The sequence below is a fragment of the Lytechinus pictus genome, chromosome 12 (assembly GCF_037042905.1).
Source record: "Lytechinus pictus isolate F3 Inbred chromosome 12, Lp3.0, whole genome shotgun sequence".
Lineage (NCBI taxonomy): Eukaryota > Metazoa > Echinodermata > Echinoidea > Temnopleuroida > Toxopneustidae > Lytechinus > Lytechinus pictus.
In genome coordinates, this window is record NC_087256.1 from 12,009,180 (window position 1) to 12,153,358 (window position 144,179).

The window sequence follows — 144,179 nt, forward strand, 5'->3', positions numbered from 1 at the left end:
AACGTTATAAGGGTGTCAAAAACGATGTTTAAAATACTGAAAAAGGGGATATATTTCCAATACTTGTAGGGTTTCACAAGCCAAATACTTGTTAAAAGATGCATTTTTCATAATCTGGAAAAGACTTGCTTCCCTTGTTTAGGGTAATTTTCGAAACCCCATGGTCGTGCCTGGTATCCACTCATCAATGGAAGTGGTCCCCCCGGAATTTGAATCTAATCCCCCATTTCTGGGGAAAGTAAAACATAATGCCCATTACATCGTGTGCTACAGGCGTATCGTTTGTGTAGAATGAGTTAACAAAAGAAACAAAAGAAACCCGCATGTTCAAACGTATTGCATACACTGTTTACATATCAACACATGCGAAATAGGCTGGAGAGGTGATCTGACCCATGGAATCAATTGACAGTCATCCACCAATAATCCACATTAAATGCAATATCGATTCGATGGACTGTAATGATCTATATCTAAGCCTTAATTCAGTAAGTTTTTCCTCACTCAATATGTACTCGATTTGTTTGAAAAACCAATTTCTTATCCATGTCATATTCTATTTTAGGTCCTGCATTTCGAATTTCCAGCCATCAGTCGTAATACATGCATGTATGGTGCGGGTGTCGCGGGAAAGAATTTTGCACACGAAAAGCAGATCTGTAGGGCCTGTAATCCCCCTGTAACACAAAACTTAGCATTGATTGTAGAGCAGTTTTCTACGTTTGATTCTATTGAGTATAATGTACAATCAATCTTAAAAATCAAGAGTATGATTAAGCGTCAACTTTTGTGTTAGGGGACCCTAATATTAGCGTCCGTGAGGATTGCGAAAGGTGGCAAATGTCGCAATTTGCGACATTATGCGTTGGTGCGACATTATCGGTTGTAACAGGCCTACTATATAACAAATCAAAACAAAAGTCACCTCGTTTCGTACTCATCTCTAGAGTAACTGAAGAAAAAAAAAATTATATCAAAACAATTTCTCTTCTCGCCAAGTACCCCCCCCCCATCCCTGGAGGTACACGACTAATGACAAAGAAAGTCATAAACAACAACAAAAACAAAACACCTTCATATACAATCCTTTATACGCTACTTCAAACCTTAGATAATGCTGTGTTCTTTTTTTCCACAGAGGACGAAATGTTGGTAATTTGTCTTTTCCGTGCACATCTAAGGCAGGATAACTTTTGGCGCCACAACTTCCTGCTTTGTGCGCTAAGCCCGAAGAAAACGAAGATGAAGGCCCCCTGAAGAAACGTGAATATGATGAATACATACCACATAACTCTGTCACCAGTAAAGTATACAATGAACCTCGTGATCCATGTTAAACCCATCACTGAAGATATCTGTTCATTAGAAAGAATATTATTATAGTTGTCCGAACTACAAGGTTGATAAAATAAAACGTTTTGGCAAGAAAAGATAGAACAATGGCCAACATTTTAAAAATAATTTGAAGGTGCGGCAGGGGGGTGAATTATCGGTTGGTAGGATACACAGAAATATGTTAGGTATAATATTAACAGTGGATTTTTCTTCAGAACCGCTTTGACTGAATAAGGTGCATTGTGATAAACCATAGCTCTGGATAAACTTTTCCCTGCAGTGTAATGTCTAATTGATTTGTGTGTTATTATTAGGTGGTCTGTCATGAATACGACAGATCACCTTTTATATTCGTCAGAATTTTATTTATTTATTTTCATTGCCAAATGTTGTTCCCACTTTATCTCAAAATCGGGCATATCAATTTTCTTGATTTTCATGTCATGCATGGAAATCATTATGGACATGTCCAACGAAGCTTTTGAAGGTTATCAAATCATGATGACGTCATCTAGGCGCCATTTTGTAAAATTAAATGATTGATCATATCATCGCAACAAATCATCAAAAATCATCCATATTTGCATCATATCAAGTTCAGGTGACAGGTAATCAGGACATGTCATCAGAGGTCATGCAAAGGTCACGACGCGCACGTACGCGCGCGTCAAAATTTTAAAATTCCCCAAATCGACCCTGACCAAGTTTGGGTACGTTTCAGGTCATTTTGAGCATGTCAAGAATTTGTGCGCGCGTTCTTGCACCTACCATCGGTATGCATCTTCGAGTCACCATTTATTTTATGTCTGTCCATTAAACAAATATATCAGGCTTTGAGAAAGTATAATGAATTATTTATCCGAGGTTGGTCTGGCAATTACTCTATTTTTTCCCGAGGGGCGAAGCCCCGAGGGAAATATAGTAGTTTTGCCAGTCCAACCGAGAATTTCCACTATGCTTTCGAATGAAACGCCTGATATATTTGTTTTATATCCTACTTTTAATAATTTATAACTAAAATCTATGCGCTGAGCTTGCAAAGTCCGGTTACTTGCATTGAATGACCTACTTTTCTCCGAGCCACCGCGCTCAGCGGAACGCAGATTACTGCCTGCGCCGACGCATCACGGGACTTGCCCGGGAGAGAGAGCTCGCTGGCTGGTGCGCCCGAGAGTTAAGCTAAATATCCAGTTTTCTGAAATAGTGACATTAGAATATTGGTATAGCGAAAATTATATCCCTCTTATGAATATTCATGAGTATTCTAGATAAACGATTGGTCAATTCGTGATCATGTGACAAAGTATAATTTCAATAGGAAAACACATCGCTGCGATTAGCTCCGTATAGTTTTCTTGTAGCTCCGTATATTTTTCGATATACTTTCATGGGCAGAACTGCGCATGCTCATGCTCGATATTTTATCTCAACTTTGAATTGCGCATGCTCCCTGACCTAACCCAGATATCGATCATCCGCAAAATGTAAATAAAGTAAAATACAAGCTCTCGCCCAAATTACCGTACCGACAATCTGAAAAACAGTGTGGAATTGGGTCTAAATTACAATGCAGAAAATCTTATTCCGACGGTAATTCATATACAGGATCCTTTAATATGGAATAAACATACCTAACAAGGTGAGTCAAGATCCGATACTTATTTTTAGAGCATACATTTTAACTGCGCGTATTAATTTTGAGTGCAACTGCAGCAACGGCCAACGCAGCGCAGCGGACCTCTCATTAAGTACAGTCGGGTAGAAGCCGCGCGCAGCCTACCCATGAACTTTCTAGCAATTAAATTAGCTCGACACAGGCCTAGAGTAGGACTAGGTCCGGCAACGTTAGATTTGGTCGAGATCGGTTAAAATTCAGCAAGGACTAGGTCCACAAAGTTAAAGAGGTATATAAAACAAATATATCAGGCGTTTCTTTCGAAAGCATAGTGGGAATTATTAATCCTCGGTTGGACTGGCAATGTAACTATTTTTACCTCGGGGCTTCGCCCCTCGGGAAAAATAGTAATTGCCAGTCCAACCTCGGATAAATAATTCCCACTATACTTTCTCAAAGCCTGATATATTTGTATAATATATCGAGGTCTGACGTCACGCAACATCATAGTTGAAATGTATTTGGTCACATGATGCTATTTGAACCAATCACTATACAGGATTTACTCAATGCTGAGTACGATGTGCTTTCACATCAAGCTTGCATCGGTCGTACTCAGGGACCGATCGTGTTTTTTTTTTTTTACCGAAAAGATCAGTCGCTGAGTACGATGAAATGCTGTCACACCATGATTTCATGATGTGAAAGCAATATTTAAACTTGAAAACAATAATATCAATACATACTTAATCACGAAAAAACTTACCTTAATGTATGTTAGCAATGAGATTAACTTCTCTGCCAGTGTTGCCTTGGTCCGAGAAGTTGCGAATTTAGTTTCTCTTCTGCTTTTCCTGATTCCCATGCCCGTCATTACAAAAAGTATGCAGTTGAACACCAAACTAATGAGCATTGGTATATCTATCACTACCAATCTTCCCCAGGTATCGTTGATCAAACATGTTGAAAAACCAGCACCGTACCATATCGGAAGACTGGTACACTCGCAGAGATCAATGATGACACATGGCACAACAACAAGGGCAGGTAGTCCAAAACCAAACAGAGCTAGACGCACGTACTGCTTCCTAATATCTTTCTGATGTCTTTTCAAACGCGATGAAAGCGCGAAAGTACGAACAAGATTCCAAGCTAGAATGTTCATCCACACAAAAGCAGAGAGCAGGAAATAGTGAGACAGAATTGCGGCTATTTTACAAAACCAGTAATACTCCATTACAACGTCATTGATAGGAGCATGTACTACCATGAAGGTCATTGCGACTGTCATGATACAAATGCCAGGAAGAGTCCGAAGAGTGCTGAACATTGAATAAGTCACAAATGTCAAGAGCATCGCAATGAAATTCAATGTGAAAAAGACTCTTCTAACCATTATCTGAGCTTCTGTAAATATGAAAACTTCAGGTATTTCACAAATTCGGATGCTGTTATTTTCTGCCAGTGAATATTGATTCGGTTCGAGGGTTAAACCCCTATATCTTACCCAAATCATTCCATTCTTATTCAAAAGTACATATGATAAATATGGTACTAATATTGTGTTACAAAGTGGAGTAAATCCCCAATTTTCTTGTTGCCCACAAGCGGTCATGGAATCAGACCAAGATCTCTCTCCATAAGAAAAACGCGATGATGAGTATGTGAGTGAAATGATCGAGTACAAAGCAGAGTTATTGGGTAAGATAATAAAGGTTTCATTACCCCAAGTTGAGAAACTGGCACCGCCTACACCCGTAATGGTTGTACCATGACAATGCTCATTGAAAGAAACGTTATTCAGGCTACATTCCTGTCCTATTGAGGCTGACATCAGTTCGCAATTCGACAAGAAAAATGAGAATTCCTTTCCAAGGATTTCCTTGATATTGTTCATGGAGCCTTGTATTCCAAATGAAGAAGACATTTCCCATTTTGACCACGCTTTGATTGACGTTAAGAAACCCGACTCGCTTTGGTAGGTATACCCCCAGTCCTGTAAAAACGCGTCCTGTAAATTCATTCTGTAAACGAAGGGTATTGATCCGTTACGCTCGTATAAGCAACTTTTCGGGTGACGATGCCAAAGAATTGTTGATGGCCATTGAAAAGACAGAATGCCATAGAACGTCGAACAGTTGACCATGTATTCGTTAAACATTTCCTGATATTCAGTCAGTTTGACTCGATCATTGTTAACACATTTCAAGTCGGAAACGTGTTGTCCGTGCAAACATAGAGGGATATCCTCACTGTATATACCCTCCCTGTCTAGAATTTTGTTCAATTTGTGATTGGGAACACACTCCAAATCCGAGAGACGTTCTCCCTGTCCACATGGAGTCCTGATATCCTGGTAAGTTCCTGGATAAATCAAGCTGTCAGAATAATAACCTACTGGATAATAACCCGGAGTCCATGGACTTAATTCCAAGTGTTTGAATTCCTTAGTATAAATACATCTACCTGATAAGACGGGATATCCATGGCCATTGCATTTTAAACAGTGTTCATTTCGGTACATCACAGATCCATTCTTTACTGGAGACAGGTACGCGGCGCACGCTAATACCAAGTCTTCATCTGGGTAATTCAGTGGGCAACTTGAAATCGATTTCGCACATCGCTGCAGTGAATAGGAGTTCTCAGGGGGGTAAAAAACATACCGTAAACCCCCACTTTTCAACGAAACTTGTTCCCACATCCATGGAAGTAACCGAGAAGGACTGCCAAGGCAGAGTTTATTGCACAGACCACAGAATCTGTTCTTGAAATGAACATTACAGTTTTCATCAAAATGTGGTATAAATTCTTCTTTGGGTATTCCAGGTATCCACTCGTTTTCACAGTTGTTAAATATGTTATTATCGCCTGACCAGTCCCTATGACACTTCGCAACAAGCAAATAATGATGAATTTCAATTAACTTCCTACTCCAGTCTGAAATCATAAAGATCTCTAAGCATTGTAATTGAAGTCCCTCAATCCCTTCATGCCCTAAAGACCGTATGTCAGGTCGAATATCAATGGAAGTACACCACATCTCTTTCGAATATCCTTGTTCATACAAAACTGTTGATGAATTAAAGCCATAGATACATTCAGTCATATAATCAAAACAACAGTCCCCGTAAAATTCACAAAGAGAGTCACAATAACAAGGACGTCTTCCGTTAATTGCATTATGCGGAAAACTCTGGCAAAGATCTTTTTCACATACGTTGACGAGATGGCCGAAGAGACGATAACCTGCATTATCAAATAAAAGAAATTATGAAATCAAACAATGATAAAATCTGTCATATATGAGGCACCGATTATCTAGTTGCACGTTACTTATATCTTCATCTGCGATATAAATAATAAATAAATACTAGATTTTAATTCGTCATGTAGACGAATTAGGTGGTATGTCCTTATTCTCGCCATCATGATCACTATCACCATGTTCATGCAGATCAATATGATCATCATGGTGACAACTGAATGTTCATTATGGATGGAATACTTGTGAAAGACGGGAGATGATAAAGCACTGTGAAAAGGGTCTTCTTAATATATGACAATACATGTGATATGAAAAAAAGTAATTATAATGTGTTTTATCTTGCAAAATTTTAACTTTTATACCTTTTAATTGTCATAAAGGATTATGTACGAGGTGGTAAAAAGGAAAAAAAAATGAAAAAAAATCATCTTGTTCAACCCAGGACTCGAACCTGGGACCCCAATGGCTCATGAGTTACCTATGGCAGGTCATGTTGGTATTCGGAAGACAGAAGATAAAATTATGAGGCATTTCTATTGGCCTAAGATGCACAAAGATGTTGTGCATTTATGTAAGACATGTCACACATGTCAGATTATTGGTAAGGCACAGCCTTCTATCAAGCCTGCTCCATTGATACCCATTCCTGCATTTGATGAACCTTTTATTAGGGTTATTGTTGATTGTGTTGGACCCTTACCCAGAACGAGGTCGGGTCACATATTTCTCCTAAAGATTATGGACTTGTCTACACGTTTTCCAGAGGCGATACCTTTGAGGAGTATCACTGCAAAAACAGTGGTACAGGCGTTAGTGCAGTTTTTTCACTCGGTATGGTCTGCCTAAGGAAATTCAGTCTGACCAAGGGTCAACTTTCATGTCAGGAATATTTAAGCAAGTTATGAAGGAGTTGGGAATAAAACAGATCAAGTCCTCTGCTTATCACCCACTGTCCCAAGGAGCGTTAGAACGCTATCATCAGACTATAATTAGGGCTTATTGTGAAGACTATCCCGATGACTGGGATAAAGGGATCTCATTCCTATTGTTTGCAACTAGGGATTCCCCTAATGAGTCCACAGGTTTCAGTCTATTTGAATATGTCTATGGTCATGAGGTTAGGGGTCCCCTAAAGCTTATCAAAGAAAGGTTTATGGTTCAGGATGATGATGTAAACCTTCTAGACTATGTGTCAACGTTTAGAGAAAGGCTCTCAAAAGCTTGTGATGTGGCTAAGGAACACTTGAAAGTGTCACAGGGAAAAATAAAAGCTCAAGCTGACAAAAATGCAAAAGAGCGAAGTTTCAAGCCTGGAGACAAAGAGTTAGTGTTGTTGCCTTTGCAAGGTGAGCCCTTGAAAGCTATGTTTAGTGGTCCCTACATATAATGATGTCAACTGTGTGATCAGTACCCCTGATCGAAGAAAGTGTCAAAGAGTTTGTTATGTAAACATGTTGAAAGAATACTTTGAGCGAGAGGCTAGTCAGCCAATAGGTACAACACATGTCAAAGAAGACAAGAAACGTGTAGATGTACATGAAGAAGAATGCTATGAAAAGACAGATAATGATCGAAGAAAGTCTCAAAGACAGATAATGATCGAAGAAAGTGTCAAAGAGTTTGTTATGTAAACATGTTGAAAGAATACTTTGAGCGAGAGGCTAATCAGCCAATAGGTACAACACAGGTCAAAGAAGACAAGAAACATGTAGATGTACATGAAGAAGAATGCTATGGAAAGACAGATAATGAATTGTCTTATACAGATGTATCTAAGAACGAACCATGTGGTTGTCTAACTCAGAGATGTTAGGAAATATGGATGAGGCATTAAAACACCTGCCTGAAGATCAGAGAAATTATATATCTGGCCTGTTAAGAGAATATGAGAATGTATGTAAAGACAAACCAGGTCGTACACCTTTAACTGTACATGATGTAGACGTAGGTGATATAAGACCTATCAAACAGAATCCTTATAGGATCAATCCAAGCAAGTTGGAAATGGTGAATAAGGAAATACAGTTTATGTTAGATAATGACATAATCGAACCGAGTCAGAGTAGTTGGAGTTCTTCTATTGTAATGGTTCCAAAGCCAGACGGCTCTCAGAGATTTTTCATTGATTACCGAAAGGTAAATGCAGTAACTAAGACTGACTTGCATCCAATTCCTAGGTTAGAAGATTGTATTGATAGGGTTGTAAATTCTGCCTATATCACAAAGATAGACTTGCTTAAAGGATATTGGCAAGTGCTATTGACTTACCGAGCCAAAGAGATATCAGCCTTTGTCACACCTGAAGGCTTATTTCAATGCAAAGTCATGCATTTTGGAATTAAAAATGCACCAGCAACCTTCCAAAGGTTAATAAATCAAGTAATTGCTGGACTGGACAATTGTGTCGTATACATAGACGACATCCTAATGTACAGTGATACTTGGAATGATCATCTGGATCATTTGAGAGCACTGTTTTACAGGCTGGATAAAGCCAATCTAGTAGTGAATCTGATGAAGAGTGAATTTGCCAAGGCAAAGGTCACATATCTTGGTCATGTGGTTGGTCAAGGGCAAGTGCTACCAAGAGAAGCCAAGATACAAGCTATCTTAAACTTCCTAATTCCCACAACTAAGAAAGAATTGCTCAGATTCTTAGGTATGAGTGGCTTCTACAAAAAAATTGTTCCAAATTACAGTACAGTGGTTAGCCCTCTGACAAACCTACTGAAGGCAAAAGTGAAGTATGTTTGGTTTGACGAATGTCAGAGATCATTTGAGAAATTAAAGGCCATTTTGGTGAATGAGCCTGTTTTGGCAGCTCCAAACTTCACAAAGCCGTTCAAAGTAGCTATTGATGCTAGTGATGTTGGAGTAGGAGCAGTATTGCTCCAAGAAGATGAAGAAGGCATTGAAAAACCAGTGTGCTACTTCTCTAAGAAACTCAATCGGTTTCAGAAGAAGTACTCAACTATTGAAAAAGAGGCCCTGAGTCTCGTATTAGCACTTCAGCAGTTTGATGTGTATCTAACCAATGGAGATATTACAGTCTATACAGACCACAATCCTCTTGTGTTTTTGGAGAAATTCAAAACAAAGAATCAACGACTGTATTAGATTGAGCCTTATGCTCCAACCATTCCCTTTGAAAATTGTACACATAAAGGGAAAGAATAACGTAATTGCTGATGCTCTTTCGAGAGTATAAAAAGTGAAATTATTTATGCTTTTGACCAAGTGTGTCATTTGAAGAAAACGTTTTTGATGTACATTTATTCAAACATGTTTGTGTAGTACACATTTGTACACGATAACTGTAAACAATTTATCAAGATGACTTAGAAAAGTTAAAGGAAAAAAGGTAATCTTAAAGAAACCTTTACTACGGTAAAGCTTTCTTTTCCCCGGTGGGGGAGGTGTTATATATAAGAAGAATTGTAAGAGTAATTACATTCATTTAGGTATCTTCTCTTTAAGAATATTTCAGAATGTCCTGGCAGTAAAGCTTTATTAGGTACTATATTTATTGAGATAAGGTAATTTCTGTCATTTCTGCAATTTGCAAAGATACACGATAGAGAAGGCTACACAATAGGCTGCGAAATTTTGTTATTTAAGGCAGACAATAGAGCTTCCTCGGCAGTGGAAAAGAACAATAGGCTTAGCTATTTTGTTGACATTGTTAATTTCACTGAGGTCATTCAAGAGTCTTCTGGAATTTGACTGCTCCTGAAAAGAAGGAGAATGTTCTTTTTAAAGACAATACCAGAAGCTTCCAGAATGGTGAATACTAGAAACCTCTAGAATAGTGAATATTTTGTATATATAAACTGGCAGTTTCTTCCAGGACATCATCATATCACATCAGAACTAAGAGTTTCACGCCAGACTTTATGTCAGAGCAGACTTTATTTCCACCTGGAATAATTATCTTCTGTGGAATTATTTGCCCGCCATCAATGAACTGTTTGCAGTTATTTTGAGAGAGGAATTCTCAGTTCTCATCGAGATCATCAACCTGTTTTAATGAACGCTTTTCAACCCATGGATTGCTGAAATTGACTGTTAATCATCATCAACATCGTCTTCACGGACATTTTAACTCATTACAGTGACTCTTGTTATTCAACGTGCTTCAACGTCAGTTTCATCATCGCCATCATTGTGAACTTTAATTTACGGAATCTTCGCCAACCAACTTGGACTTTTATCTGGATACTATCATTTGGAATAATTTAACATCACTTTGGAATCGCACATCTGTCACTTCAAGAGATGTACGTGTATATCAATATTTATTTATATTTTCTTACTTTATAATTGTTATATTTCCTGTAATAAAAGAAAAGGAAATCAAATTAACAAACATTTCTTTGTTATTTGTAGCAGTATCGTAACACCAGAATGTTAAATTTTCAGGACAAAATACATGAAAGTTTAAGAAAAATTGGCTCACATGTCGCGCTCGCACTTTTTATATATAGGTTTATGAGATTATTTCATATTTTCGTTGTTTTATAAGAATAAAGCTAAGAAGTGACCGATCGGGGAAATAAATAGGTGAAGGGAATTTCGGACCCACCCCTTATTGACGAAAGTCGAATTGGCCCTTGTGACACGCACAGAAAAAAATGTTGCCCTCACCCCTGAAAAAGGCAAGGACCCCCCAGTGCCCCCCCCCCCCCACCCCCAGAAAAAAAAAATCCTAGCTACGCCACTGGTTTCAGTGGCCAGGAAATCGAAGTATGAAACAGACGAGAGATAAGTATCATAAAGAAAACACACCAAAAAAATCATGAAACAAAATGAATAGAAAATAATGAGACACACGTCCTCAAAATAAAGTCTACAAAAATATCATTTAAGAAGATGACAAAAATAAGACAACAGAAGAGACATATTTTTAACATTAAAAAAAATATATGAATGTGAAAATGAAAGAAAAGAAATATAAAGAGGGAAATGAGATCACTTTATACGTTGTCTTATTTGACCAGCGTAATTGCGAAATTGATTGCTTATAGGTGAAAATGTGAAAATGAAACCGAGATCCAACACAGAGTTCCTCCTTCGAGCCATACTTTGCGAAATTGAATGACGGTTGTCATACTGCCAAGGTGAATCAAAACAAAGCAAATTTGAATGATAATTTCGCCCTTTTCAATGATAAAAAAAAAAACGAACACAAAAATGGTTTAAATTAAAACACGGGAACGAATTTGAATGCTAAATAATAATCGAATAATACATTGTCGAAATTGGCCTGGAAAACCTTATATTACATAAAACAATATTTAACAAATAAAATTTTAAAATGAACAAGGTTGTATATTTTCTATAACATAACGATTTAAGGAAGTTGCAGGGATTGTAAATAGCTTGACTGTCTGGCGCCCGGAAAACAATAAATCTATCTTCATGTACGAGTGCAGGTGTAGAATGTGGGGGGGGGGGCAGGCTGAGGAGTGAATCTTGCAATATACTCCAAATGTCAAGCCCGTGCTGTTTGAATGTTTTAAGCATTAATAGTGTCCTAGTATTATTCAAGTGAATGTTGTGATAAGTTCGTGTTCGAGAGAAAAAAGTAAACATGTAGGAGGAAGCATTTTGTTAGGATATTAAAATAATCATGAAAACAATTATTTGTATAGTATTTAAACCATATATCTTTCATATTTTTAGACGATAAAAAATAGACAATGTGTGACAGATTGTGCAATTTTTCTGCTGATCCCAGCAATTTTCTTTTTAATGAAAAAGGGAATATCACTAAAGATGATTAATACCCCGTCCTAGGGTCGTCAGGCAAAACCTCAACAAAAGGAGGTTCTACATGAAAGCTAAGAAGAGTGGTTCCGCAGCGGATTGGAAAGAGTTAACGCTCCTACGGAGGAGCACGGACAGAGAGATAAGAGCTAGGAATTATATTGATGGCTCTCTTCAAACCAATAATACCAAGCCCTTCTGGAACTACATAAAGTCAATCAAGAGGGAAGTACTACTTGGGGTTCCTACATTGTCAGCAGATGTCAATGTCACATTACCTGAAGATAAGGCAAATGATTCGAATAAGCAATTTAGTTGTCTAATCCACGCAAGAAAACCTGACAAATCTTTAAAATATTAAGGATGCTAATGTTCCGGGTCTGCCTGACACATGTTACACAGACGGGGGTCGGAAAACTCTTGAAAAAAATCCAACCCAAAAAAGCTTCTGGACCTGACGCCATTCCGGCAAAGATCTTAAAGGAGTGCGCGAAGTCATTGGCTCCTGTACTAACGAAGATCTACCAGAAATCCCTGGACTCTTGACGTGTACCTTCGGTCTGGAAAGAAGACAATGTAACCCCACTCTATATAAGAAAGGTGACATGAGTGAGGCCAGTAACTATCGACCAGTATCCCTGACTTCCATACCTTGTAAGATCCTGGAGCACATTATTCATCATCATATCATGGCTCACTACGACAAGCATGGTGTACTTGCAGATTTACAACATGGTTTCCGCAAGGGTCGATCATGCGAGGCACAGTTAGCAGCTCTTGTAGATGACCAAGCCAAGGCTCTGGATAATGGAGGTCAGGTAGATTTAATCATCATGGACTTTACTTTGTTTAGTAAGGCCTTCGATTCAGTGCCACGCAACGCCTACTCAGAAAACTTTATATCACCGGAGTTCGCAATAACACCCTCCAGTGGATTGATTCGTTCTTAAAGGAGAATGAAACCCTTGAAACCAGCTGAATCCATATCAAAGAGAAAAATCAAAGAAAAATATTGTTGAAAGTTTGAGGAAGATTGAATGAATAATAAGAAAGTTATAAGCATTTGAATATTGAGATCACTAATGCCATGTAGATCCTCCAATTGGCAATGCGACCAAGATCTGTGATGTCACACACGTACAACTCCCTCATTACCCTAGTACTTATTTCACTTATATTCTCACTTTTATAGAGTCTATCACAAGGTGAGGTGTTCTCTTTATGAGAGGACAAGTACAGAGGTTTCACAACATTATATCATTGATGAATCGTTTGTCATATGATTAGAATGAGCAAAAAGAGATGTTTTGGGGTATATTTTCAATGTCCAAAAGGGGAGAGTTGTTCATCTGTGACATCATAGATCTTGGTCGCATTGCCAATGGGAGGATCTCCATAGCATTAGTGATCTCGACATTCAAATGCTCATAACTCTTCTATTGCTAGTCCTATTTTACTCAAACTTTTGTTGATCTTAGTCTTTGATTTTTCTGCTTTCACAAAAGCTAACTTGCTCCAAGAGTTTCATTCTCCTTTAATAACAAATCGTCACCAGCAAGAAGTTGTACAGGGTGAGACCTCAGACAAGTGTGATGTAACCGGGGTGTAACATCAGGCGTCCCGCAAGGGACGGTCCTCCGACCCCTCCTGTTCCTCGCATATATCAACGATCTTCCTTCTGGGATGTACTCCAACGTTCGGCTTTTTTGCAGATGACTGTTTATATACCGAGACATACATAATACTAGGGACATACAACTTGCAAGATGATCCAAACAAATTAACTACATGGGAAAAGGATTGGCAGGTGTCATTCAATGCCTCTAAAATAAATGCTTTCAAAAGAGAATCACACATACGAGAAAACCAATCCAAGTCAACTATAGGCTCGTTAATGTCATATTAGAAGAAGTTCAACATTATCCTTATCTCGGTGTGGAGTTTAATATCAAAGGACTTATGTTGGTCAACTCATATTGACCAAATCTCATCAAAAGCCAATAAGATACACAGAAATTATGTCTCGTTCATCTTTACCTCCAAACAAATGAGTGAGCCAAATTTCATGAGAATTGGTTGAAAACTGATAAAGTAGTTTGAACCGCAATATTTTTACCTAATTTTTGCCATAATATACCGCCGATACCATGACGACACAATATCAAACACATGCGAAAAATATGTCTTCCACATTGATCTTTACCCCCAAGACTATTGCATGTTCCAAAGTTCATGAGCTTTTGTTTAAAATTGAGGAAGTAGTTCGAAGGGCAAGATTTGCAACGGACCGACTGATTCCTATATAACCCCCTTCGTTCGCAGGGGTATGATAAATGGTTGCGTTTGGTATTACAACAGTTTTCCCAGATCATTATGCTATTATTGAGATTAAATAGATGAAGATTGTTTACTTCTTACCTATCTTATCACTGCACGAAACGGGTATTACTCCATAATCGAAACAATTAGCATGTTCAACGAGGTGTGTTGTGACATTACAAGCCTGTATCACTGGATCGGTACAGGGCTCATTCTCCACCGCTAACAGAATGTTTCCAGGTGGTTGGTCGAGTCCATCACGAAGAGCAACTAGCCTCCCTGTTTGCTGACAAGCTAGATGAGCCAGATGCGAATATCGTTGGGTGCATAGAATTAACCACTGAGGATTATCAACATTCTTGGCGATCCGAAGTATTTTGTTGTCTCCGTTCAAGATGGGGAACTGCGATAATGTACCTCCATCATCTACAAAAAATTGATATATGTAACGCCACTATTACCAATTACACTTGCATGACTTTGGGTTCCCGTATTGACACGATTTGATCGTGCCAGTTCGTGACGATGGGTCAGATGCATGAAAATTAGCAATTGTTTTTTCTAGGCTTATGCTTGATTCCGAATGCATAAAGATGAGCGAGCTTAACCATGTGACCCGAATCTCATGCAAGATGATCATTAATACTTTATTACCCAAATAATCTATAGACTATGGTCAGTTTCCAAACATCACTTAACTTTAATTGGTTAAGATTTCAAGTTGATACCCCGGCCAACAGGGCCAAAGTTCATCGATCCTCATTGACCTATGACCAAATCAAGTGATAAATGATTAGCAAAAGTATGTATGAAACACTGCTTCGATATTTCCATTACTGAAAGTTATATACAGGTCACTGTATTCCCAACACTTAATTTGGCATTAATGTCAGTTCGAGTCTGGAAATACGTATTATAGAAAAAAGAAAAGAAATATCATAAAAATTATTTTCTCCCTTGGATAAAGTTCATTATTTTTTATACCAATGGATTCCTTGACTTAAGGAATTGTGGTTTACGTGACAAAATCATGATTCTAGCGGTTACTTAGAAGCCGAGATATTGTCGAAAACCCTGCGTTTGGCGGCCATTTGTGCCTCGGTTATGATATTTTCCCATTTCCGTTCACAACCACATTAGAACCGAATTTGTAGAACAATGAGCATGAAATAGCTATCTCCAGCCCGAACAGTGCCATTTCCATGCCTTTGCTGTAAACATTTATAGCAATTAATAACCATGCATAATAATAATAACAACAACAACAACAATAATAATAATAACAGCTGGATTTTTAAAATGCTTTATGCCTGAGGATACAGCGCGCTGCTATTATTACCCCTGCTCTAGGTGTGCTGCGATATAAAGATGCTGAAGCATTCAAGGGATTTGTTCCTACTGGATACTCATTCACCTCACCTGAGTTGGCACCCATGTAAGCAATGCATTTCAAAGGATCTATGTTCTTAATAGGCCCATGAAAAAAGGAATCTCATTTCGCTTTTTTGAGAAAAAAAAATATAGCGTCTTACCTGAACACAACACCCCGGCGACAGAAGGTGTGAAGCTGCTGTTGAAATCCCTTCTTGCACATTGTTCAAGGGTTGATTCACTCCCTTCGCAACCATACAGTTGTCTTCTTACTGGTGGCAAATTTCTGTCATCCAAGTGAACTGACATATTGAAAGGTCTTATGAACCCATGCATAAATCCAAGCTGTCGACAAGCAACTTTCGAATTCTTGAATGTCCATCCCTCTGATGGCAAGAACTTGAACTCGTCTCTCACAGAATTTCTAACTAGAACAGCGCCCTCATTGGTACGCCCTTTTCCCAGAAGGATAACAGTTCCTGATTCATCTGTGAAAGGGCATAACGAAAAACAAAGTATATACAGGTCATGCTCATTTCGGAATGATCAGCAGTGGAAGATAATTTGGAGGATAAAAACAACAACAAACAACCATGGGCTCCTGCTAAAATTTAGAGAAGCAAAAATATACCGTCAGACCAAGAGAGTAGGGCCTGCAATGGTTAGATCATAAAGGTATTGCATCTGTGGACAGACCATGGATGTAGTATGGTCAGACCATGGATGTATCTATGGCCAGGCAATGGAGGTATCTATGGTCTGGCCATGAATGATCTGACCATGAAATGTAGTATGGTCAGACTATGGATGTATCTATGGCCAGTCAGTGGAGGTATATATGGTCAGATCCTGGATGCATCTAAGGTCAGACCATGGATGCATCTAAAGTCAGATCATGAAGGTATCTATGGTCAGACGACGGATGCATCTAAAGTCAGACCATGAAGGTATCTATGGTGAGATCACGGAGGTATCTATGGTCAGAACATGTATGCATCTAAAGTCAGACCATGGAGGTATCTATGGTCAAACCACGGATGCATCGAAAGTCAGACCGTGAATGTATCTATGGACAAACCACGGATGCATCTAAAGTCAGACCATGGATGCATCTAAAGTCAGACCATGGAGGTATCTATGGTCAAACCACGGATACATCTAAAGTCAGACCATGAAGGTATCTATGGTCAAACCATGTATGTATCTAAAGTCAGACCATGAAGGTATCTATGGTCAGACCATGGATGCATCTGAAGTCAGACCATGAAGGTATCTATGGTCAGACCATGAAGCTATCTATGGTCAGACCATGGATGCATCCAAAGTCAGACCATGGATGCATCTAAAGTCAGACCATGAATGTATCTATGGTCAGACGACGGATGCATCTAAAGTCAGACCATGAAGGTATATATGGTGAGATCACGGAGGTATCTATGGTCAGAACATGTATACATCTAAAGTCAGACCATGGAGGTATCTATGGTCAAACCACGGATGCATCGAAAGTCAGACCGGGAATGTATCTATGGACAAACCACGGATGCATCTAAAGTCAGACCATGGATGCATCTAAAGTCAGACCATGAATGTATCTATGGTAAGACCATGGAGGTATCTATGGTCAAACCACGGATGCATCTAAAGTCAGACCATGAAGGTATCTATGGTCAAACCATGTATGCATCTAAAGTCAGACCATGAAGGTATCTATGGTCAGACCATGGATGCATCTGAAGTCAGACCATGAAGGTATCTATGGTCAGACCATGAATGCATTCAAAGTCAGACCATGGATGCATCTAAAGTCAGACCATGAAGGTATCTATGGTCAGATCACGGATGCATCTGAAGTCAGACCATGAAGGTATCTATGGTTAGACAATGAAGGTATCTATGGTCAAACCACTGATGCATCCAAAGTCAGACCATGGATGCATCTAAAGTCAGACCATGAAGGTATCTATGGTCAGAACATGTATGTATCTAAAGTCAGACCATGGAGGTATCTATGGTCAAACCACGGATGCATCTAAGGTCAGACCATGAAGGTATCTATGGTCAAACCACTGATGCATCGAAAATCAGATCATGGATGCATCTAAAGTCAGACCATGAAGGTATATATGGTCAAACCATGAATGTATCTATGGTCAAACCACTGATGCATCCAAAGTCAGATCACGGATGCATCTGAAGTCAGACCATGAAGGTATCTATGGTTAGACCATGAAGGTATCTATGGTCAAACCACTGATGCATCCAAAGTCAGACCATGGATGCATCTAAAGTCAGACCATGAAGGTATCTATGGTCAGAACATGTATGTATCTAAAGTCAGACCATGGAGGTATCTATGGTCAAACCACGGATGCATCTAAAGTCAGACCATGAAGGTATCTATGGTCAAACCACTGATGCATCGAAAGTCAGATCATGGATGCATCTAAAGTCAGACCATGAAGGTATCTATGGTCAAACCATGAAGGTATCTATGGTCAAACCACTGATGCATCCAAAGTCAGACCACGGATGCATCTGAAGTCAGACCATGAAGGTATCTATGGTTAGACCATGAAGGTATCTATGGTCAAACCACTGATGCATCCAAAGTCAGACCATGGATGCATCTAAAGTCAGACCATGAAGGTATCTATGGTCAGAATATGTATGTATCTAAAGTCAGACCATGGAGGTATCTATGGTCAAACCATGAAGGTAACTATGGTCAAACCACTGATGCATCCAAAGTCAGATCATGGATGCATCTAAAGTCAGACCATGAATGTATATATGGTCAGATCACGGATGCATCTGAAGTCAGACCATGAAGGTATCTATGGTCAAATCATAATCAACACAACGAGGCGAAACTTATGAAAATGCCACAGAATCGAGTAAAAATATTAATTGTGCTTCCTTTCCTTACACTTTAACACTGAGTTTCGAATGATATACTTGTTTTTAAGATTAATTGAGGTTTCTGTCAGAGAAATATTTTATTGGTACACGCTATAGGTTCTTAAACTTCTGAAATCATGATTGAAGGTTCAAAAACTTTAAGATTTGATGTTCAAAATGCCACTTCATCTGCTTTGTAGGCGAGACAAAAATATCCTTGCCTTGGAAGTTACTTCGGGAATATCAATAAATAAATTGAATAAATTTAAGATTTTTATGTGGAAACAATTTTTTTACGTTTCCACATGGTTCCTTTCTGACAGTACAAAACATTTCTTCACAAAACATTTTGATTCATAAACAAAAATATTTTACAAAAGATCAGTTCATACAATACATCCATGAATCGTACTTAATAAAAAAGTAAAAAAAGTATAAAAAAAAACAATGAGGAACTGAAACCACTTTTTATCGAAATTCTTTTATTTCAGATTTGTTTTGACTTTGTACTTCTCCATTACTTAATTCTTTTGTTATCATTATCAAGATCTTTTCAAAAGATGGTATTTGATTATTACATTTAGCTAAGTTGCACGGATCATTTCATCTTTCACCTCATTAAAGTATTCTGTCCATTGCACTCATAAACATTCATTATTTGTATATTATCTGAGATAAAATGGATCTCAGAATACCATCCCTGGTTTTTATACCTTTTAGTAGTGTAGATGTGAGATACAATTTTTGTTTTTGGTTTACAAGTATAGATGAAAAGTGAAATTTGACAATTCTGATCAATGTTGCATGGATGTACTACCACTGTGTCTTTTTTCTAATTTACAAATAGTTCAGTTTAAGTTTAGAAGCTGGAGTTTATTTTTTGTTGACAGCTTAAAAAAGAAATAAGCAAAGAGAATCATTAAACAAATTATGAAGACAATTTAAATCCAAGCATTTCTTGCACTGACCAGATCAAACTGAATGGCTACATGAGATTCGGGAGGGGTAGCCTAGGGGAAGAGACCCTTATTCATTTTGCCCTTTTTGAGGGGAGGGGGAGGTTGGAGAAGGAAAAGGTTAAAAAGTCAATGTAAAACTAATGATAATATGTATATGGGCGAATAGTCAGAAAAATCAAAGTGTACAGTCAATGCAATATTAAATTACTATAGGAATAAATGTAATTGCTATGACCCCCGAGTATTAAAACATACATTTCTTAACTTTTGATGATTTAAAATGTGGAATATTTTGAAATCTTTATGATTTTAAAAAGCTTTACATATAAGTACCAAGAAAATTATGCCTTTTGAAATCATATGGCACTGGTAAATATTAATGTGTAATGTCAGTTACCGACAAGTAATAATAAAATGTTCAAACCAAAGAAAAGGAATTTTAAAAAAGAAAAAGTTTTTTCAATCAAATGTTCCCAGAAACTCAGGTATACTTCCACATCAAGCTCACTTTCATGTGAAGCCCTGCACAGAAGATAAAATGCAATAATTCCACAAATTTGACTTCCATGTGTTATCACAATTGCAAATTAACCGTAATGTCAGTAACCAGCCCCCAAAAGACAAAAACAAATTATTTAATGTTTTGACACATCTTAACCTAGTATATTCAAATTATTACTATATCTACTAAGGGACATGAGATATAATAATTTCAAATTCACCGAATACCCTGAAATTGCATGTCCATTTTGCGTAATGTCAGTTACCGACACATTTTTGCTGGCTGATGCGTAACAAATGTGGTTACATTGAAAAACTTAGTATCAGAGTAGACAGCAAGGTTCACTCTATTATCTCTATCAAAAGCAAACTCCCATCATTTGTTGTTTTAGAGATACACACAATGAAAGGTGTGTAAAATTGTGCCGTGCAACGTCAGTTACCGTGAAAATGCCCATATATATAAATATACATCCCTCGCAGTAACATCGAATCCATCTCCAAATAATTACGCCTGTTTTTTAAACAGACTTTAAGACTTTTCTTTTTTATTCTGTTACCACTGCTATAGGGGCCTGGCAACGATTTTTTTAAGAGGGTGCTTGTTTGGGAAAAATGAAAACCCACCCCCCCCCCCCCCGAAAAAAAAAAAAAAAGGTTTTTGCTCGAAAATCAAAGTGATTCTGGTCAAATTTCGGAATAACCAACCTGATTTCCTTTCCAGGGGATATACATGTATATTGGTGGTACTCTGATAACTAAACGTAGGCTTAAACCTAGTCTAAAATATAATTTTAACATACGCAGCACCCCCAGTCAAATCTTGAAGGGGGGTCACCCCAGCCCAGCACCCCTGCTTCCCAGGGCCATTCACTGCTACTGTCTTTTAATCGCGCTTACAGCCTACCACTCAATCCAAATAAAAAGAATACATAAATGGGGAAAATAAAGCTTACCGCCTGTTGCCATGCGAACAAAAACAAAAAGGAAGATGACGAAAAGAACTCCTTTTCTCTTTAAAAATGTTTCCATGTTGTCCAGAAACATGGCGATTTAGCTCATCAATTAATGATTGTTTTCCCAGGCTACTATGACTATTTGTATGCGATACAATTCGTGATCTGAACAGCCAATTAAAAGAACATTTATGGAGAACTTGCTGGTAATCGCCAGATCTGGAAGTTCGGCTTTATTAACTGTGCAATAATCAAATTGAACAAATAACAAATATAATGATGTATAATACTTTCAGAAATACATGATCATAATTCATGTTACAAGAGCCCGCATATTTGTATAAAGTGAATAGATAAATTACCTTAATACAAATCAACATCCACTTCAAAATAATTGGTAATAAATTAATCGGAAAATTCTAAAAAGTTTAGTGATTACCTTTTTTAATGTCTCACAACAAGATTCAAATCACAAGTACAAACAAGCAAAATAATACGGTACAACGACGCCAGTAAGTTTAGGTACTTGAATCGTGATTTATTACAATGTAATACATTGCAATTTTGATTCATCATGAATTAATTATGTAATTGATTTAAAAAAAAGGTAATAAAGGAAATCAATGTTTGCTTGTCTCCTTACCTCATGAAAAATCGTGCAACATCAAAGCCTGATTTATCGTGTACCCGTACATGTGTATACGGTAGCAGACGGCGTTGACAATATTTTATTTTATCACGCAACATGCACGGTTCGAAACTTAATTCTATAATGAATCTTGGCGTCAACTTACTGGTTTTGAAAGAAACCAAATAACCACATATCAGTAAAGATTTGACAAAAATCCATCAAAGAATTTTAAGAATTGTTAATATTTGTGGGCTCAGATATCTTCTTTTTTTATATTCGCTGCCAAAAAAAGTTCAGCGGGATTAAATCGCATTACTTTAAGAGAGAATCGCACAGCATTATGAAATCAGACCCTGATTGTGTGGAAATTATAGATGATCTTACACTTTCTGGTGTTGACACTCTGCTAATGTACATTTCGATGGCATACCAGTGACAGTGCCCCTGTATCATGCGCGTATTCTGGAGTTGGCCCTTGGGCCCCCTCCCCCTCCCGTAGGCAAAAATGGGGCGCCAAAAAGAGGAAGAAAAGGGGAGAAAAAAGAAGGGAAAGAAGAAGAGAAAGGGGAAAAGGGGGAGGAAGGAGAGAAGGAAAATAAAGACGGGAAGGGGGCGCCAAATTGATGTTCGATTTAGGGGGGGGGGGCGCCGAATTGATGTTGTACCTAGGAGGCGCCAATTCGATGTTTGTTCTGGGGTGCCAAATTCATATCCTTTTGGGCGCCAATTTCATGTTTGACCTGCGGCCCCCAATTCATGTTTCAAATGAGGGAGGGGTAGCCAAACTGTAATTGTTTCACATAAGTTGGGCGCTCACACTCTAATCAAATTCTTAGATGCATATCCTGCTCATGATTACCAAAAGTGCTTAGAAAGTCCAAATTTTATGTCAGAATATCCAAAATATTAATCTCGCATCAATTGTTTAGTTAGGTCCAACTTTGAGTCGAAATATCTAAAATTTTGCATGAATTTTTTCTTAGATACTCATTCTGTTCGTGATTACCGAAAATGCTGCGTAGAATGTTCAAATCTTGGGTCAGAATATTAAAAATTTCCAGTTCGCGCTTTGCCCTCGCATCAATTGCTTAGATAGATACTCATCCTTTCTTACAGAACCTTTTTTACCGAATGAAAGCTTGGAACAACGGCCTTACAACAATGCACTGAAATCTAATCACACATACCAGCATATTCAGGTATGGATATAAACAACATATTCGGTCAGACGTAATAATTAGTTGATTTTTTTTTTTTTTTTTTTGGGGGGGGGGGTGGCCGGGGGTAACTCGTAACCCTTTCATACTGGTTGCTTGGCCAAATCACACATTACTGGAAAGGAACATCCCCATCCCCTCTAGGCCTACCTATTCCCCAGTGATTGCCGCCCAAGGTTTCGACACACTGTTGAACCTCCCTTCAATAAATTATATTATTGCATTCACTATCATATTGAATATTGAAAATGTCACCTGTTCCTTCTATTCTTTTTCGCACGCACGAGTTAACATGAATATACGATTTTCTCGGCTATTCTGTTATTGGGTGAATCGGTTGTTCGTTGTGGAAATATTCTCCTTGTTTGCATAAACATGCGAGCATAACTCGCTTTACGGTCTGTATGTGAAAGCATGATTAGTACTTCCTTGTTCATGAACTTGCACCACCATATCAACTGCACTGAAAGGGGTAAGATTTGATAAATTTATCGACTATGCTTAGAATACATCATTTTCGAAAGATTACTTTAGATTATAAATTAATATTTTGATCTCCATTACAATGATTTAATTTATGTTGTTACCCATTCGTCTTAATTCGATAGAATAAGTGACGAATTAAGAGAGGGAGTATATCACACAAGTTTGGACGGATATAGGGGTATATTGGTGGCGTCGGGTTGTATATCCCCTACATTTCGTTTTGCCAAATAGTGCTTTAACATTAACCAAGAGTTAGTTTGAGAATTGTATTCATCGACCTGTATAGGTCTTGGTGAAAAAATGTACGAAAACATAATCATAAAAAAACAAAAAAAGAATGCACAGACCTTTCCGAGCCATTTATTGACGAAAATGCAATTACTTGTATACTTTAATTCATTCGCCTAATGCAGGTGGCGGATCGAGGGGGTGTGTACAAACAAAATAAGGTAGCTAGTTGTCTCCACTCCTTGATGTGAAGGGGGGGCAGAGGCGTCGGTAGGAATTCGAAAATGATGACTTTTTACTTTAATTCATTTTTGCTTGTTAGGAAATGTTTCAAGAAAAAGAAAATCATTCAATTCTTGATCCACTGATTGTTAACATTCCCAGAACTCAGGATCTAGCCTAGTCTCATCACAAGGGCTATTCCTACTTTTGTGTGTGTCTTGCTTATTCATAATCCAATTATGGTTCATAATAAGATGGTCAAACATATTTATTACTTTTGTAATTTAGGATTCCAGTTCATCTCGAGTCGTTTGTATCCCATTTAAAGATTCTATTGATGGTTTACACTCAGTAAATCAGAATGGAGACTGCGACGACAGGTAAGGATAAGTCATTATGGATTATCGATTGTAATGATTGATTTAAAGACAAGTAATTCGGGATTATTTGGCTTTACAATGAAACCGTTCTTCTTCAATGATGCATCTTTTTTCTCTCTCTCTTTTAAATTTTACAAAATGATAAACAAAATTGACATTAAAGGAGAATGAAACCTTTGGAACAAGAGAGCTTGTTTGAAAACAGAAAAATAAAAGAAACAGATCAACGAAAGTTTGAAAAAAATCGGACAAATAATGAGAAAGTTATGAGCATTTGAATATATATTAAGCGATCACTAATGATATGGAGATCCTCACATTGGCAATGCGACAAAGATGTGTGATGTCACTTGTGAACAACTCTCCCCATTACTTTAGTACATATATTTCACTTAAACTGCCTCTTTTATCACATCTATCAGTAGATCATGTGTTCTTTCTATAGGAGGGCATGTAATACAGATTTTAAAAGAATACATCATGAATAAAGAGTTTGTATCACCATAAGAAAAAGCAAAAAGATACATTTTGGGGGTATTTTATAGTCCATCAAAGGGAAAGTTGTTCACATGTGACATCACACATCCTTGTCGCATTGCCAATAGGAGGATCTCCATGGCATTAGTGATTGCAATATTCACATGCTCATAACTTTCTCATTATTTGTCTGATTTTTCTCAAACTTTGTTCTTCTTCTTTGATTTTTCTGTTTCGACACAAGCTTACTTATTCCAAAGGTTTCATTTCCCTTTAACCAGATGCTTATACAATAAAAAATAATTCGGAAAATATAGCCACAAGTGGTAGCATAAATAGTTTATTATTGAACACCCATTATGATCAATTTAGTATCACTAAAGACTTGTTGATATTAGGCCTATAGTTTTCACGTATCCGTAATTTTGGTGTAATTGAACGATACATGAATTCAACTATGCCCAGCCGTTCATCGAATCGTTTACACTACTGCCCCTAAACACCCTGAAAAGACTGGGTTATATTGACGCCTGTTACCATGGTTACTGAGGGAGAAAAAAGGGGAGTGTTGAAACAGCAGACCCATTAAAATCTCGGGCTTTGACCTGAAATCATGCATTTGAATTGTTTAGTATTCATCTTTTAAAGGAGGTGGGTTTGGGCGCGCCCCGTCAATCCCTCCAGTTGAGCAGCGAGGCATGATTTATATTAAAAGGGTATACTCTTGATATCCCTTATAGATGATTGCTCTACCTGCACGTGTTGGACCAATATCCTCATCATTTTCATCGTTACCTGCATACTTAATCTCATCTGTTGGGTCATTTGTCTCGTAATCCTCATCAAAAACAAATGGTAATTGTAAAGACTTTTGTTTAAATGTAATTTTGTTTATTTCTTTTAATTTGTTCTGTTTCATTTATTTCATCTTGCCAAAAGCACTGTAAAAAGCTTAGTTATTATAATTATTATCATTATTTTTATTACTAGTACCATTATTTTACTGATTTCATCATTATTATATTTTCATAAACATCATCATTATTGTTAACAAAAGCAATCATCACAAAACGTCCGAAAAGTAGTTATGATTATTATGTACAATACAGTTTCTTTTGAGTAAAATCTTTGATCAACAATAAGAATTTATCCCTGGCCTGAATAATAATGTTGGTAGTAATTATTATGATGAAGAGTATTGTCATTTGAATAAAAAAAAACCTGGTCGCTGTTTTAAAGAGTTTATTGATATAAATGCTTCTACTTTATACTTAAAATGTATCTTACTCCATACTACCATTTACCTGGTAATATTTTATATCTCTTTTGCAACTTGGGTTATTGTGGGGTTTTGTTTTGTAGATCTAACTGTATTTATTTTGTAAGTAGTGTATACGTTTACTATCTGAAAAGTGAATGAAAGTAGTATAAATAAATAAATTAATTTCTTTACTTCTAGCTCCCGCTGTGGATCTGACGATGATACACCACGTGATGATGAGGTTCAACTTGATTTGTATCAACAAAGAGAGAGTCAGAAAATAAAATAACTTACCCCCTTCGGAGATTCAGTGAAATTCAAGGACAGTGGTTATAGTAACAAAGTTCCTGTTAAAAAAAACCTATACTATCTTTGATATGCGATGTATTTGGTTTTGTTGATGTACATGTAGGAATATTTTAAAAAAATGAAAGGGGAAGAAAAAAAATATATATATGTAATTCGTGCAGACGCTTTCAAGATATCTGAGACTGAAAAAAGTATCGTTTAATTCATCTGCTGGAAAGTCTACAATATTGTATGACATGTACATGGTTACAAAACTAGGATGGTGTTTCTATTCACTTGAATTTTCACTTTTATAAAGTATTTAATGAACATCTTTTTTAAGGATCCTGGCGCATTACAAATGTCCATATTACTATTATTATCGTTATTATTATTAAAATGATTTTCGGGTGCAAGTTTTCTGGGCTTCATCTTTATATCATACCACATGCACAGGTACGAAATGGGACTTTGTAGCTCAGATTTTAAAGTAGCCACCTGGTCCAGAGCCGTATGGGGTATGCATGCGAAGGTAATATCAACGTAGACTGGTCTTGCGAATGTATATATGAGAGAAAAAATATTGTTGTACATGTAGGAATCAGTTTCAGTGCTGGCATTGAATTTTATATGTTTTATTAGAAAAAATGAGACACGCGCATAACTTAAGGGGGATATTAGAGTTTATTTGAACATTATATATTATGTATAATTCCTCATACAGAGATTAAATTAATTATAATGATAATCTTAATGTTCTGTAATATTAAATGATATTTCATTCATTTTGAAATCAAGTATATTTGTGGCTGTGGAATCTTGAACTTCAATACTATTATATGCAATTTTTCTGCTTTTGCTTATAATATTTTAGTAAAAATTCAAAAAATATTTAGTTTTATATGTTGCTTATAATGAATACAAATCAATATTCATTCATGGTTTGTGACAATTAGTTGTGAATTTTTTTCAGAAGGGGGGTGGATACATCACCAATTGAAAAAAATAATCGGATAACAGCTTTCGTTTTGAAAAATGTAAAATCTGAAATATCGGCATATACCCTTTCTTGATTGTAAAATATGAGGAGTATGACTTTAAGAGTATCTCGGCAAATGCACATGATCTTGAAAAATAATGAATAAGAAATTAGTTGACACAAAAATCTTCATTAAGTTAGAAAAATTAAAAGACCAAAAAAGGCGTACAGGTAATTGTTTGTTGATTAAAATTGATTGAATTTATTTGTCAAACCATCAAAATAACAACAATAAGCATCGAATAAAATATATATGTATATATATATATCAGGCTTGATGGGTAACTATATACAAAAGCTCGAGCGCTTATAATCTAGCGGGATCATTATTATGTACGTATACATGTAACGTTATATATTCAACAAGTTAAAATCGTATTATTTACGGGAAAAAAATAATAAATAATATTACTAATCATTACTATAACAATGATATGTTATACTGTAGAAACAAAAGAAAACGAAGAGGAAATAAATTGAAGTAGGAAGAGCTGGAGAGGGAAAGTGGACACTGGACAGTAATATCCTAAGGAGAAGAAAATTGATTATGGAAAAATAAAAAGGGAGAAGTACAAAAATATATCATTCACATTATTTACAATATATTAAGAAGGCTGAAAAAAGAAGGTGGTTTGTAAGTTTATTACAAATGATTTACTTCTCTCCTCTTAATCTTCAGTTACTAATATCATTTTAATTTCATCTAAAAATTAACAAGTTTCCTTTACGTCAATATGAAGAGAATTCATTATGGGAATGTAAAATACATGATTACAAATACGCCCTAATCTTTATGTTTTAAATTCAGGCGGCTGTTTCTTGTATTGTAATTAGATAAGTCAGTTACAAGATAAAAGCCAGATTTAATGGATTGATTTGTTTCGGCATAATGTACGTGTTGTTATTGTTTTGATCTTTGGTTGACTTAAAGACTCTGCGTATTCATTACTGGAACAGTTTATCATTCTCACTATGTTGTTCGGTTCAGATATTGATCAGATTATGTTTGTACTATTGAACAAAGAAAGATTCGCAACATCATTCGATCATAAAGCAAAACAGAGAATACGTCTTGCTTGAGATCACACAAATACAAATACAAATCTCGCTCATTTCACAACGGATTCTACAAAATATGTAAAAGATATTTTACTGGTCAGCTCAAAGCCTAAATACCTTGCCCTTATCCTCTGAAGTACCCAATTATTTATTTCCTTCTTAAATTCAAGTGGCATTTTAGAACTGATTATAGAACAAAAATGCTCTCTGTTTTTTCCCCAAGTGTAAAATATGACCTATTACACCAGTCATCCTATTGGTAATAATTTTACATTTGAAATAAAATTAGCGTGTACAAGGTCACATTAGTCAGACACTTAAATAACACTCACTGGAAATTATGACGCTAGAATTTCTTACAATGATTTAACAAAAAATAACCGTAAATTTAATGGGGTGGGAGTTTTCACCCTTCAAAAACATAAACAACAAGTAAACTAAACTAAAAAAAAAAAAAAACAACAGTACGCCCATGCTGATAGTAATCAGATCGTAAAGTGGATACAAAACTCGGGAACTATATATCCCCTAACTGACTGGGGCCACGGAATCGAGGGGGGGGGGGGGCTGTGGGGGCTTCAACCCCCGCACTTTTTTTTCCAAAACCGTGTACAAAAAACGTTAAAATGACCATCTGATTATAATTTTTTGCATGGTCAGCCCCCCCCCCCCCCCACTTTCAAAACCGTTCCGCGGCCCCTGACTGAAGAGGAAAGTACCCAACCTCAACTATTTCTTTGACTCATCGTCCAATATCACTTTATTGTGATTCAAGAGAGCATCTATTTTCTTCTCGAGGCGATCAAAGCGTTCTTTTATTTGCTTCTGCTCCACGTGGATTTGAGACATCTCACCACCAATCTGCGTCATCTTAGAACTATCTTCTTCGACCTTCTCGCTGACCATCTCTACCTTGGTATTGATGAGTTTCAGACGATACTTGATGTTGCTGAAGAGTAGATCTGTGTTCACTTCTTCGTGCATGAACTCGCCCTGTTTATCAACAAAGATTCTGGTTTTGAACATCCATCGATTTCACAAATCACCTCATGTATTTATCCTTAATTTATGCAATTCATTCATGTTCATTAATTCACCTTTATTTCAATCAATATTTGTACCTTGCTATACCGATATTTAACATTAAAAAAATCAGAAGTTTCGATCAGGAAAATACTGGAGGGGAGAAAGGTGCAAAGAAACCTGCAACAAATTACTGATATTAACATCGGCAGAGTGGCAGTGGCTAGACCTTTATATAATGAAATCTGTACCTGTGTGGTTGTCTTGTTGCACACCTCAATGGCCTGTCGTAGAAGGTTTTGATCACCAGTCAGTGTTCGGTACCACTTCTGCAGTCCACTGCAACACGACCGATTGAGGTGGAACCGTTTAAACTTGATGACAGCCGACCGCCAAATAAAGATTGGTAAGGCTCGCTGTACCTCCATCACCAGCTCCACCTGATATTGAGTAAAGTGTTTGGTTAAGGCAAGACTTCAAAGAGCACCGTCCATAAAAGAGTAAAAGGATTAATCATGACTTAAAATCTTACATGTATTAGATGGGTACTCTGAACTTCGAATAATTATACTTATATAAATAAAGTACAAATGATATCAATGAGCATAATTACTTCATATTTTCATAATGTATGTATATGTCTGCCTTGGAACAAAACAAGTTGCAGCAATGAAAGAGGAAAGAGAATGACTTTCATCATGATCAAATCTAGGATGTGTAAAAGGGTTACTTACATCTAAAATAAAGTAAAATTCATCGCGTAAAATGCTGAAAATTTCATTTAAAAATGCCAATAAATGCCGAAGTTTTTGTATTTTACAGTTAAAAATATTTTCTGAAAACAAATGCACACCGTCATGAATATGCAATGGCCGTGGGCTGATGATGTCATGTCCCCGCTTCCCCTTTTCTTATGTTATTACATGAAATCAGAATCATTTCATATTTTTATACATGACTGTATGATGTGCCTCCCTTATAATAAAACAAGTTGCAGCAATGATTATCCTATACATCAAGTCAGCAGTCAATCATTTTTTTTAATCATTCTTGGAAGACAAAATTTTAATAGATATTATGTCATATTATAAAATACAGAATGATAAATAGAGATATGACATCATCATGATCAGCTTGCTAATTGACTAATATTCATGCACAGTGCATAGAACTGTTTCACCTTACATATCATGATTGTGATCCATGTACCTTGTCTGATTTTGATGAAATTCTAAGAGTTTCGTTTGTTTGATTTGACTTTATCTGTTCAAATCATATAATTCTTAGTCTGGAGTACCCCTTTTAAGCAGTCCACGAGGAGAAATCACTTATCCATTATCCATTAAAAACAAGAATATTTAGCTCTCACACCTTATCCATCGTAATGCGAACCACAATGCAAACACTTAAATCCGTATATTGGAGTTCTTTATGACACAAGTCATTCAAAACACAAACCGTGACAACTAATTTGAATAGCCTCATCTACAACTTGTATTTTGCTCTTTAAAGACGGCTTACACAGTGGGCAAGATGCAAGCACAAGAGTGGAAGAACATGCTGTATATAATAAGGGAAATCAAGAAATAAAACTTTAAAAGAGACACTACTCACTTGCATTGCTAGACGATGCAGCTTTGCCTTGTTCTGAATAGCATGTATATCATCAACAGCCAAACCAACCTATAGAAGTCCATGATATGTTAAACAGAAATCAACAGCTTAACCCAGTAGTAATGTTAAATATTTGGTATTGGTATTAAAAAATGTCTATATTGGTGAAGTTTCACTTCTCGTTGGTTTTACCCGCATGGAGATACGTATCTCCATGGTTATAGCTCAGGAATTAATCTATTTTGCTGTTCTCTTACAAACTTCATATCTTGGCAAATATATATTACACAATCTCTAGCATATTCAAATTTATACGTCTGCAACTATTACTTCCTGTGGTTCTGTCTCTCTGTCATATTTTAACCTTTTTGGAAGTCACGTGATGACTCCCGGAGGGACGAATTACAAACATTATGTATACATCCAAGACCTATCGTCATTGCTTGTCACACTTTGTAATGAGTTTCTGCATTCCCATTCCATTAGTTGTTGTTGTTCCCCTCCACAATATTTTCTGGAGGAACTGGAGACTTACCAAGAGATTCATGATCAGGATTGACATGATGATGAGGAACAGAGCAAAGATGGTGTAGGTGATGCCTTCATAGAAGACAGAAGTGAGAAAGAAGTCTTCTTCACTATCAGCCAGGGTGTTTTCTGTACGGAGGTAGTTCTGACTGTGGAAGATATCTCCAAAGTCCAGCTCTCCGATCATCATCACAAAGGTCTTCGCGAAGGAGTACTGGACGCTGTGAAAGGGTTGCTAAATGAGAAGATATAATGAGATCAGGCACCAAGGTGAAACAACATTTTTATTTCATATCTGTAAATTGGTTTGAAAACCATGTTTCGTCCACGAGTCACATGGTAATAAATACTTTATAATTTAACAAACTATTCATGTAATTATTCCGTTGTGTGGCAAAGATTTCTAAACCAATGTTGTTAAGTTTCACCCCTACTCGTCTTTTTTCTATTATTATTTGTGAACTATTTTCTTAAGATAAAAGAAATTACAATAGTTCGATAACAGAGGTATCAAAACATTCCACTAAACATGCTAAACTTCCTTCCTGCCCACGATGTAGGCCATTATTATTTTTTTTTAAATATTTTATTTTCTTCCTCTTTCAAATCAATAAGTTTACAATCACAATTCATATAAATAAAGATTCTTTGAATGTATACATTAAATAAACAATCAAACAAATAAATATATCAATATCAATGAGATCACAAATATTTTTAGAATGATTACAAATGAAGTTAAACTGCCAAATTTCTCTTCTATAACAATGTGAAAGCAGAGGGGAAAAACCCATATAAATCGACAAAATAAAAAAAACATACTTTGTAAAAGATGACTTTTTTCCCTGAATAGAATAGAAATAATCTCTTTGCACATATTAATTGTACAAGAATAAAAAAAGGGATAACAGATTATTTTAAAGGTTAATTAGAGGAAGGTTATTATCCTAAAACGTCCCTGCACACTCACCTTACCCCAATACCCCCTCCCCCTCATCTCTCTCCCCAGACACTCACACAAGCTCACTTCAACTCACCACCACCCACAGCCCCCCCCCCCTCTTCTCCGTCACAAAACCACACATCCATCTACACACGATGCATCCTGCTCTGGTACAACTATCTGTATTTGAACAAAATAAACGAAACAAGACAGAAACAAAATGAAGCAACCAATACATCCATAGTATTAAGAAAGGTATGCATTGATTTGTTCCCATTTCCTTAAATGCACCCCCAGCTTCCCCCTTTTTAAACGCTATTTGGTATTTCGTATTTCTGTACGGTTGGCAATATTCCCTGTTTTCTTGAACTAAAAATAATATACTTAATTAAGAATATAATACAGTTTATTAAAGTTACTCTTGTAGTATTTCCAGATATCCCCATGAAAATTGTTTTCCAACTGTCACTGCCAAGTTCATTCAGTTGAAATATTTTACTCATCTCTTCCCATAATCGCTTCACTTCAGGACAATAAAAAAATAAATGTTGGTAAGACTCAACTTCTTTTTTACAAAAGGAACACAAATTATCTGTCTCAAAACCAAATTCAAAAAGTTCCCTTTTCGTGTACACAGCCCCTTGTAATTGTTTGTATTGAAATTCTCTGTGTTTATTATTATTATTAATAATAATAGTAGGCATTTATTTGGCGCCCTCTATCTATAAATATTCTATTCCGAGGCGCACAAGAAAAATAAAGAACGAGTCTGGATGAGTGTCAATATTTATAGTGATGTGATGAATAGGAAAAAAAATTGGTTTGCCCATCATTGTGAGCATCGATCGCACCATCCCTTTAAGTGCACCCCCAGCTTCCCCTTTTTAAACGCTATTTGGTATTCCGTATCTCTATACTCTTTAACCAAATGTGTCACTTTCTGGTACGGTTGGCAATATTCCCTGTTTTCTTGAACTAAAAATAATATACTTAATTAAGAATATAATACAGTTTATTAAAGTTACTCTTGTAGTATTTCCAGATATCCCCATGAAAATTGTTTTCCAACTGTCACTGCCAAGTTCATTCAGTTGAAATATTTTACTCATCTCTTCCCATAATCGCTTAACTTCAGGACAATAAAAAAATAAATGTTGGTAAGACTCAACTTCTTTTTTACAAAAGGAACACAAATTATCTGTCTCAAAACCAAATCTAAAAAGTTCCCTTTTCGTGTACACAGCCCCTTGTAATTGTTTGTATTGAAATTCTCTGTGTTTATTATTATTATTAATAATAATAGTAGGCATTTATATGGCGCCATCTATCTATAAATATTCTATTCCGAGGCGCACAAGAAAAATAAAGAACGAGTCTGGATGAGTGTCAATATTTATAGTGATGTGATGAATGGGAAAAACAAGTGGAACGCCTCTGGCAGTCTCGCCTGCATTACGCGATTTAATATAGCAGCAGTGCTAACTTTGAAAACTACTATTAAATAATCATTCACAAAAACACCATTCATATAATGACATAATACCACGTTCATTGACCATAAATGACATTTGAACGGTGACTTAAGACTTGTCAACTACACCCATGTCCACATTTCATTCACTCTATCCATAAACTTTCAAAGTTAGGATGGTAATTCAACAAATACCCCTAACACGGCCAAAGTTCATTGACCTTTAATAACCTTTGACCATGGTCATGTGACCTGAAACTCGTACAGGATGCTCAGTGATACTTGATTACTCTTATGTCCAAGTTTTATGAACTAGATCCATAAACTTTCAAAGTTATGATGGTAATTCAACAAATACCCCCAACTTGGCCAAAGTTTATTGACCCTAAATGACCTTTGACCTTGGTCATGTGACCTGAAACTCAGGCAGGATGTTTACTAATACTTGATTAACCTTATGTCCAAGTTTCATGAAATAGATCCATAAATTTTTAAAATTATGATAGTAATTCAACAAATACCCCCAACTTGACCAAAGTTCATTGACCCTAAATGACCTTTGACCTTGGTCACGTGACCTGAAACTCAAGCAGGATGTTCAGTAATACTTGATTAACCTTATGCCCAAGTTTCATGAACTAGGTCCATATACTTTCTAAGTTATGATGTCATTTCAAAAACTTAACCTTCGGTTAAGATTTTGAAAATAATTCTCCAAACATGGTCTAAGTTCATTGACCCTAAATGACCTTTGACCTTGGTCATGTGACCTGAAACTCAGGCAGGATATTTAGTAATACTTGATTAAGCTTATGTCCAAGTTTCATGAACTAGGTCCATATACTTTCTAAGTTATGATGTAATTTCAAAAACTTAACCTTAGGTTAAGATTTGATGTTGACGCCGCCGCACAGTGGGCCAGGAGAGAGCAAAAGTGCGCCAAAACTGTTTTTGGGTCATGAAACAAATTTTGTTTTTTTCATGTTCTAAGCAAAGATAAGAACCTGTAGAATGCCTCCGTACAATATTTCTCTATTAAATTGAATATTAGTTGCCCATTTTTATTCAATGTTACCGGAAAATGACTCTTTGCGGCTACCGCATGTGTAAATGACACGTTTTAGATATTTCACTGTTTTAACAAAATGGATTGCTTAATTTCTTTCTAATTCACGGTGCTCTTTGATGAATAATTGTTTTAAGTGATCAAAGATTTTCAAGATAAAATTATGATCCCTTCAGAGGCAATTTTGGACGAAACCATTTGAGAATGGGGGTGTTTTAGCATTTTTTTTTTCATGAGCATTTCTTTTACAAATTGCTGCCGATTGCTGCGCTGTAAATACCATGGCGGTCTTTGTTATAGTTCATGCTTTACACTGATACCAAATTTAGCTGCATATACGTGCATTTTCTGGAGATATAACCAATTTTCCAACCACATGTTCGCCGTATTTATCACAAAATCGGTCCAAGTTACTGTCCCATTATGCGCGTGCATGCCGACCGTTGCGGGTGACATTAAACATCAAACTCCCCGTCGCGTTCTGGAGGGGAGAGAGAGAGAGAGGGGGGGGGGGGTGTCTGGCTCAAGTGCGTGGCTCTTGTGACTGATGTCTGCCTTTAAAATATTTTCGTTAAACATACGTAAAGGCAAGCTTTCATTTCCAATTCCACTAACTATATAATAATACATGTAACGCAACTTCATTTTGATGCCAAACTGTTCCATCCCGTGTTCCATATCTGATATGCTAGTCATATTGAGAAGATTAATTCTTAAGGTAAGATTCCCGGGTAAGATTATATATTTGGTTTGTTGTTCATAAACCAAGTAGAGGCTACTGTATATCGCTATAACACACATGACTAGGGATGTGATAGGTCTCTCGCAGTTTTCTGACAAAATATGAAAATGTGTATAGGACAGAGATGGGATATACGTGGGCTCTATTACATGTATAAATTGCATTATCATTATTAGTATTTATCCCCCAAAAGGGTTTGTAACTTCACATACACGTCTGAATTCGTTTATCTCTTGGCTCATTCTAAATTTGCTATAATTGTTGGTATCGATCAAGAAGGAAGTGTATATTATCATTTCAATGATTGTTTCGTTTATATGATTCTCAATGACTTTATATGTATTCCACAACCTAATGGTAACAGGTGACATTGTGATTAGTAGCAAGTTTTAAAGAGTACAACAATCACAGCCTCTTCCCCCTGATGTTCAAAGTATGCTAAAAGCTCCTCTCACCAAAAACATAATAGTTGTTGAGATAGTAGAGAGAGACTCTGATTCGGAATAACTTTGTATACGCCGTTCTTGGTAGGCCCTGTAGGGCCTTGCACTGATTAACCTGCATAGGACCCGGCCTCTAATCACTGGAATCATTATTTTAAAGATATTACTGTCCACTTCTGGTATCAATCCATTTTAATTCATGTAGGTGTGGTTAATCATTGTACACAGGGAATAAAAATACTCCTTTTCATTTTTTTTTTACAATTTCACTTTGAATTTTACAATTCCGGATTCATGGTAGGACGCCCTCTTTAAGCGATACTCAAGTCACCAATTGAATTATTTGTACCCCGAGCACAGACATTTCTGGTTTGGTTGCCTGTTTGTGTGTTTGCTAATATGCTTAATTATTGCTGAAATTTATCTAAAACTAGTTTCTGAAAATTTGAAACTTATTGTAGAATTAGAAACATGTAATTTCTGCTCAAATGTTAACAGCCAATCAGAAAACAGTATTTTAACGACGTCATCAATATTTGAAAATACTTTTATTGAATTCTACGGGTGAAATTACCCCTATCTACCAAATTTAATCATACAAAGGTGTGAATAAGGGGTTTTGGCGCACTTTGGGTTCATTCTGGCCCACTGTGCGCCGCCGCCGCCGCCGTCGCCGTCGGAAAAGCGGCGCCTATAGTCTCGCTCTGCTATGCAGGCGAGACAAAAATTGGTTTGCTCATCATTGTGAGCATCGATCGGAATATGCTTTCACTGCTATACTGAAGTAGAGTAATTTGAGGAAATATGTAGTGTATGGCCATGAATAAAAAAGGAAGGTTTACCTGATTCATGAGGAGGGTGTAGAAAGCCAAAGCAAAGGCGACCACAAAGAGGATGAGTATAAGGACGAACTTCATGAATGTCCGAAGAATATCTGCAATGTAGACCACATCGGGTTAATTTGTGACTAAGCTTGGCTATTTTATTCAACATCACACATACAATATTTCAAAGTTTTTTTAGTGTCTCTCCTAATGTAAGTGACTTGTACTGCTTCAAACTACAACACCACCCATGGCCCTTGCTGTGTAAATTCCAAATTGTATTCAGCGAACATCGAAGTTCTTGGCTTGGATCAGAGAAATGGCCTAAAACTTAATTTGCTAAAAGTGTGTATCGTATCAGTATTCAAGAAACGATCCAATCCATGCAGTCCCCCTTAAAATATTGGGTTATTAAAATATCATAAAATATGGAAACTTTTTTTGGTAATATCTTCGAAAAGCAAATTTTATTTCTACATAATTTACCTATGAACATGATGACGTATATGCCTAGTCCCGAGAAACGACGGATGAAGAGAATAAGGTTGATCCATGCGAGAAAGACCGCCACAGCACCGCACTGCCACTGCCAACCCTATCAGGAAGATATACGAAGTTAATAACCTTAAATGGTTTCATGTTACCCCCATGTACTGAAAGCGCTAAGAAATGGCTGTGCGAGAACTTACAAATCGTATGCTGACCCCTATGAAGTAGGCCTAAGGATACCAATAAGAAGCTGGACGAGATTTTACAAATCGTATGCTACTCATATGATGAGGTACTAGACGCCACTAAGAACTACGATCTTACTAAAAAACTGTAAAAGATCTTACAAATTGTATGCTAACCCCCATGGAGTACTGGACACCACCAAAAAACTTCACAAGATCTTATGCTACTCAAATGAAGTACTAGACACCACTAAGAAACTGGACAATTTCTTACCAATAGTATGTTAACCCTCGTGAAGTACTGGACACCACTAAGATCTTACCACTCGTATGCTAACCTCCATGAAGTACTGGACACCACTAAGAAACTGGACAATTTCTTACCAATCGTATGCTAACCTCCATGAAGTACTGGACACCACTAAGATCTTACCAATCGTATGCTAACCTCCATGAAGTACTGGACACCACTAAGATCTTACCAATCGTATGCTAACCTCCATGAAGTACTGGACACCACTAAGATCTTACCAATCGTATGCTAACCTCCATGAAGTACTGGACACCACTAAGATCTTACCAATCGTATGCTAACCTCCATGAAGTACTGGACACCACTAAGATCTTACCACTCGTATGCTAACCTCCATGAAGTACTAGACACCACTAAGAAACTGGACAATTTCTTACCAATAGTAAGTTAACCCTCGTGAAGTACTCGACATCAATGATGAACTGTAACAGATCTTACTAATCGTATGCCAACCCCCATGAGGTACATAATGTACACCACTGAGAAAATGTAAAAGATCTTACCACTCGTATGCTAACGATCTTACCAATCGTATGCTAACCCCCATGAAGTACTGGACACCACTAAGATCTTACCAATCGTATGCTAACCTCCATGAAGTACTGGACACCACTAAGATCTTACCAATCGTATGCTAACCTCCATGAAGTACTGGACACCACTAAGATCTTACCAATCGTATGCTAACCTCCATGAAGTACTGGACACCACTAAGATCTTACCAATCGTATGCTAACCTCCATGAAGTACTGGACACCACTAAGATCTTACCAATCGTATGCTAACCTCCATGAAGTACTGGACACCACTAAGATCTTACCAATCGTATGCTAACCCCCATGAAGTAATGGACACCACTAAGATCTTACCAATCGTATGCTAACCTCCATGAAGTACTGGACACCACTAAGATCTTACCAATCGTATGCTAACCCCCATGAAGTAATGGACACCACTAAGATTTTACCAATTGTATGCTAACCCCCATGAAGTACTGGACACCACTAAGATCTTACCAATCGTATGCTTACCCCCATGAAGTACTGGACACCACTAAGATCTTACCAATCGTATGCTAACCCCCATGAAGTACTGGGCACCACTAATATCTTACCAATCGTATGCTAACCCCCATGAAGTAATGGAAACCACTAAGATCTTACCAATCGTATGCTAACCTCCATGAAGTACTGGACACCACTAAGATCTTACCACTCGTATGCTAACCCCCATGAAGTAATGGACACCACTAAGATCTTACCAATCGTATGTTAACCCCCATGAAGTACTGGACACCACTAAGATCTTACCAATCGTATGTTGACCCCCATGAAGTACTGGACACCACTAAGATCTTACCAATCGTATGCTAACCCCCATGAAGTACTGGACACCACTAAGATCTTACCAATCGTATGCTAACCCCCATGAAGTACTGGACACCACTAAGATCTTACCACTCGTATGCTAACCCCCATGAAGTACTGGACACCACTAAGATCTTACCACTCGTATGCTAACCCCCATGAAGTACTGGACACCGCTAAGATCTTACCAATCGTATGCTAACCCCCATGAAGCACTGGACACCACTAATATCTTACCACTCGTATGCTAACCCCCATGAAGTACTGGACACCACTAAGATCTTACCAATCGTATGCTAACCCCCATGAAGTACTGGACACCACTAAGAAAATGTAAAAGATCTTACCACTCGTATGCTAACGATCTTACCAATCGTATGCTAACCCCCATGAAGTACTGGACACCACTAAGATCTTACCAATCGTATGCTTACCCCCATGAAGTACTGGACACCACTAAGATCTTACCAATCGTATGCTAACCCCCATGAAGTAATGGACACCACTTAGATCTTACCAATCGTATGCTAACCCCCATGAAGTACTGGACACCACTAAGATCTTACCAATCGTATGCTAACCCCCATGAAGTACTGGACACCACTAAAGATCTAACCAATCGTATGCTAACCCCCATGAAGTACTGGGCACCACTAAGATCTTACCAATCGTATGCTAACCCCATGAAGTAATGGACACCACTAAGATCTTACCAATCGTATGCTAACCTCCATGAAGTAATGGACACCACTAAGATCTTACCACTCGTATGCTAACCCCCATGAAGTAATGTACACCACTAAGATCTTACCAATCGTATGCTAACCTCCATGAAGTACTGGACACCACTAAGATCTTACCAATCGTATGCTAACCCCCATGAAGTACTGGACACCACTAAGATCTTACCAATCGTATGCTAACCCCCATGAAGTACTGGACACCGCTAAGATCTTACCAATCGTATGCTAACCCCCATGAAGTACTGGACACCGCTAAGATCTTACCAATCATATGCTAACCTCCATGAAGTACTGGACACCACTAAGATCTTACCAATCGTATGTTAACCCCCATGAAGTACTGGACACCACTAAGATCTTACCAATCGTATGCTTACCCCCATGAAGTACTGGACACCACTAAGATCTTACCAATCGTATGCTAACCCCCATGAAGTACTGGACACCACTAAGATCTTACCAATCGTATGCTAACCCCCATGAAGTACCGGACACCACTAAGATCTTACCACTCGTATGCTAACCCCCATGAAGTACCGGACACCGCTAAGATCTTACCAATCGTATGCTAACCCCCATGAAGTACTGGACACCGCTAAGATCTTACCAATCGTATGCTAACCTCCATGAAGTACTGGACACCACTAAGATCTTACCAATCGTATGCTAACCCCCATGAAGTACCGGACACCACTAAGATCTTACCAATCGTATGCTAACCCCCATGAAGTACTGGACACCACTAAGATCTTACCAATCGTATGCTAACCCCCATGAAGTACTGGACACCACTAAGATCTTACCAATCGCATGCTAACCCCCATGAAGTACTGGACACCACTAAGATCTTACCACTCGTATGCTAACCCCCATGAAGTACTGGACACCACTAAGATCTTACCACTCGTATGCTAACCCCCATGAAGTACTGGACACCACTAAGATCTTACCACTCGTATGCTAACCTCCATGCAGTACTGGATACCACTAAGATCTTACCAATCGTATGCTAACCCCCATGAAGTACTGGACACCACTAAGATCTTACCAATCGTATGCTAACCTCCATGAAGTACTGGACACCACTAAGATCTTACCACTCGTATGCTAACCCCCATGAAGTACTGGACACCACTAAGATCTTACCAATCGTATGCTAACCCCCATGAAGTACTGGACATCACTTAGGGGCAGGACGAGGAGAATGGCAAGGATGTAAAGAGACCACTCGATTAGGTTTCCTAAGCTGAAGTAAGATCTTCTCTGCACAGCTAACTGGAATACCTATAAATTGAAAATACAATATAGAATAATGTTCAAAGCTATAAGGACTTTGTGGGTTTATTTTAAGAAAAGAATTTATGGCATTACAAACCATGTTCGTTCCTGTTCTTGAAATCTCATTTGACTCCATTAATGGCATTTATATTATACAATGCTCGGTACAAGGAAATCCCAATGCGATCAAGGGTGACATTCTGTAGTTTTGAGTATTTTATTACACATCTATGAGCTGGACTCTAGCTAGAAAGACTGATATCCTCGCATTGGACGGGGAATTCGATTCAAAATTTTTCATTTTTAGTTAATTCTAAGCTTTACCTCTCGAAGCAAGTTGATCAATGATAAGATTAGTATGATCCAGTCGCCGATTCGACCAAAGAAGAAAAGCGTTGCTTCGTGGAAGCCTCCAATCCATCGTTGTTCACCATTGACGAACCAAGACACCCCTGCACTCTGATTTGCGAATCGCACGTAGTAGCTAGGTGGGACTACAATGACGTAACCAGTCAGCATAGCGACAAAGAGGAGGTAGAAAGCAAGAGAGGACAAGAAGAAATACTGTCCGACGCGGCTCCACTTATGACTGAGGAGACTGGACACCAGGGGATGGCCCAAGAGATCTGCACGCTCAGAAGTCACCTGAAAAGTGCGGAAATGCATTGTTTGGTGTTTAATGATGCTGATCGCAAAAGGATATTTGTTGGGGTATGCTTTACAGATGGGTGTTTCATAAAGCTGTTCGTAAGTTACAAGACAGGCAACTTTACGAATGACTGGTGAAGTCAGTGATGTTCAAAAAGCGCCCAATAACAGTTCACCAGTCGTTCGCAAAGACACTCGAAACTTACGAACAGCTTTGTAAAACACCTACCTGGATATTTGCATGGCTCCATGGACCTCAAATGAGTAAGAAACTGAAGGAAACTACTATCTTTAACATTTCTTGGATGGGGCTACAACATAATATATACAAGCTAAAGACAATTATTAAGAAAGTAAAGTATGGTGAATATGGATGCATTTCCCCAATGTAGAATCAGGGACTGCTGTTACTTCAGAACGTTTGATGTTTGTGAATTTTATCTTTCAGGTGCTGACGATAAGCAAATCGAATTATTCAATTTCTAGCAAAAGAAACATTCCTCTTACCATGAAGTACAAAATGAGAAAAAATTACTACTGTCAATTGGTAAGGATTAGCGGAAGTGACGTGGTATACCAATTCAGCTGTCTCGACACTATTCCATGTGCAGATTTCGAAACTGGGCGGAAAAAACGCCAAGATGGATAAGTTAGAGGATTAAAATCTGCCTTATAATTTCGGGGGTGATGGTTAATATTATAGAACAAGCAGATGGAGTGATTACACTTACCATGATGTTAAGAGGATGGTTAGCAGCTATGTCTTTTGAACTGGTTGTATACGGTCTCGCGCTCTTCATCAAATGTCCAAGATCATCGTACTGGTCACCGGATGGTGCCGCTGGAGGATCATGGATCTTCTTAGACTTAGATTTGTCAGTATTTTCTTTCACCGTTACATGTATGTCACTCTCCGACGCAGGTTTTCCGTTTAATTTGTTGCTGAATGAAGTTTCCTTCATATCATCTTCGCCATCGTTGTCATCATCGTCATCTTTTAAATCTTTATCCTCCTGCTCTTCATCGTCATCATCATCGTCGTCGTCATCATCATTCTCATCTTTATTAATGAATGCGAAAGTTACTTTTACTGACTTTACGCATCTTAAATCTATTATCAACCACAATACGAATCGTTAGAAAACGACTCCCTAAGGACAGCAATATCACTATCAGGAAAGTACTCCATGAAGTTAACAGTCAGTGATTTTCACCTACTAATTTCTTCTAAGCCAATCACTGACTAATTTGTTCTAAGCCAATCGATCGGATGGATTTCAGTAGCTTATAAAATAGACTGTGAAAATCACTATTTGTTTCATAAATTTCTACTCTGGTCTATGTACACAAGGAAAGTGATTACGTCACAGGTCTTAGTTTCTTGAACTTAATTTACCCCTTTTTTTAATTTTAGCTGGTTTGTTGTTGAATAGTTGAGGAAAGTTGAGGACGGTAAAGAGGTCTTCGGTTGTACCATGTACAAGTTCTAAAAAGGACTTTGGGGTTACACCTATGGAAATCAGACCAACGGTTCTTTTTAGAGTTTTAAACGGAAGATTACCACGCATTACCTACCATCAGAATCTCTGGGCCTATCCCAGTGGGAGAAGGAATCCTCAAGAAATTCATAGTCAAACTCAACCCAGAAGGTACTGTCTGTTGGTCCTGCATCGGGGGATACCTTCACACACTTATCCATGACTCGTTCGGCAACATCTGGAGAAAGAAAGAAATATGAATTTGTTCAGCCGTCAAATGGCAGAGTTCTTTCCCCCTCCCCCCATCAAAAATAAATATACGATGCGACTTGGATTAGAAAGACAACTTTGTAATTGAAATTAGTTTGACTTACACGGTAGGCTGACTTATCCCATAAACGTAGCCTACCTACGCCTAGTGGTCTTGCGGATGTTGAAGTGCTTTTAAAAAAGTGGAGATACTTTTTGCTGATTCGCTAACCTAATTAATGGGTTCGCATGAGGGCGTTTCAAGAACTGATTAAACGACTTTTGGGATGCTTTTATCTGATCTTTTTTTTTTCATCCAAAAATTACCACCGTAAAAAGCAGACATTTGTGCCTCGCAAACGATCAAACCCAAAGAAAGGTGTCGGACAACAAATTGAAAATATAATACATGTTATACGGACAGCGTTTAGAAACACCCACCTGGGTTCCCTTTCATCAAGACTTGTGTACTAATAATCCTATAACAAATTTACCATCAGCCAATCAAATAGGAGGGTATGGCTATAGCTTGTACCTGTTATTTCAAATTTGTTATTGTGACAAGTTTTATGAAACGGGCCACAGGACACCGTAAAGATTAGAAAATTAGTAGAACTCAAATAAAACAAATTTTGATTGTGAAAGATGAAAATTTGTTTAACCCACCAGGACACCTTCGGCGATTTGGGGGAGAATATTTCTTTAACTTCAAGGTCCAAGGTTCCATGCCCTCATCAGATCACATCCTTCGTTATAACCGCATGTACTATCAGTATTTTGTATTTGTATTTTATTTATTTAATCACGGTTAAAAAGCCTGCTTTCAGCTAGAAGCTGATTTTCAGCAAGGCCGTGTATCAGTATCCCCATTTCTCAAGAGATGAAAACATACTTCAGTGTTGACTTACCAGGCATATTTTTGATGAGTTTTCTCATCGGTGTAGTCTTCTCGTACGTATCATCATCAAGGCTAGACACAGACATTACTTCCCGCCATTTATCATGACTTAATATCAAATTGGCGATGTTCCTAATAAGAAGTAGAATCAATAATGGTTTTAAACGGAGGGTATAAATAGAAGAGAAACCAAATTATGAATTCGGGTTTGTATAAATTTCCTTGATTTCAGTAAACAGAATATGAAAAATCCATATTTATTGTTCGAAATATAAATGCTCCGAAAGTAATTTTGCCCAATTGATCGTGGGCCTGGCAGCCACTGTGCAGCGTCAGAGTCCTATACTGTAGCAAGCATAGTCAACAAAGTACCTGCATGTTAGCACAGCTAATTGTAAAAAAAAAAAGACTGAGGGTTGATTTAGTTTTGACAGCTTGCCTGTAAAATTAAAGTGAAAGTTGAATTAAGTTATGCTGGAGATTCATGCATCATTTCAAAGAAACGGAAGGTCTTTGTTATACCTTGGTTATTCTTTATTGAGATATCAACGAACAGGGATGAAACTTTTGAGACATGTATTTTTTTATTTAAATTCCAGATACCGTCCGCCAAATGATTTTCATGGTCATGCATAAAATGTATGTTTCATGTGAGTTGAACAAGATGAAAGAAGAAAAGTTTTACAATTATCAATTATATAATTTGTGATAAACCATCGACATTTTTCCGTTTTGTTTTGTTTTTATTCTGGCACACCCAGTGCATGGAATGACAGAAACGATATGAACTCTCGATTTCAAGAATGTTATCAAACGATAAAATCATTCCTTGTTCTTACTTATGTCCATTGTCGATCGCATAGTCAAGGCAGTTGAGGCCATCCTTATCACGTAGTACAATGTCAGCTTCAGCCTCATAAACAAGGAGCTTTACCATATCGATATGACCGTTCTTGCATGCTAGATGTAGTGGTGTAATCTAGAAAACAGATGAAACAGGACGAATTTCATCTTTGAATAATGAGATACGAACCAGAGGCGTACTTAGGATTTTCCACAGGCGGGGCAAATTCGTCCGCCAAGAAGTTTGGCAAGCAAAAAAAAAAAAAAAAGGTTATACAACCACAAATAAAGGATCTCGTCAGCCAAAAAATTTGACAAGCAAAAAGGTCTTCAAGACTCGTCAGGGGGCAGTCTGCCCCCTCTGCCCCCCCCCCCCGTAGGTACGCTAGTGATACGAACAGAATACATCCGGACACAATCTCTGCCAGTAAACTCACGCTACACAGTACATAAAGGACCCCATTATGCAATCCTCTGTTGCTGCTAGGTCAGTATAACCATGTTATTCAAATTCCTTGCAAAAACCTTTACTAAGTAATAAAGGGGTGATGGAATCGGAATGGTTTTCTTGGGTCAAGGAAACTAATATCTTATTAAAATCACGTTCCGAGAGTTCTTATTTAAAATATTCCTGACAAATTCTTGAATAATGGTGAATTGGATTTTTCCTCAAATACGCACAATCAGATTAATCTATCCACGTCTAATCTCTTTGGCCCACATAGTTTTTTTTTCGACAAATATAGGCGAAATTTGACCTAAGAGGATGCAAATCATGCACGCGCTCTAAATCGTTGTATAGGATTTCTCCGACTTTGGCAATTATTCGACTTGCCAAGAACAACTTATAGGCCTATACAGACTTTTCAGTGCTTGGTTGATTACCAAGATGATATAAAATCCTACTCGGGGAAAGCCTACCTCGTACATATCCTTTTCATTGACCCGTGCCTTGGCCCTCAATAGTTGTTTGGCTGTCCGTATCCACCCATTAGCTGCAGCAAGGTGTAAAGGAGTACGCTCCTGTGCGTCGTCATAGTTGCTTCATAATAACAATCAATAAAAAGGGAGAAAGGGAAAAAATTAAAAAGAAAAAAACATAAAATTTACATTCCAATTATTGCAACTGTAAACTCCATTTAATTCAGGCTTTGGGTTGCAATGCGTGGCCGTTTTGATAAATACGTTTTAAATTGAACATCAACAATAACAACATCAAAATGTGTATTTAAAGATTAATCCCTTGGAAATAAAATTTCCCAATTGTCCGTTCTCCACCCCCTTATCCTCATTTTGCCTGAAGTGAAAGTGAGTGCCTTTTTCAATTTATGACAAAGCAAAACATTTGAAATTAGATTCGAAAATGAATTATTTTATCTTTATATTTTTTGGCAACATAAATTCTATCTTGGTTGCTCTCACCAATCGTTGACGTCAGCCTTAGCCTTTATGAGCTCTTGGACTGTGATATCATGACCAGCCTCGGAGGCGTAGTGGAGCGGGGAATTACCAATTTCATCACACTTACTAACAACATCATTCCTCTTCCATCGAATCAATGTTGCCACTGTCCTAAAAAAATGAAAAGACATGGATATTGATTGTATCATAGACTCCCCCAAACAACATAAAATACTACAAACCCTACTGTCTGTAAACTTATGCAGCTGCAAACAAGGGTGATATACTATATATTTAGTTCAAACAGACTAGTTTTCATCATTATCCTTTCATGAAACTGAAAGGGATGAAGATTTATTAGTAGGTTGTATAGGCTAAGTTGTAGCACTCGTACATGTCTAAGATAACCAAACGAGTTAAGGGTATTTAACTATTATGAAAATAAAGTATCGAACGGATTTCTTCCCGGTGAGGAAAACATTAGAAAATACTTGCTTAGGATATTCTAATTTCTAATAAGGTTCCATCAATGTGTATTAAACGATAGTGGTCCAGATAATAATTCTACCTATATAAATAGTATATATAGCCCATACAACCTACTAATAAATCTTCATCCCTTTCAGTTTCATGAAAGGGTAATGATGATAAAAATGACAATATTCGTTTTCATACGTGACCTAATTCGACTGCCAAGAACGAGAGAGATGGGATTCGAACTAATGCAGCACTGCACTTATGCCCATGAGCACGACATTCATTTTCGTTGCTCCTTTTATCATAATTATAATTATGAAATCAATAAAAATCATAAAGACATAACATGAGTACAAACGTGTGTTCTTTAGAAAAAAAAATCAAAAAGAAAATGTCACTTACTCTGTGTGTCCCTTTTTGGCGGCGTCAAAAATTAGTTCAGCGATCTCGTCATCATTGACACCATGGATCTTAGACCCGTGGTGCAAAAGAAGCTGAATATATATAAAAAAAGAACAAAGATGATAATACTTTATTTATACTACACAACACTATGCATGGCTATTTACGTCTTTTTAGGTGTGCCTCACAAGCCTTGGATTTTAAACAAGATTGTATTTTGTTCTCCTGTGATGTTTAGTTCATTTTGTTATATCTCTATTTATTATATTCTGTGACGAGCTGCTACATCATTATGTACATTGTCATTGACATTTTATTTTGTATTAATGTTGTTTTATCAGTGCATTTTGATTGACTTGTAAAATAAAGATGATGACAATGAAATGAAAATTTAAGTAGTAAAACAAGGAGCAGGAAAAAAATTTGGAAAAAATAATTATTGATATAAAGAAAGAAGATTATACAAAGGAGTTCTCTGAGCAATGTAACCTTATCAATTAATTGAGAAAAAATGTTACGTCACATTTAGGTCGCATTCCCCCCCCCCCTCCCATCCTCTTATAAAAATATCCAGACACCGCCCATGGTACATGCTCACCTGTAATGTGTTTGCTTTGTTTTCAGCAGCAGCCCATTTGAGGAGCTCCGATGCAGCGTCCTGATCGTCACTCGCAGCAGTAGTGTTCAGATTACGATTACGATCAAGAACACCTATGATGGTGTCGAAACTGCTATGGTTGGCTGCAACCTGAAGCGGTTTTAGATCTTCGTCGTCCTTGGAGTTCAAATCAGCACCACTGTACACCGTGTTCAAATATCATTTTAAAAATATATATTAATGTCTAGCAGAAAATAAAACAAGAAAAAGCGGCCAATTAAGTATACAGTTTCGTAAAAAAAAAAATATGTACGTATAATCGTCATGACGAATCAAATAACTTTCTTCAGTTTGTATTCCCTTAATTCATCCTATTAATTCGTTATATTTGTATTGATATCAAAGGCTGATCCGGGTGGGGGCCCGAGGCCCCCCCCCCTAATGGCGGCCCAAAAAGGGGGAAGAAGGAAAACGGAGGGAAAAGGAGAAAAATAGAGGGGGAGAGGATGGAAAATATAAAAACTTTCAGGTCATTATATAAGATAAAAATTGCTGGTTCAAAGAGATAATAATCTTCTCAAGAACATGGGGCTGAAATTATTCCGATTTGAAGTCAATATCCTGTTCATGGTTACAAAACAATATGTAACAAAATTTCAGCTTGCGCTACGCGCTCACATTATATGATTAGTGGGATAGGTATAGGCTTATCCTCTTAATAAATTCCATCAAACAGTCCTTAGAAAATCCCCATTTTAGGTCAGTATATCAAATATTTTCAGCTCCTGTGCGTTGTATTTACAATATCGAAAAAGTTAGCTAGATACACATCTTGTTCATGATTATGAATAGTGCTTAGAATTACCAACTTTTAGATAAAAATATTAATAATTTTAGCTTGCGCTTTGCAATCGCATCAAATGCGTAGTTAGATACCCAACATGTTCATAATTACCAAAAGGGCTTAGAATATCAAACTTATTTCAGCTCTCATCAATTGTCTCGAAAGATACCCATCCTGATCATGGTTACAAAAGTGCTTAGAATGTCCAATTTTATGCTCGCGCTTCGTGCTCGCAATAGATGTTCAGTAAAATACCCATCCTGTTCATGATTACCAAAAGAATGTTTATTTTTTTGGTCGGAATATTAAGAATGTTCAGCTCGCGCTTCGTGCTCTCATCATTTGTTTAATTAGATATTCGTCCAGCCAATGCTTACAGAAACTGCTCAAAATATTCAATTTTCAGGTTAGAATACATGAAATACCCCTAAAATTTTAGCACGCGCTTCGCTCTCGCATGATCTTATTTGGCCTTATGAAATATATCTTATTTAGCTTGTTTGTAATGTTAAGACGTTAATAAACCCGTTAGTCTTTAGTCAGGACTACCCCTTTAAAAACAACAAATATCAGCTATTAATGGGCCGATGGGGAAAAACATGTATGAAAATATTTTTCCGCCCCCCCCCCCATTGGAGAAAACTGTTAATATTCATTTTCATACCACTAGGCCTACGTACTTTCATCAATGTATTCATAAAAGTTTGTCGCATGTCTTATGATTATTCGATTCATTATTATATTTATTGACAGTGTCTTTTTCTTTATTTCCCTCCTCGCCTTCTCTAACTCTAGAGAGGAATGATGAAAATAATTGCATGAATTAATTTGAAATTTTAAAATGAAATCACATCTCACTTTTCTACTAGGTACTCCGCCACTAGCTGGTGGTTTTCTATGCAGGCGTGATGAAGAGGCGTTTCGCTGTTCCAATTCGTGAGGTTGACTTTGGCGCCCTTTTCCAGTAGCAGCTTTGCCATGTCCAAATGTCCCGCAAAGCAAGCCTCGTGAAGGGGTGTGTCGTCATTCTCCCCGCCTCCGTAGTTGATCACATCTTCCTCGTCATCATCGTCGCTGTCGTTGTCTTTTTCGTCTTTTCCATCTGTCTTATCAGCCTTTAACACTGATCATGAATAATGCATTCCAAGAGAAGAAATTCAAATGAAATGGTGTGTATCATTATGCTAATGCAATCATTAATTGTCCTTTTTCTGGTCACTATATCTATTTTTATTTTGTCATTCATCTACATAATATAATACTTAATTATGTACTTATTCATTTTATTTATTTATTTATTTCCTTTCATAGAGTGGATTTACCTTTCATTTCATCCATTTTTAAAAGTTATCTTCGGAGAAGAACCTCTTTTCCAGATCCCCAGACCAGTTAGTGTGCCTTCTAATATTTATGACATTGTGTTGACATTCATATCTTGTATTTCTGTCTTACCGTGTTCAAGGGAAAACTGAACCAAATCTTTGTGACCACCTCTGACCGCTAGATGAATCGGTGCAACGCAATCACTGTTCGTCTCGCTTAATATCTAAAGAAAAAAAATACGATCCGTGCTAGGATTATAAAACTAATTCTTGATGTATAATTTCAAACAATAATTGAATGAAAGGTGAGGATGAAAGGTGACTTTAAAAATGGGAGAAAGTTAATTTAAACCTCGCGCCACGTTCAATGACAATGTTTAATAAATGAAGAAGATATTTGAGAAGATATTAATTTGGCAAGGCGAAAATCTATTAAAGAACTAAAGAGCCGTAAATTCAAGGAATTTAGATAGATGGCAACTGATGACATCACAAAATCAGACCATTCATAACTCTGTTATTCTCTGGAGGACCTTTGTCAATCATGAAACATTTCTAACTGATAGCACTGTTTTTATCTAAATAACTTGATATTTGGCGATCAGTTCATATGAGTTGGCATCTGACAGTTACTCTGGTAACAGTCCGACACCTATGTTTCTCAGCCAATCAAAACAAAGGAAAAATTTTGTCAGATTTCGACAAATCCCAGCGACAAAAGTTGATTAAACACTTTCATATTGAGCTAAACTACCTGATATGAAACTAAGCATAACTTGAGGATATTTCATTTCTAAAATAGTTACTATCCGAATATCTGATTAACTTGTGTATTTTCATTGAACCGGTGTGTTGGCTCAGTATGTTAAAAGATGTGAGTTGCTAGCTCAGTTAGGTAAAGACGTTAAAGATGTGAGTTGCTGCTCAGTTGGTGAAGACGTTAAAAGATGGGAGTTGCTGCTCAGTTGGTAAAGACGTTAAAGATAGGAGTTGCTGCTCAATTGGTTAAGGCGTTAAAAGATGGGAGTTGCTGCTCAGTTGGTAAAGACGTTAAAAGATAGGAGTTGCTGCTACCCAGTATGCGTTCCACTATCCAAGGGATAGAGCACTTTAACGTCGATCTGGCGCCGCTCAGTACTATTTGGAAAGAGTTTGCCAAAAATAATACTCAAGATATCTAAATTAAAAATATTTCATAATACTGGGAAGTATAAAAAATGTAATCTCTTATTAAGTACAAGAGGTGAAATTGCAACTTGACTTACGTCTTTTAATATACCAGTTTCCTTTCCCTTTTCGATGATTCTCTTAGCTATTCTTTTGTTTTCTTCTTTGAAGGAGATGTGGAGCGGGGTATTACCATTATCATCATACACTGTGAGGTCGGCCCCTTTGTTGATCAGAAGACCGGCAATGTCGCTCTTCCCGTGGAGGCAAGCCAACAAGAGTGGAGTCGTATTGCGATTATCTGCATGCTAGAAACGAAAAGAGAAAGGATAGGTTAAGGTTTTGTTACAAAAATGTTCTCCTTCACTCCCCTTTTCATGCATTCCAGTTTCTAATTGTTTTTCTTAAACAATATCCATCGTATTCATGGTAGAAGTATGTTTAACGAAGTTGCTATATACGGTGTGTTGGGGCGAGTCCACTCGAGAATAAACTCGCATTTAAACTCCATCTCCTGGGACGCAAAACAAAACGCAATTATCTAACCAACAGTATATGCAAAAATGTTGAAAATCTAATTCATATAAACAAAAATAATGAAGGAATTTGTTACGAGCAACAATATAAAGTATTGCAACCCCAAATGATTACAGTACACGATTTCAAAGTTCATTTGTGATTGAATATAGATCTAATGAATATGATGGCCATGTAGCTGTTGCACATTCCACAAAATACCTTTTAAAATCCTTATTAAAGACAAAATTTACAATTTAAACATATTTTGCAGCAATCAATGGACATCGCATTTTAATTTGGCAATGGTATATTTCTTTTTACTAATCATTTCTCTTCTTTTTCTCAATTATTTTCCCCCTAACAAATTTGTATATCTGCATTTTATTTCATTTTTAATTTGTAAAGCTCCATTGATTACTGTGACTTTGTAATCGAAATACTCTGATACCCAGTGGTTTATCTGAGTTTGAAAAATAATAAAGCTGGATAGAATTTGTATATTTACATTAAGTTCGATGTCACTATTGGACAGAAGCTGATATACAGCTTCTGTGTTGCCTTGTAACGTGGCGATATGAAGCGGAGTGCGCCCTCTGCTATCTTCGGCATTCACGTCTGCATTTTTCGATAGCAAGAATTTGATAACGCCTTCCTCGGCCTGTGGGATTTTTGACATCCTTCTTGCAACTTCGACCTGATTTAAAAAATAACATGAGCATTAGATTCTTATTGTACTTTCATATTTTCACAGGTGGATATTCAAAGCAAAAGGAACTGAAATGAGGGGTGACCGTATCTCGAGAGTCAATTAACCTTAATAAGAAGGAAATGCTGATTGCTGGCTGAAATAAATTATGATGAAGATGATCTCTGTACACATATAATATTTTTGACAGGCCTACCTATTTGACATAAAACGTATATGATTCATGAACATCTTTGTAAATGACAAGTTGTCAAACTGCAATATGTATCTATCAATTATATTGTAAACAGAATCGAGGCGTTATGAATTTCTGAACAAGTTACATTACCTTCGCCTGGTCTTTCTTTGCAGCAGCAGCTAAATGAAGAGGCCGACGATCAGCTTCGCCGACATCATCGACATCTAGACGTATATGTCGATCACCAGATTACCGATATTACCGTAGATTATATCAGTGAAACAATAAAAAATGTGAACATGGTGAAATAAGGAGATATAGAAATGTAGGAGAGAAAGAGAGAGAGGGGGAGAGAGAGAGAAGAGTATTGCATGAACGGACTATATTTAAACATGATAAATGCAGTTTATTCAATTTGACTATTCTTATACTACAGCTTATATATACGACTGCTCACTGATACTGCTATTACCATGACCACCACCATCATCACTACCACCATCATCACCGTCACTACCATCACCGTCACTACTTTCATCATCATCATCATCATCATTATCGTTATCATCAACATCACTACCACTGCACCACCACCACCATCATCATCATAATCATCATCATCATCCTCACCACCAACACCACCATCAACTACCATGATTATCGTCATCACTACCACATACATCATCATCATCATCATCATCATTAATACCGCCATCACCATTGTCACTACCAGCACCAGCACAATCATCATCATATTTCATCATCATCGTCAACATCATTACCACCCCCAACAACCACTACCATTTCCACCGTATCTTCGAAATATCTGGGATCATTACCTGCCCCATGTTGCACCAACAGCTTCACCATCTCGAGGTTGTCGGTTTGGGCTGCGTAATGGAGTGCACTGTAGTTTTTTGCATCGTGTTCCAACACGGAGTTGACCTGGTCATCTGGGTCCATATCCTTCAAAAGTTGCTGTAGCTCTGCCAGTTGACCTGTCCTGGCGACCTGCATGGTAAATGTAATGCAACATTCGTCATGATTGCAAAATGCTGAAATGTAGAAATTCGTAGAAAATCACCTTAATTTTGTAGCGTTTATTTTTTTCCAAACCAGCTCCCAGGTCCCTGAGTAGTAGTGGTAGTGGTAGTGGTAGTAGTAGTAGTAGTAGTAGTAGTAGTAGTAGTAGTAGTAGTAGTAGTAGTAGTAGTAGTAGTAAATACTAGCAACCTTTTTACTTAAATCCTACAGAGGTTTTCAAAACTAATTTTTACCCACCTTATTTTCTCCTCTCAGACCACAACTTATTTTGTTTTTGTCATATCATATTGTTTTATTCTCTCTTTCGGTCGCAATTTGTCCTGTTTCTATTAATGTTTATTTTTCCCTTTTCTCGTCCCGTTTTTGTCTTATATTTCGTTTTATTTCAATTCTTATTTGATTTTGTCTCGTTATGTGTGTTATCTTGTTCTTTTTATCTGTCTCTGTAGTCTCTAAGTTATAAGTCTCCGTAGGCAAGTAGCAACTATTGCGTCTCTTCCTCTCTCTCTCTCTCTCTCTCTCTCTCTCTCTCCTTTCTCTTTCTTTAGGGAGGTTCACATTATACAAGCCTTGCTTTGAAGTGAATCTCCCATTTCCACAGATACCTTTTAAAAAAATCTAATCTGTATATCATAATTTGTCTACAAAATTTGCCATATTTTCTAAATATCTTTATATGTTGATTATCATTGATGTTATTGAATACAATTAAAATGACAATGATTCGTATTGTATATGTGTGTTATATTATGTATGAAAATAATTTGTATTATTTTTTATGTTCTTTTGGAAAAAAATCTGAATCTAGTAGAAGTAGAAGTAGTAGAAGGAGTAGTAGTAGTAGTAGTAGTAGTAGTAGTAGTAGTAGTAGTAGTAGTAGTAGTAGTAGTACTAGTAGTAGAAGTAGTAGTATAGTCGTAATTTTTTTCGTTGTCGCCGTTGAAAAAATAGTAATATTATAATAAGAGGTACAAAGTAGAAAGAAATTATTTAGTATAAACAGATTATTATATTTGGAAGACTTAATTGTGTTAGAGAAATAAAATTTATTGATAAGAAACTTCATTATTGATGGATGTAATAACGTAAAAGATGAAGGATTTAAATCAAACCGTGACATTGATTCATCGATATGATATCATAAAATCGTTTTAGGGTTTTAAGTGTAATCTCCAGTGAAATATTGAATCATTTTCATAACAATTATCAAATTGAAGACAATGAATAAAAACAAAACTTTTCTTCCATATGATGACACAAAAATATTTATAGTATATACTGTAAATAGAATAAAACCATTAGTCCAGGCATCGAGTTTTAGCTTTGGGGTTCAGTGAGGAAGAAAGGGCTGCCCACCGTTTTTTTTTTAATTATTCATCATTTTCACAAAACGACACCGTTGGGCGCAGGGGCGATGTTACATGGGGGCAGGAGCAAACGCCCCTGTGATTGCTCAAATATAAAACAAAATGATACAAAGGAAAGAAAAAAGAAGAAAAAAAATAAGGAAAAATAAGAATATGGAAAGAATGGTCCGAGCTGTTACTCCTGCATTTCAAATTGGAACAAAATAACGTCACCATAATGATGTCTTGCGTCCTATACCCACCCTCTCTCTACCCCCTCCCCTTCCACTGGAGCCACACATGGTTTTGATGGGATGTTTGCTATGATATGCAAACTTGCAAAATTTCATGAATGTATATAACCTTGCCAATTTTCTCTATCAACTGAGCCATAATCTGGTAAACCTCTTGTTAAAAGTCAATGCAAGAGAAATTTTCATTCTAAATTCATATTCACTGATTTTTTTCCACAATAGTGCAGTCGTATATACTCGAACAAGCGACGTAAAATTCATTTCTTTTGTGCTTGCCCGCTCGTCTCTTCGCCATGGAAAGCAGTTATTTACTTGTTCGTGTTTTGGTTGGTATGACTTGGTATGCGGAAACAACCACTCAGAATTTAAAAAGATCCATCTAGGCCTATATATGCCGCCTACAGTTACTCCATGGTTTCACCATTATTGTATAGAAGCAATATATTTACAATGGTAATGGTTGCACATAGCTGTTTATATGTCTATATGCCCAAACGTTTTGGCTTATACTACTAGTATTTAATTTATCATGATTAGAAACAATGCTATCGCATCAATGGTAAGTTATTTTCCATGAATTTGATACAGGTCCCAGATCATATCCTTGTTTGTATTGTCATGGTTAGAATGAATTTGTCAATAGCCTTTAGTCTGATTCTATTTAGATATGCGAAACAAATTAAATGTGAGTTTTCGTCTCAGTTTCCACATGCAATTAAAACTATAGTCAGGATACCTCACTTGCCATCCTAGCTCTAGTCTGCAAGTACAGACTCAAATGTGGATCTAGTCTCCTCAGCATTATGTGCTAAAGTATGAAAATTGAGAAAACCAAAAACCTGCAGACTATACTATATCTTCAAAATCAATAATGTAAGCATGTCTATTTCTTTCTTCTCTTTTTCTTTTCTTTTTTGTGTGCGTGTGTGAGGGTGTGTTTCTGTGTTAATTTGTTCAGGCGTACAGATATTACGGGGTCTGCCAATTCTTCCTTGTACACACGTCATGTAGCCTAGGTCTACCGTCTATATTCTCAGTAGGCCAATTTACACCTTAAAGATATTTGGAAAACTCAAGAAAGTATATCTCTGTACACATTTTAGGTACACCGTACACGATACAAAAAGTTCTCTTTCATCGCTATTTCACAAATAAAGGTGATTTTGTATACAACTGGGGTGGTGCTACGGGGGGGGGGGGTAGAGACACGTTATTTTTTTTTTATGTCGTATAGAAAAAGGGGGACAGGATAAAGGAAGAGAGAAGGGGAAAAATGCATCGAAAAGGGGATATGTCACCTCGTGCCGTACCACCAAATGCGACCCCTATATATACGAACATCATATACGAACAGGCAACCTTTATAGTGTCTTCTCATAAAATAACGTGGATATTGACAGATTATAACGAACCCTCATGCTTTATGATAATTATCTACAGTATATAAATTTCTGAAAAACGTTACCTGGGCTATAGATTTCTTCTGCTTCTGTTTCTTGAGCGATTTTGCCCTGCTGGGCGTGGAGATCTTGATGTCGTCATCAAGATCCCAGTCATCATCATCGTCCCAGTCGCTTATTTCATCGATATCATCACCCCAGCTGTCATCCCAGCTATCGTAGTCGAGCTCATCACTAGCAGTGGTTACGGGTGTAGATTGCTTCTTCGAAATGGACTTCGATTTCGATAGAGATGCCATGATAATGGTGGAGCAGAAGATGTTTCCTTATCCCTCAACGAAACAAGATGGCAATGGGACAATACAATGAAGCGAAAACAACTTATCGTGCAGTTTTTATTCAATTAATCATGACGACAGTATTCCCTACTACAATAACTGTTGTTGTAAACCGGAACTCTACTTTTTGTGGGAGTATATAGTAGTGCGAGCATTTTATGCCGATAACTGTTCAACGAAATCCTGTTTATCGGGAAAAAAGTGTGTTGTCTCTTTTTTTTTCGAAAGTCAAGGTGAGAGGAAATATGGCAAAGGTGTATTTCTATTGTATACTTGTTGGTTTGATTTTTTCTGGGATGACAAATTTAGCAGGCCTTCAATGCTGCATATTTGAGGCAAACAGAGAAGTGAACTGGGCAATGATGCAAACACAATCATGTTTATTCAGCGAGTGGAAATGAAAGAAATTATGAGGCGGCATAGCTCTTATTTATTTGCGTGGAACCTTTTGTGATCGAGGTTGAAAATAATAATACTTGTTTTCTCTTTCCCTTTCCATTTTCCTCCTCTCAGTCACAGACTTACACTACACTGGAAGATCCAGGGGGGGGGGGGGGCAAATTAAAGCCGGTCCGTGCCCCCCCCCCCTTTGAAAGGCACAATTACAATATGTAATGTAAAGATGCCGTTAAAACAGTAGTGTGTGCCCCCTTTTGAAAGTGAAGACCTCTTTTTTTTTTGCTTGTCAAATTTTTCCTCGGGAAAATGTCCCCCCCCCCCTTTGGAAAATCCTGGATCCGCCCCTGCTTAAACACATACGGGATCAGGATTTTTCGAGGGGGGGGGGGGAGACGCGTAATAACGATTGAAGTAACTCAATATCAAGTGATGAAGAGAAGCGACCAAGTATGTTTGTGCATTTTCTAAAGTGAAATTAAGTGATTTCTTGACCACTTTTAATAGTGAAAATTTTCAGTAAAAACCCCATTTGGCGTATGCACTGTGTGTAGTTTATTCCTTTTCATCATCTTCTTTTCCTCTCTTCGCCTCTCTTCCACTATCTCCTCCTCCTCCTTCTTCTTCTTCTTTTCTTCTTCCTTCTTCTTCTTCTTCTTCTACTTCTTCTTCTTATTCCTCTTCTTCTTATTCTTCTTCTTCCTCCTCTTCCTCTTCTACTTCTTCTTCATCTTCTTCTTCTTCTTCCTCCTCTTCTTTTTCTTTTTCTTCTTCTTCTTCTTCTTCTTCTTCTTCTTCCTCCTCTTCCTCTTCTTTGTCTTCTTCCTCCTCCTCCTCATCCACCATTACTGCTGCTGCTGCTACTACTACTACTACTACTACTACTACTACTACTACTACTACTGCTACTGCTACTACTACTACTACTACTACTACTACTACTACTACTACTACTACTACTACTACTGCTACTGCTACTACTACTACTACTACTACTACTACTACTACTACTACTACTACTGCTACTGCTACTGCTACTGCTACTACTACTACTACTACTACTACTACTGCTACTGCTACTGCTACTGCTACTGCTACTACTACTACTACTACTACTACTACTACTACTACTACTACTACTACTACTACTACTACTTTGTCCTGCAACAATATTGTCTGGAAACAGAAATGCTTCTGATAAAGGCTCGCTCTTGTTTGTAGATTTCACCACGGGAACGTTTCATGAAAGGACTTGTCGGACGTTTTATCCGACAAGTCCTATTTTATCCGACAGTTACCATAGTAACAGTGACTCTCAGCCAATCAAACTCCAGAAAAGTTGTCAGATCTGACAACTTGTCGGACAAAAATGTTGATGAAGCGCTCCCCCGATTATAAGACGATGACCACGCCTATTTGTTTAATATTGTTGATACGAAAATTACTTGTGTGGGAACTTTTGGTATTGATTGAATAATGCATTGCATCGCAAATTAACAACTTATGTTGATGACCTTCACATGCAGGTAACACAATGCCTCGAGACAGGGCCATAGCGAGAGGGGGAGGGGTATGGGGGGTGTAACACCCCCAAACATTCATGGCAGTCGGCAAATTCATATACCAGTTGGCATAATGGAGGAAACGAGAGAAAAAGACGTTGTCCAGCAACGTTGGTCCAATGTTGGCTGAGTCATCAATTACAAAGTTGCTGCAACGTCGGTGGGCAACGTTACAGCATCGATGGAAGTGCACACGCATACATCGTCAGTCAAGCTATGTTTACAACATTGGTGCAACGTTGTCCAGCAACAATTCTCCAACGTTGTCTGTCAAAATTTCTCCAACATTGTTACAACGTTGTCACAACGTTGCTCAAACGTTATTCCAACATATGGCAATCATAAAAAAATACTAATTAGTTTCAAGGTGAAGTCCACCCTTACAACTCTACACTCTGATCTTTATCATCATATCTTATCCTATCCTAATATCCTACATCCTAATCCTATACTATTCCAATCGTCCTATACACTGAATCTTTGTCATTGACTCCTTTACAGTATATAGAGCAAATGTGCTATGCTTGGCAGAGTAAAGTTAATAACATATTTTTCCATATTTAACCTTAAAAAATTCACTTATGTTATAATGATAATTAGTTTAGGCTTTTAGCATATCCAAGCCCATGTGTGAGTGGGTCAAATCTTTTCTGGTCGGTATGAAGCACCGTGTTTGTGTTAATGGTGCCTTCTCTGACTGGGCTGATGTTACTATCGGAATCCCGCAACACTGTAAAAACGCTGTTTAAAATTTTGAGCACGTTGTTTAAGCCCGTCACTCTAACAACTACTGTTTAAAATTTTTAAACAACTGTTTAAACTTTTTAAACAACTGTTTTAACTTTTTAAACAATTGTTTAAACTTTTTAAACAACTGTTTAAACTTTTTAAACAAGTTGTTTAAAAAGTTTTAACAATTACAAACAAGTTTAAACAACGTGTTGTTAGAGTGACAGGCTTAAACAAAGTTTTTTTTTACTGTGAAGGGAGTGTCATCCCCTGCTTTTTGTCATGTACATCAATGATCTGCCAGATCAGATTTCGTCAAGTAAAATTTATTTATTTGCAGATAATACGAAGATATATAAACATGTAGAGAATGACATTGATGCCGAGTTATTACAAGCAGACTATGAGATCGTCTTGTTTCCTGGTCTGACAAGTGGCTGTTAAAGTTCCACCCGGATAAGTGTTGTATACTTACAATTGGAAAAAGGGAATAATGAATTTAATGACTACACAATGACACATGGTAATGCCACACATAATTTATCACAAGTTGAAAACAATAAAGATTTAGGCGTGATCAATGACACAAAGCTTAGTCTTTGACCAACATTTTCAGGCAAAGATCAATAAAGCCAATAGGTTCTGATAAAAATTAGAACATTTTGTTTATCTACACAAGGAGAACCTTTTACTCCTATACAGTGCGTATAAAAAAAGTTTACACTTTGAAAAAGCCCTGGGAATGAAAAAATATACAGTATGTGGGTAATTCTTTCACATATATTCTTGGGTTTGGGTCTCATCTATCTAATGAAAGTAAAAGTTTTGACAGAATGTTACACTTGAGTGAGCACTGTGCATTTTTGTATCGCTCGCAGAAATCTGTTTGCGCAGAAATGCTCATTTTCACGCTGTGTCAAGGGGAAACAGGCGATATCAAACTTACCCTGCGAAATACTTCTCATACATTTCCCCTGCACTTTTAGTCAGTTGAATTAAAACGGATACATTCAAGCATTTTGTAACAATTTTACCACCCAAACTGAAATGTCAACACTTAGTAAGCACAACCTTACCCTTTTTGTGCCAGCTGGATCTGAGGACACAACTGAATCTGAACAAAAGATTATATCAGACATCTCCAGCATTTTTTCACTAAGTTTTTATCATTTAAAGTGAGTTTACAATTCATTTTTCATTTAATACTTGTTTCTCCGCACTTTTTCCAAGCTTGACAATGTTTGATTTTTCCAGCGCCATAATGAGGCGAGGCTGCGATGAATGCAACGAATGCTCCCCAGGGAGTGGAAATTGTGCACTTTTCGTGCGGGATTGAAATGAATCCAATGCCCGGGGTAATAATATGCTGTAACGCGCTTTGAGCCATTATGGGATAAGCGCTTTATAAAAATTGGCTATTATTATTATTATTATTAACAAAATAAAAATCAGGCCTAAGCCATTTCATGTAAATCACAGCTCAGTGTAAATCAAATATCGTCACAATGGCCGCGGTGTGGGGGAGTGGGATGGGGCGCAATGCACTCTTCGAAGTGTTTTGGGCAAGGAAACAAATTAAAAAAGGTAAAGGATATCTTCAAATTAATTTTACTAGCTAAATTCCATGCACATGTTCCTCATTATTAACAGATTAAGGTCTACTTTTATTCGCATAACTATTTCAAAGTTCTGCGCAAATCATTTTTCACTAACTTTTCTAAAGTAAGTGGTGCTCACTCAAGCGGAAATATTTTTCGACATTTATATCGTCAATTGGTTAAATTGATCTGTACCAATGTTAAAATGTGGAAAAATTTTCAGGATATCACAAATGTATAATTTTACAGGATTTTTTCTAAGTGTAAACCTTTTTTTGATACGCACTGTATAAAACCTTGATCAGGCCACATTTAGAGTATGCACATGCCGTATTGAGTCCTTACTTGAATAAAATATTCATGCACACTCTAAAAAATATTGGGTAAAAGTGATCCATGAGGGAAATTATGTGTCCAACCAACATTGGGCATTTCTTTTGTTCATTTTTATTTATCCAGTGTGATGAAAATCGGTTTTGCCCATTCTGAAGTAATTGCTGTTCATTTTTAACCTTACTGGACAGTATGCTTCCCGCATTGGCAGATCGGGTAAAACACTGCTTCAAATTGGTTGGACACATAATTACCCTCGTGGAAGTAACACATTTTACCCAATATTTTTTACAGTGCTCTGCTAGAAAATGTACAAAGAAGGGCCACAACTCCCTACATTGACATACTGCCGTGCGCGAGGGGATACATGTATAATTGAAACTTACGAGTTATTTCATATATTATGACCAGGAGGTAGTGCCAGATCTGGGTCAGGTGCATGGGCCTACCAGAGGTCATGATAACAAAATTGTTTATCGCAAGATCAGTCACTGAGAAACGTAAGAAATCTTTTTTACATAAGAATGAGAAAACCTTGGAATAGTCTCAGAAATTAAGTAGCCAAAGCACCCAGTGTTTACAGCTTCGAGAATGGACTCGACAAGCATTGGAGATGTGAACCAGTTAAGTTCAAGTTTGACGCTGACCCACCAGGATATGATCCGATCAACCTAAATAGGAGAAGGAATTTTTCCGGGGGGTCACTCTCCACATGGCCTGCTACGCACCCGCGTCCAGAAAAAGCGTCGAAAAGGGTCCCGTTTCACATGTTCAGCTAGCACTCAAATGCGTCGTCGACGTCTTTGGCATTCGCTGGTAAAATAGCCTTTTCCCTCTCTCTTCACGCCATTTAGGGTTGCTAAATTGGTTATGAAGATTACGCCATTTAGGGGTGCAAATTTTCTCGGCAAATTTGAGTAGATCTACGCCATATAGGGTTGCAAATTTGAGGAGACCCGGGAGCAGACCTAAGCCATAAACATTATGAAGGGCGTGATTTTCGTGCTGTCTTTAACGGGACGTATTTTAAGGGATACAGAATAATCCTCGCACACGCCGGCTAGCGCAGCACTTATGAGAGTCACCCCCGTACAGTCCTAGCGAGATATAAGTTTATCTAGTACCTGTACATGTATAGGGGAAATTAATTTTGTTGGTAATGCTGGGTGTTTTTTTTTTGGTCTTTTTTGTTTGATTCATATATTGATTTGTTTTTTATTATCAATAAAAAAAGAAGATACAGGTTTCATTAATGTATGTATTTTTCAACACATTAACTGGTATGGAAAATGGATTTCATTTTTTCAAGTTTTGATAAAATTGGTAAAACGAATGGTAATTGATGCATTAGTCAGTCAAGGCAAGCAACATTTTTCCCGGGCATTTTTTATTTGCATTCATTAATTTAAGCAAAAGGATGGCTATTTAAAGTGGCTACGAGGGGATCATGTTGGCCTTACTTTGAATAGCTTGAAAAAATGCATTTAGAGTGTTGTATTGAACATCAATTTAACATCAGTCATCAGTATGGTATCAAATTAATCGATGTCGATGTTTGCGCCACTAAGGGTGGCTTTTCTTATGGGTTACGCCATTTAGGGTTGCAAATTTAGTTAATGTAGTTACGCGATTTAGAGTGCATATCTGAGGTTGTCGGACACGATCTTCCAAACAATATTAAAACTTGTTCAACCATATACTCATTAAAAGCCACTCTAAAGAAAACTATCATTCAATCTTATCAACCACTCGCTCCAAATTAAAACATTCACTCAAATATCCACATTCGCTACTATATTCTGATTTTACTCAACTGCTATACAGCACCTGCACCTGCAATGCACCCACTTGACCAGTAAATATCAATCTAAGTCACGAATCTTTTTATGAGGCCGCCATCAATTCAAGCCTATAACCGCTCACGATGGCGGTCTCCTGCGTTCATTTATTACATTATATATATATGTTTACATTTATAAAAGATTAATTTATACTCACACTCTTATTTGTATTTATCATGTAATATAACTACATTGTTTATATTGTGAATTATTTTGTATATTGTAATTGTAAATATTTTTGTATTGTGTTTTTGAACGCAGAAATAAATGCAAGCAAACAAACAAACACGGGTGGGTAGCAGTCCATGTGGAGAGTGACCCCCCCCCCCCCCGGGGGGGATTTGGAGCTGAATGCAGAGTCATAACGACTTCGTTCAGTAACTTTAATAGGTAGGTAAGAGTCCTTCTGTGGTTTACGATACCTGGGACGATACCCCTCCTTCCTTCCGCGGAACCCAGCCGGATTTTGAATATGCCAATGGCACCTTTAAAAAAAAATTTTTTTTTGGTAAAATGGTAATGTGTCTAATCTGGCCGGACCCCCCCCCCCCCCCCCTTTCCCTTTACACGATTGCGTCAACTCTGTGGTAATGTTGGGGGAATCCCGCGAGATCGGAAGGCGCCGCGCGCGCCTGATGCACACATCATTGTTCACAAAATAATCAGACGTTACCGGTACGTACAACATCTGGACAGGGAAAACATTTCGAAAGATGTCTTTGGTAGAAGGCAACGTTCTTTTAGCATTAATTTGCGCTGCTGTTGCTATCATCGCTGCTACATTTCTATTTTTTAGAAAGAAAGTAAAATCAGGTATGTTTATTTGCCTTTTATTCGACGCGATTCCACGTCACTATCTCCGAGGTTCGAGAGATGTTGCACTTGCGATACCCTTTGCGGTGATCTAGCTCATGTGCTATTTGAATACAATACGACAAGGCTTTGTGACATCTTGCGTTGGTCTGTGTGCAGAACAAATCGCACACGCTGCTATCATAAAATTTAGCAGTGTATCCTATTGCCGGACACCTTTATTTCAGTGCTTTAGTTTAATTTAGTTTAAAAATGACAACTAGAGGAAATACAATCAAGAAAAATTAGCACTTGATATTCCAAATATGAAAATTATGAATATGATAAAATTATTTTATATTTTCCAATGCCAATGGCCGTCTTCTTTGCATCGCACTTGCCGCATACCCCTCCACGAAAAACAATTGTTTTCGTGCGTGACAAATTACATCATATAATTCCGGACGCGTGCCGGATGGGTTAAAATATTCTTGATTATAATGATGTAAAGGCCATATCGTGGTTTCGGGAACCACTCGTCGATTTGTATACGCACACTTGTGTACAAAGTGAATGGAGGTGGAATTAGGGAACCGTACGTGTGACTGAATAAACTGCTGCTGTATGAAGTGAACGGTGGTTCATCATTAAATTATATTAAATTTGTGTTTGCTAACTAATTTTATTTTTTCCTTTTTAACAGCATGTTCCATGGCACTTTCCAATACTAGTATTATGCTCGTTCATATTATGACGCTCAGTCATCAAGCGATGCGCTGTCGATCGTCGACAGCCGCTGTCGATCGTCGACGGCCGGCTCTCTTATCACTGTAAACCTCGCGCACGGGGTATCTTGAGAACTAGACAGGAATAACCGTTCTTTCTGGGGATGTTTTTAACAATTTCTGACATTTTACTATCATCCCCATTCACTTGACGGTAGTGTGTTAGTGCGAGGCTGCATGTGTAATCGGGTCGCCCAATTCGGGCGACCGGGTTTTGTCTAGATTTTTTTTTTAAATTCTAAGTGACATTATATTAATTTTATTATCTTGAACAAAGACCCACTATTTTCGTTAGACTCTAATCTTCTTTTGATAATATTCCAAGAAAATATCGAAAATATACGTTACTGATGATTTATTCCTTATTTTTTTATTTTTCTGCCAGAGAGGAAAAAATGGCAGCCGTGTGTTGCTGCCCTCTACGTTCAACGAGTTGTGCTTTTATCAAGGCTTTCCAATTAGAATTTTCGATATCCTGGCCAATCAATGTGAGTGACAAGTTCCGAACGCACACACATCTAATATATAGTTGGTAAATACGTCTGTAAGGATGATGTTGCCATCCAAGATGGCAACTTACGTTGACCAACGAAAGGATCGAAGATGACTATGTTTTGATCATCATTTGAAAGGAATTAAGTAATTGCGGTCTAAGGTACAATATTTCTGAATTTTATATATTTTTTCGTAAACTTGAATGTAATTTCTTTTTCATAATGTAAAATTTTATGTACAAAAAAACAATCCAAAAATTGGGTTTCTGCCGAATGTTAGATCTAACGTTACTGCTAATACGTTGTCTGTATGTACGGGCCATCAACTCTTTAGTTTATGTATTGGTGAGTGGAGCCAACGCAGTTCAGCGGAACAACCAAATCTGATCGAAAGAGCGGACGAGATTGAAATTCAGCAAATCAGGCCCATATTTCCATCAGAAAATATATCAATTGGGATCAATTGTTAATGCAAGACTGTTATATGATATTTTAAGCATTTTCTGTCATTTTAGAGATAAATAAGGTAAAAGTTGGATTTTTTCGCCTTGTTTTTGCAATCTTGTTGATTGTTCTATGTATTGATCTGTGAAATTGAACTCTTATGGTACGAAATTGATTTCGTATACAGTGCGCGTCCAAATGCAAATGTCATAGCAAGTCTAAGTCCCCATTATCAATGTCAATATGAGCACCTCTTTTCCGAGTATCACGATCGGGAACAACTTTACATGTATTTCGGCTACGATCTCAATGTCATTATTATATTCTCAGTCAGACAACACTTCGCTTGGATCTGCCATAATTTTGATATACATGTATATGCCCAGTTGTGTGTCCGGACAATCAATTTTAATCAGCCATTTGGAAAAGTTACATGTATCTAGCACAGTCTCATTAATTCTCAGTACAAAATGTTAGGAAATATAGAGTACAAAATTGAAGAAGATTACAACTATTAATAGGAGTGGGCTATACATGGGTCAAAAATACTTTTTTTGTAATTTCAATATGACAAATTTTTTTTTTATTCCTTGTAATGTATCTCAACATGAAATGACAATATTTTTTGTCTCGGGTCCGAGAAAAAAGTGTGCCGGGCCAAAATCCAAAATGGCCGCCAAAAGCCACCAAAATCACAGTTTTGGCCACAACTTCTTTATTTGGTGGTCTTTTTCTCTGGTTTTGGTGTCTATTCATATGTTTTTGGGGGCAGGCAATTTGTTTTTCCTATGATTAGTACTTTTAAACCATTATTTGTAGAGTTAAAAGGTAATTATACCTAAATTTTCAAATTTTTATAGTTTTTTTTCAGCCAAAAAGTAGGTTTTATCGTCCTGGGGTTCTCGGATATTAGATGGTACGAGGTCAACAATAGAAAGCAGCTTCATATAGCTAAATTGCTTGTATTCCTCTACTTTGGGTTTTACGGATATTTGTGAAATATATATCTTATTAAATAAAAAATGTCAATTATCCATTGGGCCTATACATTACATATATACAATGTACTGTACATACTGCACTGCATAAATGCATTGGCCACCATGACAGCTAACACCGCCTGTACAAACTATAGTGTCATAGAAATGAGCTCTCAGGTTTAGAATTAGATGCCTCAGAAATTGAAGATATGTTTTGTCTCAGAAATTGAGGACGTTTTGTCAAATATGCTAATTCAGGGGGCGGAGAGAGGTACAGTTATTAACCCCACATCATGGCATTTACACTGTAGCTATTCTGGTCCCCGTTGCATAAAAATTTACCATTATGTTAACTTTTAAAACTTAATGGTAACTTGCATGGAATCCTTGATTCTGATTTGCTGTTGATCAGCGTTACCATGATAAATAACTGACCCCATAAATATAGGCCAGTTTGGTAAAAAAAAGCCTCCAAATGGAGAAGATATGGTTAAAAATGTGATGTACGTATATGATATACATGTTATGTGATATTTTTGTGCAATTTACGTTGCTGGTTTCATCATGTATTATACATTGTACATCAGCTGACAAGCAATCAAATTCACAATTCACAATCTAATTCTAAACATTAGGAGCTCATTTCTATGACACTATAGTTTATATACAGTCCTTTTCATATGTCATGGTGGTTAATGCATATGCAGTGTAGTATGTACAGTACAGTGCATTGTATACCATATAGCCCCTATGGATAGATGACATTTTCTTTTATTTGATAAGATATATTTTGCAAATATCCGTAGCAACACAAAGTAGAGGAATAAAAGCAATATAGCTATATAAAGCTGCCTGCTACTGTTCAACTGGTATCGTCTAATATTCAAGAACCACATAACGATGAAATCTACTTTTTGGCTGAAAAAATGGCTTTAAAAAGTGGTAAATTTAAGTAAAATCACATTATAACTACAAATAATTATTTAAAAGTACTAAGTTTAGGAAAAACATATTCCCTGCCCCCAGAAACATATGAATAGACACCAAAACCAGAGAAAAAGACCATCAAATAAAAGATTTGTCGCCCAAAATGTAATTTTGGGGGGTTTTGGCGGCCATTTTGGATTTTGGCCCGGCACACTTTTTTCTCAGACCCGAGACAAAAAATATTGTCATTTCATGTTGAGATAAGGTAAAAGGAACACAAAAAAACTGTTGTCACAGTAAAACTAAAAATCACCCATTTATAGCCCACTCCTACTATTAAATTCATATTTTGTGTCACAAATAATTTGTGTGTATTCCAAAGACAAAAAAGAATGCTTCAAAATTTAAAGTGTCAAGACACCCCAAACCCCCCCCCCCCCCCATCCTACTGAAGTTAGCAACCCAAAGCATGCTAACATGCAGCAAACAGGCAGGTGAGCTGCTGCAGGCAAATTTTTTGATCGCTAAGCCTAACTTCAGTCCATATCAACAATACAGCGAAGCCAAGCAGGCCAAGCCAAAGCGATGTCTAAATTTGACAATGACCTTGAGATCGAGCACAAATACAACCGTTCCTGATCGCGATATTCAGAAATGCGGTGGGCATATTGACCTCGGAATGTGATTGAGCTTGAGAGACTCTTTGCCATTTGCAAAACTGCATTAGTGCCGATCCTTGCTTCAGCGATTTTCAAAAGAATTGATGCAAAATTTGATAATGAGCTGTTTACGGTGCAAAGCTCTTCACACAACTGGTTCCCTTTCTTACCTTGCACAATACTTTTTTTTTGTTTGGAGGGGGGCACTTAGTATAAATGTATGATACGTATGTGCCGCTGTCGAGATCCCCAGTTTCAAAATGAATTTGTGTTCCAGAGCATCTGCATGGTCCGCTCCTGTGATGCCAACATTTTCACAGGAAAAATGGAAAGTGATTTGTGTTGAAAATAGATAATTGGGAATATTTCCAAATTTATTTGATCACATATTCTGGTTATTTCATGTTTAAGTCAAGATACCTCAACATAATCATAAAACCGTATCGACTGTTCAATATTGCATGATTAGAATAATGATGAAAAACGCACAGCACTATGATTAATCCATTGTTATATTTGTATAATGTAAATGGATGATTCGTCTGTTTGAATTCTTACAGATGGGGATGAAGCAAGGCGGCCACGCCCAGTACCTGTCCCTCATGGAGATGGACCCCCTGTCAGGGCGGGGAGAAGAAGAGGGAACATTAGAGATCGGATGCAGCAAGCAAGAAGGGAAGAAGAGGAAAGTGATGAAAACATTGGTAAGGGTGTTTTTTCAATTATCCAGATATTTTTAGTCATTGACCTATATCTGTCATCTCTTATGGCAAAAATCTCTTATTATTTCTCCTTTAAATAAAGAGATAGTATGCTGTATTATTTTTATTGATGATGAGAAAATATCTTGATTTTTAAAATTTGTTTTATCTTCAAGTTCAACATTTGATGATATATGGATCACACAATTGATTATTGTATTTTAGCACAAACGTCCACACAAATACAATTGTTGTTTTAACATTTGTATTGGATATACTATTCATTATTTTCATTTTGCTTGATAGCTATAGCAATGTCTTTTGAAGATAGTGGACATATTTTTGCAACATTTGTATTCAAAGGAAATCTTGCAGAAAAGGTTTATTTTAATATACTAGCATTTTAGACAAATTATAATATCAAGTGCTTTCAATTTTTTTTATAAAGCCTTCCAACAAAATTACTGATTTACTGAAAGTAGCAAATTACATGTACAGATACAATATTTAAGAAAAGTTTCACCTTTTGATGGTTTTTTGTCTTTCTTTCTTTTCAGAGGAATGGATGAGAGAGGATGATGATGATGATGATGGAGAATTGAGAGATTCTTCAGGGAAGAAGATAGGTGCCAAGAAAGCCAAAAAACTTGAGATGAAAGCTGAAAGACAGAGGGAGAGAGAAGTAAACTACTTCTTATTTCTTTTATTTGTAGACTTGTAGTATTGTCTATACCCAACCTCCTTGTAGCTTATATTTATGATGCTATTGATAAAAAACAAAACATTGAACAACACCTTTCTTTTGAAAAGATTTTGTTGTTATCTCTGTGGGAATGTTAAAAATGTCCATGTAATCATTCCTATCATATACTATGTTATTTCATGTTTTAAAGGGATCGTTTAACTTTGTGAGCAGCTGATTTAAACAATTCTCAAACTGAGACAAAACATGTGTATGAGTGCATGTATTTGTCCTCAAAAACCCTGAAACAAACCACAATATAGAATGAAAAACTCTAATTTAGATACAAGTAGCAATTTATTAGCTTGATTTTGAGAACCGTCTAGTAGACAGGTTAAGCTAATGACCAGTTTACTCCAATTCAAAAAGTCCGTTGGCTATTTTGACTGCCTTCTGTTGTGTGTATCTCCTATTTACACACACACGCTATTAGCTGCACTGAACATTCAGTGTATACCTAGTACACACTGTATGTAGGCCATGCTGTGTTCATCTAGAGTTCGTGTGTTGTGGTGCACAGGTTCACTGTATACACATAGTCATTGAAACCAACTCCCAATTATTTTCAAACTTTGGTTTACATCTTTAAGGTTTTAAAATTGATCCTGTGGATATAATACTTTGAAACTTTTGGGATGGTATTTTTACACTATAAGCCTAATGTTAAGCCCATTTTCAAGAACCAAAATGAGAATTTTTTAAATCAGAACAAAGTGAAATGATCACTTTAAAGGTAGTTTTTGGTAACTGTATTGTTTAAAGCACTGTCACATTGTTTGCATATCAGTGATTGGCGATACATGACAGTCGCCTTTTTAAAATAAAATAGTGTACTTTGGTGAAAAAAAATGTATTCAAGAGATGGTGACCAGCACACCAATGCCATTCTCTAGTAATAATGGTCTCTACTGCTAGAAAAAGAAATATAAAAGATAATGTTCTAAATTTTTTTTATTTCAGTTGATGCTACAAGAACGAGAAGAAGAAAAGGAACGCAGAGAAGCACGGGAAGAGCAAAGGAGGAAAGCGGCAGAGAAAGAGAAAGAAGAAGAAGAAAAGCAGGTATGGATTTAAGACCAGTCTTTGTTACTGTGATTTTTCCATTTTAATGTACTTTAATTTCAGCGAGGAAATGAATCATAAAAGACTTTACAATAATATATCTTTTTTTTCTTTTGCTGTCAAAGTGTGAAAATAATTGTCTATTAAAATATTTACAGAAATCACATTCTAAAAATTCAACAAGTACTACTTAAAAAAAACCTAAGCTACATTCCAACCTTTCTTAAGTAATTCTCTAATGTTAATTTTCATAAAAAGCTATTTGGTTTTCTGTCTGTCTTTGGTTTGACACGTTTCTTCGGAATAGTTTATTTTTATTTTCTTTCAACGGGAAGAGCCGGGGGGGGGGGGGGGTTTTCATGTACAAATGTTGTCTTTTAACATTTATCCTTTGTATTGCCATTTAATGTTGTGCTTTCATTTGTTTTGCATCTGTATGTGTGCATGTATAGGAAGAAGAAGAGAGACTAAAGAAAGAGGAACAGGAGAGGAGAGAGCATGAAGAATATTTAAAACTCAAAGAAAGTTTTGTAGTAGAGGAAGAAGGCCAGACCCAAGTCCTATCGGAAAATGAAGTAAGTATTTCCTTACCTTCAGGGATTCAATAGCACAGGTGGGGCCATCACATTTTAATACAGGGATGGGCAAGACAATCTCAAGGTCAATTCTAGCAATATCTTGACAATAACCAAAAGTTCCTGAATGTAGCACAGGTGCACTGAACTAGAAATTCTACTTCCTGTGCAGTGATGTGTAACCCAACAACCTCCGGTCTACTCGTACCGTAGCTAGCACTCTCACTGTGTTCTCAAACTCCTCTTACACTTTGAGGAGGAATCATCGTAAAACTTGCTACCTGTGTTATCCCTTTTAGTTTTGCTGTATACTATTCTTACCTTCTTGCTACCAGAAGTTTCTTGGTCACACAGGGAAGTGCGTGAGCTACATCCGAGAACTTCTGGTTATTGTCATTAGCGGGAATTGAATAATAGTTATTTTTGCCCGGACCTTTTTTTAATACTCTCCCTTCTTATTTCATCCTTTTTTGCCTCTTTTTTTTCACTTTTCTCCCCCTTTTTTTCTCGACTTTAAAAGTCCCCCCCCCTCTGCCCCCTGGCATTGCTGCCTGAATGTCACATATCATTACAGGTAGCTTCAACATTTTTGGAGGGTTGATTAGAATTCACCAACCCAAGAATTGTGGAAAAATTTATATGATAACTGTAATAAAGTTACATCAGTGAAGCCAGCTAACTTGCTGTCTCAAGAATAGGCATCTTCATTCTTCACCTTAGCTACAGCCATGTTGCGACCATGGAGAGTTAGATAATCATTTGAGTATATCAAACAGTGTTAATTATGCAATTTCGGGGGGAGGGGGGGGGTTAAGGGGTTGTGACATTCATCCCATGTAACATTGTAATAATGCATTAAACCACTTGCTGATCATTCTGTGACGATCCTCTTCCTCTAAAAATAAAATGTGTTTAGTGGTTAATTGTTCAGAACAGTCCTAGTCTTTGCCGACTGATTTCACCAAAGATATAAGGGTGCACATTATGATGATGCATTTAACCGCTTGTGATTACTGTTTGAAATTCTTCTCTAAATAAACGTAATGGGTCTTTTATTTTCTAAACAGTCCCAATCTTTGCTGACTGAGTTTATAAACTACATCAAAGATATGAAGGTGGTTTTATTAGAAGATCTAGGAGCTCAATTCAACATCAGAACTCAGGTATGTGAACTACAGTACAATACCACCTTCTTTATCTGCTCTTGAATTATCCAGACAATTCTTTTAGTGGGCCACATTTTTGGCCAAGTTATCTGGTACACATGACTTATTTCTTATGAATTGTTTAAAGTACCACCTTAACATACAAGTCTATGGGAAATGTTTTAGGCCCGTGAAACCAGAAATCAACTTTACATTTTCTGTAAATGGTTAGTGCACCCTCTTGTGACAATGAAAATTCAAGTTTCTTCATGAAACCATAAACCATTACAGCAGTATTACCAGCCCACCTTGAATACCATCATCTTGAGTCCTGGGGGTGTTTCACAAAAAAATGAAGTCTGACTAACTTTGCAATTAAATTCCAGTGTGTGTAAATGTGTATGATAACTTCACACTTAAAGTGATGCTCCGGGCTGAAAATGTTTATATCTAATAGATAGAATAAAATTCACAGAGCAAAATGCTCATCAAATTTGGATAACAAATAACAAAGTTATTGAATTTAAAAATTTTCATTATTCCGGTGAAACAGTTCAAGGCATGTCTTCGTGAATACCGTATTCATTAGGTGGGCTGATGATGTCATGTCCCCACTTTTTCTTATGTTACTTTATGAAATCATAATTGTTTCATTTTTTCATTAATGTGTAAATGATGTGTCTCCATTATTATGAAATAAGTTGCAGCAAGAAATAACTAATGCAATAATCAGTTGTCTATCCACTTGTCTTAGTTCTTGGTAGGACAATTTTTTAATACACCTAATTTCATATAATAGGATACAAAATAACAAGTGAGGATATGACATAATAAGCCCACCTAATGAATATTCACGAAGACATGCCTAGAAATGTTTCACCGAAATAATGCAAATCTTTGAAATTCAATAACTTTGTTATCCGATTTGATCAAATTTACAGCACTTTGCTATGTGAATTTTACTCTATTTATTGAGATATAAATATTTCCAGCCTGGACCATCACTTTAAATTCCATGTGGTGTATGATGCATAACACATCACACTAATTGTAAGGAAATGCTTGTGGGACGTGCTCTACTCTGGATTCATCAATGACAGCACATGTTTAGAATCATATTATTACCTAACGATGACTTATTCAGATTTTTTGAAACACCCCCTCAGAACTACCCCCTGATTTCTTTCATATAATGCAATCCTTTTATCTTATGATATACATGTAGCATGAAAAGTCAATCCCAGGTTTTGTACAATATAAAAAGTTATTATGGAAATGATAGGAAACAAAGTGTATTATTAACCCATTGCCTACTGGAATAGGATGGTCCCTTATAAAGCCAGTGTAATTATCAGATTTCAGTATTCAATAGGTTAACATGAGACGAGATAAATCTAGGATTCTTCAATACATACCCATAAAAATGATGAAATTTGTTCCACTAATCACTGCAATACAAGGGAATTACAATACATTCCAAATATTCCTGGATGCCATCTTGCAAAGAGTTCCAATCTAGACTTCTGTCAAACTAGGATTGCGATCGATCTAGGGCCTTTTCACACATGAATCTTGAATCATTGTAATGATGATTGCAATTCGTCTTTAGAATCATAGGAACTTTCACACGCTCACTCGGAAACTGATTTGAATGCGAATTTCCGAGCGAAGGCAGTATGTGTCCTTGGTGACTTGTCAATCAAAGCTCTGCATCGCAAATACAAACTACGATGAGTGCATGACAATTTTTTAAAAGGTCACGTAAGCTCCACCCCCCAAAAGATGGTTTGGAGGTCAAGCCTTTCACACGCAAAATTCGTACCGTAATTTGATTGAAACTCAACTGGAATTCACCTCCGGAGTAGAATTTGAATTCGTGATATTGATTAGCTTTCGTGATTACAATCATGTTCTAGTTTGGTTCCACACTGCTAAAAATTTGTCATTAGCCCTAATTTTCACTTGAATCATCATTCAAATTATGATTTTTTTTTTTTTAATGATTTCCAATATGGATTAAAGGTAAAAGACAGTAGTTACAGCAAACACTTATTTCATGAGAAAGTATTTTAAGTCATGGTTAATTGTCAAAATATTATCATGCATCTAGATCTGGTACATTGATGTAAACTGATCTTTATAAAATCATGAAGTCTTAGCTCAAAATCGATAATTGTAATGATCACCAGCACAGAAAAGCATACGTGGGACATTGTATTAATATTGCTTCGAAAAATACCCAACATTTGATGGAATTCTGTGCTTATATTGCTAATTTCTCAGCATTTACTTCCAGAGCTATTTGGCACATATTTTTTTATTTATACATACAAACACTTTGGTGGTATCTTCATTGGATTCTGTTCAAACTCATTTTTATATCATTACCACAACTAGTATTTATCTTTGAATTACAGGCCCTGAAATTTCAATAATTTTAGATCAAGGTCACTTTTCCATAGGGTGCATTTCTACACTACAGTATGAATGGGGAAACATAGAAAAAGGGCACATCAAACCTCCAAGGCCAATGAAAGGGTCATCAAGGCAAGTCAATAGGGTATCCATGGTGGATCCAAGCCTTTTGATGGCTATGGATTCCCTGGAATTGCCATTGTAACATTGTAACTTACAATGAATCCTCATTTTTTAACCCAAAATTCATTGTAATAAAATGTACAAGAGTACTTGTACCAGTATATCTTTTATTAAAAGACAGAGGGATGCATCTTGGTCGGGGGTTCTAAATCTCGTCTTTGAAACAAAGAGCCATGGTGTGTTTTCCTTCAGCAAGAAACTGATCCTCAATGTGTTGCACTCAACCCAGGTGATGTGCATGGGTAACTGGCAGGATTGATGCTTTGAATGTAATGAGTGTTGGGAGAGTATAGCGATGATAATAGTGCACATTGGAATAGATTATTTCTAGATAGATGGCACCATCTAAGCCCAAATTCACCCCTTTTGGGGGAGATGGGTTGGGTAGTTTATTTCATCATTTTACTCACAGTTGGCTGTCCCCGCATTTAAAGATTGCATCATCATGTCAGCAATCGATTCCAGCGGAAGAAAGAAATATCCAGGCTCAGCCAATTAGACCTTTTAGACATATCCCCTGAAGACCAACTCCTTTCCCCTCAATGATTTATGCAAACAAATCCTGGTGCAGAACAATTGAATTTGATCATTCCCTGTAGAGATTAACCCTGTTAGAGTGGGTCGAGAAGAGATCTTCAGCCCTGAGGCCACTTGGAGAAGGGCTGATTGATCTTGTGCGTGGGCCAGCTGGCTACTGCATGCTGGTAATGTTCACATTAGGAAACATTCATGTACTACAGCATTTCACAGAACATTGCATTGTTCATCTGGATAGCTTTGAGTAAAATTGGCCGATTACACATGTAGTTTATGTTCACAATTGACATGTCATGTATTAGGGTTTGTGTGTTTTGTTCACATATGATGCTTTTAGAACCTTTAGGCTACGGTCACAACCCCCAAAATTAGCCTTCTCAGCGACCGGGCGGCGAGTCTTTTTGCCTGGGCACCGAGCGATAGCCGTCCAGGCACCATTGTTTTTTGGGGCATCCCTCAGTGGCCGCTCAAGATTTAGTGCGGAGTTAAAATTCTGGCGGTGCCTGCTCACTTTTCACTCACCGCCCTAAACACGCTCTGTGCCTGGTTAGTCCGGGGGCTGACGTAATCAAGTGGTTGTCGTCAAACAAGTTAGGTAAAAATTGAACTCGTGTGATCAAAAGGCTGTCGAGCGGTCACCAGCCGGTCGCGGGCCACTGGCCGCTCAGAGGTCGGCTAGGTGATTACTTAACAATAGGTTGGTGGCCGGTGGGAGACCGGGAATCATCGGGTCGTCAGCCAAACACTGCTCGGACGCCAAACAGAAAAGTTCCCCGATTTGATTCAGATTTGGCCTTGAGTAATGGGTAATCGACAGGGCACTGCTCGGCCACCGAGTACGTCTTTACATCCTGCTCGACTTCTACAAAAATCGTTGGGCGATGCCTAAATTCCAACAGCGCCCAAGCAGGCTACAATTATCGGTCGGTCGCCACTCTGAGTTGTGATTAAAGCCTAAGATTATGATATCATTGCTCACTCTATTCTTGTGGGTCATGTTTACATTAGTAAAAAGAATATTATAAGTTTACTACCATTATGTTCCTTACATGAAGATTTAGCTTTCTTACAAACTCTCATTTCATTACGTTTCCTTTCTTTTATTTTCCAACAAAATACAACAAAGTAAATACAGTCAAGTAAAAAAAGCACATTATAAGGACATTATACGATCATCAATACAATTGTTATATAATGTAAGTGTTGAGGCAAAACTTCTAAAAAGCTGTGAGCAAATTTTCATATTTTTCTTAATACTAAAGCTAATTTTGTAATAAATTTTAACATTATTTTCAGAATATGATATTGATGCGATAATTCACAATTTTCAGGTCCTTTTCTGTATTTTTCTCCCCTTTTCTCTTGGTTGTAAAAAATTTGGGAAACCATGGCTTCTAATTCCCCCAATCTGTACCAATGCCAGTGTATAAAATTGATAAGTGAAGAAGTATGAGGGTTTGGGAATGACAAATGTGATTAATATTTTTGTGAAAATGGAGAGGCCCTCTAAAATGCTTAAGTTTTCTACTTTGTTGGCTCCTCAAGAAATGGATTGGTATATTTGTGCATGAATGTGTCAACTGTTTCAGTCATATATTCGTGGTCACAAAATAATGAAGAGACAGGTTTTTTTTTCAAAGCAGTAACAATACACCTATATGTGCTTTACCTGTTTTGGCAATCATCAGTGTGATTGTTTTTCAGCTTAGATTTTATAATTGTTAAAGGGATGGTCCGGGCTGAAAATATTTATATCCTAATACATAGAGTAGAATTCACTGAGCAAAATGCCGAAAATTTCATCAAAATTGGATAACAAATAATAAAGTTATTGGAGTTAAAATTTTAGCAATATTTGTGAAAACAGTCGTCATGAATATTCATTAGGTGGACTGATGATATCACATCTCCACTTTTCGTTTTCTTATGTTATTACAGAAAATCATATTTTTTTTATTATTTCATACTTGTGTGAATAATATGTCTCCCTTATAATGAAATAAGTTGCAGCAATAAATATCTAATGCACTAAATCAGTTGTCAATCCGATTTTTCTAGTTCTTGGAGGAAAAAAATGAATAAACCTAATTTCATATAATAAAATACAAAAGAACAAGTGGGGATGTGACATCATCAGCCCATCTTATGAATATTCATGACAACTATTCTCACAAAATATTGCTAAACTTTAAAATTCAATAACTTTGTTATTTGTTATCCAATTTTGATAATATTTTCGTCAATTGACTCCAGGTCTTGTGATTATTTTTATTCATAATCCATCCATATTCTTTTTCGGTTTGCATTTAGATTTCATTAAAGTTAATCTATTTTTACAGAGTAAATGCATCGAATTGGTTGGTTCCGCATGTCCATGTATATTCATGATTTATAAACAAAACATACATTGCATGATCAAATCTTTACAATATGTGAACATATTAGCAATGAATGTAATATAAGATAAAACTTCTCACAAAGATAACCTGTTTTAGATTGGCTGTGAATAGCCAATCATTTCTTCCTGGGTACCATAGAAAATTTTCTGTTGCAACAATTCTTTGGTGCAACTAAAATAAGTTTAGTTTTAAGGTCTTAACCTGGCAATTCAACAGACAAAAATATGATCATATGAAATATTTCTGATGATACATGTACATTTGGATTATTTTCATTCGGTCCAATGCCAATTCGTCCAATTGCCAACTCGTCTACTATCATTTGGTCTACCATCAGTTCGTCCACCATCCACATGGTCTAATTGCCATTTCGTCTAATAACCAGTTGGTCCAATAGCCATTTAGTCCATATACCATTTGGTCTAAGTGCTTATTTGGCGAAATGAACGAAAATAAAATGAATATTAGACCAACTGGTTATGAGACGAAATGGTCATAGACGAACTGGTAATTAGACAAAGTGTTGATTGGACCAAATGGTTATTGGACCAAATGGTTGTTAGATGAAGTGTTGATGGACGGAATATCATTAGACTAAATGAAGGTAGACCATGTGGTGAGTGGACGAGTTGGCAGTGGACGAAGTGGCAATTTACCATACATTTCAACCCTCACAGGTCTGAGTTGTAGACTACATAGCTGATTCTAAATTCAATTAGTAGGACTTGGCCCAAATTACATCAAATATATTTGATTGAATCATAAAAATTAAGTTTAAGCTTGCAGACCTATATATTCTGACCCCATGAAACAACTGAGTGTACTGACCTACTTTTCCAGTGATTGCATAATTTCATATTTGTGGACATTACATATATTGGCCAGCATAAGTGTAGTCTTGTAGTATACTGACAATTTTGGTTGTGTATTTTCTGTGTTAAAATTTTTATTTCAGGGGATAGTTGTCTAGTGGGGAGAGTTGTACAGGAGAAGGGGGCCAGGGAGAGGGGGGGGGGTGTCATCTGAAGGATAGTTGTCGGGGATGGGGAGCTGTCCCTGGCCTGTAGGAGCCATTTTCAAGGGAAGTTGTTCTGATACATGTAATTTATGAAAAAATTTGGAGAACAGCTTATTCTTGAGGATTTGAATAAAATTTTGATGCATACTTGTGGTACTATTTAGTAACATTTAAAAATTCTTTTATTGTACTTTTTGCTTGTATAGCACAAGAATACTTACAGTACTTGATCAGAAGTCTCTAAGCGCTATGTAGTAATGCAGCATAATTACCCTGGCTTATATAAAGCAAAGCAGCTGTATGCTTACTGCATTTCAAGGGATAAATTCCTGCCAGGTGCCTATTCACCACTCCTGGGTCGAGTTCGGCACATTGGGGATCAATTTCTTGCTGAAAGATATGCAATAGTATGAATTATGTAGTGTACAGTAACTGTGTGTACTTAATTATTGTATGTTAAATAATTTAAATTTATCAAGTTAATAATTAATGGCTAAGTGTAAAATCCAAAATGAAACCCATTTAGAGGTATTCGAAGCCATGCAAATGTCAGGGACAAAAAATTAAATCTGCAAAGTGAAACTGTATCAAAGTTATAACAGTGCAAGTATTGAAATTGGTGCTTGAAAATTTTGCAATCATTAATATTAGTGTGTAATTCAGGGAGAAATGGGCAAATGCACCAATTAGGGTCTAACACTCACTGGTCCTATGGGGGCTGGCACCCTTTGTAGAGCTCCTGTGACTCCTTAAATTGTGTTGGTGAACGGAGCAGCAAGCCAGAGCCACCGTACCAGACCCCACCAGGTGAAGCTAGGAATTCATGTGGGTGATTCAAAACTGCTTTCTCCTTTTTGTAAATTATGTAGGGGAAGGCGGGGTAAGTTGTGACACTTTTTGCATTTTGCATGTTAGAATTGATATGACTATTAGTATTGTAGTATTGAGTACCTTGCCTTTAAATTTGATTCTTGGGAAATATTTGTCACCTATCCTATATAACTTTCTACCCCACACTGAAAGTCATTGTGACCTTTGAAAAAAACGATGTCAAATGGCTCAACTTGCCCCATCTGTGGGGTAAGTTGTGCCACCCTCTGGGGTAAGTTGAGCCACAAAAACTATGTACAAAATGTATGCGGGAAGAACCGGCATGTCAATTTTTTATTTAAAGTCTCTTCACTCGCTAATTCTCTATAAATACTAACATCCTCTAAAAGTAAAAGAACTGTCATGTGAATTTGCTCCGTTCTGCCTGCATATCAATGGCTTTTTAAGGTTTGTTTGTCTTTTTATTATGCATTACCATAAGAATTACCATGGCTCAACTTGCCCCATGTTGGCTGGCACAAATTACCCCAGTCCGAACTTAATGCAATATTTTCACATCTACACAACCTTTATGCTTCCAACGTGTAAAAGACTATGACAAGAATGAGAATCCATACCTGGACTAACAATATTGTTCTTATTTCTTTATTATATTTAAAGACGTGTGTGGGTAAAAAGCACTGATCTATTTCACACCCTTTTTTTACTTTTTTGGCTGAAATTTGTATTTTTCCTCTAAAAAAAGTACTTTTTCTTTCAAAGTTGAAAACAGTGTGGTGGGGTTAAGGGTTATGTAATGGGTCATCAATGCATGACACCACCACAATGTCTGACTCATTCATTATTGGCCTGGGGGTGATGGCTCAAGTTGCCCCTATGTTCAACTTACCCCGCCTTCCCCTACCCTTTTGTATTTGTAGTACTTAAGATATCTTTGTTTTATATTTGTTTAACACTCACTTGTAGGTTTTTTTATATAAACATATATCCAAAGGAACTGTTGCTGGGCTAGCGTCATAAGCGTCTTTTTGACGGTGTGTGCGCTCCATAAGACATCACCATTGATATTATTAAAAAACTTGGTTAATATGAAGAGAGTAAACAGATGAATAATTCATGTACCCTTTGAAATGACTTGTTTTTGTGTTATAAAGGCAACAATTAGAAAGGGCTTTTATTGTTACATTGTAAATGAGGACCTTTGGCGGATATATCTAGATTTAATCTGCAATATCTATTCTATTTGCAACAAAAATAGTCTTCAATGCAATTACCAAAATTAATTGGAGGTAGCATCAGAAAGGAAAGGACAGGAAATTATATTCAGTATATTTTAGCCAAACCAATTATTGCTAGTAAACAATACCTGCATGGATGCCTTCCTCTGTGTGTAGAAATCTCTGGTATTATGATGTGACCTGATTTCTCGTGATTAAAAGAAACCCTAGTCACGGTGGCCATGGATCACTTTCATCAAGGCCTGTGCACTTTTATGAACTCTACTGATTGGGGATTCTTCCTATAAGGATCTTCTCCATATAAATCAGCTTCTTGGACAATGTTTTTAGTGTCATTCTGAGTTATTTGAATGATTGGCAATTTTTGCATTAGAAGAATGTCTGGCTATAGATGTAACAATGATTTTGAAAAAGGCAATTTTAATTTTATAATTCAAATGACTGCAAGAAGGGTATTTTTTTATGTACTTTGTACATGAACATGCAACTCCGAAAATGCCAAATTATTTGTTTTAGAAAGCTTGATCCATTCAAACTTTTAATTTGTGGGTTTTTTTTCTTCAATCTCTTATTTAACGATCAATGCCAGTTCTATCAAATGGTTTTTAAGTGCTACTTCCATGGCCATACACAGAGTTTTTATTTTATGGGGGGGGGGGGCCGGGGGGGGGGGGGCAAGAAGCATTTTTTAAAATGCGAGGGAGCAAAGCAACCAAGTTTGTCATTGGGGCATTTTTGCATTTTCTAAAGTAAGATTGAAGGATTTGGTGCACACTTTCTGTGAAGTTGATGAACATTTTCAGGAAAAACTATGGAAATTTTGAAATTTATTGAGGCAACTGCCCCCACCCCCCTGCTGTGTATGGCCATGGCTGCTTCCCATATATAGGCCCAGTGTGTGTATTTGTTTTCATAAATGAAACACATTTCATGTATCAAAGCATGGGGGATTGAACATACATAATATATCTAGGTTAGGTTTTTGAGCTCAGTACATTTATTATAATAAAATGTAACATGAAAATTGAAATGCAGTAAAAAAAAAGTGTTTGCAGTGTGCATGTACAGTGTATAACACAACCAGTGCAGAAATCACTCTGTTGTGTGTATATGGATGCAGATCGCGAATACAGGTTATAGAAAAGGTCACATGTCATGATCCCTTCTCAATAATGACAATCATCCCTCAGAATATTGCATTTCTTGTCTCCTTAAAAACAAACTACTCATTTGGAGCAAAGCTGTGGGCTGGCCTTTGGTATAAACTTGATTTAAAATGTATTAATGAATTTACAAATATTTTTTTTGAGGGTTGATGTATCCAGGATGGATTTAGAGGTTTAGATTTTTGATGTGAAGATTTATTTTCTGTCTGTTATATAGCAGTAGGACAGTCATTAACTTACTCGACAGAATTGACATTGGTCTTATGGATTTATCTAAATGAAATACACACAAAAGTTAGATTTAAAACTGTGGCCTTTTAAGTCCTTACACTTTCTCTACAATTTTTCTTCTGGATCTTTTATTACCAAGTGCACACCTTATTTTAATCAGCAGCAAAAGAAATACTAGATATATAGGTCTTGTTTTAATATGCCCAGTAGTCATGCATGTGGAGGTTAGTCAAGGATACCATACATATATACCTACTTATGAGAGTTATTAAATTCTTTTCTTCCCTTGCCCCAAACCATCCAATCTTTATCTATGAGTTATCTCTGTGATTATTATTAAGATGCCAGGGAGAAAAAAAGCCCTCCGCCCCATCACTTCTTTGGCCAGAAATCAAATGATAATAACAATGTAATGAAATTTTGATTTGGAAATGAAGGATGGATGTCGGGGACTCGGAGATCACGGGCGTCCAGTACAAATAAAAGAGAACTGGCCGGAAGGCAGATGGGGCTTGGATATTAGAAATGAAATGGAAAGTTTAAGGGGATGATATTTAGTGGGAGAAACGTATTAAAGGATGAGTTATGAATGAATGAACTTAAAGGATGTGTTGCATGTGTTTCAGAGAGAAGGAATACAGGTTGCTTGGGAGTATGGTGCTTTGTTAGAGAGTGGGAGTGGGGAGGAGAAAAAGAAAATATAGATTTTGGTCTAAAGCAAACAGCAAAGTATATTTCAAACAGGCTTTTCCTTGTATAGAGTCAGGAATAAGTGATTAATTTTTAAGTGCATGTGAATAATGTATGTTGCAGCAGAGGTTGTTGGTTTTATTTTCCCTGGATCTTGTGTTTTTGTCCTCTTAATTGTGCTCAAAAAGTTGATTACATGTACATTCAATATCTCACTTTCTCATCTCACTATCCTAAACTATCATAAGTTTATGTTCCACCTCTATTGACACTTCTTCTTCTAAGTGTTATCCTTGCATCTGATTGGCTAAGAGGAAATGAAAATCACTGGTGAAATACTTGGTGAAATGCACCCCTTCAGATGATTATTGGATGCAGCGATTGTTGATATTTTGTGAATGAAATGACCTTTGAGATGACCACAGGCATCCAATTCATTCTCACCTCCCTCTCCAAATTGGTATATTTCGTTATCCATGCTCTCTAGTAAGACATTTTGTCGCATATTTTTGTTTCAAGACTGTTTTATGGGGAATGGATTCTTCATCTTTGTTCACTATGAATAGTGACAGTCTCTTTTCTTATGGAGAAGCATCGATGTGTTGATAGTAGGCCTATTGCTTTGAAATTTAGCATTACGACGTTATGCTTAGTTTCAAAGCATATCAAGTTTTCCAGATTAAATGATATTTGATGTCAAATAGCCCATGATACATGGTAAGAATTGAGTTTCAAAACTCTTTCAGTATATCTCCCCAGGGTGTGGAGAAAAAGCATGCATTGTGTACAGACAAGCTAGAGGGGTCCACACAATACCAGCACTGCTTTTTAGTGGATCCCTCCATTATCTCAGACTTTTATTTTATAATGTCTATGATATTTTGCTTATATTATAATGCTCTGTTTCGTTTTAGATAAATATCATATATTGTACATGCCTCAGTTTATATTGTCTGTATAAGTTCATTGTAATTATTTCAACCACTTTACTTTATTCTCTTGAAAATGAAAATAAATTGAAATTGAAAATAAAATGCAATGACAGGGTATCAAGTTATAAGCCTTAGAGATAAGTTCCGATGTGTTATTAGAACTTAATATTGTTATCACATGAATTATTGGTGCAGTTTATAAAAAGACAGAATTTGTTATTGATTTTTGTTTTCATATGCTGACCGTGTCTTCGATTTCTTCTCTCATACACAGGAGGCAATCAACAGAGTGCAGGAGCTCCAAGCTGAGGGTCGTCTTACAGGAGTCATCGATGACAGGGGAAAGTTCATTTACATCTCTGAAGAGGAACTTGAAGCAGTCGCTAAGTTCATCCGGCAGAGGGGTAGAGTTTCCATAGCAGAGTTGGCTGAAGCTAGCAATCAGTTAATATCACTTAATCCAGAAAATAAAGAGGTTTATCAAAGCAAGCTCCTTAGTCAAGCTGTTTAAAATAATAAGTATTTTCTTGCCTTTTTATCCTTGTGATATTTGTTGCTTTCAAGTTTCTCTTCCATTTTTTGAATTTCAACTCTACTGACTCCTTTATTAGTGTTAATGTTTTCTTCAGAGCGTAGATCTATGGAGGTGCAAAATTTAACTCTCACATCATGTAACGTGAAAGTGGGTTTGGATGAAAGTATTTCTGTTTAAATTATGGGCAAGATGCTATTATCCAAAATAATACTCTTCACGACTTAAACTTTTTTTAAAGCTTTGCCATCACACTGAATTAAGTTGGCCATGGTCTTACATGTTGTATGCATAACCATATCATGTGTGTTGCTGTTTGTTATTTCATTCCGGTTATTAATTGATCAGACGAAAGATGCAGATACAACTTTTTGAAAATAAGTGCAACCCAAACATGTGTGCTCCTGATTGGATGAAAATCAAATTTTCTGGGGGCATCGTGGTCTAGTGGTTATGACTCTTGTCTTTCAATCTGAGGGACATGGGTTCGATTCCTAGCCATTGTGTGTTTTCCTTCAGCAAGAAATTTACCTACATTGTGCTGCACTCAACCTAGGTGGGGTGAATGGGTACCCGGGTCCCGTTTCATAAAGCTATTCGTAAGTTACGAATGACTTTATGCACGACTGGTGACCATTTCTTGTTCTAAATGATATCCCTAGCCTAGGCTATGTAACTGATTTAGCACCTAAGAACATGTTCCAGTCGTGCGTAAAGTTGTGCGTAACTTTACCAACAGCTTTATGAAACACCACCCCGGTAGGAAGAAATTCCTTGAATGCTTGAGCGCCTAGGCAGCCCGGCTAAAGTTGGAGTAATAATAATAGCAATAATAATAACTGAAGAGGCAAACTTTGTAAATATGCCATAATTGTTATCATTATTATTATTATTATTATGATTAAATTGTGTTTGATTACAATTCTTTCTACAACAGACCACACTGACATTGGGTTGTATCATAAAGAGGACATTTTTCTTTTCATTTCTTTGATATTTATACCTCAAACTCAAAATGTTGAAAATGTGTATGATCATGAAAGAGCATTTCAACCATTTCATTTTTTTAGAAATGATATTTTATCACACAATATGATTCACAGTGACAATTATACATTAATTTTTGCATGTTAGGTACAATGGGTGATGTCTAGTTTGGTGTTGAGAGCGTGAAAAGGCTGCTGAATTGAACTCCAACACCGAGCTGGATCATAGGAACGATACCGATCGCGTATCAATAGCCTATGACGTCACGCCTCTGCGCTGCGAATCACCTCAACTTTACGCAAGAACTTCTCGATGACGAAAGTGAAATTGGGGAGAAATTAGAGTAAAACTCATAGTATGAATGCAAAATCACTTCAAGAATCCGAAAGAGTAAACATTATTGTCCATTAAATTGTTTAAGGCTTTAATGATTTGCTCTCATATTAAAAATCTTATTTTATTTGATTGTTTCATCCTGTTTGCCGCTTGTTTGTGGACTTCAAATCACTAACATCAACACCAAACTTGAAATCACGATTTTCTCAAATCCTGGGGGTTGGTGTTTGTGAGTGGGGAAATTACACGTAGATCGTCAACACCTGCTGTGATGCTCTGTTCAGCAGACCACATTAAACACCAGTGCACAACACAAACTGCCGGATATACGTCATATTTCCGAGGTCAGTCCCAACACCAGCATCATTTCAAGTAGTTGTTGTGGCTAGTAATGGTGTTGTGACAACACCAACACCAGATTTCAACACCATACTTGAAGTCACCCATTAAATAAGGCTTTCAGTGCAGTGTTTCAATTTCCTTGTTAAATTATTTACAAATATTTATAAACTAGGGCTTATAGAGATGGTTGTGTGTCATTCTTCATGTATCCTATGTTTAGAATGTGAATCAAACTTGAAAGGTCGAATAAACCCTGACATGAGATTTGAAAGAAAATGTCAAGATTTTTTGCATGTACACATTAAATACTCTCACTGTGCATGGAATTAATTTCTAATCTATGTAGTGTAATGTGTCCATGTCATGTCAGACCATAGTTGATGGAGATAATACGAACGGAGAACAGGTTGGTGATTGCCATGCCATTCAAACTCTAATCTCATTAGAAAATTAATTCAGCTAGTATCTTTTGTTTATCAAGATGATCAGAATATACATATGATGCTGAGAAAATATATGTCAATTTATCATGTACAGAATTTATTTATGCATCCATTACTGATTCCCTTCCCAGTGAAAAGTTGGTTTGAAAATCCCTTGAATAGATTTAAAAGCTGGATTTAATATTAGGGTTCGACAAGCGAATGAAAGCAAAAGAAACGAACGGAGGTTGATAGGAAAACACATAGAATGGAATAAAAGATATAAAAAAGATGGAGGTGAGAGAGAGAGAGAAAGAAGGAAAATAATGAACCGAAAAAGTACCAAAGCAATAATGGCAATAAAAACAGAGAAACAGTTATTAGAGAGGAAATGGTGCGGAGGAGGAATATTTGAGATTAGGAAAGAAATACGAAAGACACTCGGTAAATTAAAGGAAGAGCAAAGTGCGATTATTAAAAAAAAATTGATGCAAAATAATTATTTGACGTCAGTTTGGACTAAGGGCGAAAATTTGGAAAGATTATTAAATTGTGATTTCACGATTCTCCCGAACTGAGAGCATTTTTTTTTTTCAAATCTAATTTTAAGAGCTTCATGCTTTTTCGTGATTTTATTATTTTCTTGACCTATTTGGAGTCAACTCCTAATTTTGTTTTACTATCCGCCCTTCGATTCGCCCAATCTTTCCACGTGCTTCCTCGGCCTTTCTCAGGCCTTCACGTTGCATAGTCCACATGAACGCATTAACGGGTTAAGTAGCCTAATCAATTTGATACTCCTGTTTAAGTCCCTGTGGACGGCGGCACACTCTTTACTATGGATTATTGTAAATATGATTCGTGACGTAATGAACGATGCTTTCATCAGGTAAACCCCATTAGCAACAACAAGAAATCAAGCTAATGCAAATTTGATATGCAGACTTGAGGAGCAAGGCGTCGTTTAGGATGGATGCTGGAAGTGATCACGGGAGAGTTGGCCATCCTTTCCTTCCAGGCGGGTCGTCCTTTCCCTCAAGGAATAACCACCTTAAGGTGCTAATGGGGCTTCGGAGGAAGGGGGGGGGGGGGGGGCAAGGCAGAGGGGTAAAAGTGAACTGTTGGCAATCGCGTGTTGTTACCGAGCCGCCCAAATGAGCTCAAGTAAATTAATAAATGAATACATGAACTTATAAATGGATGGATGCATGAATAAACAAATGAATGAAGGAATGAAATTATTTCTCTTTCTTCCTCTCCCTTTGTTATTCACTTTCTCTCCTACCCTCTATTTTACACTCTCTTTCTCCCATCCTCTCCTACGGTTTCAACCCCTTATCCCGTTTCCACCGTGGTAGAAACCTCGTCTCTCACTGTTCATCCTTTTTTATCCTCCATTCTCTCTCCATATTCGATCTCCTCTTCCAAGAAACATCGAAATTGGAACCCTTGTACAAATCTTATAATGCAGTATTACCAACCGTAGAAGATCACGAAGAACCCCATTTCGAACACTCCACACCTTTTAACAGTAATCTAGAAGCACTCTGCCAACATTCAAGAAAACTACTAAAAGCACTTTAAAACGATACCTCCTGCACGGTGGCGACTTATCATATTAATTTCTATCTTCATCTTTTATTCACAATCCTCCTTTTACTGGTATCGAGACCTTTTCCGCGGCCCAATACCCGGTCCTTATACTTCATTGGTGCCTTTATTATTATTTCTAAACTTTTGAACCCCCTGATAGTGATATTTGACAATTTGTTTGTTTGTTTCGTTGTGCCGTCTTTGTTTCGCATTTTCGTTGGGGATTTCTTTTAAGGGGAGGGTTGGTAAGATGCATTTGAACCAGATGTGAATGGGATTTTTGAGCAGAAAAAGGAGACCCATGTATATAATATACTTCTAATTAAAGACTCATTTGCAACTACTATTTTTCTGTTGCTTTTGGACAGTCATTTTCCTTATTCGTCTCAACTTTTTTTATTTTCCTCTTCACCGTTTAGCTAGCTTCTCCAGGGGTGTGATCTGGTTTCCGTGTGTGATAGTCGGGTGATTTGGGTTTGTACCCGTAAGAGTTTGTAACCGAAGTGTTTTGGATGATGATCGAGATCGTGACTTTATCTCGATCTTGTATTTTTTGAAGTCATTTTCCCCATTAATTTAGGTTTCCCCCTTTTAATGACGCGCAACAGATCATTTTAGATAAAGGTGAATCCGTGCTGTCGTCAACAGTTGAGCGGAAAAAATAATGGGGCAGTTATTCTCAAGTCAATTTGCCCCTTGCCATTTCTTGTCATAGCTTTGAAAAGTATATTAGTAGCCTACTGTATGGATTTAAGTAAAAATAGTTGATCACATGCTATGCAAGAATCATTTATATTTCATATATTTTTTATGTTTTCGTCATTTAAAAATACCGTTTGCCAAATTGGTTAATGCTTCCGTTAAACCGTTTAGTATTTCCGTTTTTATTATGATACTAGTTGAATACTACAATGGCCTATATACCCACTAGTCATTTTTCAGACACACAATTTACTTTCCATTTAATATTCCATTCAAAAATTCCACAACACAAGTAGTATCAATACCATACTTTATCCGTATTATTTATTTTGTAATTATCTGCGTTATTGTTTGAACAATTTTTGTTCTATCATTTGGTTCGTAGCTAGCCTAGAATCAATGCATTCTTCTGATCGATTCCAATATATAACGGGGAGTGTCAAGATTTTTTTTAAAAATCCTTGCTAGTATAATGTTATTCGTAGGCGCCGCGGCGATTTCCTGCGATTCGGTCTGGCGGAAGGGGGGGGGGGGGTGTGCAGACACTATCTGTATGATGTAATCTATCCCTCTAGCTTATCTATCTATTATAAAATTAAGACATCGATCGCGCTTTTCTATGCCCCCCCACATGATCAGCGATAGGACCTATGCTATGACACCTATACTTCCTGCTCTTACTCCACGATTAAACTGTGACGACATACATGAGTCCCCTTAATCTATCTCGCGCAAGAAAACTGATTATAAACTATCTTCCGTGAAGGTCAGAGACATCGACTAATTATGTATGTAAGAAAATCAAACGAAAATGGTTTAATAATTTAGGCTCAAGGGACGGATTAGGACACATTTCCTTGTACGTCATGTTTCTGTGAGGGTGAATAGACTCGGAATATTTTTTTTTCGTAAGAAGAAGCACTCCCCTGAGATTAATTTAGGTAAATTCCCTGTAAGTCACGAGACACATTACCATTTGTTTTTCACCCGCTTTGCGTATTTTCAAGTGTGTTCGTTCGCATCCCGCATGGTCTTATCATACCGTTAATCTACAACCAAGCATGTCGCCTACTAGACCAAATGCTTCAGTCTCTGTATTTTGGTTGTTCCGCTGAACTACGTAATCTACGTTGAGATTATAGTGAAATGTCATAAATTGTTAAAGGACAAGTCCACCCCAACAAAGAGTTGATTTGAATAAAAAGAGAAAAATCCAACAAGCATAACACTGAAAATTTCATCAAAATCGGATGTAAAATAAGAAAGTTATGACATTTTAAAGTTTCGCTTAATTTCACAAAACAGTTATATGCACACCCTGGTCGGTATGCAAATGAGGAAACTGATGACGTCATCCACTCACTATTTCTTTTGTATTTCATTATATGAAATATTCGAATTTTCTCCTCATTGTCAAGTGAAACAACGATTAATTCCTCCCTGAACATGTGGAATTGGCATTGTTTAATACTATATGGTTCGGTCAACTTGGTCCTTATTGTCAAATCTGTAAAAAAAAAATAATAGCAAAACAAAAGAAATAGTGAGTGATGGACATCATCGACTGACTCATTCGCATGATACTGAGTTGTGCATATCATTGTTTTGTGAAAAATAAGCGAAACTTTAAAATGCCATAACTTTCTTATTTTACATCCGATTTTGATAAAATTTTCAGCGTTATGCTGGTTTGATTTTTCTCTTTTTATTCAAATCAATAATTTACTGGGATGGACTTGACCTTTAATAAAGTAAATTCCCAGAAACGACGGTTATTCCTGTCTAGTCGCCTATTAGCCATGATTATTTGGTCTTATTGCCATGTATAGCCCAATTACCATTTTGTCTAATTCATTTCCAATTAGGCAATGAATTTTGTCTATATAAATCCACTTTGGTTTAACACTATACTTAGCATGCTTAGTCATTAACAGATGAACTGCATATAAACCAAGTTTTTATTTGTCGGTGTCAAAATATGAATAGACGGAGTAGAAATTAGACCATATGGGCCGTATTCTGAAGTCAGGTTTAATTTAGACCATGGTCTAACTCTGCTAAAGTTATGGGGCCAAAATTGAAAAATTCTGTTTATATTGTATATTTCTTATGTTTAATATTTTGCTTTCATAATGAAGAAAAATACTTCAAAATACTTAATTCATCCTTCCCAGACAATTATGAACAATATGGGTGTCATATGAGTTAATAAATTGAATGTTTACTGTTAGGGATTCGTGCCCCAATCGGCTCTCCATAGTTAAACCACGACATGAAACCAGGGTTTAATTTAAACCCGACTTCAGAATACGGGCCTATGGGTATCAGATTAGGCATAAATAGCACTTAGACCAAGAGAGTGTTAGACCAAGTGATGGTTGGACCAAACAGGAATTAGACCAATGCGATAGTAGACCAAGTGGGTTAAGCCATGATGGTGTTAGACAATCTGATTATTAGACTTTCTATTACAGAAGACCAAGACAGTGCAATGGATGGACTGACGAATTTGCCAAGCTGAAGAAGGTTTTGTTTAGATATATGTTTTCATGTTTTGTTGGTAATGATGTTCTTGTATGATATCAAAAAGGTGAGGAATGAATGAGGAAGTCGAATGTCGAAGATAGCAGTAATACATCTTATTCTGATTCAACCGCGACGTAAAACGATGACTGAAGCAAAATCAATTCAGACAAATGAGAATCGACAGGTCAGTGGGATAAATGTAACGATTTCCTCAAACATACTATTCCACAGTTCTACACGTGTCAGAAGTACCTTATTTTGAGAGTCGTACGTACGACGTGGGTTCGATTCCAAGCCATGGCATGTTTTCCTTCAAGAAATTTACCCACATTAGTGCTGCACTCAACCCAGGTGATGTAAATGGGTACCGGCAGGAAGTACTTCCTCAAAAAGCTGTACGCTCCGGGGTAATGATGTTCTTGTATGATATCAAAAAGGTGAAGAATGAATGAGGAAGTCGAATGTCGAAGATAGCAGCAATACATCTTATTCTGATTCAACCGTGACGTAAAACGATGACTGAAGCAAAATCAATTCAGACAAATGAGAATCGACAGGTCAGTGGGATAAATGTAACGATTTCCTCAAACATAATATTCCACAGTTCTACACGTGTCAGAAGTACCTTATTTTGAGAGTCGTACGTACGACGTGGGTTCGATTCCAAGCCATGGCATGTTTTCCTTCACCAATAAATTTACCCACATTAGTGCTGCACTCAACCCAGGTGAGATAAATGGGTACCGACAGGAAGTACTTCCTCAAAAAGCTGTACGCTCTTGAGTCGGTAGACTAGCTTAGCCGGGGTAATATTTAAGCACCTTGAGAACCTGGCAAGGTGGATACGTGCGCTATACGAATCTTATATATGCATTTTACTTTAAAAAAGTGATAATAATAAAATCAAACAACAAACTCGTCATCGTCATCATTTTCATCATCAATATCACTGTCAACACGATTCTCTGATATTTAAGTTAGTTATATCAAAATCAAAGAGGATAATGGAGAAAAAAATTTGAGACAAAATACTTGTTTGGTGGCTTTGGGCAACGTAAATATGAGGGCGGTATAAGCACACAGGTTGAATAACATGACGCACTTTCATTCACTGTTTAATCTCATTTACTCCATTCTAATTTATTGACAGGATAGCATTACGCAGACGCAAATTTCAACTCTATAAGCCTACCTGTCTCTTCTTTCAACTAGGTCTTGTTCCAATCCGTCCCAAAACCCGAAGATTGGCTGGCTAATCTAATCGAGGAGTCTTGGGATCTCCCCTATTATGCGTGCACTCTTCCATAAAGGGCGTGTGTGCTTGCCGACGTCATCAGCAATTCGGGAAAGAGGGACATTAGTTCAGATCTAGAACAGAAGATTGAATTTGAATGCACAGGAATAAAAACATATTCTCTCTGGACTATTCAATTTGAAAAACAAGGAAAACACTAAGTCTAAAAACAAGGAAACTAAACACCACTCGTAACATGAACAATGTCAGCAATTTAATTTTACAGGCTTTTCTACCAGAGAAGACTGAGTGATCTTTTAATCACGTACGATTATGGGGGGGGGGGGGGACTGTCAGATAGTGAAGTGAATTTGGACGGTGTACTGTTGACCCTAAGTAAAGAAATGAGTGATCGAAATCAATAAAGTAACAATATCCCATAAATCTTCGTAAATAATATACATAGATCAAAATTCCAGCCAACACCTTATCTAAAGTACTACTCCGAAAACAGAAAACCTATACTCTTAACTGATGACCCATGATTACCCATCATTCACTACTTCATCAAACCAATCGGAAATATGCATACATAAGGTTTTTTTTTTATCGTATAGGAAATGACCACTTATACGCCAATCTGATTGTAACTTTTCCACTTTGATGACAAATTGATAATGGAGAATAATACATCCACATCTACTTTAGATTTCAAGTGCGTGATGGAAATGATTTAGAATATTCGAATCCCAAGTTCAAACGCGGTCAATCTGCATTATCCGATCTCTATTAAGGGCACCAGCGTCCAGAAGATGGGGGGGCAATGGATTCCCATTTTTCTTTTTAAATTTTCAAAGAATCAATGGAGCAAAGGGGGGAGAACGGTCGTTACAATTTTGTACGCATCGATCGGAATGCTATGATACTCCAATGTAATTTACACAGTGAGCTTCATCCAAATATTTAGATGGGTTTTAAACTGAATTTAAACTGCATTTTTTATGTGCAACTATGATGAGAAGAGCGATATCTTCAGTCGACAGTATATATTTTTTGGGGGGTGGTCTTTTTAAATGCATCATGTTGATGTTGATGAAAATCGCCGAAAACGTCATTGATTATTAATCACGAATATGTTAAGACCTACAGCAACCATCGCCGAAGTTTAAACCCAAGGTGCATAGTATACTTTCAAGCAGACATCTTCACACATAGTCATAACGTAACGCTAGAGCAGACATATATTGATTTATGTCAAAGAAATGCCCCCATCCTCGGCCCCGCGATACTAGCACATTTTGACATCGATTGCCCATGCTCATATCGATCACTTATGTTTGGGCGGATCCTCGCATAAGTGGATTTTGACCTTGTATCTTCCGTGCTCTTCTTCACCTTTTTATCGTATTATTTCACCCCTGGCTTGGAGGTAGTCTTCACGAAATGCTCACTCTGATCCGCGCTGGCTCGGCTTGGAAGCGTGTTGAACCAGGGTCAGACGAAGCAGTACTGTTGATGACGTCAGAAAAAGAGCGAGGCGGGAAGTATGAGGAACGGGATTGAAAAACATATATCTGATCGAGAAAATGTGTCAGAAAGGATTAGAGAAGTAGAAGATTAAGATCTTTGATATTGCTCTGCACGCAAATAATGAGCTGATAAACATGCCGGCAATTCAAAATAATGGGACAGAATGGTAAACCCAAAACAAATTGGAGAGAAGTTTTGCATTGATCTTATCAAAGAGTAAAACTTTAATAATTCATATAGCTTATTATCGATCCCATCATCCCAAGTAATTTCAATTTTAATGGGCAAGAAAATATACACTTCCAAATTATATTTTACCTGATCAATAATATTGTATCAAAGGCAATTATTCTGATACTTAAGATTACAATTGTAATGTTATCATTATCTTGAACATCAGAGTATGTGGCAATTACTTTATAATAATTCATTTTGTTGGTGTTTCAACAAACGGACAGCTTAAATTTTGCTAAAAATTTCCACAGGACTGAGTTTTTCAGTCTGTATCAAGCAAAAATAACTTGGATAATCATACCCTAACATGTATGTAATTATGTATTTTGGATTTCGACCAAGTATAGAACATTGCATTGGAAAATTGTGTCTCTTGAGTCAAACTTTTCTTGACTATAAATGAAAGTTACTTTAAAATAAGACCCAGACAACTGAATAAAGAAAGAGGCGTGGTAACAAACATATTCCGCTTTTATAAGACTCGTCACAATCATCGGAACGACCTCTCTTGGTGGATTAAAGGTGTATAACCCTCTTCAACAACAACAACCTCTTCATCGGATGATGTCTTGCCCGCACTCTCTCTCTGTGGAGTATACTATAGATATGTACAAGTCAATGAAATTTATAACCAGACAACAATGCATGTCATACCCAAAAATTATCCGAAGAAATTTAAGAACTTGTAAGAATTTAGTACGCAGTGTTTTTTTAAGCATCTTTCAACAACTCGTACTATCGGTAGTCTAGTCGACGTGGCGACTTTGAAAGAGCAAAGGTTACGTAATGACGACATCATTATATCTTTTAAGATTAATTTGTGACCATGGAAATACGACTGCCTCAGATAACTTTTAACGCCATTCTGTTGAGGATGGAAATGTCTTAGCAAACATCTGCCGGCGAATTTCATGACGATGTTGGTAGATGAGATGATATGCCGATGAGCAAGAAGAAAGTGCACAATGGGGGCAATAGGAAAGTGCTATCTACAAGTAAAATTAAATGATATGCAATTAAACATTAACATTAAAATGTGAATGAATTTCTAGCAAAAATTAGTATCATGAACTCCTTTGAGAGTTGTGATATCAGTGACGGATCCAGGATTGTAAGTTATCATCATGGTCTTTAATGAAAAACAATATCAAGTCATCATAAATTATTGGGGTGCAGTTTCTCTTCATTCTTTTATTTTTAATTTACAAGTGCCCCTGAACTTATGTCATTCACTCCATCTATAGAGCAACACCATTTAAAATTGAACCAAATCGATCAGTTGTACGACGTTAGAAAAGAACGAAATTATTTTGATCGACCTAGTGTAGATCTTGTTGGTGTGACTAGGGAGTCTACGCACCGCGACGGCTGACGGATTCAAGAACACAGAAAATGTATTGCCAAGTACCCTTCATGACAATGAGCAACCAAGAAGTCTTTGTCGAAAATGGGTGAATCAACACAGCAGTTTCGTCCCTGACTGTGTACAAACGACATATTTGCCAGTTTCTGTCGGCTCCGAAACTAAGGAAGAAACTGATGTTCCGGTTCACCAGTTTTCGACAAAGACCACACAGCTGTTCTTTGTCATTTTACGGGCATATTCAATATATTTACTGTGTTCTTGACTCTTCCTTACGTCGGGGATCGGAAACTCGCTACTGTGACATAAACGTGACTGTCGGTCTCCAGGAGGCGTGGCCAACCTTGGAATGATCCACCCTATAGCTGAAATATGTCACCATGAAAGCAATGATAGAGATGACCGATTATGATCAGGACAATCACTTCCTCCATGAACGAACCGTGAAAATAATCGTTTTAACGCATTGTCCAAATCGAAAGATGTGCGTTGAGAAAGCTATCAACCTTTAAGCCAATAATGAATTTGCGTTAAAATCAAGGGGAGTATAACAATCGAATCGTATAGTGGCACCAACAGATTACTTTGAATGATTGATGTGTTTATTTTGACGGGTTATGATGGATATAATTATGTATTTGATAAGAACTCTGACCATGACCATGCAAGATTAATGTCTTAGAATAGAGCGATTTCTGTGGATTGTCTTTACAATGTAGATATCAAATATTGAAATGTTTTTTTTTTTTGCTTGATGGTATTAATATTATGATGTATTTCCATGTTGAAAGATGTTTGATTAACTGCAGGGCGCCTTTGTAAAGCATTTTTTTTTTCAAAACTGAACAGGCCAACCCCGCAGTATAAAATATATAAATAAATAGATAGATAGATAAATAAATAAATAATAGACGATGGAATCTCATTGTTGAGAAAGCACCCTACACTTTGGAATAATGTATCTTTCAAATACTTATATCTCTTCCGATTCACAAATAATATTTTAAAAAAATCTGCTAGTGTTGATTTTAAATTTTGTGTCTCAATTAGCTATCCACACAGTTAAACCCCAACTTTAGACCAAAATGTGAATTAAACCTGAGTTCAGAATAGGGGCTACTTACTGTATCCGCGTGAAAGAGAATATTGGTGCAGTTGTAAATCAATACATTAAACAACCGTAAATGTATATGGGCCTAATATCAACCTTTGGTGTAAAAAAAAAAGTCCAAATGCTCCGAGGGAATACAATCCTTGGGTCTAAATCATCCCATCATAAGGTCACAATACGATAATATAAACATTAATATAAACTACGAAAGTCACCCCAGGATGTTAAATACATATATAGAGGTAGAGATCTTATTGGATTTTCGTCTTGAAGTGGGAAGATCGGTAAAGATCAAAGAATCATGGGTGTTAAGGGGGAGAAGCCACTGGGAGAAATAGGGATCCGAGCTCAGCTCCTTTCCATAACATGCATATAAGGATGGATTGATGGCCCTGGTTGATAAGTGGATGCACGGATAATTCTGGAGACATCTAAATGAAATTAGATTCATCGAATTGCCTCTCAGAGCACACCACCGTTATGGATGATTTGTTGTCGGTCGTAGAGGATAGGATGTTGACCTGTTTATGTGGATACAGACTTGCAAGGGGAAAATATTTACATGAGTTTTCTGATTTATTTGTGTTTAAGTAGTTCCACCTTTAAATATGCTCCTTTTTTATATTTTATCTTTGTTTAAGTAATTCCACCTTTAAATATGATCCCTTTTTTATATTTTATCTTTGTTTAAGTAATTCCACCTTTAAATATGTTCCTTTTTATATTTTATCTTTGTTTAAGTAATTCCACCTTTGAATATGCTTCTTTTTATATTTTATCTTTGTTTAAGTAATTCCACCTTAAAATATGCTCCTTTTTATATTTTATCTTTGTTTAAGTAATTCCACCTTTAAATATGCTCATTTTTATATTTTATCTTTGTTTAAGTAATTCCACCTTTAAATATGCTCCTTTTTATATTTTATCTTTGTTTAAGTAATTCCACCTTAAAATATGCTCCTTTTTATATTTTATCTTTGTTTAAGTAATTCCACCTTTGAATATGTTCCTATCCCAATTGCCTCGGTGCATGTCACCTTCTTTCCAAGACGGTGTGATACATTTGCGTTTTTATAGGTTGAGAATTGTAGATCTGCATAGGCTTGAATAATCAGTGTTAATTCAATTAGATTTATGGAATAGAAAACTCAGTAATTTGAACCTGTGGACTCAATGCGACAACATTGCAAATCTGATGACAGAACAAGTCTTGTTTTTCGTGTTTTTTTTCTACCAGGTTCCTTCATTTGTTACCTGCACTATTTCAATGTCTTTCAATGAATCATTAATTTTTTAGTCATGCGGATTTTCATGCGATAAATCTATCATTCATTTGCTGGTAAATAATTTTATATGACTTTATGTGATGTAAAGTGTGGAATATGCAAATGAATTAAGATTAAAATAATCCTGCTTTATATTTTGAAGCAAATTCATATTTGGAGGAGGTGTAGGGTACCTTAAGCCTAAAGGTCAGAAATACATCGGTCCCCTAGTTATAATATACCCGCAATCAGATTTTAACAATCTTATAAAAAAGAGTCTAAACAAAATACAAACAAATAATAATCACGCAACGTTTTTTACGAAATGTCACACTCTTGACATTCTAATTTATCGAATTGAGAGCAATGTGTCATCCAATCGCCTTCACATTTCGCGTTTGATAATTATATTAAATGACAAAATGGAAGGAACACTGACGTAAAGAGCATCGACGAACAGGATTTTATGTCATAATTTCTTAGACAGTGCAAAATCATTATTTTCTCTCACTTTATGCAAGATTTTTATTCTTTGACGCACGTTGGTTTATCAAGTGGAGGCGAAAACAAAGTATTGGACATTCCGTGGAAAGAGAAACTGGCGAAATTCTATCAGGCGCCACTTGGGAATTTAACGTTTTGATGGGAAGGCACTTCATAACTTCCTCCCTCTTCTAGTGTTTTGACCATTGCTCTTTGAAGCGGTAACGTCAAGTTTCCTTAGGGTGACGCAGAAGAGGATGCCTTTCCATTGCGGTGAGATGGAAGATGATGAATCAGTGAATATGATGTAAAGGTCGCGAGTTAAAAGGTTATTTTCCACGGCATTGTTTAGAAAGAAGCCGTGAACAAACAACACCAAGGAGAACCTGTAAAGGAGATGATTATCCTTGGTCAGCTCCTTCTGAAATGAAGGCCGTGATTGAGACCTCAAACCACTCATTCTCACACTCTTCACTCTAAATGTAAAGGAGTTAATGTATAGGACCAAGAAAGTTCGCAGGAGCGGCGTAATGAGACAAAACATTGAGGGGCCAGATGGCGTACTGGACAAACAAAAAGAAAAGCTACGAACGTGCGTGCGAAGCAAGCGAGAAAAAATGACACCTTTTAATTAAAAAAATGTACTATTCCGAAAATTATATCGAATTTCACCCTTTCCCTTCCCTTTTCTATCTTCTTTTTTTGTTGTCTTGGTCGTGAAAGTTTTGGGGGCCATGGCACCAAGCCCCTAATCTTCATCTGTAGGCTCCTGGTTTGAGTGATAAAATGATAGATAGCTCATTCAGAAAAAAACATTCAGGAGGAAACCTACTTTCGTCATAAATGTATCTACTATTTCTTTGTTACATTATTTACTTACAATGGCTGACTTATAAAATGAGTGACTGCTCATTCAGAAAAAAAAAATCAGGGGAAACCTACTTTCGTCATAAATGTATCTACTATTTCTTTGTTACATTATATACGGACAATGGCTGCTGTCTTTCATTTTTCTCAATTTGCTTTTTAGGATGTGTCGTGTACCAGTGTACAGAATGAATCTTTTACAATTCCTTCATTTGTTGGAATTATTTTTTTTTAATTCGTCAAATTTTAACATCAGTTGCGGCAGTGAGATAAATTTGAATTTGACCGCTTGGGGGCGTGTTGCTATTTTGCCTCGTCATGGAAAAAGTGTTGCTCAGAGTTGTCTTTTATTTTCGTTTTATTTCGTGATACAAGCCCAATGGCGTGAGTATAATTACTACTTATCTGGAAATTAATTAGCTATTCTATCTTTTAAGCCAAGTGTCATTGTGAAATGTGATGTATAAGTGACAAAAATGATGCGCTAAAGTTATGACATGAATGAGTTTGTCACAGGAAAGGTTGCATACGCTGTGTGTAAATGTTACGTAATGGAAAGTGCTAAGTCGTACTGAGTCGTGTAAAAAGCGACATGAATGAGGTGCCTTCGGGCACACATTGAATTCCTTGTAATTAACATTAAAAAGGAGAAAACAAGAATCCGTTATTGTTTCAGATGCAAAATTATCAAGTGTATTTACTTTATTTTTGGCAATTATGAAATTTATTTGCCAAAAAAGGTGAATGTAGGATAGGCCTACACAATAAACTTGAATAACTGATTTGACCTTGAAGGATGTCAAGATCATTTGTAGCAGTTGCTTAAGAATGTTGACTCAGACATAAGTTGTTATGATATCAGCTACAACAGAACGTATTATGTATGTATATATATACATATATATGAATGAGACATGGTTAAGTCAGTTTATACAACGATTGTTTATTCTTAATTAGCCGCATAATTATTGCCTTCATGTTCACCTTACATACAACAAGAGTGTTATCATAATAGTTCGCCGTATCACACGCCACGGGGGGGGGGGGGGGGTAACAGAAAGTGAGTATAAATTTGGGTATGAAGGTTTAAACAATTAACCTTGAATTGTATTTTTGTCATTTGTTGAATACTGATTCATTGCATTTTTAAGATGCAATTTTTCACTCCTATGCATGCCTCAAATCTTGGTAAATATTTATTATACCAATTTTTATATTAAGGCAGAATGATGCGGATACGTAATATTAGTGTGAAATGTTGGGTCATTTTTTTTTTCGTTTCATTTGAGAACCGATAATATCAATTATAGGCTATTTTGTCCTTGAAGTACCCCCAATGCAATTATTGGATTAAAATCATTGGCTGATTATGCAATTCATGCATTCATGTCTTTGAATATTCGATGACTTGGACCTTGAAAATAAATTATCCAACAAATCTGGAACCCTTTTCCGGATTCAATTAAATGACTTTACCAAATCACAGTCTATCAAAATTGAAACAACCCATTTTACGTATCATTTTGTCTGTGTAAAAAAGTATATATTAACATAAAAGTAACTGAAGAGCTTGCAAGCTCTTTTCCGATGTTGATAAATAGGCCTAATGATATATTTATATAGCATTACAGTAGAATTATACCCAATTTGAGATGCAACCTCAATTATCAGGTTTGAAAGATAGTTTGGCTATAATGTGCCTTATTTACAATCCTACTCGTATGTATAAATAACAGAGGATTATCCTGTTGGATAAATACAAAAAAAAACACCAAACGAAATTTGAAAAAGGAAAATTGTTACAAGTTTGATCCAACAACTTCTATTGAAATAATTTGTTCATTGTTTTCCATTTAAATTCGAAATAATCTAAATTTGATTTAATTTCAATTCTTTATTTTCATTTCCATTCAAACATAATACTAAGTAATTTAACTCAGATACAAATTTAAGGATTGGCTTTTAAGGAAAAGTAGTATGACATACGTGTAGAGCATATGGAAACGAGGATTTGCTCAGTATACTTCCCAAATATGCAAACTTCTTCCGAATAAGTTTGCATATTTGGGAAGTATTCTGAGCAAATCGGTATCTGTTTTTTCCCCACCATACTTACATTTCACTTGCGGGTGGCACTATTCCGATTGCTTCAAAGCCCTTAGTTACTGGCAAATGATGCAATAATACAAGACACATTGGGTATGATAGTACACAGTACAGCCAACCTTTGTCTAGGATAGTACATAGTGCAACGCACTATGTACTATCCTAGCAAAGATATAGTACATAGTGCAACACACTCCTACCAAAGATAGTACGCAGGGCAATAATATTTTATTTTGTGCATACTCCAGATAATCATGACAACGTTCGTGGTGACTCTATAAAATTTATAGTTTGAGAGATCGGTGAAAAGCAGAAAAGTATCTTGTATTGGATTGGTAAATCTACAATCATCACGTGATTCACTTTTTACCGATAGTTTGGAATATTATTCTAGGCATGTGTTAACATTTTGAACATCATCCATGTGATGAAAACATCACTTTTGACCACTCATCTGTACACGGACCTAGAGATCAAAGCCGTTAGATTATTGAGAAATCAGCGAAAAGTAGAATACATCATTTGTCACATTATGAAGGATTATCACATGATCCTCTTCTCACCAAAAAGAAAGCAAAATTCCTTGTATGATATATTACCCCCCCCCCCAAAAAAAAAAAAATGATTGCGCAGAGATGTAGGAGTCCATGAAAATATTCATAATGATCTGAATTAATTGCGATGATACACAGAGATGCAATAATTCCAGAGACATTAACGCTATATTATAAAAGCAAGGTGAACCCTGGACTGTCTTATTAAATTTATCAATATTTACAGGACATCCATTAGTTCAAGCTAACGTCCTTTATCTTGGCTATACTGACCAACGTTCGATCAACGACATGTAAGGAAACCGACGATGCGATACCAGGGTCGTGTATATTCAGAGTGTCTGGTGTATATCCAGGGACAGATCGAGAAGGGATGTTCGGAGGACAGGCCATGCAAGACGGGGGTCTATCTAATGGGAAGTTCCTGTCATTTGAAAGGTAAAAACCATTATCATCTATATAGAGCGTTTCTGGTATTCCATCCATTCTGAGTCATATATATTTCTGGTATTCCATTCTGAGCCATCCAATATGATATATATATTACAAACTGTCAAGTTCCTTACATGTTATCTGGTAAGGATATTGGTTATGATGATGTTCGCTTGAAAGGATTGCCCCTCAGGTGCCATAAAACTGAAAATATTACCCCAAAAGAAATGATAATGAAAAAATGAATAAATACAGGGCTTAAATGAAATTTAGGTTTTTAATCTAATTCATACACTCTTGCTTGTTCTGCTTGTGACTTCCAAAATATCAGCGATTCCGAAATCTCACACGATAGACAAAATTTTGAATGTAAATAAACAATTTCTTAATCGCTTTGAGACAGTAAATTATACAATGACCAGCAGCTTCAATGTATATGATTATTACATAAAAGAAAACAACTGCAAATGATGAAAGGTCTTTCTTTCAGAAAACTGATATTAGTCTCCAGCAACTAAGTTTTTATGGGTTAAAACAATTATCACCCCCATTTAAGTTATATTCGGTGAAATAATTACTGATACAGAGCAGATCAGTCTCTGATATTAAAACGTTTATGCGATAAAAAAAAACATCTCAAAAGTTTTCCGTCCTTTCCATTTAGAATTATTTTATCAACATCACCTTTTTTAAAGTACAGTGATATTGCAAAAGATATGAAATACTCTAGGCGCCAAAATCAATATAAGCGGTCATGCCTTTTACGGCAAAGATGACTTTTTCTCTAGTATCACGTGACTTTCTCACACGCACCCGCCCTTTTCCGGTTGCCCGAAATGCCCGAAGGGGTAAAGGATGCCAACCTATGGTCCTAAACTTATATTATTTTAAACGATCGTGCAATCTATTATTGTAATATTCATTCATGAGGAGGCGCCAATCCGTGTTGTTGGGTGAGATGGCGATGTGTCATGGCGATAACAGCAAAGTGAGCAGTTGAATCTTGAGTGAACTTTTAAATAGAATATAGATTTTTTTTTTGCGACTGTAGGCCAGTATATCTACCCAAATGAATTTGAAATAGAATCGTTTGGAATGCACATAGCACACTAATGTCTTAAAACAAACGTGGTTGTTGTTCTTCTTCTTTTCCTCCTCCTTTCATAATGCATGGATGATGATTTTATTCCTCATCATTCATCAATCCACCTATTCCCGAATACCAATAACACCCCACCATCCAAAGCATATGCACATTTTACGTAGGAAGGGCGAGCCAAGGAGACCGAGTGCATGTAGAATCATTTCCAAAACAAACAATTCCCAACTGAAATGGATACATATTTTAATTTGGAATGAAAACAAAACCTTACGTTGGAAGCATTTCTCGGGTAGCAATATAACCCGAGGATGTTTCTTCTACGCCTATTATACCGAATCATCCCATATCAGATTCCGGAATGTTTTATGATAAGTACATCAATGGGAGTCATGCAAGAGTGTCGGGTAGAACAGGTAAGGTGTGAGTCCTAATTCTAACTAAAAATAGGGGCGCTGCAAGAACTCCATGAAGGGATTGTTAACCCTTTTCATTGTCAACTTTGCACTCAGCAAAATACAAATGATTTTGGCATCTTATCAAAATCAAATTCAAGATATTTCATGGCCTTGCGAATCGTCCCTACTTATAATATTATTGTTGCTGCCGACGGAGGAGAAAATCATTTAGGAACTATTTGTTATTATGGAGTATTATAATTTCGTTTTATATTTGCGACTGAAGGTAAACAGTTTGACCCCCCCCCCCCTCCATTGTATCCCCCTCTCTCACACTCTATCTCTATTCTTGCTATCATTTCTCTTGCATACAAACTCATTATTAATATTTATTTACTTCCAATATTTAGAGTGTTTTGTTAATATTCTTACTCTCTGTGTTCATAAATTGCCGCTACAAATGACATCAAGAAGCACTTACCCATCATTCGCTTTCGTGGTGTTTCCTTCATGATAATTCTCCTTTTTCATCTTCATTTTGATATTTCAAGCCGTGCTTCATGTCAGACAAGAAGGGTGTGTTTCATAAAACGCTTTAATGATTTACCATTGAATTTACGAACGAATAGTATGGAGTGCCAAGTCTGCAAATTGCATTTTAAACAAGTGAAAACAAACAAAAATGACTTTATTTAGCAATCTTATTGGGATATTGGCAGAAGGAATTACACTGCAAAGTAATTTTAAGATTTGTGTTAAACATCAGATTTTGTTTAAAATTTAACTATTGTAACTAATCTAATCATCCCAACATATTTTGGCTTGCTACTTTTGCCTCGTTTGCAAACTCACGCGTAAGTTTACGACATGTTTAATGATATATTGAGACTTAATATATTATCCTATAGAGGTGATGATTATTAAAATGCTTTGTTTTTCGTTAGACCGATAAGGTATTACATCATTTAAAAAAACGCATTATGTTTAGTTATTCGCATTGCTTGTATAAAAGTCCTTAGTCCCTTCCCCATCCTACGACCACATAATTCTATATGACTACATATTTTCATGTATCGCATAATAAACAAGGAATGTAACCTCGAGAGATACTTTCTCAAGAAACGAGACACACCGATAGAGTTTCGAAATTTTAAAAGTTGCAATTACCAGTAGCATTTTATGCATGCACTTAAAATGATATTACCGCGGTAATCTCAAAATTACGAAATACCAGGCTACTTTCCCCATTGTATTTACACACATAATGATCACAATATTTTTCCCATTATAAAGACTTTTATAGGATCGCTATACAATGCACACTTTGAGATGTGAGAAGGTTTCATATCTACCCTGCACCAACTACAGAGAATTGTTCGTGTATTCCCTTTTTACAAATAATTTATTGATGTTTGTCGCTCTGAAGTCGACTTAGTCTTCACTCATGTTTTCACATAGTTCGATATTGTATAGGCATAATCATTATGTTTACATCAACCACTGGTTACCCTTCCTATCCTAAACAGGGTACAGAAACTGCACCATGCATGGACGCTCTTCTCTGTCGGAGACTAATTATTTTTTCTTTTCTGTTTTTTTGCAATGCATATAATAATACCATATTCGTTCTATAAACCTTAAATATTTTCCAAGAAACTTCATCTTGACTTTAATTTTTCAAGGATGGGAAAAGGATACGTTCACAGGCTTGCACGACATTAAACTTGCCGGTGGTTCTTTACACTGCAAAAACACCGGCGTTGATTCAACACCGGCCCGGTTTCTATACATGTACCCGAAAACACCAGGGAAGTGTTGAAACAACACCAGTTAAAAATCAAACCGATATTGGTTTGACACTGATTAGTGTTGTTTGAATGCCCAAGTGGCGTTAGCCTAAAGCCGAAGTGGTGTTGTTTTAACACCTCTCTGGTATATTCCTATACAGATACCAAACTGGTGTTAAATTAACACCCGTATTTTTGCAGTATACCGTAAACCTGACCCCATGCTGAGTGGTCAGTAGTTAAAAAACGAGTTAACTGAAAAGAAGATGTTTACATATGTCCATCCTTGACCAAGACAGTAGAGATGCAAGTTGTAAATAGAAAAGAATTGATTAAGGTGTAATACACAGAAGCTGAAGGAACACATATTGGTGGATTCTTTTTTTCACCATTGATAATGTTGATAGAGATTGGCGTGGCGCCGTATCAGTCCTTCCTCCATAATGGATGGAGTTAAGCAACATAACGTTTAACATCATTCACGATCCTTCACTGCTAAGGTTGAGATTGTTTCTAAATTCAGTTATTCCATTATTACTGTCTGATATCCCTGGATGTGAAGAAACAACTCTCAATATGTAAATGAGCTTATACCTTTATCGACGGTGTCCTCTTTTCTTTGATCATCGATCAAATCCTGGACACACCTTAACCAAAAACACGTCACTTAGATCCGTCAGTATCAGACGAGGATCCAGAGATGGGGAATAGGGGCACGTGCTTACCCCCTTCCCAACATTATCGTTTTGACTCCCGCTTTTCGGGTGATATTACCAGATCGTTTGGGGATACAATCGCGTCCTCCATAACTATCCTTGATCTGTCCCTGCTAAATATTCACTGCATGTTCTTCTGCTCGTTGTAATTAGCACATCTTCTATTCATGGTTCTTATCATTTGTATTTAATGAACGTACCCCAACCCCCACACATAGACACCCGTCTCTCTCTCTATCTCCCGATGTCCCTTTTATTATCTATCTCACCCTCTATATCACTCTGTTACCCCCACCTCTCTCATTCTGTCACACGCCCACCCTTACACACTTTTTTTTTTCAACATGTTTTTTTTTCAACAAGGATTTCATTCAAATGAATTACATAAACTGCAGATAAATACAAAACAAAATACAAATCTTCATTTCATATCAACAAGGATATGCAAAAAAGTACATATATATTTATCAAGAACTGAAGCAAATAAGGACGGAATGAAACTCCTTAAAATTATACTTTTATATCTGAAAAAAAGAAGAAATGACTTAACTGAGTCCCCAACCCTCTATGTATTTAAATAATAATTAATGTTAAATGGCTATATAAATGATTTGCAGGAAAACAGAAATCAACCTAAATGTATTATCATTGCATCCCATTTTAAATCAAGCTTCAACATAACTTTACATAATTATACACACATACACACACCCACCTTAACAGCCATACACACGCACAGGCTCACGCACACACGCACACCCTCATCGCTCATGCAACTTCCCAGACCCTTTTGCTCTCCATCCATTGAGGAAACTTTTCCACCAACACTTATACCATGCCAATGACAGTCATCTGCTTCCATTCTCTTCACATTGGCGTACAGATTGGGGGTGCTATGGACACCGTTTTAGCAGTTTTGCCATATTCGCCATGTCTAGCACTATTGCTATTTTTTCTACTCATGAAGCCACTGCCTCTTCATTTCCCTTTAATAACCGATTGCTCCTGTCTTCATGTCTGCCATCTATCATTCCCTAAGAAGGATCAAAATCAGGCAATAAACCATTCTCGCAACAGCCAGGATTATTTTTCAGTTAAGAACCAAACCTTTTTTTCTGCCTTTTTTTTTATTTTTAAAGTTCAGAATGTTATCTATACGCACTTCGTTGATCACACTTAAATCTTTGCGTCTTAATTCGTTTTTGTTGGTGACTATAATATAGATATGTTTCTTAAATGTCAAATCAATTTTCAAGGAAGTACTGTGCCTATATCTTCGTTAGATTATTGCTAAAAGGTGTCCGGGTGTTTTTAGATCTGACTGATTCATTTTTTTATTTAAACGAATGGGGAAAGCAATATTGACGTATCATGTTGCTATAACAAACAAGTCCTGACACAAGAACACCCACGGACGGAAAAAATATCGAATCCATAATATATTCCGTTACTTATTTTTTTATTAGAAATATCTTTTTTTTCTCTAACAGTAAATTTCCATTTCAACTTCATTAATTGTTCAACCAAAATTTAAAAGGGCATGCAAGAATTGATATCTCGATTAGTGTTATTCGACTTACCTGATAAAAGAAAAAAATCGAGAAAAAAAAATTGATATTACCCAGAATTAAAAAAAGAAAACCCCACAAAATATCGCATTTATGAATCATGAGAGTAAGCATGAAAAACTAATTTCTATATTGTAAAGTTCAAGAACATATCATTAGTTATATCCGTGCCTCCCACCATGGACCTACTAGCACGGGCGTAAATCCGTGACGTAATGCTATTCAAGTGGGGGGGGGGTGGAACAATAGATCATCCTTCCCTGAACAATAGGTGTGACGAAAGGATTTACGCCAGTGCCTACTAGTAGGTCCATGCTCCCACTAATAGGGATTTTTTCCTCAAATGCAACTGCCATTTCTTAGCAGTCTACCGAAGACAAACAAATACTGATGACCCAAACCATCTTTCCAGTTTAAATGTCAAGTTTCCATTTTTCGTGACCTTCGTTTTATTGAGAACCAATAAAGACAGACTTGTATTTCAGTAACGGCGATGGTAATCCGTTTTCAATATCAGAATATTATTTCTTTCCGTGCTTTTGACCTTTACCATAAATTCTCATACGCTTATCCAGCTTACCTTGATGGACATAATTATGCGCGGCTATGAGCGGACGATGTAAGAGGGATGATCCTTGTCTTATTATCTAAAATAAATTAAAATATAAAGGCAAATCCCGGTGGTGCTGGTGAATATTAAAGTTACTTGCCATATTTTCTTTATATGGATAAAATTACTTATTCCCTTAAGGTAGACGTTTCCATACCAAAGTATGCCTAGGGGAACCTTGTGCTCTCTCTCTTACAATGCATTCTATTCTTTGTTGTTATTGTTGTTGTTGTTAATGTAGTTGAAAATGGCACGGCTGTATCATTATATTGTTAATCATAATTATAATCTATCAAAATTTATCACTCACATGTAGTATGGTTAAAAAAAAGGATCTAATTGTGTTTTCTGTAATGGGTGGTCATGATCGTAGGAAGCGAAAAGGTGAGAGGAAGTGAGGGTCGGGGGAAGGGGCATGGGGGGGGGAGAAAAAAAAAGTGGGGTAGGGTGGAAGAAACAAAATTAATTTTCAAAAGTAAACATGGAGGGACAGAATCACAAATGCATTTTAAAAAATGAATATTTGTTTTAATTAGGGTCTGCAACACATGATGTCGTGGTGATCACAATATTCTAAATAAAAATGATGATAATATAGGATTTGTATAGCACACGTATCCACCTTGTAAGGTGCTCAAGGCGCTCGAATACTACCCCGGCTAAGCTGGTCTGCCGATTCCGGTGCTCACAGCTTTTTGAGGAATTCCTGTCGGTACCCATTTACCTCACCTGGGTCGGTTTTAGCACAATGTGAGCAAATCTCTTGCTGAAGTAAAACACACCATAATAATAATCGGGTATACATATATTCAAACAATCATGATGCGAGAGCGAAACGCGAGCTGAAGATTTTTTTATATTCTGACCTCGAATTTTAAAAATCTCTACGCAATTTTGGTAATCAAGTACAGGAAGGATATCTATCTTAAATAATTTATGCAAAAATGTTTGATATTCTGACCTTCAAATTTTGACATTCTAAGCACTATGGGAATCATGAATAGAATGGGTATCTATTTAAACAATTGATGCGACCGCGAAGCTGAAATATGTTGGTATTCTGACCTAAATTTTGAACATTCTAAGCACTTTTGGTGATCATGAACTGGATGGGTATCTAACAATTAACTTTGCGAGCGCAAAGCGCGAGCTGAAAAAATTGATATTCTGACCTAAACTTGGACATTCTAAGCACTTTTGGTAATCAAGAACAGGATGGGTATTTATCTCAATATTTTATGCGAGCGCGAACTGAAAATTGTTGATATTCCGACCCAAAACTGGATATTCTAAGAATTTTTTTTTTGTGACCATGAACAGGATGGGTATTTATCTATACATTGATGCGAGTACGAAACGCGAGCTGAAAATGTTTGATATTCTGACCCCGAATTTTGAAAATCTATAAGCACTTTGGTAATCAAGAACATGGTAGGTATCTATCTCAACATTTTATGCGAGCGCGAACTGAATATTTTTGATATTCCGACCCAAAACTGGACATTCTAAACAATTTTTGTGATCATGAACAGGATGGGTATCTATCTAAACAATTAATGCGAGCGCGAAGCGTGAGATGAAGAATTCTGATATTCTGACCTAAAAATTGGACATTCTAAACACTATTGCTGATCATGAACTGCATGGGTATCTAACAAATAATTTTATGCGAGCGCAAAGCGCTAGCGTAAATTTTTTGATATTCCGACCAAAAACTAGACATTCTAAGCAAATGTTGTAACCATGAAAAGGATGGGTATCTATTTAAAGCATTGTTCGAGCACGAGCTGAAAAAATGTGATATTCTGACCAAAAATTTAAACATTCTGAGCAGTTTTGGTAATCATAAAGAGGATGGTCATCAAACTAAGCAATTGACGCGAGCTGAAAAATTGATATTCTGAACTAAAATTTTGACATTATAAGCACTTTTGGTAATCATGAACAGGATGGTCATCTAAGCCATCGATGCGAAATTTTTCGTATTCTGCTATAAAATTTGGACATCCTAAGCACTTTCTGTAATCATGAACAGGATGGGCATCTAATAAATCGATGCGAGCGCGAAGCGCGAACTGAAAATGTTTGATATTCCGACCCAAACTGGGCATTCTAAGCACGTTTTGTGACATGAACAGGAGGAGTATCTCTCTAAACAATTGATGCGAGCGCGAAGTGCGAGCCTAAAATCATTGATATTTTGACCGAAAGTTGGACATTCTAAGCACTTTTTCTAACCATGAACATGATTGTCACGTTACTAAACAATTGATTCGAGCGCGAAGAGCGAGATGAAAACTTGATATTCTGACCTAACATTTGGACTTTCTAAGCACTTTTTGGAATCATAAACGGGATGAGAATCTAAAAATTTGATGCGAGCAAACATGACTTTGGCGCCCCCATGTAAAACATGACTTTGGCGCCCCCGGGCAAACATCAAATTGGCGCCCCAAAGGTCGAATATGAATTTGGCACCCCCTTAATGCGTTGAACATGAATTTGGAGCCCTAGGACAACATCACATTGGTGCCCCTTTATTGAACATAAATTCGGCGCCCCTATGTCGAACATCAATTCGGCACCCCTAAGTCGAACATCAATTCGGCGCCCCTAAATCGAAATTCAATTCGGCGCCCCTAAGTAAAACATAAATTCGACGCCCCCTAGGTTGAAGATCAATTAGACCCCCTAGATTAAACATCAATTCAGCGCCCCTTTGTCGAACATCAATTCGGCGCCCAAAAGAAAAACAGTTTGGCGCCCCCCTAGGTCCGATATCAATTTGGAACCCCCCCTATGTCGAACATCAATTCAGCGCCCCCTAGGTTGAAGATCAGTTCGGCGTCCCTAGGTCGAACATCAATTCAGCGCCCCTTGATAAGACATCGATTCGGCGTCCCCTCCCTCCCTAGGATGAACTTCAATTCGGCGCCCCTATGTCGAACTTCAATTCGGCGCCCCCTAAGTCGAACATTAATTCGGCAGCCCCTAGGTTGAATATCGATTCGATCCCCCTAGGTTGAACATCAATTCGGCGCCCCCTATATTGAACATTAATTCCGCGCCCATAAGTATAACGTCAATTCGGCGCCCCCCCCCCTTGGTTGAACATCAATTCGACGCCCCCCCCCCCCTTAGATTGAACATCAATTCGGTGCCACTAGGTAAAACTTCAATTCGGCGCCCCTAGGTTGAACATCAATTCGGCGCCCCCCAGATTGAACATCAATTCGGCGCTCCCAAGTAAAAAATCAATTCGGCGCCCCTAAAAAAAAAATCAGTTTGGAGCCCCCCCCCCCAGGTCCGACATCAAGTCAGAGCCCCCCCCCCCCCCCAATGTAGAACATCAATTCGGCGCCCCAATGTAGAACATCAATTCAGCGCCCCTAGGTAAAACATTAATTCGGCGCCCCCCCCCCCCCCTACGTGTCGTGTGGTCCAGTGGTTAGAGCGTTGGACTCACAATCATAAGGTTGTGAGTTCGAATCCCTACTCTACTCTGCCATTGTCTCCACTTTGATAAAAAGGCCCGAGAGTAATATATGTTGTATATAAAGTCAGCCATTATGACTGATTTACCTAGACGTAAAAATGTTTCCTATAAGTAATTGGTTATATACCAGCTTGGCATTTACCAGCAGAATGCTGTCCTGCCGAGTTCCCACAGGAGTTACCATAAACAGAAACAGAAACAGGATGGAAATCAATCATTCCTATGTCGAACTTCAATTCGCCACCTCCCTAAGTCGAACATTTATTCGGCGCCCCCCTAGGTTGCAGATCAATTCGACCCCCATATATTAAACATCAATTCCGCGCCCCTAATTATAACGTCAATTCCGCCCCCCTAGGTTGAACATCAATTCGACCCCCCTCTATGTCAAACATCGATTTGGCGCCCTTAGGTTGAAAATCAATTCGGCGCCCCCTATGTTGAACATTAATTCGGCGCCCCTAAGTAAACCATCAATTTGGCGCCCCACTAGGTTGAACATCAATTTGGTGCCCCTTGGTAAAATATCAATTTAGCACCCCACCGTCTCGGATGAATATCAATTCAGCGCCCCTATGTCGAACTCAGTTCGGCACCCCCTAGTTTGAAGGTCAATTCGACACCCCCCCCCCTATGTCAAACATCGATTTGGCGCCCTTAGGTTGAAAATCAATTCGGCGCCCCCTAAGTCGAAAATCAATTCGTCGCCCCTATGTGAAACATTAATTCGGCGCCCCCTAGGTTGAACATTAATTCGGCGCCCCTAAGTAAACCATCAATTTGGCGCCCCACTAGGTTGAACATCAATTTGGCGCCCACCTAGGTTGAACATCAATTTGGTGCCCCTTGGTAAAATATCAATTTAGCACCCCACCGTCTCGGATGAATATCAATTCAGCGCCCCTAGGTAAAACATTAATTCGGCGCCCCCCCCCCCCTACGTGTCGTGTGGTCCAGTGGTTAGAGCGTTGGACTCACAATCATAATGTTGTGAGTTCGAATCCCTACTCTACTCTGCCATTGTCTCCACTTTGATAAAAAGGCCCGAGAGTAATATCTGTTGTATAGAAAGTCAGCCATTATGACTGATTTACCTAGACGTAAAAATGTTTCCTATAGGTAATTGGTTATAAACCAGCTTGGCATTTACCAGCAAAATGCTGTCCTGCCGAGTTCCTACAGTAGTTACCATAAACAGAAACAGAAACAGGATGAAAATCAATCATTCCTATGTCGAACTTCAAGTCGCCACCTCCCTAAGTCGAACATTAATTCGGCGCCCCCCTAGGTTGAAGATCAATTCGACCCCCTATGTTGAACATCAATTCCGCGCCCCTAAGTATAACGTCAATTCCGCCCCCCCTAGGTTGAACATCAATTCGACCCCCCCCCCCTCTATGTCAAACATCGATTTGGCGCCCTTAGGTTGAAAATCAATTCGGCGCCCCCTAAGTCAAAAATAAATTCGTCGCCCCTATGTGAAACATTAATTCGGCGCCCCTAAGTAAAACATCAATTTGGTGCAACCCTAGGTTGAACATCAATTCGGCGCCCCTTTGTCGAACATCAATTCGGCGCCCCAATGTAGAACATCAATTCAGCGCCCCTAGGTAAAACATTAATTCGGCGCCCCCCCCATACGTGTCGTGTGGTCCAGTGATTAGAGCGTTGGACTCACAATCATAATGTTGTGAGTTCGAATCCGTACTCTAATCTGCCATTGTCTCCACTTTGATAAAAAGGCCCGAGATTAATATATGTTGTCTATAAAGTCAGCCATTTTGACTGATTTACCTAGACGTAAAAATGTTTCCTATAGGTAATTGGTTATAAACCAGCTTGGCATTTACCAGCAAAATGCTGTCCTGCCGAGTTCCCACAGGAGTTACCATAAACAGAAACAGAAACAGGATGGAAATCAATCATTCCTATGTCGAACTTCAAGTCGCCACCTCCCTAAGTCGAACATTAATTCGGCGCCCCCCTAGGTTGAAGATCAATTCGACCCCCATATATTAAACATCAATTCCGCGCCCCTAATTATAACGTCAATTCGGCGCCCCCCCCCCTTAGGTTGAACATCGATTCGGTGGCACTAGGTAAAACTTCAATTCGGTGTCCCCCTAAGTCGAACATTAATTCGGCGCCCACCTACGTTGAAGATCAATTCGACCCCCATGTATGTCAAACATCAATTCGACGCCCCTCGGTTGAACATCAATTCGGCGCCCCCAAGTAGAAAATCAATTTGGCGCCCCTAAAAAAAAATCATTTTGGCGCCCCTTAGGTCCGACATCAAGTCGGAGGCCACCCCCCCCTAAGTAAAACATAAATTCGACGCCCCCTAGGTTAAAGTCAATTCGGCACCCCCTAGGTTGAACATCAATTCGGCGCCCCTTTGTCGAACATCAACTCGGCGCCCCAAATAAAAACGTCAGTTTGGCGCCCCCTAGGTCCGATATCAACTTGGAGCGCCCCCCCTATGTCGAACATGAATTCGGTGCCCCCTAGGTTGAAGATCAGATCGGCGCCCCTAGGTCGAACATCAATTTAGCGCCCCTTGATCAGACATCGATTCGGCGTCTCCTCCCTCCCTAGGATGAACTTCAATTCGGCGCCCCCTAAGTCGAACACTTATTCGGCGCCCTCTAGGTTGAATATCAATTCGACCCCTAGGTTGAACATCAATTCGGCGCCCCCTATGTTGAACATCAATTCGGCGCCCCAAATAAAAACGTCAGTTTGGCGCCCCCTAGGTCCGATATCAACTTGGAGCCCCCCCCCCTATGTCGAACATGAATTCGGTGCCCCCTAGGTTGAAGATCAGTTCGGCGCCCCTAGGTCGAACATCAATTTAGCGCCCCTTGATCAGACATCGATTCGGCGTCTCCTCCCTCCCTAGGATGAACTTCAATTTGGCGCCCCTATGTCGAACTTCAATTCGGCGCCCCCTAAGTCGAACACTTATTCGGCGCCCTCTAGGTTGAATATCAATTCGACCCCTAGGTTGAACATCAATTCGGCGCCCCCTATGTTGAACATTAATTCGGCGCCCACCTAGGTTGAACATCAATTTGGTGCTCCTTGGTAAAATATCAATTTAGCACCCCACCGTCTCGGATGAATATCGATTCAGCGCCCCTATGTCGAACTCAGTTCGGCACCCCCTAGTTTGAAGGTCAATTCGACACCCTCCCCCCCTATGTCAAACATCGATTTGGCGCCCTTAGGTTGAAAATCAATTCGGCGCCCCCTAAGTCGAAAATCAATTCGTCGCCCCTATGTGAAACATTAATTCGGCGCCCCCTAGGTTGAATATCAATTCGACCCCTAGGTTGAACATAAATTCGGCGCCCCCTATGTTGAACATTAATTCGGCGCCCTTAAGTAAACCATCAATTTGGCGCCCCACTAGGTTGAACATCAATTCGGCGCCCACCTAGGTTGAACATCAATTTGGTGCCCCTTGGTAAAATATCAATTTAGCACCCCACCGTCTCGGATGAATATCAATTCAGCGCCCTAGGTAAAACATTAATTCGGCGCCCCCCCCCCCCTACGTGTCGTGTGGTCCAGTGGTTAGAGCGTTGGACTAACAATCATAAGGTTGTGAGTTCGAATCCCTACTCTACTCTGCCATTGTCTCCACTTTGATAAAAAGGCCCGAGAGTAATATCTGTTGTATATAAAGTCAGCCATTATGACTGATTTACCTAGACGTAAAAATGCTTCCTATAAGTAATTGGTTATATACCAGCTTGGCATTTACCAGCAAAATGCTGTCCTGCCGAGTTCCCACAGGAGTTACCATAAACAGAAACAGAAACAGGATGAAAATCAATAATTCCTATGTCGAACTTCAATTCGCCACCTCCCTAAGTCGAACATTAATTCGGCGCCCACCTACGTTGAAGATCAATTCGACCCCCCTATGTTGAACATCAATTCCGCGCCCCTAAGCATAACATCAATTCGGCGCTCCCCCCCTTAGGTTGAACATCGATTTGGTGCCACTAGGTAAAACTTCAATTCGGCGCCCCCCTAAGTCGAACAATAATTCGGCGCCACCTACGTTGAACATCAATTCGACCCCTTTGTATGGCATACATCAATTCGGCGCCCCTAGGTTGAACATCAATTCAGCGCCCCCAAGATTGAACATCAATTCGGCGCCCCCAAGTAAAAAATCAATTCGGCGCCCCTAAACAAAAAAATCAGTTTGGCGCCCCCTAGGTCCGACATCAAGTCGGAGGCCACCCCCCCCCCTAAGTAAAACATAAATTCGACGCCCCCTAGGTTAAAGTCAATTCGGCACCCCCTAGGTTGAACATCAATTCGGCGCCCCTTTGTCGAACATCAATTCGGCGCCCCAAATAAAAACGTCAGTTTGGCGCCCCCTAGGTCCGATATCAACTTGGAGCCCCCCCCCCCCTATGTCGAACATGAATTCGGTGCCCCCTAGGTTGAAGATCAGTTCGGCGCCCCTAGGTCGAACATCAATTTAGCGCCCCTTGATCAGACATCGATTCGGCGTCTCCTCCCTCCCTAGGATGAACTTCAATTTGGCGCCCCTATGTCGAACTTCAATTCGGCGCCCCCTAAGTCGAACACTTATTCGGCGCCCTCTAGGTTGAATATCAATTCGACCCCTAGGTTGAACATCAATTCGGCGCCCCCTATGTTGAACATTAATTCGGCGCCCACCTAGGTTGAACATCAATTTGGTGCTCCTTGGTAAAATATCAATTTAGCACCCCACCGTCTCGGATGAATATCGATTCAGCGCCCCTATGTCGAACTCAGTTCGGCACCCCCTAGTTTGAAGGTCAATTCGACACCCTCCCCCCCTATGTCAAACATCGATTTGGCGCCCTTAGGTTGAAAATCAATTCGGCGCCCCCTAAGTCGAAAATCAATTCGTCGCCCCTATGTGAAACATTAATTCGGCGCCCCCTAGGTTGAATATCAATTCGACCCCTAGGTTGAACATAAATTCGGCGCCCCCTATGTTGAACATTAATTCGGCGCCCTTAAGTAAACCATCAATTTGGCGCCCCACTAGGTTGAACATCAATTCGGCGCCCACCTAGGTTGAACATCAATTTGGTGCCCCTTGGTAAAATATCAATTTAGCACCCCACCGTCTCGGATGAATATCAATTCAGCGCCCTAGGTAAAACATTAATTCGGCGCCCCCCCCCCCCTACGTGTCGTGTGGTCCAGTGGTTAGAGCGTTGGACTAACAATCATACGGTTGTGAGTTCGAATCCCTACTCTACTCTGCCATTGTCTCCACTTTGATAAAAAGGCCCGAGAGTAATATCTGTTGTATATAAAGTCAGCCATTATGACTGATTTACCTAGACGTAAAAATGCTTCCTATAAGTAATTGGTTATATACCAGCTTGGCATTTACCAGCAAAATGCTGTCCTGCCGAGTTCCCACAGGAGTTACCATAAACAGAAACAGAAACAGGATGAAAATCAATAATTCCTATGTCGAACTTCAATTCGCCACCTCCCTAAGTCGAACATTAATTCGGCGCCCACCTACGTTGAAGATCAATTCGACCCCCCTATGTTGAACATCAATTCCGCGCCCCTAAGCATAACATCAATTCGGCGCTCCCCCCCTTAGGTTGAACATCGATTCGGTGGCACTAGGTAAAACTTCAATTCGGTGTCCCCCTAAGTCGAACATTAATTCGGCGCCCACCTACGTTGAAGATCAATTCGACCCCCATGTATGTCAAACATCAATTCGACGCCCCTCGGTTGAACATCAATTCGGCGCCCCCAAGTAGAAAATCAATTTGGCGCCCCTAAAAAAAAATCATTTTGGCGCCCCTTAGGTCCGACATCAAGTCGGAGGCCACCCCCCCCCCTAAGTAAAACATAAATTCGACGCCCCCTAGGTTAAAGTCAATTCGGCACCCCCTAGGTTGAACATCAATTCGGCGCCCCTTTGTCGAACATCAACTCGGCGCCCCAAATAAAAACGTCAGTTTGGCGCCCCCTAGGTCCGATATCAACTTGGAGCGCCCCCCCTATGTCGAACATGAATTCGGTGCCCCCTAGGTTGAAGATCAGATCGGCGCCCCTAGGTCGAACATCAATTTAGCGCCCCTTGATCAGACATCGATTCGGCGTCTCCTCCCTCCCTAGGATGAACTTCAATTCGGCGCCCCCTAAGTCGAACACTTATTCGGCGCCCTCTAGGTTGAATATCAATTCGACCCCTAGGTTGAACATCAATTCGGCGCCCCCTATGTTGAACATCAATTCGGCGCCCCAAATAAAAACGTCAGTTTGGCGCCCCCTAGGTCCGATATCAACTTGGAGCCCCCCCCCCCCCTATGTCGAACATGAATTCGGTGCCCCCTAGGTTGAAGATCAGTTCGGCGCCCCTAGGTCGAACATCAATTTAGCGCCCCTTGATCAGACATCGATTCGGCGTCTCCTCCCTCCCTAGGATGAACTTCAATTTGGCGCCCCTATGTCGAACTTCAATTCGGCGCCCCCTAAGTCGAACACTTATTCGGCGCCCTCTAGGTTGAATATCAATTCGACCCCTAGGTTGAACATCAATTCGGCGCCCCCTATGTTGAACATTAATTCGGCGCCCACCTAGGTTGAACATCAATTTGGTGCTCCTTGGTAAAATATCAATTTAGCACCCCACCGTCTCGGATGAATATCGATTCAGCGCCCCTATGTCGAACTCAGTTCGGCACCCCCTAGTTTGAAGGTCAATTCGACACCCTCCCCCCCTATGTCAAACATCGATTTGGCGCCCTTAGGTTGAAAATCAATTCGGCGCCCCCTAAGTCGAAAATCAATTCGTCGCCCCTATGTGAAACATTAATTCGGCGCCCCCTAGGTTGAATATCAATTCGACCCCTAGGTTGAACATAAATTCGGCGCCCCCTATGTTGAACATTAATTCGGCGCCCTTAAGTAAACCATCAATTTGGCGCCCCACTAGGTTGAACATCAATTCGGCGCCCACCTAGGTTGAACATCAATTTGGTGCCCCTTGGTAAAATATCAATTTAGCACCCCACCGTCTCGGATGAATATCAATTCAGCGCCCTAGGTAAAACATTAATTCGGCGCCCCCCCCCCTACGTGTCGTGTGGTCCAGTGGTTAGAGCGTTGGACTAACAATCATAAGGTTGTGAGTTCGAATCCCTACTCTACTCTGCCATTGTCTCCACTTTGATAAAAAGGCCCGAGAGTAATATCTGTTGTATAGAAAGTCAGCCATTATGACTGATTTACCTAGACGTAAAAATGTTTCCTATAAGTAATTGGTTATATACCAGCTTGGCATTTACCAGCAGAATGCTGTCCTGCCGAGTTCCCACAGGAGTTACCATAAACAGAAACAGAAACAGGATGAAAATCAATAATTCCTATGTCGAACTTCAATTCGCCACCTCCCTAAGTCGAACATTAATTCGGCGCCCACCTACGTTGAAGATCAATTCGACCCCCCTATGTTGAACATCAATTCCGCGCCCCTAAGCATAACATCAATTCGGCGCTCCCCCCCTTAGGTTGAACATCGATTTGGTGCCACTAGGTAAAACTTCAATTCGGCGCCCCCCTAAGTCGAACAATAATTCGGCGCCACCTACGTTGAACATCAATTCGACCCCTTTGTATGGCATACATCAATTCGGCGCCCCTAGGTTGAACATCAATTCAGCGCCCCCAAGATTGAACATCAATTCGGCGCCCCGAAGTAAAAAATCAATTCGGCGCCCCTAAACAAAAAATCAGTTTGGCGCCCCCTAGGTCCGACATCAAGTCGGAGGCCACCCCCCCCCCTAAGTAAAACATAAATTCGACGCCCCCTAGGTTAAAGTCAATTCGGCACCCCCTAGGTTGAACATCAATTCGGCGCCCCTTTGTCGAACATCAATTCGGCGCCCCAAATAAAAACGTCAGTTTGGCGCCCCCTAGGTCCGATATCAACTTGGAGCCCCCCCCCCCTATGTCGAACATGAATTCGGTGCCCCCTAGGTTGAAGATCAGTTCGGCGCCCCTAGGTCGAACATCAATTTAGCGCCCCTTGATCAGACATCGATTCAGCGTCTCCTCCCTCCCTAGGATGAACTTCAATTTGGCGCCCCTATGTCGAACTTCAATTCGGCGCCCCCTAAGTCGAACACTTATTCGGCGCCCTCTAGGTTGAATATCAATTCGACCCCTAGGTTGAACATCAATTCGGCGCCCCCTATGTTGAACATTAATTCGGCGCCCTTATGTAAACCATCAATTTGGCGCCCCACTAGGTTGAACATCAATTCGGCGCCCACCTAGGTTGAACATCAATTTGGTGCCCCTTGGTAAAATATCAATTTAGCACCCCACCGTCTCGGATGAATATCAATTCAGCGCCCCTATGTCGAACTCAGTTCGGCACCCCCCTAGTTTGAAGGTCAATTCGACACCTTCCCCCCCCCCCTATGTCAAACATCGATTTGGCGCCCTTAGGTTGAAAATCAATTCGGCGCCCCCTAAGTCGAAAATCAATTCGTCGCCCCTATGTGAAACATTAATTCGGCGCCCCCTAGGTTGAATATCAATTCGACCCCTAGGTTGAACATAAATTCGGCGCCCCCTATGTTGAACATTAATTCGGCGCCCCTAAGTAAACCATCAATTTGGCGCCCCACTAGGTTGAACATCAATTCGGCGCCCACCTAGGTTGAACATCAATTTGGTGCCCCTTGGTAAAATATCTATTTAGCACCCCACCGTCTCGGATGAATATCAATTCAGCGCCCCTAGGTTAAACATTAACTCGGCGCCCCCCCCCCCTACGTGTCGTGTGGTCCAGTGGTTAGAGCGTTGGACTAACAATCATAAGGTTGTGAGTTCGAATCCCTACTCTACTCTGCCATTGTCTCCACTTTGATAAAAAGGCCCGAGAGTAATATCTGTTGTATAGAAAGTCAGCCATTATGACTGATTTACCTAGACGTAAAAATGTTTCCTATAAGTAATTGGTTATATACCAGCTTGGCATTTACCAGCAGAATGCTGTCCTGCCGAGTTCCCACAGGAGTTACCATAAACAGAAACAGAAACAGGATGAAAATCAATAATTCCTATGTCGAACTTCAATTCGCCACCTCCCTAAGTCGAACATTAATTCGGCGCCCACCTACGTTGAAGATCAATTCGACCCCCCTATGTTGAACATCAATTCCGCGCCCCTAAGTATAACATCAATTCGGCGCCCCCCTAAGTCGAACATTAATTCGGCGCCACCTACGTTGAACATCAATTCGACCCCTTTGTATGGCATACATCAATTCGGCGCCCCTAGGTTGAACATCAATTCGGCGCCCCCAAGATTGAACATCAATTCGGCGCCCCCAAGTAAAAAATCAATTCGGCGCCCCTAAAAAAAAAATCAGTTTGGCGCCCCCTAGGTCCGACATCAAGTCGGAGCCCCCCCCCCCCCCCCCCTATGTCGAACATCGATTCGGCGCTCCTACATAAAAGTCAATTCGGCGCCCCTAGGTTGAACATCAATTTGGCGCCCCCAAGATTGAACATTAATTCGGCGCCCCCCCCCCCTGGCGAACATCAATTCAACGCCCCTTGGTTAAACATCGATTTGGCGCCCCCCCCCTCCCTAGGATGAACTTCAATTCGGCGCCCCTTTGTCGAACTTCAATTCAGCTCCCCCCATAGGTTGAAGATCAATTCGACCCCCCTATGTTGAACATCAATTCCGCGCCCCTAGGTAAAGTATAAATTTGCCCCTACCCCCCGATGAACATCAATATGGCGCCACTATGTCGAACTTCGATTTGGCGCCCACCTAGGTTGAACATCAATTCGGCGCACCTATGTTGAACATTAATTCTGCACCCCTAAGTAAAACATAAATTCGGCGCCCTCCTAGGTTGAACATCATTTCGGCCCCCCTATGTCGAACATCAATTCAGCGCCCCTAGGTAAAATATCAATTTGGCGCCCTCCCCCCTCGGATGAATATCAATTCGGCGTACCTATGTTGAACATTAATTAGGCACCCTCAAGTAAAACATCAATTCGGCGCCCACCTAGGTTGAACACCAATTTGGCCCCCCTATGTCGAACATCAATTCAGCGCCCCTAGGTAAAATATCAATTTGGCCCCTTCCCCCCCCCCCCCTCGGACGAATATCAATTCGCCACCCCTAAGTAAAATCTCAATTCAGCGACCCCCCCCGGTTGAACATCGATTCGGCGCCCCTTTGTCGAAAATCAATTTGGCAGCCCAAAGTCGAACTTCAATTCGGCACCCCCTGTGTTGAACATTAATTCGGCGCCCCTGAGTAAAACATCAATACGGCGCCCCCCCTTAGGTTGAACATCAATTCGGCGCCCCCGTAGGTTGAACATAAATTCGGCGCCCCTTAGCAGAACATCAATTCGGCGCCCCCTATGTTGGACATCAATTCGGCTCCCCTAAGTAAAACCTCAATTCGGCGACCCCCCCTGATTGAAAATAAATTCGGCGCCCCTTTGTCGAAAATCAATTCGTCCCCCCCCCTCCCAAGTCGAACATCACTTCGACGCTCCCAAGGTTGAACATAAATTCGGCGCCCCCTAGGTCGAATGTCAACTCGGCGCCCCTATGTTGAACATCAATTCAGCGCTCCCCCCACCTCATTTCCCTCTTCTTTTTTTCGTCTCTCTTTCCCTTTTATTTTCTCTTTTTCGTATTTTTTCCTTCTTTTTTCTTCCCTTTTTCTTTCCCTCTCTTTTCTTCCTTCTACTACTACAACTACTACTACTACTACTACTACTACTACTACTACTACTACTACTACTATACTACTACTACTTTTTCTTCTTCTTCTTCTTCAGCTTTTTCTGCTTCATCATCTTCTCCTTCAGCCTTTTCTTCTTCTTCTAACAACTGCAATTTTGTATTATTTGTTTTTCTAACAAGTACTAAATTCTTGTCGATTCTCAGTCTTCGATTGACTCAGAGATATCATCTCTTACATGTATAGTTTGCATGAGAACATTTGTTCTTTTTTATACGTATTTTACTTCATTTATATGTACAGTATTTTGGGTGTATTTTTAGAATGATATATGAGGGCTTTGAGTAATACTGTGGATGCGTCGTGGTGTAGCGGTTCTCACTCTCGCCTTGTAATCAGAGGGTCGTGTGTTCGAATCCCACCATGGCCTAGCGTCCTTTGGCAAGGCGTTAATCCACACTTTGCCACTCTCCACCCATGTGTTAAATGAGTACCCGGTAGGATGCGAAATCCTATATGTAGTATGCCTAGCAATTGAGTCTTGGAATTCTTGTTGGAATGCTACCCAGGGAGTGGAGAAGGTACATACATTGTATGCGGGCATGCAAGGATCTGATGACCGGGATAATAATATGTCTGTAAAGTGCTTAGAGACGTCGTTCCGATGTATTAAGCGCTATATAAATGCGGGATATTATATTAAATATTATACTTACACTATATAGACTTGTGTTTAGAGGTGTATCTTCATACTAGTCTGCTGTGCAAACCTTTCACTCGAGTTAAGGGTCTGATTGTGCAGGTCTATTAATGCCTTGTGTACTGAAGGCCCTCGCCCTAAATTGAAACAACAAGAATTGTATGTGCTGGTCTTTGCGTGTAGACCAACTTGTTGATCAAAGTTTCAATGCAGACTACCTTCATACATTCTTCTTCTTCTTCTTCTCCTCCTTCGTCTTCACCTCCTCCTCTGCCTTCTTCTTCTTCTTCTCTTTTTCTTTTTCTTCTTCTTCTTCCCCCTTCCTCTTTCTACTTCTTCTTCTTCCTCTTCTCCTCCTATTACTCTCACTTTCTCTCCTCCTCCTTAGGTATTTCAACCTGAAAATTCCACACAAATTATAAAGGATGATCTATTTTTTTTGCCATCAAAGAAATATGAAACATGTAGCATTTCTTAATAAAATATCACCCGACCTGTAAAAATAATTTCAGTATATCCATAGATCCCTATCCTCTTAATGCATTTATGAGCTTATACGTAGTTTTATCTATAATAAAAATGAAATACGTAAGGATGAATATTCTACCCTCATAAATTCATTGACCAGATTGATCGAAGATGCAGTTATTCCTGAGTAAGTCAATAAAGGATAATATGATTTTGAAAAAAGCATTTAATGATTCTCATTATCCCTCGATCTGTCTCACTACCTATAAACTATACACCCACATATACGCTATAATTAATGAAATCTTCAATTCGGTTATTCATGCAACGGAAATTTTGATGAAAATTTAAAGTTTGGCATTGTTATTTGTATTCAATTATTTTATCTTATTTCATTTATCAATATTTTGGGGGGACGGAGGGAATATTTACCTTTCTTTACATTGCATTGTGATGAACTTCACCAATTTCAACAGGTTATATCATTCTTAAAAGTTAGAAACGGTATATATATTAAGACAGTTAAAATATATTAATATGTGATATTCTATATCAATTTCTTAATCAAGAAAATACTTGTAATCATTCAAATGAATCACTCATATTAATTGGTTATATGATGAGTGTTCTTAAATATTACTATCAACATTTGACATTTCTTTCAAGCAAAAGTATCGCGTACAATGTTCAACTTTGATTAATAAATATCTGTTTTTGAGTGTTTTACCTTCAGTATTCTTCAACTAACTGGCAAAATGATGAAGTTTAATGTTTAATGTTTCGTAAATTAGTTCCTCATCATAAGCATTAGCGATTTCTTTTTCTAAATATTTTTGCAGCAAATTGTATGTATGCGCTTTTACAATTATTTGTAATGAGTTTAAGTTCTTCTTGATATGAGGGTATATGCAAGATCCAAGATTTGCTATCTCTCCAATTACTTGCTTTTCTGGGAATCATATACGGTATTAGCGCAAATACATCGAAACAAACACACTTGTGAGTGGATAAATCAATGTAATATCATGAATATGGTGCAGCGGTAAAAAGGGGATACATAGAAAGTGAGGATTAAATCAACTTTCCAACATGGAGTTTAATAATATTAGTAATGGCGGTTAAGAAGTTACTGTTGTAGTTTGATGGTTATGAAGTTATTGTTGTAGCTTTGTTATTATCATCACCAAAGAGAATAAAGAACAAAAAATTAAAATAGAGTATTTTGTTTTGTTTTTTTACAAAAATAGAAACCTATCTGAGTATTGGTAATTTCATTTCATAAATTATCGCTGTATGGTATATTTGCCATCCAGTGGTAACTACCATGGTAACGGTGCTCATCAGCCAATCAAAATTGAGGACTCCGTGAGAGTTACCATTGGATGGCAAAGTTACCATCATAGTAACTTTTATGCAACGGGGCCTGGGGTCCGTTGCAGAAAGAGTTGCGTTTAAACGCAAGTCAAAAAATCAATCGCAAGTCCCAAATGCGCGCTGTTTATTGGTTGAAAATCAAGTTACGCATGATATTTAGAGTTGCGATTGATTGCAACTCTTTCTGCAATGGAACCCTGATCTGTGAATATTAAGATGGGGGTGGGGCAAGAGGATCTAACGGTGACGTCATTCTCATTTGAATATACCGTGTGAGTCAAAAAAAAAATTGACACCTCACAAACTCCCAAATTAAGGAAAACACATGTAATTACATGCACACGTAATTATTATATGCCTGAAAGAGCGTGTTCTCGCAAATAATTTGATACCCTATTTATGTGGTATGTGTTATCCTTGGATGGTCAGGAGGTATTTTTTTACTGTGATGTACAGTTTGATATATGCGCCAAAGTACGGCATGGCCGCAATGAATGAATCAATATGCCAATTAATGATGTCATAATCCTATATGAGTTAGTAAACATATTTCCAATTCCCTTTTAATGAAATCAACTTGAGAATTGATACGAAAAAGTGTTTATTAAACAATTATAATATCAATTATTGAAAAGGTGTTTTGCGATGGATTGCAGGATTGTGATATTATTAACATCTGGATTAATTCATTGCAGTCATGCCTTACTTTGGCGCAAATCAAAATTTACATCACAGCAACGAATACCCATTGAGTATCCGAGCGTGAAGACATACCACGTAAATATGGTATCAAATTATTCAGATGAAGATACTCTTTACAGACATAGATAATGACTATTATTTTTATCAAGTTTCCTTAAATTGATGATTATTGAGGTGTTAGAATTGTTTGACCCACACGTTATGTTCTCAATGTAATATTTTCTCAATAGGATAATAAGGGGTTGTAAAAGACTTACATGAACCAGACCTCTCTTTTTAATAATCTCTCCTCTCTTCCACTCTTATAAAATTTCTTCTCCCGTTTCGCTTTTTGCGAAATCACAGAAGGCAAACGTTCCCACCCCCACATACAGCGCCGATCTCCTGTGTTTGCATACATTATTCTAAAACTAAAGACTGGGATCTGATATCTTTAAAAAATATCAGATAACGAATAAATATAATATATAATAAATAATATATGATATTGATTTCTGATTATTATGTCAAAATCTTTCACAGATTTAGATTTTCATGTCAGTAGAAAAGGTAGAAAAAAGTTCTCGCTCGCTTTGCTCGCTTGGACCTTGTTAGAAATATTGCCCCATTAGGCACGCATCCCCCTTAAACCTTCTTGACGCATTACGCTACTGTCATGGAATAACCAATATCGATTTTGATAGAGGCTCATAATTATTATTAAAACGAAATCAAACTCACCAAACCATCTTCATTAATGGTTGTGGGGTGGAAATACTATTTCGTGCTATCAAGGTCCGGTCACTAAAAAAATAAACAGATCCGGTTGATATCATATCCCAATAACTACGCAGAAATTCATTGCACAATTCAATTTTATAACCTCCTTCCCGCTCTTATAGTGGTCTCGATTTCTTGTTTGTTATGCAGTCTATAATTACATCTACTCGTTTCGCGGTCATTCCATCTTGATCCAATACTTTCCATGAACTTTCTCAAAGAGAGAGAGCGGGGGGGGGGGGGGGGGTTAGGTAGTGGTTCATATTTCAAATTTTCAATATTATAACGCGATGTAGATGCATCAAATTTCAACCCAACGGTTTCCTCCATTTTGATGCCTGCAGATTGTAATGTGTTATATTTTGCATGTTCTTATAATGTATACAATTTCCAGTATTATGATCTCTAAAAAATGTGAAAATACATTGTTTGGTTCGAAATATATTTATTTCAAGACACGTTTTACGTTGGACAATAGATGAACATCGTGATGGGTGAATGTTAATATTTTTTTACATTTGACTCCACGACTTTTTTTGTATACCAGAGGCTAGCACATAATCATGATAATAGGCCTACACAAAAATTTGCGCCAAGGGTCTGAAATTTAAAAGTAAGAGTATACAACTCAATGTGTAATTATTATTTGCTAGCTGGAAGTCATACCTTTAAAATCTGTAAAATGAGTTCCTATAATGAATAAAAATTGTCGACCCTTCGGTCATTGACCTGAGCTGGCCATGCCAAGATATTGCCGCCTGACCCTCTGACAAAGTTCTAAAACTCTGGTTTGGTCACTACATTTAGAAAATCCATTCCCTTCGGCCTCTTATTAAAGTTATTCATTCTGGTCTCACCATGGAGATATAACTTTCTAAAGTTACACTTCCATCGTGTGTCACCGAGAAATAATATACTATGTTTCCGCTTTGCAACAAAATTTGTAAGTAATGGTCACACAGATGACACTTAAGGTTACTCGCCATTTTCCTTCGGAGATTTTATGACGAAAAAACAAAACCTCCCGCAAAACCGGCTGCCTACATGTTCGCAAGCAACTTGACGAACCGGAATTTATACCATGCACATAAATGTTTACAACTTTGTCCTTTTAACAGTACCAAGGCATTTTTTTCTGAAGAATGTCCTACAAATTGGGAAGACGAAAATGTACGTTCCTGCATGCGAAACTTCGATTTGGCTGTTTCGTCCTCTGGTCGCATTTTAAGAATGCATGTCCCTTGCTCAGATCAGCATAATCCGACAGAGTGACAGATATAATTATGTATTGATGCATTTTTTCAACATTATACAAATAGAGCATCATATCTTATACAAAATTTTCGTTTAGATATCTATTTTTTTGCATCCATATTAGCTAAGTGCTAATTTACAAAGATTTACGTCATTTAGTTTTTATATTTTCTTATTCAAAATCTTAACTATAATCATTTGTCTTATTTGTTTATAGATTTTATTTACTTTTGGGCCCGAGTAATGAGCAAAATAATCTATGCAATTACAAAATTATGTTTAAATGACGGTATAAAACACCACGTGGCCAATGGGTAATTTCTAAATGGCAAGTTGAGCCATTTATCTGACTATTTTGTGTAATTTTAATGGATTTAAAGCGTATAGTTTGGGTATAACCTCGAACTTTGTATATCATAATAATTGGCTTCTCTTTATGATAACACTGTAAAATTTCGAAAGATTTATATTTAGGTCATACTTTATTTTCAGACCCTTGAGGGCTTCTTCTCTTGGTGACCGCGTAAATCTCTATGACTTGAAGTAGTCTGCCATGCACCTACTAAGTCACTTAAAAGCGAACTAAGTTTATAGTCTTAATGGCATTTAGATTTAGTAACTAAAGTGTCTGAACATAATGACCAGAAACGCAGTAATTTTATTCATTTGTCATAACATGGACCATGCTCATAACTTGCAACTATTCATTATCAATCTATCAATGTTATATGTATACATTTATCTAAGTTTTGCATAAATAGTTGAACAGTTCAATATTCAGGTTTAAAAAAAAAGTTTGATCTCATTTGTTTCCCAGTTATGCCCTCTTATAAAAGTTGCTACAAAATATGTGATATACTGGAATAATGTATTTTAAAGACGACTCGGCGATTTAAAATGATTTATAGGTCGGCGAACAAAGCCAGGTCATGAAGGTGTTTGTAATTTGGAATGGCGCGGTTGACGAGGTGATACGTCACAATGGTGCGCCAGACGGTATTGTTTATGCGCACAATGACAATAATTTATACTGGGCGCAAGGAGCGCCCATATTTTGGCGCGCGCGCCTAGGCGAAGGCGCGAAAAATCCTTCATTTTAGTCTTGGCTTTCAACGGAGATGAACGTCCAAAATATTCGCTTGTAATTTTCCCACCTCCTCCCCAACAACCATCCATGTAAATGTTACGTTTGGGTCAAACAATGTTGGAATGTTTAAACACATGCAATGGGGAAGGTCGAGAATAAAGATACTCTAGGTATCATTCAGAGTTGATTTGTGTTTTATTGGAGTGTATAGCTCGTTATGAATGGAATAACGGATGTAGAATTGTTATATAATAATTTGGACATTTGAATTATTTTACTTACATGAATTTAATGTTGATTTATATAACGAAACACGAAGTCAAATCCGGGGGCAGTTTGCCTGGTCGCACATCAAAACAATATAAAGATCGTCGTGTATTTAGAAATGTGGGCCGTAAGGGAATTTTATCCTTCTGATCTATTTTGGTCTGTGGTCAGGTGGGTTTTCGCCCTTACCCGTTTTTGGGACTGGGTGTTCGTTATATGTTGGTAATTCACTTAAATAGAGTTCTCATATTATTGGCATGGCATATGTTCTTTAATCCACAATGGTCACTTTTGCAAGGTGTGTAAAGCAGTGAATGATATTTTAGCCTCTAGTTATTAGATTTTCCACTTTGATGCCATGTACGTTGATTAATATTTCATATTGAATCGGGTCCTCATTCGGTACCTAGACGAAGGGGATTTATTTATAACTTTACATAGTACTTTAGGAACGCAATTGTAATTTGAATGTAAGGGTGTCACGCTCGAACTTTCAGTTTAGGCCTCACCTGATCTCATAGGCGGGGAGGCTGGTATTCTGTATACATTTATATTTTTCGTGAAATTTTGGCCTCACCCAAGTTCTCATGCGGGAAGGCTGGTATATATATGTATATTATATGATATAAGTATGCCATCTGTAATCCACCGATTTGCCGATAGCTCATACATGTAGTTAATAGCTGTGCTGGTATTCCTGTCCGGCTAGCAGAGAACCAGTGGGAAAGCAGCCGTGAAATTTAACGTTGAATTTTCTGGGAGGGGGGCCTTCTAGCCGGGGGTTTAACCCCCCTTCGGGGAGCTAAACAAAGGCTATCGGTTGGTTCCAGACATACATGAATGTAAGTCTATAATCAGAGGTATTCATATCCATGTTTTATACTTATGTGATTGTGACACCAGATTCGGAAAAGTGTTCATCTCTATTGAATAAAGCCACGACATAATCGCATATTATTTTGTTTTGTCATTTTGTTTGCCGAGTATAATAATGATATGTCCATTTATATAGCGCAGTTGCTATGTGCATATACTCAACTGCGCTTTGATACTTGGTATCATATGCTTTGATACTTGGTATCATATTATTACCCCGGATGTAGCTGAGGCGCTAAAGCGTTCAAGGAATAAATCTTACCGGGTACACATTCACCTCACCTGGGTCGAGTGCAGCACAATGTGGATAGATTTCTTGTTTCAAAGTCCGGAGACTAATCCACTGGGCCACAACGCTCCACATACAAAATACCACATAATTACATAAAATCGTGACCGTCATAAAAACATTGGTACTTCATGATATAGATTTTCAATATAACTATTCATTATTAAAAAAAGAAAATTGAAAATGCATTTTGCCTCGATCGACATAAATTCCTTTCTTATTAGGTTTGCAGCTCTATATTTAGCTTTTTTTGCTATTCTTCATGTCCAAATCTATCCGTCTATTTTTAAATTATCCCTTTACTTATAACATATGAATGTATCTTTTCCGAAAGTTCATAGAAATTTAAAAAAAAAAAGTTTTGGTTCGATAATGAATTACCCTCTCTGTTTTGGCATTTTGACCACAAGCCTGTTTCTTTTTTTTCTTTTTTATAGTTTTGCCTATACCACCCAAGTGATTGACTGGTTGCCGACCAGCCACAAGGCTTTAAAACCTGGTGAAAAGTGAAAGTCATCTAAATTTAGAGTGGACTTGAGGCTATTGCTGTAAATGCAGTACCAAGTTTATTTAAACAATTTCAAGGAATCCACCCTATCAACTAAACACTGGGTCAAGTTCTAACCACGATGGAATGATACTCGAGAAACCCTTCTTATAGTTTACATCAGTTCAGACTCTTTCTGGCTGAGCCCCATTTAAAAAGCAATTTGAAGTTTTGAAGCATTGAAGTGTGTACACCAGCAGGTAGTAAGAAATTGGTATCAATATTTTATTGATAGGCTGTTTACCTATATTATAATAAGAGAATGATATATGTAGAATATTATTGAACCAAATCGAAGTAAAAAAATTAAATAAACTACTTAGGCCTATTTATCAATCATTTTTAAGCAAAAGTTTCAAAGAATCTATTTTAAGTGGATAGCAAATGTACAGTAAAATCATAGTTGACTTCCCAGAGCTTTTACCCTACATGTCAAAGGGTCAGTTGCAAGCTTCCTGGTCGATGATAATCAAAATGAAATTCTCTGCTGAAGTCCGAAGTAAAGATGTTTAGTAGCTCTTAGACTACGAGTAGTCGGAGTAGACCCCATGCAAGTGGTCATTCTACCCATACCATTCTGTCATTCTTGGTCACGGAAAGCTTGACCACTGAGGGGGTAGGATAGTGATGTCATTAGGTACCTTCAAAGATTCAAGGTGTCCAGAAACTCTTAAAATAGAAAGTGGGTCAGATTCAAGAAACAATCGTGTCACAAAGCTCCACAAGTCAATGGCGACTTCAAACACAGTAGAAAAACAAAATAGAATGAAATAAACCTAAAAACACAAGACACTGACATTCTTCGAATCTGATTCAAAAGACAGTGTCTCTTGCTCGCGTCAAGGTTGTAGTTTGTTGATATTAATTTTGTTAAATTTTTATTTAAGATACTCGAAAACGACCACCAGAACAAGAAATCAGAATTATTATGACTTCATCTGATTAAAGAATACAGTTTTTCTGATTGTTATATATAAGAATTGTAAGAGCAATTACATTCATTTTATTTAGTTATTTTCTCTTTAAGGATATTCATAGCATAGAATGATTAAGAACATTCCAGAATGTCTCACTAAAACTTTGTTAGGCATGTCTATTTAGTAGGCTGAATAATCTCTGTTATTTATGGAATGTAGACAATAGACTAGTGGCAGTGAAATGAACAATAGGATTAGCTATGTTGTTTACAATCGTTAATTTCACTGAGGTCATTCAAGAGTCTTCTAGAATTTGATTGCTCTAGAAATTGGCAGAATGTTCTTTTTTTAGACAATACTAGAAGCTTCCAGAATAGTAAGTATATATAGGCTGGCAGTTTCTTCAAGATCATCATCATATCAGATCAGAACTCAGAGTTTCACGCCAGACTTTATGTCAAGAGCATAGTTTATTTCCACCTGGAATACAACATTTATCTTCTGTGGAATTATTTACACGCTATCAATGAACTGTTTGCAGGTACTTTGAGAGAGGAATTCTTATTTCTCATCGAGATCATCAAGCTGTTTTAATGAACGCTTTTCAACCCAAGGATTGCTGAAATTGACTGTTGATCATCATCAACATCGTCTTCATGGACATTTCATCTCGTTACAGTGACTCTTGTTATTCATCGTGCTTCAACAATTTCATCATCGCCATCATTGTGAACTTTAATTTAAGGAATTTTCGCCAGCCAACTTGGTTTTAACTTTGGATTGAACATCTGACACTTCAAGAGATAGATGTAAGATCATTGTTTGGTTTTATTTTGTTTAAGTACATGATCTATTTCCTGTAATAAAAAAAGGGAAATCAAATTTTAAACTATTTTTTATTGTTATTTGTTGCAGTATCGTAACAGATAAAATTAATGATGCAAATAAATTGGATCCATTCTCACCAAAGAGTACGATTGATCATATCAACCTCAATCATTGAGTAAAAATCATTCAATAATACAAATCTATATAGAAAATATCGTTCTCAAATGAGAAAATCTTGGCAATAGACCTTTCACCTTATCCATATTACTGTCAATAATTAATGATAAAGCTATCTTCGATGTCTGTGTAAACTTAGGAAGGCTTAATTATTTAAATGTTCCTTTTTAGAGAGAGAACGAATATATAAAAACCATTAATTTTACTCCGCAAACATGGACATTGAAATGGTCATCTTTGATTCATTCTGATAATCAGCTGCAAAATTCGAATCTTTATCCCGACTGATGCGAAAAATATGAAATATTTCTGTTTTCATTTAAAGAGACCAAGGATGAACAATGAAAAGGGTGCGAAAAGAAGGACCTCTATTATTCGAAAGGTGTAAAAGCAACTTTATCGTCTGCTCTCGGCGTGATTGTGTTAACAATACCTCTGTGTGTTTGCCATTGATAAAGGACATGGCGTGTTGTGCATTTATTGTTGGAATGTTTAACGTTAGTGTTAAAGGAATATACACAAGAGAATGTCGACCATTTTCTGAACGTGTAGTATATTTTGCCTGCGCAAAAAAGGCACAAAACCCGGATGAAACAGAGCCATGGATACGACAAATGTAGAGCACTTTCAGGTATTGCATATTCTAGGGTGACATTTTACGGAACGGTGATAAATAGGACAGGGATCGAGTTTGTTCGGAGATTTCAAAACAAGAAAATGTGTTTTTAGGACAAAGTTGATATTTGTCGTTGTGATTAAAGTGTCTCAAGTAATAATTGAAAGTTGTCACCAATCGCAAGGGGCCTTAATCCTTGACAATAGAGGTCATGCAACTATATAGTTTCCATTGGTTTTTCTTTCTACTCCAAGTTTGTATGACTAGAGCATCGGTGCTTGTCAAAGAAACACGAAAGAGAGAGATAAGATGATTAAAGAGAGAGAGAGAGAGAGGTGGACGGGCATGAGAGTATCTTGATATATCAAGAAAGATTATAGCCTACCATGCAGCTCTATAAGTAGTAAAAAAAATCAGAGAGAGAAGATAATGTGAAGGAGTAAGAAAGAGAAAGAAAAAAGAGGGAGAGAGAAGGGGGTGGGGAGGGAAAAGTGCAATGCCAACTGATTTATGTAAATGAACAGGCGAAATGTAGGAGCCGATCTAATTGTAAGTAAAATTACAAGACAAAATACAGTATGTTACCATGGTTATTAGATATTAAAAATTAAAACTCGCCATAGCTTCCTAATGTACTTTTTTTTATCTTCGATCTATGAATTATATTAGGGCCATCTATAATTCATGAGTATGTCTACGTTCATGTCTATAGTGTTGAGTCTCAACTTTTTAGCAGAGGGTCGTGGGTTCGAATCCCAGCTATGGTGTGTTTTTCATTCGCAAGAGATTTATCCACACTGTGCTGCACTCGACCCGGGTGAAGTGAATGGTACCCTGTATGATTTATTCCTTAAATGCAATGAGCACTGCTTAGAAAAAGGTTGCTCGAGCTAAAAACCTTGGGTAATGATAATAGTCTCGTCTTGTATCATCTGTCAAAAATATGCTATATAACTCCAGCTATTAATAGATAAAGTATGAATAACAATAAACATGCAATGCCAATATAGAGTTTCCTGTAAGAGTGAATTGTACAAATGTGTATGAAAAAAATATTACTTTATTGCACGACTTGGTCACCACAGGCATACAAGAATTTGTCAAATCCAGTAAAAAAAATGTTTCTCATTTCATTAAATAGACATTTTTTTTGCGAGAAGGTTCTCGACTCTCTTTTCTGTTTAAATAATATAGATATTGAGTCAAAACGATTATAATTTTATTTTATTTCTATTTTAAACCCAAATTTAAACCCACCGTAACACAATAAATTTATTCAGCTCATCGTATTACATAATATAACTACTACTCAACCTGAACCTAACGATAATTGAAAGACTTGTTAATTATATTTTTAATGAAATGCAATAAATTTGTTAAAATTGCATTAATATATTTACAATTCTTGAAAAGTCAATTGTCAAAAAGTATGATGCAAAATGGTACACAAGAAATAATGTTTTACAAGCACCATGCTGAAATTGGTAAATTAAATTAAATTCTATTTCATTTATTTCATTTAAATTAACATGTAGGCATCGAAGGCATGCTTCATTTTCAGTAGGTGTATTAAATAAAAATTAAAACAATAAATTCAACACTAATGACATAATTGAAGCTATTATTTTGTAGTATTTCTAATTAGAAATACATTTGAAATGTATTAGCCGGTTTGGAATGAGGGGTGAGAAATGCCGTATCATGGCTTTGGAGCAATGCGCGCGAGCATCTCTTTCTCTTCAAAGCATTTTGCCCGCATTGTTATCCCCACCAATGCGAGTTTACTCTCCTCGCCATCGTATTCTCTCGAGCACCATACATCATTCCCCATACTCACTCAAGTACCGTCGTACGCCAAAACTCTACTCTCTTTCCTCCGTCAATGAGAGGTGGTATATCACTGCATCTTACTTCCTCTGTCATTCCTGAGTAAACTCTCAAGGAACGAAGGTACATCATTGCTGAATCTCCACATTATAACAGGGCACTGGATTGCAAATGAATTGTCATTCCTGTTCTTGTGACGTTGTCATCAACCCAAGTTTCGGAATTGCTGATTTCAGTTAAGTTTTTTGTTGGGAGCTCATACACGTTCCTTTTTGATGTAGAACTGTGGAAGACCACCCCTTTTTTCTTTTCGGGACTTGAATGGATCCACCATACCCGGGACCCAAGATGGAATATTTACCCTCCTACTCTCCCGACGGGATTATTCATAATTACTCTTCCTTTATGACCAACGATTCGGACGTCGGTGACGAGGGGCAGCCTATGAACCTGGCGTTGCTACCGATGTCGATCCTGATCGTGTGGACGTTCCTTGGTAATGCTCTGGTCTTGATTGCCGTGTATAGGGAGAGGTCTTTGAAATCGATGTCGAATTACGTAATAGCCAGCCTAGCTCTGGCCGATCTTCTTCTCTCGGTCCTCGTCATGCCCTTATCTCTCATCTCCGTGGTAAGAATCAAATTCAGTTTATTCATCATTTTATTTTCTTATCATCATTTCTCACCAGTTTTTATAATGTTATTTCCATCGCACTTGTAGTTTCGATTCTTATTCGCGCATTGTCTCCCTTAGTAAAATGCACAAGGGCAAGTATGATTAAAAAAAATGATATGATGTGAACAATGTATCCCACGATGTATGACCTGGTTTTCGCAAACATAAATAATTTCAGCCTAATCATAACCAGTGCTTGAATAAGTGAGCCATCGGTTTCATTTCATATACTGACATATGAATGGTTCTGAAGTTTGCCGTTGAATTTATATCTCAGTCTTAAATCTTTAACTCGGAGGCGCCTGATAATGATTGGGGGAACTATATATAAATGAAGGTATACTGCGTGTGAATCGGGTCAAGAATCGTTTCAATATCTTATGATTCGTGTTGAGCAATGTGATTTTTTTTCTTCAAATTTTTTATCTCCTGTAGATACATCGAATTGCTTCTATAACTTTTTAATCAAATGTTTACATGACTGGTGTGGCCCACTATGGCTGTTATATTCAGCAGAATTGTAAATGTCTATGAAAAAAATTCTAGAACTATAACATTTTGTAAATTAATATGTGAAGACCCCCTTTATCTACACTGTAGTTGAAGTTATTAGAACGAACTCACATTACTTTACATATTAATTGCAAACCTGACCTTTGATTAATCTTGTTTCGTTTTTTCGTACAAATAAACGTACTTTATTTATTTCAAGTCGATGTTTTAATGCAAATTCCGAGCGCGTGTGTTAGTGTTTTTCTTCCGTTTTAATTCCAACCTCGCATGATAAGAAATCAATTAATAACAATGTAATGTCAGTCTACTGGACTCAAATTATGACATTACTAGCAATTGTGAAGGGCTATTTTATGGAGGGCTTAATTTACGCTTATTGATTTACTTGTATAACAAAAAGTTATTGATAAAATTTGAGCCTGGCGCATTTAGCACTCAGCAGAGTGGTTTCGGCGCATTATAAATCATGTATTTCATTATTGTTATTATAACTATAATTAATTTTCATCCTCATTTCTATTATACTAATTATTATTGTAATAATTATTACCATTATTATTATTATCATCATTATCATTGTTATCATTATTTCAATGTTATCGCAGTGATTCAGATGTAGATTTGCTTTTATTTAAATCAAAAGTATAATCATGAATAAGAAATTCCGGCGGAAGTGAAGGAAATTATCATTTACGTCGAGGGAAAGCGCTGTGTACATCGTAGTCAAAGCCAAGTCAATTTAAGATAAACATAAACATGAATCAAGTCCATGTCGTGTCTAGTCGCGTTTTAAATTCAGTTTGCCGTGGCATTGGCTTTAGTTAACGATGTTTTACAGACCTTGCATTGTATTAATACATCAAAAGGACACAATTACATTGCTCATTAGTTATAATTCCCTTTCTCCGCCCCGATATATTGGTATGTGACGCTTTCGCTTTTCCCGCTCAAACAACATGTTGTCACGACGAACTCCATGGCAACGCATAATCAACCGTCTGCTTTCTCTCCTTGGTCGATGGAATAAACAGAACATTCTCCATACAAATACAAGATGATGATATATACAGGGAGAACACATTTTTACGTTATTGACGAGAATGATATCAATACAAAGATTTGATTAAGAGAAACATAAAACGTGAAGCATCTTCCATGCAACTCCACCAATCTACCGTGTGGATATTTACTTTGAGGGAAATCACCATACACACAAAAGGAAGTGATTCTTGCTGCAATAAAGTAATTGCCCCAATGTGGGGAACCAATAGTAGTGAGGAAACAATAACACTGTGTCAATATGTTGCATGCAAGGTCGTTCTTTATTCATTGATATTGATATCATCTGTAATTTGTTACAGTAATCGAATCCATTATGTCGGCAATTGAGGATGGGGGTAAAGGGGTAGCGTACCTGGTGGATGTTTCATAAAGCTGTTCGTAAGATAAGAGCGACTTTAGGAACAACTGGTAAGCATTTCTTACGCGCCGAACCATCGCCAATGAACATTTTGGTGTATACTATTTACCACTAGAAATGATCATCGTTCGTTCTGGACGTTTAAAGGAAACGTTTGCCGACGTACCTATGACATGCCGTTTTCCCGCGTATTCCCATTTCTTGGTACCAATATTCAAATTCTTGATATTGGAAAACGAATTTTGGATGTCAAGAAATGTGATAGAACGGCTTGCTATGCGTATGTCGACACACGCTGGATAAAACATTCATGAGCCCGTTGCAGAAAGGGTTGCAATCGAACGCAAATGTTTTTTTTTTTTTCATTATTATTATTTATTTAAAATAAGTTTTAAAAAGATTTGCGTTCAATTGCAAGTGTAAAAAAAAACGCAAATTGATTTTCAACCAATCGATGCCGATGACTTTGGACTTGTGCTTGATATGTTGACTTGCGTTCAAACGCGACTATTCATGCAGCAGACCCAAGATGTGACAATTCCTTTAATAACTGAAACCTAATATCCGGTTTCCCATGTGTTCCATGAGCATTTGACATGACTGTAAATGGGATATGATTTTTTTCATAGACGATTTCCTTCAAACAAATAGACATACAGTATATCTTTGAATGCAAGGTGTGTGAGAATGTGATGTTGTCTTTTGCCAAAAGAACGTTGGCCTGAGTTCTTAAAACGACCACATACGTCTGAAAAACCATTATGTGCCTGGTATGTCCACATCTACGACTGATGTGCCATCGTAGAATCTCGGCACACTCCCCGGTGGCGGAGATTACGGGAAGCACCGGTGTTTGCATAAGTTTGTGCATTAGGCGGTAAATATTGAATTCGCATCGAACATCTGACAGTTTTGGCATATAAGCGGACAGTTACACTGTGCAAGCAGCTTTCGAAAGATTCCTGAACTGGACTAGCAGATGAATGCGATGGAAAGAATTTGTTGAAAACGGTACTTTCAAAGGGCGAATAATGTCTTAAAATTTTAATCTCTATTCACTTTCTTTAGAGTTAGACTTTACCGTTGTCAGCCGAAGCAAAGCATCAACCGTAGTATAGTGTACATAGTGTATGGAAAGGAAAATAATTTCTCAAAAATTCTTCCACCATAAGAGAGCGAAAAACTGTCTATGAGAAACTAGATTCTCCTTTTAAAACATGTAAACGGCTCTTTAACTGAAATTAATTAGACACACGCAATAACTTAGTGTTTGATTTAAATATCTTACTTGAAATCTTATTATCTTACTCTTTGAAAAAAACTAGAATGTTGGAATTCAAGATAGCATATCATAGATCTAACGTAGGGCTGTGATGCGAATTGTTGTTGTTTCGCTCCCAAATGTTACTTTGTCCACCCCAAAGAGCATTATGTTCGTGCCTTTGAGTTGATATTACACAGCCTTATGAAGATTGCCTTCGTGTCAAATTTGAAGGGAAATAGTCAGCGATTTGCATGTAAATTGGATCTAAAGAATTCGATTGGGCGTGAGATATCCCGCATCACGGGTATCACTTGCGGGACATCACGCAGACGTTACCCCCAATGTGGTGGTATTACGAGGACACAGTGTTATACCAAACAGGGGAAGAGTGGGAGTGGGGTAGGTACCCTTAATCCCCATACCTTCCTCATTTCCTGTTAACAAGTCAACATTCTCAGAATGTGCAAGGGAAATGTTGCTCCCAATTTGAATGCTTCGTGTGATGAGGGGAAACATTCAAATGGGATTCATGGCTATATAGGCCAGTCATTGGTTATTTGATGAGACTACTCTGACGGGACATCTGCGTATAAAAGAAAAACGTTAGCTTAAATTCTCAAATGATTTAATAAGAAGAACACATTTAAAATTTTTAGAGTGCGGTTCATCGTGTCTACTCTACGGATGGAACTGTCGCACACCAATATGCAGGTGGCCATCAATTTTGTATTCAAATATTTGCTCCCGCACCAAGAAAAATACTCTTGTTTTCCACCCGTTATCTAGTTTATTATAAAGCATCAATGATAATATCTAGATTGAATGAAATGACAACATCATGATAATTTTAGTCATCTTATTCTGATGATTCAAGCTGCAGCTGTGATATTGCTTGCGACTGGTTAAATGTTCTACAATATCAAAAAGATATATGATTTTTTCTGCGGATCGAATCCCTCCTGACGATTTCTTTTCATTCTATTCATCTGTCTGATAAGAACAGTCGCCATCTTGAAATAAATTGCAGACTCTCCCTCGACCCTTATCCATCCTTAAACGTCAAGAAGACATATCTTCTTCCACATCCAAATTTTGTTTTTCTCTGGTCGGACCAGAAGTTCTAGTGGTGATCAATATCTCAAAAATCATTTTCCTGATCGAGGGTTGCTCGTTTTTTCTAGTATTCTTTTGAAAGTGTTACACTTTGTTCTCCCCGCGGATCCTACTCCGATTTGGGTCGGTAATATTACTGCAGATTGCATGTATTTTACAAATAATGTTTTGTTGGGTGAAAATGGTAATTTATGCATTTTTGCCCATCTATACGCGAAACAACATCTATCTCTTCTCTCCCGAAGAATATCCCATTTGAACGAAACAAAGAAACTGAATCACTGACCTTGATTTGAAAAGGTTTTACGGAAGGTGAAGGTGGATTTGCTCCTTGTAGAACAGAAGATGAGATGAGATGCAATCTTTCGGTGGTCTGATTTGATTGAAAAGGAGATTAAATGATCTCATTACGCTGACTGATGGGTATGTTTATGTTTGGCTGATGCGTTTAAAGATAGAAGCAAGATCTGGTCATGAAATTTAATGACGGTAGAAATGAGCTGTCCCAATGTGGTTGGGAGATGATGAGTCTAATGCACGTAAGAATAAATGTACACTGTTAAAAATGTATTGAATTACCAAAACGACTACAAAATACTAGATTTCCCATGATTCATATGCAGTACACACATAAAAAACATACAGGCAAAAGGGATTATGAATGTACAAAATTAATGTTTGGCCCGTTCATTCCATCTGCTTTCATGTCATCATGTATCTACGGGGCAGCTTCGGGAAGATTCTTTATATTTGACATTTATTATAACATTCTTTCAAAATAACATGAAAATTAGTTTAAGATTCACAACGAGGGGTTAAACTTTACCCAGATCTCACTGACAGTTAAATCGCCGCACCACAAAGACAGATCTTACAAACCACTCTACACCTCTGAAAGCAAGGTGACCACCAAATCGCTAGGAGATCGCTGCCACGTCTTCAAGTAGTATTAAATGTTTCAGCGACGTGATCCGTGACGCCTTTTAAGTCTCTAAAGGGCGCTGCGATGTGATGGCGATGTCGCGGAGACAAGAATTGCAGATTTGCTCTCCGCTAGATATATATGTATACCTTCACCTCCGTTACAGCTACGAATATGTCGTTTGTAATACGCTCATGACTCGATTGTGATGCGCTTTAGCACCTCTGCGCTCTCGCTACGTAAGTGTTGAACATGTTCAAAATTTTATGGTGACCAGGAAGATGGTGGCGATCATTGCCGCTTCAGAAAAGATCAAGGTACGACGGAGAAGATTGAAAAGATAAAGCAACGATCAAGCTACGATATACCACGCTTTGTCGATTTTTGACGATCGCAGCGGAATCGCCATCTAGTGAGTAGGACTGTTTATGCTGACCTCATTTTTAGAGATACAGTACCAAGAGGTGGCAAAATGCATGGTGGTGGTAACCGTGGTATTCCCATCAGGTGGAGAGTTGTCTGCCTTCACTGAAATATTGGATTTGTATGCGAGAGGGCTAACACCTACTCCTGATAGTTACCGAGACAAAGGATAAAAAGGGAGACGTTGGATTTGATAAACCACATTCTGAATTGACGTTAACACTCTTCCCACCTTTGGCAATGTAGAGTCATTAGGTGTCTCTCCACTGACGTCTGTAAGGTATATTAGAAGCTCGGGGAGCTGCGGCGACTATAACAATGGATGCAAAAGGATGACTGCGATGAGAACTATCAAAGTTAGAGCTAGAGGAAGAGGATGCATCTACTTTAGTTTGCAGTGGTAGGTCTACATCGACTCCAAACTAAGGTAAAAATGAATTTATACAGGTTGGGAAAATGTTCGCATCAGTAACCGTCGAGGGTATTTTCGTGTTTTTTCTTTATTCTCAATTTGCAGTCTCTGGTGGTTTGTACATTTTGTATGTCTTCCCATTATGACGTCACAGAAAGCGGTGTGAAACCAAAGTTATGCCTCCGAAAAGTAAATCTAAAACGTTGTGACGCCTCCAGCAAATGCCAAAAGGTGTTTTTCCTTTCCCTTTCCTCAATCCCTGGCCATCACATTATCATTATCATTATTATTATTAACATTATCATTATTATTACTATTATTATCATCATCATCAGCCCGAGAGTAATATCTGTCGTCTATAAGGTCAACCACTGTGACTGATTAACCTACATGTAGACGTAAAATGTTTCCAGGGTAATTGGTTTGTATACCAGCAAAACCCTGTCCCTATCCTACGGAAGTTACCAGAAACAAAACAGAAATCATTATCATTATTATTATATTATTATATTATTATTATCATTATCTGGTTCTAAATCTTCTTCTAATCGTTGCGGGATGGAAATGTTTTTCATAATTGTTGAACCATGGTTTAATCACGAGCCATGGCCGAATGCATTCAGTGTACAAGGCCTTATAAGTCGAATGATCAGAATTGTAAGTACATTTTTCCCTGATGGAACGTTTGAATTTTGCATTCGTACCCTTCACGTCACATGGTAACAGAAAAGCGCAATATATTAAAGGTGCAGGATTATGAAGGTTCACGAAAACACGGTAAATGTAATTATGGTTACAGCATAGAGCTGGGCATTGTTAACGCAATCCGGTTTTTTTTCTTCAATTTTGCCTG

The 144,179-nt window shown here is 37.6% G+C and overlaps 2 protein-coding genes and 1 long non-coding RNA gene across 3 annotated transcripts; 2 read left to right on the forward strand and 1 right to left on the reverse strand.

Moving 5' to 3' along the window:
• Positions 1–23,182: 23,182 nt before the first annotated feature.
• LOC129272935 (uncharacterized) lies at positions 23,183–28,091 on the forward strand. Its single transcript, XR_008585770.2, has 4 exons — positions 23,183–23,311; positions 24,064–24,155; positions 25,373–25,487; positions 26,092–28,091. It is a non-coding gene; the product is annotated as an uncharacterized LOC129272935 (long non-coding RNA).
• On the reverse strand, positions 27,396–57,605 carry LOC129272398 (transient receptor potential cation channel subfamily A member 1 homolog). The gene is made up of 23 exons (XM_064107634.1): positions 57,148–57,605; positions 53,878–54,049; positions 53,189–53,262; positions 52,660–52,848; positions 51,734–51,943; positions 50,599–50,692; positions 50,005–50,269; positions 48,303–48,501; positions 47,705–47,796; positions 46,847–46,996; positions 46,346–46,466; positions 45,421–45,560; positions 44,592–44,713; positions 43,532–43,672; positions 42,688–43,016; positions 41,633–41,953; positions 41,177–41,314; positions 37,420–37,528; positions 36,952–37,043; positions 31,452–31,679; positions 30,917–30,985; positions 29,554–29,742; positions 27,396–29,272 (listed from the first exon to the last, which is right to left on the reverse strand). The coding sequence occupies exons 1-23, from the start codon at positions 57,379–57,381 to the stop codon at positions 29,009–29,011; spliced, it is 3,942 nt and encodes a 1,313-aa protein (XP_063963704.1). The 5' UTR covers positions 57,382–57,605; the 3' UTR covers positions 27,396–29,008.
• A 6,909-nt stretch (positions 57,606–64,514) lies between these two features.
• On the forward strand, positions 64,515–75,347 carry LOC129272937 (DDRGK domain-containing protein 1-like). The gene is made up of 6 exons (XM_054910016.2): positions 64,515–64,692; positions 69,521–69,664; positions 70,219–70,343; positions 71,364–71,465; positions 71,918–72,040; positions 73,108–75,347. The coding sequence occupies exons 1-6, from the start codon at positions 64,593–64,595 to the stop codon at positions 73,246–73,248; spliced, it is 735 nt and encodes a 244-aa protein (XP_054765991.2). The 5' UTR covers positions 64,515–64,592; the 3' UTR covers positions 73,249–75,347.
• Positions 75,348–144,179: the final 68,832 nt, after the last annotated feature.

Coding starts and splice junctions, on each gene's coding strand:
- LOC129272937 (XM_054910016.2), top strand. CDS start 64,593: ATGTCTTTGGTAGAAGGCAACGTTCTTTTAGCATTAATTTGCGCTGCT. Junction 70,344..71,363: donor AAAGACAGAGGGAGAGAGAA/GTAAACTACTTC, acceptor TTTTTATTTCAG/TTGATGCTACAAGAACGAGA. Junction 71,466..71,917: donor AAGAAGAAGAAGAAAAGCAG/GTATGGATTTAA, acceptor GTGCATGTATAG/GAAGAAGAAGAGAGACTAAA.
- LOC129272398 (XM_064107634.1), bottom strand. CDS start 57,381: ATGGCATCTCTATCGAAATCGAAGTCCATTTCGAAGAAGCAATCTACA. Junction 43,017..43,531: donor TAGGCCCAGAGATTCTGATG/GTAGGTAATGCG, acceptor TCATTAATAAAG/ATGAGAATGATGATGACGAC. Junction 37,529..41,176: donor TGGGGGTTAGCATACGATTG/GTAAGATCTTAG, acceptor TCTTCCTGATAG/GGTTGGCAGTGGCAGTGCGG.